General features: G+C 37.8%; 1 protein-coding gene and 3 long non-coding RNA genes across 4 annotated transcripts; 3 read left to right on the top strand and 1 right to left on the bottom strand.

Annotated features, from left to right (window-relative positions):
* Positions 1 to 11,807: 11,807 nt before the first annotated feature.
* LOC125259475 lies at positions 11,808 to 28,829 on the top strand. Its single transcript, XR_007182821.1, has 3 exons — positions 11,808 to 12,100; positions 26,316 to 26,392; positions 26,490 to 28,829. It is a non-coding gene; the product is annotated as an uncharacterized LOC125259475 (long non-coding RNA).
* A 24,149-nt stretch (positions 28,830 to 52,978) lies between these two features.
* LOC125259294 lies at positions 52,979 to 54,000 on the top strand. The gene is made up of 3 exons (XR_007182768.1): positions 52,979 to 53,543; positions 53,645 to 53,735; positions 53,970 to 54,000. It is a non-coding gene; the product is annotated as an uncharacterized LOC125259294 (long non-coding RNA).
* A 12,275-nt stretch (positions 54,001 to 66,275) lies between these two features.
* On the top strand, positions 66,276 to 124,133 carry LOC125259331. Its single transcript, XR_007182775.1, has 2 exons — positions 66,276 to 66,764; positions 123,949 to 124,133. It is a non-coding gene; the product is annotated as an uncharacterized LOC125259331 (long non-coding RNA).
* LOC125259330 lies at positions 112,389 to 117,182 on the bottom strand. Its single transcript, XM_048176913.1, has 2 exons — positions 115,821 to 117,182; positions 112,389 to 112,511 (listed from the first exon to the last, which is right to left on the bottom strand). Exon 1 carries the CDS (start codon positions 116,951 to 116,953, stop codon positions 115,898 to 115,900), a length of 1,056 nt encoding a protein of 351 aa, XP_048032870.1. The 5' UTR covers positions 116,954 to 117,182; the 3' UTR covers positions 112,389 to 112,511; positions 115,821 to 115,897.
* Positions 124,134 to 144,179: the final 20,046 nt, after the last annotated feature.

The raw sequence follows: 144,179 nt of genomic DNA, 5'->3' as shown, positions 1-144,179 counted from the left end.
CATAACTCCCTGATTAAAGCTACTTCATTTAATCATTCCATTTTGCTGGCAATTCTATCAAAAACAAGTATTTTTTTTTCACAGTGGTACAGCATGTGTTTTATCAAGCCTTACTCCCAAATGCTATTGATGAATGTGTCTCTTTACCACATGTAGATAACATTATCAGGCACATGCACACACAGAGAGGTTTGATTAAAGTTAAGCAGCCTCCATCTCCATCAAGCATGACCTTTCACTTGAGGGAGATTTGACTAAAGAAAATAATTTTTGGTAATTGTAAAGCATTTCTTGGTTGTGGGGCAAAATCGGCAGTCTTTAACTGTTTAATGTGTTTGTCCCTGGTATTAAAATTCATTTAGTTTGATCTGATCATAGAGTATGAAGTGTACACTGAAGAGTAGGATTTACTTTAAAACAATTTTCACTCAGAAATGGTTAGCAAATTTAACAGTAACACTTTAGTTTAAATCTCACTATTAACTAGTTGCTTATTAGCATGCATATTAGATATTGGCTGTTCATTAGTACTTATAAAGCACATATTAAAGGGGACTGTTATGGGCCTTTTTACAAGATGTAATTTAAAAGCACACTATGTAAGTTTTCGCCGCCAGAGGTTGCATTTTCAAAACAATAACAAAGGCGAAGCTTGATGATGCTGTGAAGGAGAGTGGAACAATGTTGTTTTCACCATGCAGAGAAGTATGCAATTCACAAATCATGTTCAAGGATGAGGTAATGAATTTGTTTTTGTATTATCTGTACGTTTAATCACACTATTTTATGTAATCGTAATGAATTTGCTGCAAGGAACGTGAAATTTAATGCTAAATTAGCCTGTTACTGATATGTGACTATTTGTCAAATGATTTGGTAGGTTAATGATGCACAGTTTTATGTGTTTAAAACAATTGTACTAAGAGTAAATTTGAAAGAACCCACAGTATTTGCAAGTAATGGCTAAATATTTTTGTGCAACACATACTGTGTTTAATTTCACGGCCACAGACGTGGTCATCAGACTTGATAAAAAGCGTTACTGCAGTACAAATAAAGTACAATATAACTGTATGCGTAAGTTTATCAGCATAACCCACAGAATGATGTAATTACGCACACTTGATATAGTTTTTTAGTTTTTTCTGTACTTGCCAATGAATAATCGTGATCCATGATGACTGAACGGCACAACAGCGGTGTGCTAGATGCTGTATAGCCAACACTTTTGCATTTTGTCCACGTGAGTTGCCATAGTTTCTACAAGTGGAAACCAGGGATTGCGCGGATATTATGTCATTGATAGGTGACAATGTCAAGGGACAAGCCATTATTTAAAATTGGAATTTTTAATTTACAATCCTTGGGAACTTTGGGGATAATGTAAAAACACAGCTGCATGAAATATATCACACTGTGCAAGTGTTTTTTTCATATTTTATTACAAAAATCTTACATATTGTGCCTTTAAAGGTGCTAAAGAGGATGTTTTGTTTTATACATTTTTGCAATATTACTTGAAACTGTCTTTACTAACTGATAAAAGACTATTTATTAGGTGCACTGAAAGGAATAATATTAATATACATCATCTGTGCACGAGGTAGGGCCTTAAAAACATCAGCCGATCGTTTACGCGATCATCGCGTAAACGATTGGCCCTCTGGCTTGTCAATCACTGCCATTATGTTCCTTGTGAAAGACGTGCGCGGATTGGCCCTCTGGCTTGTCAATCACTGCCATGACGTTCCTTGTGCGAGACGTGCGCGGCTGCACGCTCCAGTAACTTTCCACACTCCACAGGTGCCGCGTGCAATGTTTTTGTCAGGAGACAGGAGTAACAACTGCAGATTATGAGTTACCTGTGGTGAGTCCGACATAATGAATCCACTAACACGACACAGCGAATGCCGGTGGTTTTGGGAGGCGTTCCCTCGAAAAGAGCTGTGAAGGAGGGGGGTTGTTCTTACGCATGCGCTCATTTCAAAAACTCACTAACAGTCTTTGGTTTCTCAGTCCCCGAAAAGATCCTCTTTAGCACCTTTAAGTCTCAGGTATCCCCAAAATGTGTCTGTGAAGTTTAAGCTCAAAATAGCTCGCAGATCATTTATTAAACCATGTTGTAAATACCCTTATTTTATTCTGCATGACAATATTCTACATACCTCAATCCTACACAATACGTAAAATTAACAACTCCCTACTGGGAGTTTATTGAGGCAAAAGATGTAGTTAATACTGAAAATTGTACACTTATCTAAACCAACGTGTGACCAATTTCACAAATAATTACAAAGAAACAGCAAGTAACACAAGCAATTAAATGTGAATTTAGAAAGACTGAAATAGTATTTTCTTGTAAAACGTAGCCCAACAAACTTTGAAAATCATTTTTAAATCACTAGATTAAGCTAGTACACAACATTGCTGATGTTAGTGCTTGCTTGGGTTCGTGTGGCACCATTTCAGTTTTGTATGTCAGTGAAGATGTGATGATGGTAAACGGCCAGTCAACACTGTCAGTCGTGACCAAAGTCTTAGCTGAGATGTATATCCTACAGTCTGACATAAAGGCGATTGATATCACAGTCTGTCTTGGCTGTTACCCAAGATATCATCTGGCAAGCAACATTCGTAAAGGAAAAAAAAAAACAAAAAACTGCAAGACAACAAAAACATATGCACACTTATCACATTATGTCTATAACCTTTCCTCCCTTTAGCACATGCAGTATTAGCTGCGCTTTGAGGTGTAAAAGGCAGAATAAATCTAAATAAATATGTTCTCTCTCTCACTCTATCTGTCTCTCTTTCTTTCTCTGTCTCTATAGAAGCGAGTGAAGGCTGCGATAAGTCAAGAACAAATTTAATCAACTACTCAGCGCTTCAGGGGGTGGAAGCGTGGTGTTGACTCGACGGTGCTATTTGTTCTATTGTAGCAAAGCGCAGTCAAATGTCATGTTTCTAGAGTAGAGCGTGGCAAATGTGCAGCCGTGTGCGTGAACGCTCCTCACACACACTGCTGATGGGAGATGGCAGGGAAGACTGTTGCAGTCGGAGGCGATGAGAGTCAAACGTACTGCTGCTTTAATAGAGTCAAAAGCTCAATGAACTGTGAATGCAAAGACACAAGTGCGTACAAATGTGTACATGCGTGGATCAAGACGTGGACACGTGGAAACATCTTGGGCCTGAGAGGTGTGATACACACACACACACACGCACACACACACACGTGCAATATCCAGAGAGCAGACCCTCTATCTAATGTCTATTAAGAGATGTTGGTTAAAGTCTCAGGTTCATTCTATTTTTCCCAGGGCTACGTTCATATCAGCTCCAGGCCGTAGGTTATTCTCTAAATTCGAAATGTCTCCCTGAGCTGAATCAGGGGACTTGGCCCTCCTTTTCGTTTTTCCTGCTGCTCCCGCTGTGCTGAAAAAGAAAATGCCACTGAGAAAGCCAATATGGGCTTATCAGCTGAAAATGAATTTGAACTCAGGGTGCCGATGATGGTACTGAGATAATGCATGGTGGGTAAGGAAAATGGGGGGTGTAGGAAATGTGTATTCCTATACAATATATTTTTTGGTTGTGCGTGTGTTTTTGTGATTTATGAGGACACACATTTGTATAATGACATGGGTATTACACTGGTATTACGACGTAAACATGAAATATGAGGACATTTCATGGGTTCTCATTTAAAATAGCTTTAAAAACATACTAAACAATGTTTATTAAAAATGTAAAAATGCAGAATGTTTTCTGTGATGGGTAGGTTTAGGGGTAGGGGTAGTGTAGGGGGATAGAATGTACAGTTTGTACAGTATAAAAACCATTACGCCTATAGAATGTCCTTACTTTGATAGCAAAACAAGTTTCAGGGATCAATCCAAAGTCATTTCCTTGGTAAAAGGAAAAAGACCACCAGACAGGAAATGTCAACCATATTGAACGTTTTTAGCTGACCCTAAGAATAAATTTTAATGTCTTTTATCTGGAAGCCAATATTTTATTTGCTTATTTTTTAAAAGGTTAAAAGCTCCAGTATCTGGAAGTGGTTAAAGAAAAAAAAGCGCTTGCATATCAATTCTTTACATAATGTTCTTTACATAAAGCTATCATATGGCTTCAGAAGACTTGGAATATAGCAGACAGCATTCTATGGGCTACTTTTATTATTGCTTTCATGGTGATTTTGTGTGCTTTTTGAAAGCTTCAGTTTCCATTCATTCTAATTGCATGGGAAAAAAATTAAATTATCAAAAGTTTGAAAATGTTTATTGGAAATGTAATTTGACATTTCACTGTGGGTGAGTAAATCTTAATAGTATAGTAATGTATATGTATATATTAAGTATTGTGTGAAGTATGTGAAGTATCATTTATATCAAGAGTCATTTTGGTATCCCTAACAGCATGAAGGGCAATGAAAGAGCTGGCAGTGCTTGTCTTCACCGCTCACACAGTTTTCACAAACGCATAATCTTTAATTCACAAAAAGAGGTCAAGGTCTTCTTCCAGTCTTTGTGCAAAACCTACAATTATTTTCCATTTGTCTTTGCATCTCTGTCCCTCAACATGGCTTAATTTCTTCAGTTGCTAATATTGAAATGTGTGCTGTGAGTCTGTGCTCACTGAAAGTGTGCTTCATGCATTAATAAGTCTCTTGCTGAGCTGCATCTTTGTTGTTTAAGCTCCTTCCATCCTACATGAAAGGGCATATTTAACTTCACATCTTACTCAACCTTTCAATAGAAGAGTGATGGGAATTTTGGGAATCATTATTTCAACCGGTTACACATTCTGAATCAATACCAAGAACAAAGCTTCGTCTGACAAGATAGTTGTATAATGGAGCACTTGTGGAAGGTTGACGTGCGATTCTACCGCTGAAAAGACCAGTGATGCGAGAGCACAAAGGTGTTACCGCCTGCCGAGTAATGTTGGGTTTGTGGATTGTTTGTGTTCTGGTTTGAGTGTCTGTAATTAACAGCTTTTCGAGTTAACGGGTCATTCACTTTGGACTTGTTTTTGGGGAAGTCTCAAAGAATGGCCATTAGCATTTTCAGATAAACAGAAAAAACAGTAGCTGCATTCTAGATGCTGAAATCGAAACTTTCCGAATCTAAACACTATTGTCTGTAAAGCAGTCTTGATTATAAATTCTGTGCATATTTTAGGCCTATTTGCTTAAATTAAGAGAATTTAAGGCCCCGTCCACACGGAGATGCATTTCTGTTTATATCAAGTCTGGGTATTGACACGATTTTCACAATTTGATTCAATTACTATTCACATGCTTTTGATTCGATTCGATTTCGATTAGATTCAATATCGGTTATTTTGGATGTAGTATATCAGTTACAGTACATGGCAAATTTTCTAGAAAGAAAAACAAAATCTCTCAACTAATGCTGTAAACTACACATGTAAGTCAGTTGGTACTACTATAATAACATTGAAGGTTAAATTAACTTATTCATATACAAACACTTAAATTACACTCAATGATGTTTTTATTATAAATAAAATTTAGAATTATATAATCATATTTCTACTCCAATTTGTTATTTTTTAAATACAAACATTTAAATTAGGGATGGCGCATTTCAATCAAAAATAACCCCGACAGCAACATAGTGTGGCCCAGATCCTGCCCACATCTGGTACATGTGGATTGCACGTGGACCAGATGTGGGCCGGATCTGGCCCGACACTATGTTGCTGTCAGGGAATATTCGAAGATCGCTGGGAATTATTTGAATATTATTCGAAAATCGCACCCCTCTCCCATCACGCATGTATCACACACATAAACGGAAAGAGAGAGGGAGAGAGACCATTCACGCTTTCAATCTTTTTTTCACGGTCATTCATAACGGTGCAGAGCAGACTGAAAACGCTTGCTCTCCGCACCATTATGAACTGAGCTTTTTACTTTCACTTTCAAATTAGCCCCAATTCGGTAGCGGCGATTGCTTGAATGCTGGGTTCATTGTTATTTTTAATGAAAAACACAACAACAAAGCAGTACAATGACAAAACCTTAAATGGACGCTTTTACATTGCGATTTGAAACCAAAACTTCCACCGTCGTCTTGTCAGTCAAGAGTGAGGCGAAGTGAGGTGAAATCTGACTGATTGTTGCTGATTTGTGCTGCGACTCTCGTTCGGCTCGCGCTGAATTGAGCAGACAGATCTAGATTATGTTAAAATTAATTTTAATGTGTCTGTTATATGCTAAACAAGTCTAGTGTGCGTGTGAGGCAATGTCTGAGCTGAATGACAGCTTTTAGGTGCATTATTGGCAGCGTGTGCCACCCTCTGGTTACAAGTCACCACCCAGCTAACACACGACGTAACAGTTACGTAATGTATTCGTACTTTTTGGTAATTTAATGACTTACTAACTGACAACGTAACTGCGACGTCGCATGCCAGTAATTTCATTACCTTCAGATTACCATATCACAACGTCGTCAGTACGATCTCCTAACGTTATAAGAAAACCAAGGACGTTGAGATACGTACTCTATTGGTAATATAATGGTCATTCCATGACTTACTGGCAACGTAACAGCAACGTCATGTGCTGGTAATTTCAATACCACCATCATTTACACCTTCTTTATATGTTATTATTAACAGAATTTGCCATTTAAAATGTGTAATTAAACGTCAGACACAAGACTGAAATGTCCCTTAAGTCAGAATATGGATGACTGCTTTTTATATAGTGACGTGACATACAGCGCGCGCCTCCACAAATGGAGTGCGCGCGCGCCCATAGTATGTTGACAAGTGAGTGAAGTTAATTTTTCTGAGAGAAGAATTTATTTTTCCGAGGTGACAACGAATAAATGGCTTTTATAAAAATGTATAAAGTTAACTTTGGAAAGACACAAAACCTTTTTTTATTGTTATGTTTACATTAGTGCTGGTGGCCGTTAGAGTTGCCATGGCAACCGGGAAAACATTCAAGCTGCTAGAGAGGACAGCGTCAACGTTTCTCCGTGTTTCTCGTCAGTTTTATAGCAATAAAGTTCAACAACTGCGTCAGATTGGTTAAGTAACATTACCCACAGTCTACTAAGTACTTTTGTTAATATTTTTACCTCTGTGATTATATGGTATCTTTCCTTGATCGTCTGAAATATATGTTAGCAAAATGTTATGCTAGCATAGCATATGTTTTTAATAATACTGAGTGCAAAACGTCTTGAATGCTTTTATTTTATGTTTCGCTGTAGGCTATATGTTTTTATTTATAGTTTGAGTGTATTTTATTATTTTTATTTTGAGTTTTGATCATGTTCTGTGTGTTTTTCACAATAAATGAATTTAATTCATTTTGAGGTCTGCATTCATCATTCACAGCTGTTGGAATAGCCTTTAAATTAGTTTGGGCAAATGAGGACATAAATTAGGTTAAACTACTGCATGTCCGCCCATAGAAAAACAAATAAATATAAAAATTACCAACTGATTACCAGCACACAACTATTGATACACAACGTTGCCACGACGTCGCAGTTACTAACTGGCAACGTATCCGGGAATTTCACTTTTCCGGTTGCCACATCGTAACTAGTTACGTCGCCACGACGAAAGTTTGGTCACCAAATTACGTTGCAGTTACGTAACAGTCACGTATTTTGGTTAGCTGGGCACCGCATCAAATGGGGATTTTTTTAAAACGATAATCGCACAACCTATTCTATATTCTATAATTAAATCAACTAATCGAATATTCGAAAATCGTGACACATCCCTAATTTAAATCGCGGCTGTCATAACTGATTTATTCAAGCATGCATTAAATATTGAAGAACATTAAAAATTATAATGATGTAATGGTGCATAGCTATATTTATCAGAATGTTGCTTTCTAGAGTTGGCCTACACTTTTCTAGCTGACGAATGAGTTTATGGTCACTGAATATGTTTTTTCTGAGGTAAATGTGACGTTATGTGACATTGTTTACAAGCTGTTTTATTGACGTCTTTCTGAGGTTGAAACACTGATTGAGCTATTGCATGAGACATGATACAGATCTCGGTAAGTTGAACTGTGTATTTTAACATACATTCAGATGTTTAGTCATGTTTATTTCGCGCTGTAACTGGTATAAGCGGAGAGGATGTTCACACTCTCTCCGTGCTGCCGCCTCTCTTTAACTGAGGTGCTGAAGCGATCTGTCACGTCACATTAAACAGCGCCAAAACAGTATTGAATCTCATAAAAAGATCAACGTCATTTGAAATCTGAGACTTTGCTTCATATCAAAAGTAACAAAGCACAAAGATTATTGCGGTTTATTGGATGGGAGGCGCTACATATTCTGCTCATTCATCAACTGAAAACAGACTAGACTAATCAATTCTTGGGATTTAAGAATCGATATCGGTTCATAAAAATAAGAATCGATTAAAAACGTGAAATTGATAGGTTCGGAAGGTGAAACCGCTAATTTTTGAAACCGGGTCCCAGAGTGGATAAATCTGAAAACGACACCCTTTGCGTTTTCATGTGTACAGCCAATCCATATATTTTGTGAAACGATGATGTCATCACCCCATGTGTCGACCCTAGTCAGACACCACCAGAGGTGGGTAGTAACGAAGTACATTTACTTCGTTACATGTACTTGAGTAGTTTTTTGGAAAATTTGTACTTTTTAGAGTAGATTAAAATGTGGGTACTTTTACTTTAACTTGAGTACATTTGTAATGAAAAATCTGTACATTTTCTTCGCTACAATGGGCAACGTTCCTCTCGTTACTTTATTTTAATTCAATACTGTAAATGTTAAGAAATGCGTAGTTTATTCCATGCGCGCTGTCTCTTTTTTCATGAACGATGCCCCATTCACAAATGAATCACTCTTTTGAGTCGATTCTGTTCAAAGACTTGATCAAACAAGTTGGTAAAGATGTCTAAATTGATTCGCAAATCAGTTTGAATGATTTGTTCAGTTCCTGCACTCGCTGAATCGTTTGAAGTGGTTTCTCACTCGGAGCGGATGAAGTGGCAGTGGACCTACAGTCAATTAAAAGCAAATCTGCAAATGCATCCAATTGTTTGCCAGTGATGAAGACCTTTATTAGTTGAGCTGCGTATGCTGTCTGTGAACAATTCCACAGGTAGGCCTATCGATTTCATTTTATTTTACTTCATGATACAGCCTGAGCCAATAGCCGACATTTTACAACCAAACAGATTATTACGTCACTATAACAAAAGTATGTAGTATTTCTTTACCGTTTTTATGGACACATATCTTAATTTATACATTAATTTATACATATAGGCCTACTATTGCACAATGGCGGCGCCAGCGACCTGTTCGTCTTGAAAATGAACGCTTTGCGTTCACAGTTAAGCAGTTTACACGCGCCTGCTGAAATATACATTTGATTACATTTTGGAGAACAGACCGAAGAAGATCCGTCAATGTGTATTTGATCATTGTTTGTGTCATGTTCAGATATGAGCGCGAGCACATGTAAAGAGTTTTCTCTCTTCTTTAAAATGTAACGTTAGCTGTATACGTTATTAATATAGTAACGATATATTCGGGTTACAGATGCTAGAAATAATGCTTGTCTCTTCTATGTTTGTTTGTTGCAAAGATATCTAATTATGATAATAAATTAAATATCTATTTAAATAATAAACATTAAATAATAACATGCTATTGTGTGTGTGTGTGTGTGTGTGTGTGTATATATATATATATATATATATATATATATATATATATATATATATATATAAATGTATATAAAAGTAACTAGTAACGAGCTACTTGAGTAGATTTTTATTGGATACTTTTTTACTCTTACTCAAGTAACTATTAGGATTATTACTTTCACTTTTACTTTGAGTAAACATTTCTATAAGTACTTGTACTTTTACTTGAGTACAGTTTTTGGATACTCTACCCACCTCTGGACACCACTAACAGCACAAAACAGCATCAACAACAATAATAGCGTACTACATGCTTGTGTTCGTGCTGCAGTAGCTACCAAGCCTAAAGCTTTATTAAAATAAAGCTTTATTTCAAAGCTTTACTAAAGTTTGTATACAGTGCGCAAGGTTTATGAATTTTGCACCATACATATATGGTGTATATGTGCTAAATATTTATGTGTGTCTGAGGAGAAAGTGAGAAAGTTTGTGTGCGTGTGTTCTCACATCAACACAACACTCCATAACCGAAGGTAAATCCATGAGAGATCCTTCAAGGAGAAAAAGCCACTTTAGAAAAGAGAATAAAAGGGCTGTGAAAAAAATAGGTATAAAAGGGAGAGGGAAAAGCAGAAGCGCTAAGCAGCACTTCACCAAGCCCTCTCGTGTGACCCCGTCCTACTCAAGGTGATCATGGGTCAGGACAGAACTCAAAGGAGGCGAGGCAAAGCTGGCCCATGGCCACATAAAAAACAGCGCCTCTCACTCCCCTTCCCCCTGCTTCCATTTTTATCCATTTCTTTGTTCAGCGGCAGGTCAGCTTTAAAGCCTTTGCTTTGAGAAAGAAAAGAAAAAAAAAAAACAAAACAAAAAAACAACCTCCATGAGCAGATAGAATTTCCGTTATTATCGTGTATACTCCAAGAAGCACTTACTATAACATGCTGTAAAATGTTGGCATTTATTCAACTTCATTTCATTATAAACTTGTATGACTCTTCCACAAACAGAGTCATAGCAAAATTCCTTTCCCTTGCTCTATTCAATTAAGACGGATATAGAGGTCAGTGCCATCATCGGGCTCTACATCAGCCCACTATGGTCCTTTATGGTACTCATTGGAGTCAGTTTTAAGTGTCACATGATCCTTCAGAAATCATTCTAAAATGCTGATTTGCTGCTCAGGAAACGTATATTATTATACTGTTGACAGAAATTAGTATTTTCAGCAAGGATGCATTAAATTAATCAAAAATGACAATAAGACATTTATAATGTTACAAAATATTTATATTTCAAATAAATGCTGTTAACAGTTTCCACAAAACAAAAACAAAGACACATTTCAAAAACATTCATAAATAACAATAATTATAGATTAAAAATAGTCTTAATCTTAATTGGAGGGAGTCAAGCCTTAATTAATGTTTTAAACCCCTTATAATTTTACCCTGACTCATTCTTATATAATATATAATTTAATATATAATTTGGATGGATAAACAAGTCCAATCAATTTTCAGTGTGGAAAACACTGAAGTTAACGGCTTAATAAAGTTAATCTATAATTGACCCCCATGCACTTTAATCCAAAATTACAGTAAAATAATCCAAAAGTACAGTCTTTTAAGTCATTGTCCATGTTTTTTCTTTTCACATATTTGCTTCTGGGCCTGAATTAGCCATAGAGTTTAGCCTCAAAACCAGTTCTAAGAAGGCACTGGGTAATGAGCATCCCCTGTGCCATGCCCGACTGGCAGAAGCCAAAAAAAAAAGGGCCTTGTGGGCAGGCGCTCTTCACGTGTCAGAGAGCCATTATCGCTAGGTTGTGCAGGGGCTGCCGCTCCAGTAATTGTGTCCACGGTAGTGTTGCCGAAGTGTGAAATCACTGAACGTTCAAGACAGCGAGACAGAAATAGAGAACAAGGTAAGGGATGGGGGGGGGGGGGTGCTAGGTATTAACCTGATCTCTCTCATGTCAGGACAAGTTTCTTCAGGTACCTACAAGGCCTCCGCTGCTGCATGAAAAATAAAAAGGATGTTATTGGAGGGCAAGTCTTAATGTAGGGGTAGAAAACTCTAGTATAATGTACATCTCTGTGATAAAGACTTGCATTCTTGAAGTCTCACACTGTTTTGAGAGCAACTGCTACCTCTGCATGCTCTGAAAAGCATTTAACTGCATGTTCAAAGTTACAAGTTAGGAAGAGACAACCTTCTCAGTGTCTGTACATTTGTCTCTCTTTCTCTCCTTCTGTTATCTTCCCTCACCTCCGTCTCTCTCTGATGTAGTAGATGTTCTGAAGATAGGTCAGAGGGCTGAGAGCACACGCTAGCATATGGACCCATGCCAGGTACCTGACTCTGTGCCAGCTTGGACAGAGATGAGACACAGAACAGGTGATACAGAACAGAGAACACACACATACATAGTTCTCAACTGAACAGCTAATGAGTTACTTAAAGACTATAGGTACTTCAAGAGTAAATGGGATTTGAGTCTGTATGTATTTCAAAAAAATCCTAGCCAATCTCAAGTGTGCAGTGTTTTTGACAGGACTGTGGGTTATAAAGACAGTCCAGGGGCTCTGACTGGCCACCTGTCCCTTAGCTAAAGGTTGGCTTCACAGACCTGCTGCCCAGCTGGCAGAGGTGGTGCTCGTGCCAAAACGGTGTGCAAGGGAGGGGGTGCCCCTAACAGGGAAAGACAGTACGGGACCTTGCCTGTCACAATATGCGCTAGATCAGAATCCTGCTCTCTTTTGGAGTGAAACTCAAATCCGTGAACTGGGACTCCCGAAATAGCTGTTCTGGACTCCATTACTGGCGCTGAAAGAGACAATATATGCAGGGACAAGTGAAAAAGGTTTGCTAGTGTCTTTAAACATGCTTAATATAATATTTAAAAAAAATCATCTGTTCTTCAGCAGGTCTTAAAATGAGGTAAATAAAACCTCAGATGAACAACAACACATGATCTATCTATCCAGTAGTACAAAAAAAGACTATGTGGTAGAAGCTGAAGCCTCTTATCCCTTATGCATGCCTGCATTTCCCTGAGTGGAAGGGTCGATGATCTTGGGAGCATTGTGGGTCAGATGGAACATCGGACATTAGGACAGACGTGTGATACTTGATCTGCTCTTGGCAAAGGGTTAATGTGAATTTCTAAAGATCAGCCTTTAGATCACTGCACCAGACTCATTGCAATTTACAGGGGTAAACTCACACCCCTGGAATGCAGAAGACAAAAAGAGGAAGGAGGAACAGCATGAGCTCAAAGGAAGAGAGGTGGGGGTTCCTCTATATAAACACACTAATCATTAGAGTATAAAACACAAGTAATCATCACAGCCATTTCTGTGCGAATAAATATTTTGGATGAATGATTCTCTGCAGTGCACTACCCAAGCTTTTGCTCTCTGAGCAAGTGCCGCTGTGGGCTTGCGGCTACTGGGTGAACAACAGAATTATGCTAAAATGAGTCCACTCTCTGTATAATATGGCTTAAAGCACTGTATATCACCACATTTCAGAATTCCATAGATGGGAGAGTGGTTTAGCATAATGTTCTCTCGCTCGTGTTATCAAAAAAAATGGCATTAGCATTGGGAAGGTGTGCAGACTTTAATTGTGCAATTCTCTTATTGCTGTGCTGGTGTCTGCGTTTTTAAAAGACTGCGAGTCTTCTGGGTCCATGCTGACAGAGTCTCCAGGGTTTTGTTCCCATTACTTCAGGGATGCGTTGAAAAACGGTAAAATTGCTCTGGAATGAGCTGTGATTGAACGCAGCACAAATGCTCCAATCCCGTCGAGGCGCTATGCGGGGGAACATGTCCCCCTGTTTGTCTGGCTGGCGTTTAGGGAAAAGTCCCCGGGGGCCACGTGCACCTGCAGCGTTCCTGCCACCAATCCTTCAGTCCTTGGCACCAAAAAAAGCACGATGTGACAAAAACAAGAGGAAGGAAGAAAAAAATAAAAGGGAAACGGTGCTCTTGGAGTACAAAACTTTTTTCTTTTGCACACATTTTCTCTTTGTTTCTCAGTGTTTTGGAGGTGCTTTTCAAAGAGAATACAGCTGGGAGGAGGAGGGGGGATTGATGTTCTTTCTGGGCGTTTTTTTCTCTCGGCTGTAGGGTGTTGGAGTCAGAAGTTTACCTGGAAAGTGCTGAGGCAAGACTACCCACACCTCCAACCGCCCTGGCCTTTCATTCCTGCACCCACGCACACGCTGCGCATCCACGAACACACGCCATCGGATCTCAACGCACGGTCTATCGGCCAACAGGGGTCAACACCTCCAAGTAAACAAGACGCAATCTTTGGCTAACAGGACTCAGTCTCAACTTTCATTTCTGACGGCAAGCTTGCTGTGAAGGATAAAAGAACAAAATACCAACTGATAAAATGAAGAAAAAGCTTTGTAAATAACTGTAGAGGGGCGTGTGAGAAGAATGGAGAAGAACAACACAGGAGGATGTCTGTAGGTCAATCATCCAATTAGTCCCAGAACTTCACAAAGTCATGAGCATTTCACAACCACTAGGTTTTTTGTGGTTTCGTTCTCAGAGAAATTAACTCATTTTGACCTTGCTTGAAACAAACATCATACTAGTAAAGTATTCGCTTTTATATAGAATGGTTTTTACTTAGAGTACAGTTTTAATCAGTGAACATTTTACACACCATATGTAAGTAATGAGGTACGAGAAGCTGTGCTGTATCGTGAATAAGTCATGGTTGGGCACTGTTATCTCTTCAGCCGTGACTTATTCACGATACAGCACTAACCTCGAGTACCTCATTGCTTTTATAAAACGGTTACCGCACAATACAAATATTAAAGACAAAAATATGTATTAACGCAACTTTCATGAAGTAAACTTTAACTAAAAGCCTTCCTTCTGTCTGAAAAAATAGTCCCTGACCGTGAACAGCAACAGAAGTTACATTATAACGCCATTAGATGGCGGCAAAGACTGTCTTTATGAGTGAGTCACTCAGTGAAGACTTTTACATTGAAAAGTCTGAATTGTTGTGAATACGGAACAAGATGCAACTGACAAATGTTTTGACTAGTGCTGTCAGTCACGGGAAAACCCTTAACTGTTAAAAGGACAAGATAATACATCAGACATATAAACAGATTTTTTATTTTGAACATAGGACTGACCTGAAGGAAAATGCTAAATCTGAATGGTAATGAAGGTAATAAACTCGCTCACTTGATCTCTTTCTCACAACACTCTTCTACATAATACAGTAAGCTTCAATTAACAATATCAATTGATAACAAACAGTTTATGTTGCTAAGGGTGTTGTGTAGTGATACACAGAACCGGTGGGTGAAGCAGTCATAGCCATGTTTTATCAGCTGTTGACCAATCAGAATCAAGGACAGGAACTAACCGTTTTATAAATACACCATATTTACTGATATACATTTCCAACAGTCTGTTATATTTGGATTTTGTCATTTATCTCTAAATTTGTTACATTTTCCAAATGCTTATCAGTTAGAGGATTTTCTGAAACTTTGCATCAAAAGAGTTTGAAAATATCTATGCGACCCTGAGGGGTCATCTCTGGAGCGTCTGCATGCATTGACATTTAACAAGAGATTTTCTCAAATGAGATGCAAAGTACTTATGTTTGAATTTAAAACCTCTTTGCTCTATAAACTTGCCAATGTAACTTGATTCTAGCTAAAAGTTTACATAATGTTTGACTTCTGGGTCAAAGGTGACCAAAAGTACTCACTCTATATTACAGTGTGCCATAGTTGGTTCAGAAGCACTTCAAATGCTGTTGGAGTTGGATGAGTTTTAGCCTGGCAGCAGCAAACCACCACATTCTGTTTATTCTTTAAGCACATGAATTATATCATAAAATCAGCAATTTTGGAGTCTGTTATGAGTCTCCAGACAGGTGGGGTTGGGAAAAACTTGTGATAGTAATTCCTGCAGATTTGCTGTTGGACACATTAGAAATTCTCCACATTGCAGCTGTTATCCAGAGTTGTTTTATCAAGCCTTGTGAGTCATTTGCGAAGGCACACAAGTCTCAAGTACTAATTAACATGCCTCATCCCAACCCCTGTATTTACTCACTAAACCTAGATATCCCCCACTGATATGGATTGTAAACAAACATCCATATTTTTGGCAGAGTCTGTGTAGTAATTTCAAGCTTGACATATTTGAAATTAGTTCTGCTGCCACAGATCAGTGTCTGCATTACACAGTGTCATTTCCTCTCCACTTTTATTTATGCGGTTGTCATTTATTTGCTGTAAACAAGATTGCTTTTATCCACTAAAGGAACCCAAGGAGTGACCTCTAATGTCTATAATGTAATTCCCTTTTTAACATGTTGTGAAGTGTTATTTGTTAGTTTAGGCATTTTGAGTACAGAAACAAAACTGAAAATGCTAATTGGTGTCCAATTAATTTTAATCAATGCAAGTATAATTATGGTAGACTATCAGCAGCGAGAACAGTGATCATTACGCAGACAATTTTGCCCTTTTTCTGTGCCATCAAAATCAATAAACAAGGCATCTATCTATCTATCTATCTATCTATCTATCTATCTATCTATCTATCTATCTATCTATCTATCTATCTATCTATCTATCTATCTATCTATCTATCTATCTATCTATCTATCTATCTATCTATCTATCTATCTATCTATCTATCTATCTATCTATCTATCATCTAGGCATCCTGATTGCTACTAAAGTCCAAATACAATTCAAATGTAGGAATTGATTTGACATTTAAAGGCATTGTAACTGAAAAAATACACATCAAGTTCCTTAGAGAAGAAAAGGGTTACATTAGGCTTTCTAAATTCTAAAGGCAAACATTGTCACAGCAGTCATGATGCAATTGCACTGCAACGGCGTTACATGTGCAATTATTTGTAACCAAGAGCAATTAGTAGTAGAGAGTTATAATAATCTGCCTATATGTTTAGCTTGTTAAAGGTTTGTCCTGTGATATTAGATTAGTTTTCATACGCAGGGTTGGTTTGGATGTGTGCGCGCGTGACACGCTGTTTTTGCACTCCCTCTGTCACCGCACTATGTGCTTTTTTGGATGGACAGACAGAAGGGTGAGGAGGTGCAGAGTTGCACAGATGGAATGCCAGGCTTGAGTTGCAGTCCTGAAATTGGAGGGTGTGATGGGTGGAGACGGGGGTTGGAGGGGGGTCGGTGGTTTGTGACAGACTCATGGCTGGTGGCTGTGGACACAGTGCTTGTACACTTTTGGCAGTGTGATCTGGATGGTCTCAAAGGCAGAAAAAACACAAATGAAAACAATAAACAATAAACCGGTCTAGGCAGAGCTGTAGCTGAAAGAGCAAATACAGAACAATTCCCAGGAAAGAGGTATAAAGTGCAATAGTACCCTTTATAGCTAGAAGGGATTTTTCTTCTTGCAATTGTATTGACTTAAAAAAAAAAAAAATAATAATAATAATAATAATAATGTGGCAACACTTAACAACGAGGTTTGATTTGTTAACATTAGTTAAAGGGATAGTTCACCATAAAATAACTTGATACACAAATATGTTGTTATATTTAATGTAATCTGTGTATGAGTGTGATCATCCATATTTGGTTTGAATTGAAATTTTGAATTTTTATGCTTATAATATCAATCTGTTAATCATACAACGTGATCATATTGCTTTAGACAACTTGCATTGTGGAGCTTGAAAGTTTGGGGTCTCATTAACTTTCATATTATGAATTAAAGACTAATATAACATTCAAAGTATTATTTCTGTCTCACAGAAGAAAGAAAATCATAAGAGATTGGAATTACATGATAGTTTATAAGTATACTTTTTTGTTGTTTTTACTGTTAATTCATGTTTGTTCATAAGTCATACAACTAGTTAATATGGTAGGTATCAAGAACAACCACAATAAAGGAACAATGTTTTGGCAACATTTTTTTTCTCTAGGTTAATGTTAATGACAATTTGTAAGTATACTTCATAAATCATGTTTGTTCATAATACATAAAACTATTGTTAATTTATACATCTTGTAAATTAAAGTTAAGTTGTGTAAGTGAATTTATACAACTATAATGTATATTTAGGAATTAAAGGGGCTAAATGCAGAATTCAGAAACCCTTGTTATTAGAGAATGTGATTCTGAGTGTGATTGAATGCAAAGTTCTTTTTTGTTCTTTGCTTTAGAATTAAACAGAAGTTGGAAATACCTTTGCAGCGATATACTGTTAACGAACATCCCGACACCATCCATGCTGCTGAGAATGATGTTTAGATGAATATGTAAATATTTGCTGTGCACTTTTAAGTTTTGTTACAAGCTGTTTCATTGTTAGTGAGGATATCTAATGCATAAGGTTTTGTTAACAAATTGGACCTCATTGTAAAGTGTTTACAAAAGTGTGGAAGATGGGAAAGCATTGGTTTTGAGTGAGAAAAATGGAGAAACAGGAAAAATCACAAAGTGAGAAGCTACAGGCAGAAGGTTGGAAAAGGCTAAGCGACAAATCTGTCCGTAGCATTTTGTCCCACTAGTGGCGTTACATCAGCCTTAACCCTCAGCCAAGTGCCACAGATGCCCCACTCCCAGCATGCAGTTCATCACGGAGGCACACAGCATGTGTGGGATTCAGGCAGTAGAGCCTAACGTAATAATCAACAAATGCCTCAGCCAATCAGACATGCTTGGTCATTCTACAGCATTATTTAAAGGGTTAGTTTACCCAAAATAGTGTCATTTATTTTTCATCCTCATTTCGTTCTACACCCGTAGGACTTTTGTTCATCTTCAGAACACAAATTACGATATTTTGATGAAATCCGATGGTTCAATGAGGCCTGCATTCCTAGCAATGGTACTTCATCTCTCAAGATCCATAAAGGTACTAAAAACATATTTAAATCAGTTCATGTGAGTACAGTGGTTCAACTTTAATATTATAAAGCGACGAGAATATATTTTGTGCGCGAAAAAACAAAATAACGGGGTTTTTTTAACAATATCTATTTCAAAACACTTTACGAGCTTTACAAATCAAATAAGTGGTTCGTAGCGCCAAAGTCAGGTGATTTCAGCAGTTTGGCAGTTTGATACACGATCCGAATCTCTGATTCGATTCGTAAAGCTCTGAAAATAGATATTGTTAAGTCGTTTTTTTTGTTCTCGTTGCTTTATAATATTAAAGTTGAACCACTGTACTCACATGAACAGTTTTAAATATGTTTTTAGTACCTTTATGGATCTTGAGAGAGGAAGTACCATTGCTATGAATGCAGGCCTCACTGAGCCATCGGATTTCATCAAAATATCTTTTTGAACGACATGAGGGTGAGTAAGAAATGACATTATTTTCATTTTTGGGTGAACTAACCCTTTAAGAACTGTTTATTTGACCACTACAAAATGATTGTTAATTTGGGCGAACTCTATATAGTGTCCAGAGCGTTTACATAAAAAAAGTGTTTACATAAAAATGAGAGAGACGATGACAGCTTGCTACCAAACATACTTCAGCTCTCCACAAACTACAATATTACACTTGCTAAGACTGCTGCTGTTCCGCTCTTGACAAACAACTGATGGCAGATATGAGAGTCTTATTGATTCGGCCTCGGTTTATTTACTCTGATATGAGAGTTTTATTGATTAACCTCTAAAATGAAGCCACTCGAAAGGCTAGACTTTTCCTCAGCGGATTGCCCTTCAATATTTCACATACGTTTACATACTGACACCATTACAGATGATTGGAAATTTCTTTTGATGGCCTGATTGCAATTTTAATAAGAAAGAACGAGTTTGCTTTTTGAGTCATAAACCTGTTTGCTTCTTCAGGGCAGGGTCTCCGCAGACACGTGAGAGGTCGCACAAGTCTCTCACGAAGCGCTTTCGATTGACAGAGATCGCGTTATTGCCTTTCCATGCAGTCAGTCAGGGGGACCAGGGGTTAGAGGTCAAGAGGAGAAGACTAGGCTCCTCAGAAGGTCTTAAACAATCACATGCTCACTCAAGCATATACGCTTGGGCGGTAAGTGAAAGACAGAAGCCTTGAGGATTGGGTTTCCAAAAGGAAATTGATTTGAAGGTTTTCCAGGTATGGGTGCATTTGCTAATCAGCCTTGCAGGTAAACAGCGGGAGAGATTGACAGCCTTTAGCCAGAAAAATATAATCGACGTGGCTTAAAGGCTCAGGCGTCTCAGACATAACAATTTGCAGAGTGCAATGGTGTAAATCACAATTAAATCGGCAGGTGTGGAGGGCCTGTGACTCTTGACGTTAGGGAGCCAGGCTCTCACCACGAATATATTGATGGGATTTTGTGAACGGGGGCTTTGCTGTGGGGTAGCAGTCGTCTGTTTCCCCTGGCAACCGTTTGACTTACACAAGAGAAGCGACCAAACTTTGGCATTTGAAAAAAAGTGGCTAATCACGTGTCTCTGGGCTAGCATGCAGCTTTCAAGGGCTTTCTGGAATCAGAGAGGTGTACGCCGTGGTTTAATCTCCCATCAGAGGTCGGCTTCACAATGACTACAAAGGCTGAAGAGTGGAAATGGAAATGGATTTGCACCATAAATGGAGCATCAACTGAAACTGATTAAGGATTGCAGCATTGTGTATTCAGATGTTTTAAGATGCACCTGGCCTGCTGTTGGTCCAGATGTCCGTGGCAAACCTGTGAAAATCCATGCCATTGTTTTATCCAACACCTGCACGGATGAGTTGCTGAGAGACAGAGTCCTCATAACGATCTTGGCAGAACAATTACACAATAAAACCTGTTTCCTGTTTCTCTGCTGAACAAGATTCATTAGGAAAAAAGTTTTTGTTTAATATCAAATGAACAAAAGCCGATGAAGTCAGGCAAATTATATTTATTTTTTCTTCAATCATCTCACAGACAGATTTAAAATTCCATTACCCCCGCATTGTCTCCCTGGGTAAGAGATGCAGTAGTTTTGATTGAAAGTTGACCATGGGTTGTGGTCTACTAATAGGCTTTGAAGTGCTGCTATGGGTAATTGTGTTCCCTATAAATAAATGACAGCTAAGTATGCATAATTGAATCCACCAACACTTTCAACCCTCTGAATATTTTATTATGGGATCTGAACAAAGTGTGGGGGAGAAGGGGGGTGAGGGCACCACATTCAGATTTTGACTGACACCTTTCCTATTCATCTATTATACCGCCTGTTCTGGTTATAGTAAGGTTCCCATCTCGCACCAGAATACCAAGTCAGATCTTCTGTCAATTGCTATAATCTTCATTGGTAATCAGGGATGATAAGGCTGATATGAAGACCTACTGGGGGCTCATTAAATTAAGATAAAACAAGTTAAATCTTCATATCAAATGCGAGGGGCCTGTCATCTCTGACGCCTGACAGTTGCGTTTTTTATCTGCATATTAAACACTGGTGCAATCAGTTCAGGCGACCCTGTGCAAGGGAATTAGAGACAACGTTTTTACTTAACCACACTTCGTTAGATATTTCATTTGAAGGGGACACCATTTAAACAATTTTACGGAGCTTGCATGAGATATTTATTCATTTATTTATTTATTTATATAATTGTATTCTCAGGAGTCAGGCCTGCAAGTGCAAACAGTATTCACATAAATAAAGAATAACACTGTAATTTAATTAATTTTTAATTTATTTAAATAGCAAATTTTAATTAAAGCGAACTAATTACAAGATGTGCTAATTAATTATTCAAACTAATCACAGCCACATATCAGTATTTAATATATAATGTAGATCATTTAAAGGGTTAGTTCACCCAAAAATTTGAATTCTGTCATTAAGTACTCACCCTCATGTCGTTCCACACCCGTAAGACCTTCATTAATCTTCAGAACACAAATTAAGATATTTTTATGAAATCCAAGAGGTACAGGACTCGTCCATACACAGCAATTTAACCACCACTTTCAAGGACCAGAAAGGCACTAAAGACATTGTTAAAAAAAGTCAACGTGAGTGCAGTGGTTCAACCTTAAAGTCCCTGTAAAGACAATTCTGAGAATTGTTTCTACACACATTATAAATGTTACAAATGTATTGCTGAAACACATTACAAAGACTGTTAACTCTGTATACTGCTTATTTTTTCAAGATTTTGATAACTTATTTCATTTACTTGGCAGTTATTCTCTCTTATTCCAATGCCTCCAGGTTCTACGTCAGAACGCCGACTCATTATTGGCCAGCTTCTGCATCAGCATCACACACATGCGTAGGTTGTTCTCCCGCGGTATAAATTGCGTTCCGGGGGGGAGAAATGGGAACACGGGGACACCGCGATGCGACCGCAAAGGAGACTTTCACTTTCGCGATCAAAGGGGCAGGGGCTTTCAATCAGATTTGAGGGACAAGTTTACAGTTTATGTCAAGTTTAGATTTACAACTATGGTTAGGTGGGTTAAGGCTAGGTATCATTTCCCTCTGACTTTAGAATTTAGGTAGAATTGAAGGGTTAGTTCACCCAAAAATGAAAATTATGTCATTAATGACTCACCTTCATGTCGTTCCAAACCCATAAGACCTCCGTTCATCTTCGGAACACAGTTTAAGATAGTTTAGATTTAGTCCGAGAGCTTTCAGTCCCTCCATTGAAAATGTATGTACGGTATACTGTCCATGTCCAGAAAGGTAATAAAAACATCATCAAAGTAGTCCATGTGACATCAGTAGGTTAGTTAGAAGTTTTGAAGCATCTAAAATACATTTTGGTCCAAAAATAACGAAAACTACGACTTTATTCAGCATTGTCTTCTTTTCCGGGTCTGTTGTATATCCGCTTTCACTCCACAGTGACGCTGCTTCTTCTTGTTTCCTGTTTTACAGTGGTTGGCATCCAGCTTATTGGTGCATTACCACCCCCTTCTGCTCCGGACAGTGACGCTGATGACGTGTTATCTAGTGCGCCCAAGCTTCATTTACAGTCTGAGGGAGACGCACGCTGTATTCAAGCTATTCTACATTGTTTGTATTTTGGTATTGCTATATTTTTTAAAATGGTGCGTAGGTGTGCATGTTGCGGATGTCCTAATCACATCACTGTCCGGAGCAGAAGGGGGTGGTAATGCACCAATAAGCTGGATGCCAACCACCGTAAACCACCGTGTTTTTATTACCTTTTCTGGACATTGACAGTATACCGTACATACATTTTCAATGGAGGGACAGAAAGCTCTCGGACTAAATCTAAAATATCTTAAACTGTGTTCCGAAGATGAACGGAGGTCTTACGGGTTTGGAACGACATGAGGGTGAGTCATTAATGACATAATTTTCATTTTTGGGTGAACTAACCCTTTAAGTTTAGGGGTAGGGATAGGGTTAAACCAAAATATTCAGGCAATAATGTTGTTCCAGTATCAAAATATTTTGTTGATACTGAAACAACATTCTTGACTGAAAATTTAGTCTTAACCCTATGCCTAGGAACATGTCCTGACCATCATTTAAGACATTACAATATTGTGCTAAATCATTGAATAGACAAAAAGTGTCTTTAGAAGTCAATATATTATATGTTGTATTTCCATATTATTGAACATACAGTAAGCCTTCACTGACCTACATTGTACATCAAATTGCATTGGTCTATGCAGTTTTGGCCACTTTGTCATGTCCCACCATTTTTATAAGTTAAAAATATTAATTGAAATAGCCCTTTTTTTTGGCATAACTCTATCCAGAATTGCTCAGACAATTTACACCTAGTTCAAATATCATATCCGCAGTTTGTGTAAATAGTATATTTTCTATTTACACTTTTTAAACAGTAACAGTATTTAAACAGTATCTACTATATTTTACAGTCTGTGCAAATAGCATACTTTCTCTTATGTATTTTTTAATATATATAATTAATAAATAAAGGCAATTCAGACATTTGTTTCTAAACACATTGTAATGGTGCATTCACACCAGACGCGAATGAAGAGTTAAGCGCGAATGATTTACATGTTAAGTCAATGCAAAGACGCAATAGACATCCTGCGGCATGATTCACGCGAATCGCGCAAGTTGAAAAATCTGAACTTTGCCGAATATTCGTGCCGCATTAACCAATCAGGACCTTGCTCTAGTAGTGACGTGATTACGATGTAGCGAGCGGAGACAGAAATCCGAAACAACAATGGAGGACAAAATCACTGGATACCCGGAGCTGTGCGATACATCTTCATACTTTTATACAAACAGGAATAAAAAGGATCTTGCTTGGAAGAAAGTGAGTGAGGAGGTCGGACAATCGGGTAAATTGTAAAAAAAACGCTCTTTACTCAATTTGAGCTATATATATACATATTGAGACTACAAGCTAGCTAAAGTAGTACTGAATTGTGGAGTTAAACAGTTAACCGTTAAACAGTTTTTCACCATTTTTGCGTTAAGGATTTTTTGGGCAGGCCTGAAATCATGGCTCGACGATGCACTGAAGCCACTGAGCATGGCCCCTTCCCTAACACTATAATAACTAGAATGCATTATGCCAAGTTCACACTGCACGATTTTAGGCCCAATTTTCACTCGCTGACAGGTTTTGTGAAATCACCGACAAATTCCTGAAATCGAAGGCAAATCGGTGCTGTCGCCGATGCAATGCACAGCAGTGACTGAATACTACCCCAGATAGTCATGCAGTGTGAAAAGAACAGTGATCTGACGACTTTGAAAATCGTGCAGTGTGAACTCATCATCAGCATTAGTGGTTCGCCCGCTCAATCGCAAGTTTGTCATTACCGTTAGTTACTACAGCCTACAGTTTGCTAGCTAGCTATGCCTTTGTCACATAAATGCATATTAACTTGCGATAATTTATTCTCCTTATTCCAATTTTCTAAAAACAATGATATCAAGAAGAGGTGGATTAATTTTGTGAAGAGCCACCTTGATGGAGAGCTGAGGATCACTACCAACACCTGCCTCTGCAGTGAACATTTTACACCGGATAGTTTTATAAACTTTCATCTGAGATAACTGGGATTCACTGATAATCTGCTGATTATCTCTTGCCCCAGTCTTCATCCTCCTGTCCTGCCAACATCTGGTGCCATTGTCTGCAGTACGTGCCCACCAATGAGTGCAAGTTGCCTTGTGTGTGTTTTCAGTGCAGATATCCCCCCAGCGTTTGAGAGCAGACAATACTGCTAGATTTTGATAACTTATTTTATTTACTTGGAGATTTTTTATCATTCAAATTTGGCTGGGTGGTTAATAACACATTTTTCGGTTGTTGTGACAAACTCAGAACACATATTTTAATATTGCTTTACACGGACTTTAACTAAATAAACACATTAAATTGACATCATTATCAGGATGGAATTTTTTGAACATTTTGCCATATTTTTTTTTTTTTCATTGCTTGTTGTCATTATGTAATTTCTCACCATGATGACCTCAGTGCTCTAATACAGTGACCTCCTACCACCAATCAAAATTATAGTAATTAATGAAAAAGTTTATTATTTATTTTTTTATTTATTTATAGACAGATACTCCACTGATACAGGAGATACATATTTTTAGACATTTAAAATTTCTCACTTTGACACTTCTCCATTTGGCAAAGGGTCCCTCTCCTCCTTTTTATTCACCTAACAAAACAGTGTTAAGATGGCTGTTATTTCTGTATGCGAGCAGCACGCTGCTTTGATTTATCCATCTCTAGTCTCATGGATAAAGAGCTGAGGTCTGACACCTCCCCTCTGTCTGCTCTCCTCAGTAATGAGCCGGCACTCTTTGTTCAGAAAGAGCACGAGAGAGAGTGGGAGAGGGGTCAAAAAAGTGGAGGAGAGATCAGACCTGAATACAGAGAGAGAAAGGAAGAGACTGTGATGCCATACTGATGCAATGTGTATTTATGAGCAAAAGAGAAAGACATTGATAAAGACAGCACAGCAGAGTGTTTGAAGTTATCTCCCAGCGGTTCAAGTAGGGGAGGCATGATCAGCTATTGAATTAAATAATAAAAACCAGGTTCACAGTTGAGTCATTTTTGCCACAGAAGTATAATATGCCTTTGAGTTACAAGCTAACCGAAATTTCTGTCCTTTGAGCTTTATATATAAAGGTATCTGTGAACAATCCATTGTTCTTTGTCAGAGGAAGTGATGAAAGTGTTAGTTTGGGAAGACAGCTATTATTTACTTTATCTGTCTTCTTGGTGTAATCTATGCTTAGATTGCTGTTTGTATTGGCTTATTGCTATAAGTTAAGGTAAATGTGCTACTTAAAAAAACATGATGGCATTATTTTAATCAACATTTTAGCTCCGACTTGGTGTTTTTTAAACTTTAGAACCATATTTCTTTTCAGACTTTTTTTTCTACTATTAATTGCAAATAGCCCATCTTGTTACAATAACTGTTGTTCCTCAGACAAATTACTTTACCTATTTTTTTTACAATTTTGTTGTCTTTCCGAGCATGAAAAACAAACCTTTGTTAAATCAGCAAGTTCCTCTGACTTTTTCCACATTCGAAATTTACAATTTTAAGGACAAACTGACACTTTTCAACAAGAGAAATAACACTATGGAAATGTTCTCTGTGATTTTCCAGCTGAGTGACTTCAATGACGATTAAGAGCTGATGTTTTTTGGAAGGGGGTGATCATGTTCTGTGCAAGCTGTTGACAGGTGATGTATTTTGGGGAAGATTATGTCCTCTGGCACATGGATAATCTTGTATTAGAGGTGATTAAACTCACAGGGGTCCTCTTTCTTCTCCTCGCAGGTGCCCCTGTCATGCCTGATGGGTTTCTGTACAAAATGCGCAAGCCAGCAGGTCTCGGCTGTCGGTCCATTTCGCCGGCACAAAACCAGGCAGGGAGGTGGTCCTTTCTCTAGGCATATGAGCGTAAATGACATTACCAGGATGTGATGATAGCCCACAGTCACTAATATATTTGGGAGTCTGTTTCTGGTTTCGGGTTAAATATGTTGTCTTATTTACATTTTCTCACTTCACACTCGGGTTCTTCGATTTATTTTCATTGCCTTGATCAGTCATTCACGGATTTGAAAGCAGCAGTTGATTTTGTGACATACTGTGAGGCCTGTAGAAAAGTGGCAAATGATCTTGTAGACAAGCAGCAAATATTTGATCTAAAAGAAAAACAAGGATGTGGCTCTCAACTCTCTAAATTTCTCAACTTATCAGGAGAAAAAAACAAGGCAGGATTCTCAAGGACTTTTCAGGTCACCAATTAGAGTTAATGTAAACGGAAAACATTTTTAGCCCTCGATGAGACCAGAAGCATATGACCTCGTGGAAATTAAGTCTGAGCTGTCAGAAAAATTCCTAGGAAATGACCTGTGATTTCAGATGTCCACTTGACCTTTGCCTTTTAGCTGTACAAGCACCATGTGTGCAGCTGGCGTGTTTGACTCTTTTATTTATTTTCAGACTTCGTTTTGCATGCATGCTGTTACCTGATTGCTATTGTCTAAAAGGTGCACACTGAATTCCATATTATCCGATTGCTTAACCACTCTTCCCATAATACACTTGTACGCATTCACAGGAACTTTCCAGGAGTGTAACCTTTTGGAGTTGTGAAAGGCACCTCTGCAGCCTGTGACAAAATAAATAATCAAATAGATAAAATATTTAAATCAGGACAGATGGAATTCGTTTCTCTTCTTTTTTTTTCTTGCTTGTTTTTCCTCCTTTCTTCCTCATAGCTCCCCCTTTTTGATCTATTTGTTATGCATGTGGGAGGTTGAGTCTGTTGGCATGAAGACAAAAGTACCAGAAGTTTCCATTTTAATATGCCACAAATAAAGGGCATCACAAGTGCCCACATGGGCACTCAGTATGAATAGAACAAGAAATTTTTAGCATGTTATTGTAGTAGAGAGATGCTTAATCTCCTGTTTATATGGAGAGACCTTCACAGCTGACAAACCAGTGAAGTGTCACTCATAAAAAGGCAGGTGTTATGTGTTTTTGTATATGTGGTGAGTTTTTGTCTGTAATTGTCCACATATCCTGGGGATGTTTTTTTAATCGGTTTGCTACAATTTTCAGCTCTGAAAAAATCCTTTCTTCTTTTTATGTACTAAATATACAGTACTATTGAATTATGGCTTTGACAGAAAACAAGATGATGAAGCTCTGAACATTTTGCTAACGTCTTAATGCGGTGTAATTTTATACAAAGTGTTACTCGGTCCAATCTTCTGTGTACTGTGTAGGTGGTGTAACTTATGTGAGTTTTTCTTTTAGTCCATGTCTGTTAGCTTTGAAGTCATTTATATGTCAGTTAACTCCTTAAAAGTGATGAATGACCTTTTTAAATTAACAGTTTTCAGCTGTCTTTCTGCTCTTGGGAAACAGAGCAAACATACTGATAACTCATGTTGCACTAATGGAGTGTTCATTTTTAAATGTTTTTTTTAGTCATCAATTTACAGAGCCCCAAAAGGGAAATGGTGATGGAAAGAATATAAGATAGGATGAAAATATATATTTCAAAGCTTTTCTAACCGCCCGCTCTAAGCTGGACTTGAACCCAGGTCTGCTGGCATGGGAGTCGGGTGTTCTAACAAGGAGGCTAAAGAGCACCTTTTGAGATCAGGGGAGTGAGGTTTACACGCATAGCTCTTAAAGACTGCGGACTGAGGTGTACAAGCACAGCTCTTACCGGTCTACGTCTGTTACTAAACTTTTGCTTTCCTAAGAGAAACGTTGCATTCGTTCGCAAAATCTTTGGGTTCCCTCACAAAACTTTTGCGTTCCCCTGAGAAACTTTGCATCATTTTGTGCAGTTGTAAGTTGTTATATTATGTTTATAATGTGTATATTTGATTAATCGCACATGTATTGGATGTATTTAACCTTGTAGCAAATTGCTTGACTTTACTTTGTTCAATCACTATTCAGTTTACACACCTCAAGAGGGTTACTATTTACTATTATCTTTATCCTTTCTAGATCTTTATTCTTTAACAACACTATTACATTGTTAATATCTTGCAGTATTATTTTTTCTTGTCATATTTGCTTCTACTGTAATAAATAGGTTGCATAATTTTCAGCTCATCTTCTTTATCATGTTTATTCACAGAGAAGAGCCACTTGATATCCTGCTGTCTTTATGTCAGAATATGTCAGAATGGGAAAGAAAACTGTGCTTATGAAGACATTTCATAAAGAGGTAAGGCAATAACCAAAGGTTTCAAACTGGCTTGGTGTATTCCTTTAGCTATCATCATTGTGTCCTTGAGCAAAAGGCTTTTCTTCAGATTGCTCCAGGGGGCTGTTTCTGTTACTTAACATGACAATGTCATGGAAGGTAATCCCACCAGATACCAAATAAAGAATACCAAAGCTGTATTCATTGTGTCCAGTATATTCTTCAGGATAAACATCTCACATATAAAGCAAAGGACTGTTGGTCAAGGGCAAAAGTACTTTTTCCAATCGAGAACCAAGTGCACTTTATTGTAATCTCTCTTTTCGTTTTAAAGGACCACAGTACGTTCTTTTATTCAAGCTCTATTAATAAGGAACATTCTCTTTAAAGAACTTCAATGCCCTGCATGCATAAGTTATAATTCTCGGGAATAGGATAACAACAGAGAAAAAGAAGAAGCTGTGGGTCGTGCTCCAGGCTTGCTAACGGAAATACTAATCTCAATCTCCTAGGTCCTCTGTCATGGACACTGAATTATTACTTGTAGTTCTGCAGCCGTGAGTCTAGAATGAAGTCTGGACACAATGCAGTATCACCTTGGGATAGAGTAGAGTTGAAGTTCCCTATTTCCAAAAGTAGCAAATCCCACATCACGCATAGCACCAGTCTTTAATATCCATATCTTGAGCATACTCCTCTAGCGAGAAGATCTTTATAGGTTTTAATACGTCTTACCCTTTGAGGCAAAGAAGACTATTTTGGAGAGAAATTGGCAATAAAAAAGATGCATCTGTGTCGGTGTGCTGTGCAGTATGAGATTTGCATGAGGTCGCCTCAGTGAAAAAGGTTTGACGATGTGATTTTCTCGAATGAAATGAAAGACTTGTATTCAAATCAGTCTGTCTTCTCACCTTCAGGCAAGGGCTTGTCCCAGTTTGCTTGTGCCTTGATTCCAGGCAGATCATCTGGAAATTGAGGCTATTTAATTATTAGCTTATTGAAACCTGAGTCCGACGCCAGCGCAAATGGAAATTCTCCACTTCTTTCTGCATGACAGACCTCTGTTCGGGCTAATAATATATGCTCACATAAATATGCATGATCACATTCTGATTGGACAATTAGCCTCTTTCAATCAGGGGAAATGCCAAGTAATGATTTTGATATGTGCAAGTGATTCTGAAACCGGAGCCAGAGCGTCCACTGAGATTGCTCTCTCTCCTCGTGCAAAGAGTCAAGCTGTGCAGTCCATTACAAACACTGTTAAACTCAACAAAAGGAAATATATTCATGAGAAACCAAATAATGAAGCAAAATATAAAAAAAAAAAAAAAAATCGCAGGCGCAATCACGTTCCCAGGATAATGACGGGCAATACACCTCATTATGACATCTTAGATATCTGTGATTTCCGCTCCCTCTGCCTAAAGTCTGCTCCCTCTCATTTCCGTTCCTGTCTTTTAATCCTATCTCTCCATTTTCTGCAAATGGGCCGAACTAATAGACTTTTGGGGCCATAACTCTGTCTCACTCTTCAGTGCCACTGATGATAATCTTGTTCTACACGGAATTTATTGCACATCTGGTTGCGAAAACACCCAATTAGAGCCCTTCTCTTCTGCATGCAGTCAAATGAGAGAGCGCACTGAACCAAAACACAACATATGGCGTGTATGTATGTGTGTGTGTGTGTTTCTATCTGTTTATCAATGGTACACACAGACACCAGCTGTCTGTCAAGCTTAAACTTGATCAAGCAGACATGGTTTCTTCTCAATGCTCAACAGAGCTCTCTCTCTATATATATATATATGCACACACACACACACACACACACACACACACACATACACGTTTACTTAGCTAAATGGGGACATTCCATAGACGTAATGGTTTTTATACTGTACAAACTGTATTCTATCCCCCTAACCCTACCCCTAAACCTACCCATCACAGAAAACATTCTGCATTTTTAAATTTTTTAAAAAAAAATTTAATTTATTTTTAAACAAGTGTTACAAATGAGGTCTCTAAAGGGAGTTTTTTGGAGATTTTGTCAGGTTTTGGTCACTTCTGGGTTCAAATTTGTCCCCAAAATATAGTTAAGTAGGTACACGCAAATAGATATACACACTCAGCTTAATTGGAAAAATAGAATTAAACATCTTGACCTGTAAAGATTTCATTGAATTAATTACCCTGTTTCTGATTAATTATTAATTATGTTAACTAATTAATTTAAATACAATACAATTTACTAAATCATTTTTTAAAATTATATATGAAAGCTGCAGTCTGTAAGTTTTGCCTCTTTGTTGCCATCTCTGTTTGAAACCTGCAATTGCAGTTATTTAAGGAATTATCTTTATTGTGCATCGGCACAGCTCCTCAGCGCGGATGAATCTAATGTTTGCTGTCAGTCACCACATCGGTGTGGATACTGTACTTCGGAATCACAGATTCTACGTCTTTGAAGTATGACCAAAATAAGAATTTTTTACCAGAAAATGTCATCTGATCAAGTAACATGTCTGCCACTTTTGTTCTGACCAACTGAGAAAAAAACAATAAATCGCGCTGTCAGTGGTGATTAAATCTAACGATCTCTTAGCTCGGATCACGTCAAACCATGCTAATTATTATTATTGTTATACTTTGTTCTCAAATTATTAATATTTATCAGCATTGTGTGACTATTTATTGTGTATTAGCGTTACCTGTAGATTTCAATTTCTGTAGCCACTCCGCAGTCCGAAGTCTTTGACTACGGGTGAACTGGGTGAATTGTCACTGATGACTGTCATTTGGACATTTCTGGATTACAACCCGCCATCAAAATGATAAGTTTAATTATTGCAGCTGCTGTGAGAAAAGGCTATAAATGATCCGCTACCAGCAGCATCCTCACATGCCATATAGCCTACTAGCTGGGACTCCTTCTTTGTGTAAACAGACATGACATAATGACGCAAAGACGAACGGCGGCATGCTCGAATTTCCCGTGGAAACCTATCAGTACCACACCATTAGAAAACATTATTACAAGCTTACCTTTGTGAATCAGCCTAAGATAAGGAGATAGTTTTGAACACTGGCTAGTTATACTTGCTCAAACATTTGTTTGGGTTACTTTTTAACCCAAAAGTTATGGACTGCAGCTTTAAATTTAAGTCATTTATATTTGTGTTCTTTTAGCCTAATTAATTTATATTTCTACTCTAATAATGTATTTCTAATAATAATTTTCTACTCCTACCCTTAGATATTAGATCAAACTTTAGATTAAAGTCTGAGCTCTTAATATTTGGTAATAGCAAACCAGACATCATGTACAGTTGCAAGAAAAAGTATGTGAACCACTTGCAGAATCTGTGAAAATGTAAATAATTTTAACAAAATTAAGGAGATAATACAAAATGCATGTTTTTTTTTTTTTTTAGTACTCTCCTGAGTAAGATATTTTACATAAAAAATGTTTACATATAATCCACAAGACAAAAAATAGCTGAATTTATAAAAATAAATTCTGTGCAGTGCAGCTGAAGAGATGAGGCGAATACGGAAATCCACAATAATATAGGCTTTACTTAGAACAAGGAGCAGAACAACAATGTTACACAAAGTAGACAAACAATATAACAGACAAGGAGTGCAGGGAGTGAGTCCAACTTAAAGGGAGTGTTGACGAGGACAAACAGGTGCTGGGAATCTGGGGAGATGGAAGGAAGACTGATGAGGGAAGTGCAGGCAGGTGTGGAGAACAGGAGGATGCTAGGGCTCGTGGAGAGTATTGGGCTCGCCGGTAGAAGTGGGCTCGTGATCTGCTGGAGCGGGCTCGGTGGCGGCGGCAGGAGCGGGCTCGGAGAATTCTGGAGCTGACATCTTGGCAGCTGGAGCATGCTCTGCGAAGACTGGAGCGGGCTCGTTGAAGCTCAGAGTGGGCTCGACGAAGCAGGGAGTGGGCTCGTTGAGGCTTGGAGCAGGTTCGGCGAAGCATGGAGCGGAGCTGGAGCAAGGTTGAGGGGACTGGGAGCTGGTTCAGCCCAAAAGTCTATATACCAGTCCTCCTTATCCAGGACTGGCATCTTGGGCTGCACGAAAGCAGAAAACTCAGGAGACTGGGGCTGCAAGAAGGCAGAAAACTCAGGAGACTGGGGCCGCTCGGAGGCAGAAAACTCAGAAGACTTGGGTTGTTTGGTGGCCCTTTTCTTCTTTCTTTTCCATTTCGGCCCAGTGGAGGAAATTTCATCGCCTATCCGGGGTTTTGTGTCCGGCAGGACACCAGGGGAATGCTCACTGGAGGGGTAGGTGGAGGAAAATGGAGATCGGCGAACTGGCCAGGCCGCCTGTGTTTCTGGGGGGACTGGATGATGATCACACGATCCTCAAGAACCTCCTCAATAACAAACTCAGAACAATTTAGGAACAAAATCAGATTATTTGCATCGACTAGGGAAAAATAACAGGCAGGTTCTTTAAAACGAATCGTGTCCTCATCCAGCCCCGCCAGAAAACAGACGTTCAACGGGGCATCTGGCCAATTCGCCAAATAAGCAAGCTCAACAAATTCCTCCACATACCTCTCCAGCGAACGACCGTCCTGCCGGAACCCACAGAGGCGATCCGATGCTGTGGATTGCTTTGGAGGTACAGGAGTCTCAGGGAGCTCAGTGATGAAGAATAAGCCCAACTTTTTTGTGGAATTCCAACAGTAAGGGTCTGTTATTCTGTTATGTGTGCAGCTGAAGAGATGAGGCGAATACGGAAATCCACAATAATATAGGCTTTACTTAGAACAAGGAGCAGAACAACAGCATTACACACAGTAGACAAACAATACAACAGACAAGGAGTGCAGGGAGTGAGTCCAACTTAAAGGGAGTGTTGACAAGGACAAACAGTTGCTGGGAATCCGGGGAGATGGCGGGAAGACTGATGAGGGAAGTGCAGGCAGTTGTGGAGAACAGGAGGATGCTGGAAACTGGAGTCCGGGAAGGCATGAATGTAACCACTGAGTGAACCACTGATTCTATACAGTGTGTGGTTACCTGGATGATCTACGACTGTTTGTTTGTTTTGTGATGGTTCTTTATGAGTCTCTTGTTTGTTCTGAACAGTTAAACTGAGCTCTGTTCTTCAGAAAAATTCTCCAGGTCCTGCAGATTCTTCAGTTTTCCACCATCTTTTGCATATTTGAACCCTTTACAGCAGTGACTGAATGATTTTGAGAGTCTTTTCACACTGAGGACAATTGAGGGACTCAAACACAACTATTAAAAAAAGGTTCAAACATTCACTGATGCTCCAGAAGAAAACACGATGCATTGAGAGTTGGGGGATGAAAACTTTTGAACAGGATGATGATGTCCAAATTTTTCTCATTTTGTTTAAATAAACATTTTTTTCATTTAGTACTGCCCTTCGGAAGCAACAGAAGATACTTCCTTGTTTCCCGTAAGACAAAGTAAATACAATTCACCTTGATCTTCAAATTCCAAATGTTTTCACCCCCCGTAATGCATCATGTTTCCTTCTGGAGCATCAGTGAATGTTTGAACCTTTTTTAATAGTTGTGTTTGAGTCCATCAATTGTCCTCAGTGTGAAAAGATGGATCTTAAAATCATTCAGTCACTGCTGTAAAGGATTTAAATATGCAAAAGATGGTGGAAAACTGAAGAATCTGCAGGACCTGGAGAACTTTTCTGAAGAACAGAGCTCAGTTTAACTGCCCAGAACAAACAAGAGACTCATGAAGAACCATCACAAACAGTCATGGATCATCAGGTAACCACACATTGTATAGAATCAGTGGTTCACATACTTATGAATGGGGTTATTTTTAATAAATTCAGCTGTTTTTTTGTCTTGTGGATTATATGTAAACATCTTTTATGTAAAATATCTTACTCAGGAGAGTACCAAATAAAAAATAACATGCATTTTGTATTATCTCCTTTATTTTGTTAAAATTCACATTTTCACAGATTCTGCAAGTGGTTCACATACTTTTTCTTGCAACTGTATATTATACAAGCTTACATATTATGCTTAATGAAATGTATTACACATGCATATGTGAATGGGCGGTTACAGTCTGTCTTTGCATTCATTTCCACTACCCACCGGATTGTGCAATCCTGGACTGAGACAATGGCTCATTATCATTCACAGTAGAGAGAGCCATTTCATCTCCAAATCTAAATGGTGATCAACCTGTCAATTACCACACACCTCTCAGACTGTGTGCATATGTTTAGAAAAGACAAACAGGAACATTTAAAACAGATGGAGTGGAAACATATGGAGGGAGAGCTACCATTAGTCATTATATGAACATAAGAACGAGTTGTACGTACTTCTATATTTTTTTTTTTTTTTAACTTGAATACATTCAAGGTGTGCAGCTGTGTCTGTCATATGGCCATTCCAAATTTAATCGGATCTGCTCAGCTATAGTGTTGCGCACTTCTAACATGAGCGATTTGCAAGGATGAGATCAGATTTCACAGCTGAAAACATACATTTTTTATATATAAAAATATGCAGTAGTACAACAATGTTGATTTGGATGAGACATATGGTGTATGTCTCTTTATTTACAATTTACCAGGAGGACGTCTGTCTTCTATATAAGGAAGAGAAGGAAAGAAAAAACACATTTACAAAGTTAACATGGTCTGTGTTACATTTTTTTTATTTATTTATTCTTTTATTATAGACCCCATGACCATGACTGTGATGACGATGTGAAAACGTTTTCTACAGACTTTCTACATATTTTCTTATAGGCTAACATGCCTCTGTCAGTATAATTTCTCAAGTTTGCTTGGATTGCATTAAACTCTGTCATATTAATACAATATTTGACATAGTTTTGTATATGTAACAGAAGCACATGTAGTTTTGAGACTCTGCTGTGTTTTTGTGAACGGCAGGCTGTTCCCCAAGAGCATTTCACATAGAAGAAATGGGAGCTAACAGAGACACCTCTCCATTCCCAAAGTCCCTTGATCCCCCTGTCCCAGTCCTGTTTAGTGTTCAGACAGAGGCCTGCAGGGTATCATGTCAGGATTACGCATTTCTGATGTTAATCAGGGGCCTGCAGGAGGGATTCTCAATACACATGTGTTCATAGGCACACAGAATGGTGTGTGCTTATTAAAATACAATATGCGTGACCATATGCCAACCAAATACAGTATGTACACACAGTTTGTATTTCATCACAACAGTGTATCCCTAAAGACTATAAAACTTAATAAAAGTATGCAATGCAATATGCAATTGCACAATAATTCAGTGATTCTATAATTAAAGTACAGTTCTACAATGATTGGAAGCTAGTAAGACAATATTGTATTAGACAGAGTAGAAATGGCTTGTTTTGATTTTGCACATAAGGTGACATTATAGAAGTCTGCCAGTATATATTTAACTTTCATTTGCATTTGAGTAGCAGATGTCTCTATTGCAGTTAATTAAAGATGTACTGTTGTATTTTCACTGTAATTGTCACTGGCCATAATTGCATTTCATTAGCTCATTTCGATTTACGTTTACAGGCAGGCATGACTTACTTCAAAAATGTTTTGGAATGTTTTTGTTTTTCTTTAATGTTCTGAGAATTTCCATTAGCTTTGTATATAGAAAAAATAATCATATGTGTTTGTTCACAAAATGTGATTACAGTTATATTGGTTAAATGAAGATCATAAAGGTGGGAACAGCACTCTAATGATGAAAGTGCTAAGTAAGTTGTCTCCATGACAGTGAAGATTATAACTTCAAATGGTAAAGGGAGTGAGGATATTATTTTCAAAAAATATTCTAGATTTTGTCTCATATTGAATGGCAAATTTCAGTAACTGCACTGTTAATGAAACGCCCTCACCCCTTAATCACTTATTATTCAGTATGAGAAATCGGACTTATGTTTTATTCCACTGGGATCATTAAATGCAATAAATAATTCAATGAGTCTGCTGAGAAGTCATTTAATTCTCTTTAATTGATTCAAATGGATCTGAAATTAGTTCAGAGACTTATAAGAACATGTTTAGTGTTTCAGAGATACGGAGGTGTAAAGATTATTTACTTTCTTCTGCTAATTACTGGCATTTCATATGAATAGGTCTGTGGTTTCAACCAGCTTATTTCAATTAAAATAAGATTTTTTTCTTTTTCTTTTTTATCTTTCTCATTTACCTGACCACTAGCAAGTCAGGAACAGTCAGCAGAGTTAATAGAAAAAAAGATAAGTTAGAGTGTTTTAGGGATCATTTTGCTAAAATGATCAAAAGAGCATTTTAATAATATCATAATGTTCCGTTAGCCTTTTTTCAAACATGTACTTCATGTCTAAGTACATTAATTAAAATGTCTTTTTTTGTGTATCACAGAAGAAAGTCATAGAGTTTAAAAAATATCTCGCATACTACAAAAATGAGTGTGAGAAAATCATCACAGAACTTTCATTTTAAGGTGGACAGTTTCTAAATAATGAATCAAGCAATGCTCAGCATTTTTCTACAACTTTTCTATAATTCTATTCTAGTTTCTGCTATTTATTATTGACTGTGTACTGGTGATGTTTCATGTTATACAAACTGAAACCTGCATAATAAACCTTCATAAATTCATCATTTAAATGTCTGTTTGACAATTTTAAGAACATTTAATCTTAATTTTGCTGTGCATGTGTGCATAGAAATCTCACCCACTGATTAAAAATCATCATTCCACTCAGATCTTTCTATGGCTTAAAGGAAAAAGAAAAATAGAGGGAGATATTTAAAAAAAAAAATGTTTTAATTGAGGAATCTGAAATGCAAGAGGAATCAGATGAATAACAAAGACAGAGCGAGTCTGTAGGGGAATGGAATCAAGGGCACCTCAATCCTTTTGATCACCGCCATCTTTCAGAGCATGAGAATTGCCAGCTATGCAGGACACGGGTACAAGAAACAGGAAGCTATTGCCCAGCTTCTTCTGCACCATCCTGCTAAACATGATAAAAAATTGCACATGCTTCATCAAGTTAGAGTGCATGCATGTGCAAAGCACAGTTGTGCTTCAGTCCCTAAAGTTTTTTTTTTTTTTTTTTTTTTTTTTCATTTTGCTTTCATCTAACAATCATTTGCATTTAAACTACTTCATTAGGTATGCTCTGGTGTTCACTGACATACTAAAGCTTATCGTATTAAGATTAGATAAATAACAGAATAAGTAAAGCTGACTGGAATACAAAACATTTCCAGAGTTCAACTGAGCAGCTAAGTTTTTGGCCTCAAAAACATTTGATTTTACCCTAAAATTGTTAAATACATATCATTTTGTATTTCCGGAATGCACTGAATATGAATGCATATATTTATTCCAGGCTGACACAGAATAGGGAACACAGAATTAAGCAGATTTCCAAATTGCATCCCTTCCCATGCATTTTCATTAATTATGACTAATATGAAATATTTTAGCTAATTTGTATAATGCCCTCAGCTCCCTTTGACATGTTTTACCGTGTTTTAAACCCATTCTGCAAAATGGCACAGATTTCATTCCAAAATCATTGCGAAAAGTGCAAAAAAAAAAAAAAAAAAAAAGTGCACAAATTCCATTAGAGATTCTCCTGCAGGAAAACATGAGTTGAATGGTTGATTAGAAATGAGTTTGGATTGATGTTTGTAGAAGGTGAACAGCACTTAGCTAACATCTTGTATTATCCCTTTGTACCTGAACGCGTTCATGAATATGCATTCTCATGAGCTAATTAAGATGCCTACCTAGGATGCATTAGGGGAGGGTCAGAATTTAAAATGCCAGGTGTTGAAGATGACTTCCTGTTTGGACCGTTGGGACTTCCCGTTGCCACATTCACTCTGGCTTCAAAGCTGATTGCAAAGCAAATCCCAGAAGAGTTAAATCTACAGACGAAACAAACGTGACTTTATTAACAAGAAAGTTCTACTCTTGTTTTCTGCCACACTAGTGAGCATATGGTGGAGGTCATAGGCCAATCTTCAACCTCCTCCTGTTTTGAATGCATGTGCAAATTTCATTGTATGGTGTTAATTATATTTTTAAATTACTACAAAACGTCACATATATTAATAAACTATAAGTAAAAGATCCTTCTTTGTTCATAGTCTTATTGGCAAACTGTGAACCTTTTCTCTCTCTTTCTTAAACTGATGTTTTTTTTATTTTTTTTTTTTATGTCTTTGATCCACTTAAATGCTGCATTTGCTATTTTAATCATCTTTAACCCTTATGTGATGTGATAATTAGAGGTTTCTGAAACAAAGAAATTTCACAATGTGTAACACATAAAAGAGCAGGTGCTAAGCAGACCCAGAATATATTACCATGGAAATATAATTTCTACTAATAGATTCCTTCCAGCCATTCCATAACGACATAATATTAGCATAAAAAGTCATTTGCATTTAAAAAAAAAAAAAAAAAAAAAATCCCTTAATGATTGGTACTAAGATGTGCAATTACAGTCTTGTTCATTCAAACAAATGCTGATCCATGATCCATGATGATTTATCATCTCTGGTATTCATTTAGGTAGATGTTTCTATAATAGTCATTGAACAATGTCCTAGCTCCGCTCAAGACACAAGGGAAAATTCATTAGGAAAAGTGTGATAATGTTTCCTGATCACTTATTTTTACTTTCTCTTTTTTTATATTATCATGATTATTATTACTGTTATTTCAATTCTAAGTTCCTTATTTACATCTTGCCATATTTTTCTTTTTTCACCAGGAAAAAAGTCATCTTTTAATTCCGTTGATTGGCTCAGCTGTCGATAAGGTCCGATTCCTGTGATGTTTTAAATAAAATAAAAAACATATGAATCAACCCACACTGCAGGTCATCCAATTAGCAGATACCTGGAACACAGCAGGTCTCACATACCAGCATCTGCATTCATACACTATACACCCTCCTTACATACTAGCTAAAATGAGACAGAATGTTTTCAAAGAAGCCAGAGGGAGAATCTCGCACATACATGAGTGCCAATTTGGTTTCCATTGCCTGTTATTAACAGCATGAAGCTTCAGAGGTCAGTTTGGACTAATGAATGTGCCACCGGGGCAACACTCTGCCTGTCTGTCTGTAATCACTAAATGTTTTCAAGCCTGACCTCTCGTTCTCTCCTCTTAACCAACAAATAAAGAATCAAATCAATGACTTTGTTCACATTGATTGCATTAAAACCATTATAAGAATTAAGGAACGCACAGATGCACACACAAGTGCAGTTCAAAGAGAGATTTCTCCCCTTGAATGCGGGGCACGATTGAAGTGTTTGTTTGAGCATGAGATGGGTCCTTGCCTTGATTCTGCCCACTTATTCCATTTGAGTTAGGAGGGATGGTGGAAGGGAGGGCGGGAGGAAGTGTAACGCGGTGGCTTGTTTCGCTAATAGCCTCCTGTAATTTAAATCCTGAACCTGACAACACTGTTTGTTATGGATGGACCTCAATCACTCTCGTGTACTCTCACTCCAAAGAGCTTCAGGTCCATTCATCATATTGCTTTGAGCGGGCTAGATCAGATTGTATATTCCATTAGGGTAATTCACCAGGCATGTGCTGTTGTGTGTGTAGGCTATGTGTATGTGTGTATCTATGTGCTAATCTGGATTGATTCCCCTCCAAAGAGACCCACTGTATCAATTCTACCAATCCGAATGCAAATGCTCTTCATCATTGGTCAAACTCAAGCTAAAAGGTATGCACCATCTCTGGCTTTGTGAAGAAATGCCTGTGTGTTTGCTGACCACTGAAGTGCATTTATATCCAATACAACCTCTTAAAGACTCATGAAATTGCTTGACAAGCTCAGTTTTCTTGTTTTCTATTACAGGATTTATCAAGGGGATTGCCACTTTTTAAAAATAGCCAACGGGCTTCAGTACATCAGCCATGAACCACGATTTTGCTACTTGCTTTATGATTGCACAATATATGAAGGACATTCACATTCTAGAGAGCATTTGATCAGACAATAATATGCATATATTTACAATGTATACATATATCTATATGTATATAAATAAAATATTTAGGTAACACTTTATAATAACTCACTATGAATCATTAGTTAAGCATTAGTAAATAGTTAATTCATCATTTATAAAGCATTGTCCCTACATTAGTAGACATTAATAAGCAGTTTATAAATACAGCTGTAAATGCTTTATTCTTGATTTATAAGCATATCTATAATGTTTAATAAATGTATACTTTATTAATGATCAATTTATCATTCCTAAATTAAGTATTACATTATTTACAAACCAGTTATTTAGTCGTCAGTGGTTCATCATTTAGAAAGTAAGTAAATGATTAATAAACTATTTAAATGTACATTTATACATCTTATTATTCAATTACTGAGTGTGTTAATAAATGTTTTAATAACACATATTCCTACTGTAATTCATCATTAATTCAGGTAGTTATAAAACATTAGTAGTTGTCAGTTAACTATTTTTTGTGAGCTCATCTAATGTGAGGACTATTTATGCCCCGTAAAACTTTTACAAAGGAGATTTAAAGGCTCATTTATCTTCTGAACAGAAAAAGGAAACAAACACAACAGAGCCATATACAGAACATAGACATATTTATTTTAAGATGCAAAAAATTACTGTAAATCCTCTTTGTAAAAGTTTTACAAGGCATTAATAGTTCTCACTTTATATGAGCTCACGAAAATAGTTAACTGACAACTGCTAAATGTTTACCTGAATTAATGATGAATTACAGTAGGAGTATGTGTTAATAAAGCATTTATTAACACACTGAGTAGCTATTACTATATGCCTAAATAATATGTAAAAATGTACATGTAAAAATGTAATTAATGATAAATTTGAACATTAAAAAAGTATGAAAATACATTTGTTAAACACATTATAGATATGCTTATAAAACATGAAAAAAACATTTATAGCTGTATTTATAAACTGCTTATTTCTATTAACGCTTTATAAATGATGAAATGACTATTTACCAATGTTAATTAATGATTCATATTGTGCAGTTATTATAACGTTTTACCAAAATTTTAATATATATATATATATATATATATATATATATATATATATACACTAAGGATAGCACTTTTTTGTATTATAATAAACCTTTGGTCAGTAAACATAACATTTTCTAATTATATTTCCAAATTTAAAAAAAAAAAAAAAAAAAATATATATATATATATATATATATATATATATATATATATATATACAGTACAGTCCAAAAGTTTGGAACCACTAAGATTTTTAATGTTTTTAAAAGAAGTTTCGTCTGCTCACCAAGGCTACATTTATTTAATTAAAAATACAGTAAAAAACAGTATAACAAATACAGTAATATTGTGAAATATTATTACAATTTAAAATAACTGTGTACTATTTAAATATATTTGACAAAGTAATTTATTCCTGTGATGCAAAGCTGAATTTTCAGCATCGTTACTCCAGTCTTCAGTGTCACATGATCCTTCAGAAATCATTCTAATATGCTGATCTGCTGCTCAATAAACATTTATGATTATTTTCAATGTTGAAACAGTTGTGTACTTTTTTTCAGGATTCCTTGATGAATAGAAAGTTCAAAAGAACAGCATTTATCTGAAATACAAAGCTTCTGTAGCATTATACACTACCGTTCAAAAGTTTGGGGTCAGTAAGAATTTTAATTTTTATTTTTTTGAAAAGAAATTAAAGAAATGAATACTTTTATTCAGCAAGGATGCATTAAATCAATCAAAAGTGGCAGTAAAGACATTTATAATGTTACAAAAGATTAGATTTCAGATAAACACTGTTCTTTTGAACTTTCTATTCATCAAATAATCCTGAAAAAAAATATTGTACACAAATATTTTGTACAATTGTACACATTAAATGTTTCTTGAGCAGCAGATCAGCATATTAGAATGATTTCTGAAGGATCATGTGACACTGAAGACTGGAGTAATGATGCTGAAAATTCAGCTTTGCATCACAGGAATAAATTACTTTGTGAAATATATTCAAATAGAAAACAGTTATTTTAAATTGTAATAATATTTCACAATATTACAGTTTTTTTACTGTATTTTTAATTATAAATGTAGCCTTGGTGAGCAGACAAAACTTCTTTTAAAAACATTAAAAATCTTAGTGGTTCCAAACTTTTGGACTGTACTATATATATATATATATTTTTTTTTTTTTTTGGAAATATAATTAGAAAATGTTATGTTTACTGACCAAAGGTTTATTATAATACAAAAAAAGTGCTATCCTTAGTCTTCAATGTGCTTTGGACATTAACTATAAATCTGATCATTTTGGACAGTACCTTAATTTATTTCTTGTTTTATCCCCTATTCTCTTCTATTTTATTATTATTTTTATAACAAAAATAAATCAAGGACATTCACAACATACAGACAGTTAAATGCAGAGTTTCAGAGGATCAGGATGAAAATCAAGGCAAATCTAAATGTATAATTTCCAATCAGTCGTACCAAACCTTCTTAATCACTCAGGCAGGCTATATATCGTATAAAAATATCATACATACCAAAGAACAAATTTGCTAAAACTTAGATGCTATACAAAATTAACCACCAACAGTTTAATTCAGACAAATTTACTAAAACTTAAATGCTATACAAAAGTAACCGCCAACGCAGTTTAATTCGGACTCTATTAAAGCAAAGTACTTGAAATGACAGTATCATTAATGTGTAGTTTCACTTAGCAGTAAAGAGCACTTGTGACTCACTGCTTGAGTTACAGCCATTGAATGAGATTATAGCAAGAATTTTTAAACAGTAGGTGTGAAGTTAGAGAGGTTAAAAAATGTATCATTTTGGAGACGTGGGGTAATTTCAAATGTAATAGGAAAGAATACAACTTCTGGCCGTAGGGTCTGTGTAGCATGAACTATAGAGGAAGCAGATCTGCCAGTCCAATGCACCAGGGGATAAATTAAAGTCTTCACTACCAGCCCATACTAATGCTGGAATTCTGTCTGGAGAAGAGCCTAGTCTCATAATTAACACTCTGATTCAGAGAGCTCCAGACACACACACACACACACACACACGCTTCACATATACCCACACCCTGAATAAACACATATATCAAATCAACCCATTTAAAAACGACAGCCCGATGGTGTTTAGGTGAAAGACACGAAGGATGAAGCTACTGGGCGAAATTGTTATGAAACATGATAAAAGAGGATTTTAAATTTCAGAGATGTGCTTTCATTGAGGTGTTCTGGCTGATGTAATTGTACGAGCTGTAGTCCGTATTAGTACGTAATCTGATTTGTACATTTATTTGAAACTATAATAAGATATTGTACTGAGATCAAGTCTCTTTGAACATTGAAATTTTAGATCTATTTTGAGGGATTTTTTGCCACTTTTTTATTGACCAAGACAGTAGAACAGACATCAAATTGGAAATGGGGGGAATGGGGTCCGGATACAACATAGTACACATTCAAACCCTGGATTTCCCAAATGAGGACCACAATTCACTTTGGCCCTGTTTACATCTGTATTAAGAAGCTCTTCATCAATCCGATCACAAGTGGACGATGCTAAATACAGGTGTGAACAGGGTCTAAAAGCTTGACCACTTTTGACCACTTTTGACCACTTTCAGAGGTAGCTGAAAACATTTTCAACCCGGATTGCTTTCATAGTGTAGATGCTCATGTGGTCGTATGCATTTAAAGATCCACAAAAGACTGCCATACTCTCAGCCTACTGATGACCTAACGAGTAAACATTATGGGAAGCGCACTAGCCAGACGGGATTTAAACTTTATATAGAAGGTGCACAGTGTCATTCACACAAACACCAACATCATCATGGTAACACACTTGACATAAAAAAAAAAAAAAAGCAATAAACATGAATTTAACAAAATTAGATGTAAAAACCCTAATGAACATAACTGATTTAAAAAAACAAAAACAAAAAAACAATTAACCAATTAACAGATTTTTTTATCTTAGCATTTTTACAGTCTTTTACTGTTAAAATCATAATATTTTGTAGCACTAACTGGTTTGTATATAATACATATTCAGTTACACTTTAATTTAGGGTTCAATTCTCACTATTAACTATTAACTATGATTTTTTCTTCAGTAAACTCCTAATTACTGCTTTTTAATAGTTAGTAAGGCAGTTGTTAAGTTTAGGTATTGGGTAGGAGTAAGGGATGTAGAATATGGTCATGCAGAATAAGGCATTAATATGTGCTTTATAAGAGATAATAAACAACCAATATCCTAATAATATGCATGCTAATAAACAACTAGTCTCTCGTAGCCAGATCTTCAGACTGACGCCAGAAGGTCTGGACACTATCACAGCTTTCATTGGCCAAGGACAGCCCAAGAGGGTGTTTGACTGACATGTAACACAACCAATCACAGTTTGTTTTATTCCGCGTCATGTTTAGGGGAGTGAAAATGTAAAGTCGATGTCCCTTGCGTCTAATAAACTATTCATTCAAGAACATTGTGCAAGTTTACTGCAACAACGGAGCCGTGAACTTCACATACTTTTGAAAATCCAGCATTTAGTTGATCCTGGTAAGCATTCATTCTCACAGTTGTAAACATGACGGTTTTCTTCTGCAAGGGGGATTGCCGTCACGGCATTTGTTTCAAGGCAGATCGTTAAAGAACGCGACACACACGTCTCCCGGACATCCTGTAGAATTCAACCAACCAGACGAAGACTTAGAATATCCTGATGTGTTCCAGTTAAGTGTGCCATACGCATCAGATGTTCAGCCAACGGTCCATGGGCACCACATCTGAGGCTGAGACTAATAAACAACTAGTTAATAGTGAGAATTGGACCCTAAACTGAAGTGTTACCATATTTCTTTCAAGGGTTGTCCTCGACTACGGATTTACATAGTCGAATCCGATTCGAATCCGATTGCCTATATTCGACTGATAGTCGAATCATATATGTTGGGGTTGGGGTTGGGGTTGGGGTTGGGGTTGGGGGGGGGGGGGGGGGATTTGAACTTGAAAAACAGCAGTCCACTAGAGAGTGCGCACGGACTTTGAAAGGGCCGCGCGCTGAACTGTGCACGAGATGGAGCGGGACACGGAAAATGAAGTAGAGGCTTAAGACAACTTTTATTTTCTTTCACACACAGCACAGAGAAACGTCTTTCTAATAAACCGACCAAACTGCCTGTCATAGACGAAACTGACAATGATTTGATCTTTTTTAAACAAATGAAAGGCAATGTGGATAAACATTCACAGCCACGATGTACAGAACACCACACAAGGATATAGAAGAAAACGAATAAAAACATTTTGGATCAATAAACCTTAAAATATATATAAAAATAACTGCAGAAAAGCCACACTGCAGATATACATTTCATATGTCGGCAAATCAAATTACATCGGCTAAACTGTCTGTGCAAGCAAGCTTTAACTCTACAGCGCAACATTGATGCACCAAAAAATGTAATTTATTTAATAAAAAAATTATATATGTATTTTTTTTTTATCAAACATTAATTTACAGAATTGAATTAGAACAGAAATATGATCGAGTCAAACTGCAAAATGCCTGAAGTGCAGGGGAACATATATTCAAAACACAAGCCACAAATAATTAAATTAGATAACCCAGAGTGATCAATAAATAAATTAAAATTAAAAAAAAAATTAAAATAACGAAAGTATAGCCAGAATAACTGCAGAGACAATAAACGCTGAACTGGAGTGGCAGTCTTTTTAGCTAAACATTCAAAAATCAAATTACATCCGTCTAAAATAGTTTGAAATCATTTGTAGCTACCCTACCTGATTGAGAGAAAAAAAAATCCAGTCTTTCACGCGATCTGCCTGTGTCCGTTTGAGTCTTTTCAAATAGCGCGCTATAGTCAGCTCGTTGGCCGGCAGAAGCGCGCCGCAGTGTTTGTCGTTGTTGAGTTCTAGGACATGAGCTGTTGGCACAACTTGCATCATACGTTTTTTGGATCATATTTTACCATTTCAAAGTGCATCCAATTGTACACTTTATCCAAGACATTGTTAAAGATTTAATCCCTGCCGCAAAGATGCTCCTCTGCCGGTCACAGATCATGGAAGTGAAACTTAACAGGGGTGGTTGGATTTATTCACGCACATTAAAAATATTTATTAAAAGCTTCTTTCTTTTCACATTTTTATTTATGGTATTAACATAATAGGCTGCATATTAACCTATTGGGAAAGAACCAGTATGTCAATGTAAAATCAGATATTGAGAACTCATAACACCTCTGCGAAGATTCCACTGTGAGATTGGTAGTCGAATCAGGCTCCTCCTATCGAAGATTCGAATCGTCGACTATTCAGGGTCACCCCTAATTTCTTTATTCTTTATTTTCTTTATTCATTTACATATTTGTTTTATTTTAATGTAGTTTTTAATTAATTAATTTAGTTGAAAGGGCAGTACAGGTAAGGCCCCCGTATACTTCAAACGAAATCGAAGAACGAACTGATGTGACGTCATTTCGAACAAAATCAGGCCAAAACGAAGTTCGTTTTGCGTTCTTTTTGGAAGTTCGAAATGGCTTGCCAAAGCAAACTTTCAGGAAAAGTTCGCTCCAGCTGCAAAACACCTTCATGCCACCATTGGTCAGTGACAATAACATAATAGGAGGCGTGCGCCGAGGCTCCGCCTTTACTCGCGTGGGACGCGTCTTTGATTCATTTTGTATGTTTGAGTTCTTCGAGGTAAGATCTCCTCGGGTGAAAACATGAACACACTGGATAGCCAATTTATAGTACAAAATGAAGTTGTGTTTGTAAAAAAAAAAAATAGGCACTAACACTGTTTTTCATGTTTGATACTGTAAAGCTGCTTGATTTTAAGCAATCTATTGAATAAAGTGCTATATGAAGACATGACGTGACTGGAGTACTATACTGTTATGATCAGATGCTTTTCTTATGCTTTCTATAATAAATTTCTTTTTTTTTCTCATTTTTGTTGTGTTTATTTTGTTACTGAGAAGGAAGTGCACGGCACATATTTACATATTCATCTAAACGCCGCTCTCAGCAGTGTGGGCGGCGTCAGATGTTCGTTTACAGTATATCGCTGGTCACGCATTTCGAACTTCGTTTTACCCTTAAACGAAGAACGAAAAAGAACTTCGTTTGAAGTATACCGGGGCCTTTAGACAAGAGACTGAAAGGAAACTGGGTGCCACATTTATTAACAGTTCCACAGTTCTTGAGTATTTTTTTATTTTTTTGGTAACTGCATCTGTGTGGTAACCATCTCAGTGTGTTGGCAGTCTCCATATCTGAACAGCTTTTGCGAGTCACACCAGCCCTTCTCTTCCAATTTCACAGCAGTTTTACCCCAGGATAAATAATGCCCTGTTTTCAGAGCAAAAAAAAAGGGGGAAAAATCACATTATGATTCATCAGTCCACCGTTTTTTGATTAAAACTCCCCCAAAAAACATTTCCATTTGCTTCGTTCCATCGCCAACCCCCTGCCTCTCTTATTTATTCCATAGCTGGTGAGTGCTAACTTTTTTCTTTTCTCCCTCACTGCATTTTCTTGGCATAATTTGATTGTGTGAAATGACCATGAAAAAACTATTACAACAGGTCCTTAGCTGTGACGAACACAAACAGGCGGTGGGGCTTGTTTACAGAAGGCCTGACGGTAATGGCTTTTTCCTGAGGTGTTGAAAAGAGAGCACACGCAGCCAGTGGTCGGACAGAAATTTCAAAGAGTAGTACCAAGTAGGCATTCAGAGAGCTCCATCTCTCTCTCTCTCACACACACACACAGATTTCTGAGCATTTAAAGTTTGCAGAGAGGAATTGCATGTGCCAGTTTCATCCAAGACCTTAAAGATTTGTTAAAACAAACAAACAAACAAAGTTTCAGCATACATTATTGTAGCACATTGTGTCAATTGATCAGAAACTAGAAAAAAATTATAAATGGGTATTTATCCATGTCCTAATGAGATTGTGTGTGTGTGTGTGTGTGTGTGTGTGTGTGTGTGCTTGTATTTATTACTTATTATTTATATACCTATATACCTATACCTAAACCTATCCATCACAGGAACATATATATATATATATATATATATATATATATATATATACAGTACTGTGCAAAAGTCTTAGGCATGTTATTTTCACCCCAAATAAATGGATTTAAGCCAGTTATTTATATATTTTGCTGTAGTTTGTCAGTAGGAAATATCAGTTTACATTTCCAAACATTCCTTTTGCCATTAATTGTAATAATCCAGTGAGATTTTTGTAGGAACAGGGAGTCTGACAACAGCCGCTATGCTTCACATGAGATCTGATCTCCCCATCATCGAGTCTGTCTGGGATTACATGAAGAAACAGAAAAGGCTGAGACAGACTAAATCCAGAAAAACTGTGGCAAGCTACTTGAAAAAGCTACTTGAAAAACTATGTGCAAGTGTACCTAGGACAAAAGCTGTTTTAAATGCAAAGGGTGGTCACACCAAATATTGATTTGATTTAGTTAATAGAAGTTAATTGATATATAAAATCTATTTATGACATTATTTTTGAAAGCATTCTCACTTTACAGCATTTTTACACAAGTTCCTAAAACTTTTCACAGTACTGTAGCGTTGGAGGTAGGTTTCTTTAAACGTATTGCTGCAGTTTTTCTGGATTTAGTCTGTCTCAGTTTTTTCTGTTTCTTCATGTAATCCCAGACAGACTTGATGATGGGGAGATATATATGTATGTTTATATATAATATATGTATATATGTTTTAACATTCTTATAAGCATGTTAGAATTACGTTAGGTTCCTGTGATTGTTACGGTACACAGGAGGCAGACACAGATGTAAACAGGTAACTTGTCTTTTATTGACACCAGTAGAGCAAGGAGCATGAAACAGGTAAGCAGAGGTGAATCAATGGATGTTTGGATGATAGTAATGGAGATAGTTACTGCCCTTTTCCTTTCAGATACGGAGATGAATGAACACGCTGGAGCTTGGAGATCGCTGGAGGTGACTGGAGCTGACTGGAGCACTCACACACAGTAGACGAGGCACACAGAGGGAAGGAGACACGCTGGAGACAGGTAAGTATGGAGCGAGGAGTCCTTAAGGTAAGCATTAACATGAGTATATGCGAACGAGACCGGACATGGAGTGCTGTGTGTGTGTGTTTTTATGGTGCTGCTGATGAGTGCGATGATGAGGTGCAGGTGGCGGTGATCAGTACTCTGGGGATGGTGTGCGCTGTGATTGGTTGACGTTGGAACCTGACGTGTCTGTGACAGTGATGGGTAGGTTTAGGTATAGTGTAGGGAAGGGCCATACTATAGTGACTTTTAAGATTTTGTCAAACATTTTTCTTTTGCTGACTTGGTGGGGTCTGACTGAAGGACCCCACAACATCATAAATTCCAGATCTTACTATCTTAGTGGGGTCATTTCGACCCCACAAAGTAGTATAAACGCGTGTGTGCGTGTGTGCTTGTTTTCATGATTTATGAGTACACAAATTTGTATAATGACATGGGTATTACGACGTTAACATGTTTTATGAGGACATTTCATGAGTCCTCATATTTAAAACAGGTTTTAAAACATACTAAACAATGTTTTATTAAAAATGTAGAAATGCAGAATGTTTTCTGTGATGGGTAGGTTTAGGGGTAGGGGTAGTGTAGGGGGATGGAATGTACAGTTTGTACAGTATAAAAACCATTACACCTATGGAATGTCCTCACTTTGATAGCAAAACAAACCCGTGTGTGTGTGTGTGTGTGTGTGTGTGTGTGTGTGTATTTTTAACTTATGAATAATCATCATAGTCATTGAATATTTGTTTATCTCACTTGAATTTCTTTCATTAGATGTGACATTTTATATTGCTTTGGAAGTTGCTTTTTTTGGTGTCTTAAACAGCTCTGACCATTAAGACACTGACTGATTAGTTTCATACCCTCTGTGTTACAGTGACTGATGAGGCATTTCTTCTCAAGGACGAATGACTGTAGTTGTGGCTAATTACATTTTACACTAACATAGATTTCATTAAATCAAAATGGACAATTCTTATTTTTTATGAAATATTGCAGTATTTATTATAAATTGTGACCCTGGACCACAAAGCCTGTCAGAATTCGCACAGGTAAATTTGTAGCAATAGCCAACAATACATTGTATGGGTTAAAGTTATCATTAGGATATTATATGCCCGCTGAAGTGTCTTCAGCGATATATCAAACAGCCCCGTCCCTTTTTTTAAATAGCCAATAGGGTTTCGTTTATATCACAGCCGATAAACTCAGTAAAACCTCTGTTTTCTTTTAATATCTAACAATTTATCCTCCTAATCTCCTCTATATCACTTTAAAATACAGCATTGTGTGCAGAATTTAAATGGGTCAGAATTTAAATACCTTTCATGGTCTGAGCCGACTCGCGGATATGATGCTTTCCGTGCTCTCGTGTCCCATAGCAGACTGTGCTCGCACTGCGTCGGTTTACCTTATACAAACATGAAAACGGACTTCATTCGCGTCAATGGAAAGCATATTTACACTGTCTGAATCGTTCCCTATTTTCTATATAGTGCACTATGTGCCATTCACCATGTAGAAACTAGTGAATGTGTGAACAAATGACCGATTTCAACCACAGCTTCAGTGTCTGTTGATAGTGTAGGAGGGGGAGGGACTTCAGATTCTAGAGAGCATTTGATTGGACAGAAGTTTGATGAGAAACTGAAGTGTGATGTGATGTCATAAAAAAATCTGTGATCAATTTTAGCACAAGTCAGAGACTGTACGTTTTGAATGCTTATATCTCCTAAATGCGAATTTTGTCATTGATTTGGAACACACCAGCTTATTCATTCACTAAGGCTAACATATTCATACTAAAAGGCAAAAAAAACCTAAATTTTGATTTCAGGGGGACTTTAAGTAAAGATTATGTTCCATGTAGATTTTTTGATAAATATATCAAAAATGTATTTTTGTGAGTGGATATGCATTGCTAATGACTTAATTTGGACAACTTTAAAAGCAATTTTCTCAATATTTAGATTTTTTTGCACCTTCAGATTCCAGATTTTCAAATAGTTGTATCTCGGCCAAATATTGTCCTATCCTAACAAACCATACACCAATGGGAAGCTTATTTATTCAGATGATGTATAAATCTCAATTTCAACTGAAAACCCTTATGACTGGTTTTGTGGTCCAGGGTCACAATTATTTATCCGTGCACATCATTTATTTATTTCTTTAATTCATATGCCCTCATAATCTTTAATCAAAATAATTCCCTTTCCCTCTTGCAGTGACACCTCTTCTCTTCTCTGATGATGCGTTTACTGGCACGAGGGCAGGACAGTCTGTCACTCACATGAGATCACAGCAATAGCAAACCACAATGATTCCAATTGGACAAAATCAAGTCCCGCCCTGTACAGTTTTTTCTTATTCAAGAAGCCGTTTCACTGAGATATACATCACAATAGGGAAGAAAAGACTATCGCAACTTCTGAAAGTCTTATGGGTTTGGAACGACATGATGGTGAGTATGATGACAGAATTGTCATTTTTGGGTGAACTAACCCTTTATATCGTTACTCAGGTACTTTACACCACTGTAAAATAGCTATTTTATAAAGTGTCCATGAAATACTAATCTGTCAACTTCTGTAAAAGTATTCAGTCCCACTTTATATTAAGTGGCCTTAACTACTATGTACTTACATCAAAAAATAAGTACAATGTACTTATTGGGTTCATATTGAATTGCAAAACACATTTTCAGCTATTGAGGTGGATACGGGTAAGGTTAGGGAAAGCTTTGGTGGTATGGGTAGGTTTCAGGGTAGGGGTAAGGGTTAAGGGATGGGTCAACAGTGTAATTATAAATGTAATTACAGAAATTAATTACAGATCTAATTACATGCAGGTGTTTTTAAAATATAAGTACAATGTAAAAACATGTATGTACACAATAAGTGCATTGTATCAAATGATTAATTTAAATGTAAGTACATAGTAGTTAAGGCCACTTAATATAAAGTCGGTCCAAGTATTCAAATTCATTTAACTGAAAAAGCCAAACTTGATGGGAACATGAAAAGCACAATGCCCTGTCTGGTGTCCTTTGCCGCTAACTTTCTCCCTCTCGCTTTTCCCCCCTCTTCCACTCCCTTTATACCGTCAGGGTCAAGGCTTTCCTCACCCACGACATTTCTCTCCGCATCTAGTGGTTTTGAACTACATCCAGCGTCATGCAAGACAACTTCATCAAAGCGGCGCAGGGCCTAACGTGTCATCCCACTGATCAAAAACATACAGTTCCATTTTCACCCCTCGCAACTGAAGAGGAGAAAAAAATCTTCAAAGGACAGTCAGCTTCTTTCTAGCACGCACGTAAGATGGTTTGTGATGCTGCCAATTTCTCTAATAATTCTGCTTTGGGGATGGTGAGGAGAAGAGAGGATAGGAAGAAAGGACGGGAGGGGGGACTTGAAGGAGGGATATGTGGAAGAATGCAACATTTTGGTACGAAAAAGAGGTAATATTCATTAGGTTCATCATTAAGATAAACAGTGCTTAATGACACCTGCTTTAATTGGACTTGGCGCTTAATAACGAACCATTTAATTTGCTGCATAGCTATCTGCTCATCTCCCCTCGGGGTACACTAACTTCAGAATGAGAGATCGAATGGAGAAAGAGGAAGAAAGAAAGGGAGTTCTGCATTTCAGTGAGTAATTAAAAGATCCCTTAAGAAGGAGCATCATTCAGTTCAGTTTAACAACATTAATTGCATGGTATCAAAGCCATTCTTTCCGTATTTCGTCCATTTTCTCTCCGTTTACGGCTTTCCCATACTCCCACTCCTAAGTCGTATTCTATCAGGGAATGATAATCAGACCCATGGGTATAAAGAATGGAATTGATCACTATGTGCAGTCAGTATTTTAGATGCTTGTCGCAGGAACATCCGCACTGGAATCGTCCTGGCATTTTCATCTACACTGCAGAGTAGAGGGGGAGGTGGGGGGAAGCCTGACTGTAGAATTTCAAACAAATTAATCCAGTCCTTCTCCAAAGATTAAACGTTTTCTGTAACACTAAAATTTAGATCAACAGAATTTTGAGATCCTGTGCGAAGTGTAGTATATGATATCTGTTTTCCTGTCGGTAAGAATTCTCAGTCTATGTGACAACAATACAAAGGACAAAATCAGTGTAAGTTATATACTGTATAATTTCTGCTGTGACATTTTAGGTGTATACTGCACATCATGCATGGCTGCACCTCAGAGGGAAAATGATTATGGCCACCCTGAGGTCAGGAACAAAAGAAAATTGCGGTGGGTGATGGACAGGCTTGGCAATGTTGCATGTTATCAAAATTTCCCTTTACATAAGAGATGGATGTTACCTACAGTGCTCTTGTGATTGGAAACAGGGGCATGCCGAGCTGTCAGAGAATTAATGACGCAAGCCCCCAAACACTTTTTCACCATATAAAAAGAAAAAAAAAAGAAAAAAAGTTTTGAATAACTTTGATTTATTTTCAAATTAGACCTGACACTTTTTATCCTTGTGGTTAAAATAAATTAACCACATGTTTTTCTTGTGTCCTCAAACAGTAATTTTGGAAATCTGTGAAATGTCTGAGACAACTGGGAAGTAAAAAGCAAGTGAGATTTAAAAAGATTTAGAGATTTAAAAGCAGGAAGAACTCATTTGAAAGTGTGACTGTAGCCCATTTTCCTGCTGGTAAAATGAAACATGGATTTTACAAGCACAGTCACCAATTCCTGTAATCAAAATCTGAATGCCACCTCACAATGCTGTTTGCATTGATGTGTGTTTATTGTGTGCTGTGAAAGCGTGCAGTACTCCATATCACTTGGATTAATGTAAATTACTTTTGATAGTCAAAAGGACATTGCTGTCTAGCTCATCATAATGGTAGCAGCATCTAATATAAAGAAGGAAAGATGAAAGTAAATTTAAGTAAGCTTATGTGACCGTTTGTGCTTTTAGAGAACAAATTACTTTTTATGCAGGTCATGCTACGTTGTTGAGTCCATGCAAGAACACAAAGCTTATTTTATTTGTTTGTTGTTCTGCCTGTCTGAAATACTGATTCCCCCTGCCTGTATTTTGATTTTGTTGTGCCTTTAAATGTTTAAACCACAGTTTGGCAATTCTGGCATTCATACACACAGTGGTGATGTAGTTTGCTCTAAGAAAGAAAGAAAAATAGGTGCACATCCTTTTGAGTGGCTTTTGAAAAATCTAATTTTTTTTTTTTTTCAAGGTGAAATTTTTGTTATTTATGCAAGTACTAAAGGTCAAGGCGATTTTTCTTAAGTACTATTACTTTACTAAATCAAAATTGAAAGAAAAAAAAAAAAAAAAAAAAACACTGCATGACTGCTTCTGACTAACAATAAACACACAATGTCAACTTTGGCCAATGGGGGCACATTTACTTTTTCTTAGGCTCATAAGGAGCCTTGCAGAGTAAGGTGAAAACACAAGAGCTTAAGGCATGGGTATACTGTACATAGTTTTTTTTTTTACACATACGCTAGTGTACGCACACAGTCGAACGCACAGCCTTGGAAAATATACTTCATTTAACTCGTACGCATACACAGGTGTTTGACGCGTGCGCAGTTTTGAGCAATCTCTCACCACGAGTTACAACCCATGTAAACATCTTTGTGATCTTTCATGCTAGAGTTGTACATATGAGGGTACTTTCTAACCTCTTCGCACAATCTCTCGTCTATGTAGGCCTCCATTGTCACTGTAGCTTGCATGTGTTCCGGTCTGTTCTGTCTATGCAGTTTTTCTTTGACTACCTTGTGAATCGACGCCCCCAGGGCATGGTTGCCACCTAGTGATAAAGTAATTACTGCAAAATAAATAAATAAATAAATAATTGCGCATGTGCGACCTGTTACAAAAATCCGGGGGTGCGCGTACTCTTCTGATGACGAAATTGACATCGTGCACACTGTACGCTGACCTTCACGCACGCGTAAAAAGTGAACTATACTTTGGGCTTAACAGTAAGAATGATACTGGGAGTCATTTCACTGATACTGTCTATCCCTGTCTGGATACAGATGGTTTAACAGTAATATTATTCGTTTTGCAACTGCTACAATCCCTCAAACGAGACATCAGCAAACACCAAAAAATGCCTCAAGATATAAAACTACATTTTACGATTACTAGAAGAATATTACATCTCTTGATTTAATGTTTTAAATAAGTTACTAATATGGAATACGTCAATCATTTATGATTTGAGTTTACTGTTCTTGCTTGAATTTGACAATTGCTTGAATGCTTTGTAGCAACTTATCAAGTCATGTTACATGCTTTCATGACATTTTCAAAATTCACATTTGAGGAATGGCTGTAAAGTAATTTATGTTGTTAAAAAAACATGAATGTCTCCCTAAGTAATGTTATCCACAGACCGTATTTTACTCTTAAATCCAATTTGCTATTCTAAAAACCCATTCAAAATTCCCGAGGGAACCCATGACTAATTCTCCATCAGGTTTTAGGGACTCAGAGAGACACTTCAAAAATTTGTTTCCACTTTGCCCTTCAGGGCTTCACTAAGGCTGCAATGAGTTTCGACTCCTATTCAGAGAATATTTCTATGTCCTGTTTTTGTTATTTATAGTTTGATATGAATTATACTTGAATAACAGCATGCATTTAAATCTGAATGTTTGTGTAATTGCATTCTCTTTTTTTCCTCATACTTTGCATAGTCTTAGCTTACTGCATGTCTGCATCTCCGTTAAAGACTACTTTGTTTTTGTCATGAAATGAGAAACTCTGAGGAGACTCCCGGTAATGTCCCTGCGTATGAAACAATCAGACAGATGATAATAGCTTTAATAAGAGGTTGAGAGAGCAGGAGATGCGTAGGTCGGCCTTTTTCTACCAGGCTCTGTGGCGTAAGATTGTTCTCGTCCCTTTGGGATGGAATCTAATTGTTTACGAACTACATTCTACACTCATAACATCTCATTTGGGACGTTTCTCATGACTGGTGAAATTAAAACATAATAGAGCCTTTAAGAGTATCCGTATATTTTATTTACACATAATGAATTACTTTGATTTGGTGTTTTCAGAGGAGGGAGTCTCTGATTACATTTTGCATTAATGAATAAAGTTTGCTGTTGACTGCGTCGGTCTCCAGGGCTTGAGACGGCAGCCGCAGCTGAAATATAATTGATTTCCTCCGTGTTTTTGTTTTATTCTTTTGTTTAGTTTTCTTTCCCTTCAATAGGGAGAACAAGGGATCACTGATAGTCTTTAATATTACCCCACCCACTGTGCTGTGGAAAGCATTGGCAAAAACAGAGAGAGAGAGAGTGAGTAAAACCAACAAATGCTTAATGTGACAATTCATTGAAGGAACATTTCCTCTTTCAAAGTCTGTTTTCAGGCGAAGAGGCGGATGGCCCCAGGTGTAATGCTATATAAGTCCCATGCTTTCAGAAAACAGATTTTTACTGTCACACTGTCATGGGTATTGCAAGATGGTATGACCTACTTGCACCCCACTAATACAGGGATCAAAACAGTCTTCAGGGTACAGACCTATATTTCTGATCTCAAAGCTGCTGCCATCCATTGTGAACTATGAATACGTGTGTGTATGTGTCTCCGATTGAGAAATGAATCAAAGACTGTCTTCATGAGCTCCCATGATTTATGTCATAACCTCATTGTCTGATGATCTAGTGTAATTAGAGCCAGGAATGATGAGGGAGTGTAAAGAGTTGTGGTGGTCCAATGGCTATGAATCTAAAAGGTTGCAGGTTCTATTTCAAGTAAGAGTGATTTTGAAACTGCAAAGTTACTATATGCTTAAAATACCTTCCTATCACCTCTGTGGCCTTGGGCAAGGTACTTAATCCCAGGTCGCTCCTGCGGTACTGTGCCTATGAATTGCGTAATATACTTCCCTTTGGATCCCCAAAAGGGAGTTAGAATAAAAAGTTGGTACATAAATTAAAACATGCCCTGATAGATCTTACTAAAATGCTTGCTGAGAACATCATAGAAACATACCATATTTAACACTAGCATCAAAATGCATTAGTCTAATGAACATTTTTCCATTTCTTTATTTTTGTCTGTTTCTCAATGGGCAGGTATAGAGCACTGTTTCACACTATATGGACAAGTTGTCATAAGTACACTACCGTTGAAAAGTTTGGCGGTCATTAAGATTTTTTTTTTTTGTATGAAAGTATTAAATAATTTGAGGATTAATTATTAAAAAAAAGATTGTAATTGAAGTTAAAATTTTCAGCTGGTGTTGAAAACCAACACACAAAACCTCTTCTAGGGAAACCAAGCATGTAGTATATAATTGCAAGCATGTGCAATTGGACTTTTGACTTAAAATCTTCTACAACCCCAATTCCGGAAATGGCTCATTTACAATGGACTGTTGAAAAGTAGAAAGTGTTGGTCAGACGAGTCCAAATTTGACATTCTTGTTGGAAATCACAGACGCCGTGTCCTACTGGCTAAAGAGGAAGGAGACCTTCCAGCGTGTTATCAGCGTTCAGTTCAAAAGCCAGCATCTCTGATGGTATGGGGGTGCATAAGTGCATACATTTTGGGCAGCTTGCATGTTTTGGAAGGCACTATGGATGCTGAAAGGTATATAAAGTGAAGGGTGGATTCTGGAATCCACTGCCACTTCAATATATATCTTTTGAGTTATTAATTAACATTTATCTTTCTAAATATTAAATTATTTGAATGACTTCAACTTATGTTAAAGCATTTATTTTCCTTTCAAACATTAGAAAATAATTTTGAATATTGTCTGTACAACTTATCAGTATGTTTTGAGAAACTTTCCTGTTTCCTGTTTTGAAACTTTTAAGAAATGTTCAATCAGAATCATTTTAATCTTGGTAATGACGTAGTTAGTAGACTCTGTTAGAGTATAATTTTTGTGGAAATGTGAATGTACATAGAGCAGCCTATGAACTCTAAAAACTCTGACTCCGGGTCTTCATTCATCATATCTGGTCTTTTGGGTCTTTAACTGTAAAATTCCCCTACAAAAAGTTTTAGAGCAACATATGCTCCCCTCCACACAACGTCTATTTCAGGGAAGGCCTTGTGTATTTCAGTAGGACAATGCAAAACCACATACTGCGGCTATTACAACAGCATGGCTTCATCGTAGAAGAGTCCAGGTGCTGAATTGGCCTGCCTGCAGTCCAGATATTTCACCTATAGAGATAATTTGGCGCATCATTAAATGAAAAATACGTCAAAGATGACTACGAACTCTTCAGCAGCTGTAAACCTATATCAGGCAAAAATGGGACCAAATTTCAACACCAAAACTCCAGAAACTCATTACCTCGATGCCCAGACGTCTTCAAACTGTTTTGAAAAGAAGAGGAGATGCTACACCATGGTAAACAATGCCCCCGTCCCAACTACTTTGAGACCTGAAGCAGGCATCAAATTTTAAAAATGAGCTCATTCTGTGCATAAATTGTAAAATTTCTCAGTTTAAACATTTGTAATGTTATCTGTGTTCTATTGTGAATAAAATATTGGTTCATGTGATTTGAAAGTTTTCATTTTATTCAAATTTAAAAAACGTCCCAACATTTCCGGAATTCAGGTTGTAGTTACTGAGATATAGTCCCTTTCACAACTTGCCCTTGTCTCTTCAAGATAGTGACTTGAAAAAGCTTTTGTCATCTTTTAATTTCAGAAAAAGTTTTTCACACTAATCTAACAAAATAAACCTCAGGGTCAGTCAAATCCAGGTCTGTGGCTGGGTGAGCAGCAGGGGTCTTATGCCGTCTGTGACTCTTGACAAAAATCTTTATTATCTTCCCCATACTCATAATTAATTTGGAGAAGTGGACAAAGTGCACTTGAGTGTTTGTGCCAACACCTCCGCCAATCCCCATCCCTTCCTGCGGGGTGAAATCCATACCCGATTAACGGGAATCTGCTTGCAAACACAGACCGGTCTGAAGTTGGAGTCACTACTAAGCGCCACAACTGTGGCCTGGCTTAATCTAAATTCCAGGAAAGCTTCAAGGAGGAATATATCACACACACAAAAAACAAAACGTAAACCCTCGGCAAGGTTCTAAACTCTCTTTCATACACAATAAATTATTCATGACTCTACGAACTGGAGTCAAAGTCAATGATAAATGTGTTGGAGTCGATCATCCACACTTCATTAAGTTCCCACCTTCCCAATAAGACTACTAGAGTGGAGAGAGGGAAAAAGAGGGAAAGATACACATAGGTAGATTAAACACAAAGTCTTCTGTTATAGACAGGCGTTTCAGATCATTTTTCAAAGAACCAGTGACGTACAGCGAAAAATAGATATAGAAATATCAGTTTTGTATTATGTGGCCTTGGTGTGCGAATGTTTAGAAAATGAAGACAAATGTAGAAGCTGATAAAGCTTGACGTTAGAAATATTATTAGACATTGCATTGATGAAACGGGTAAGTCCCATGGCACTTCAAAGACTCTTAAGTAACCTGTTTTTAGTCCACTAAAAGCAAATATAAATAAATATTTGCAATAACTAATATATGTTTTTGTTTGTCTTTCTTTGGTTATTTCAGCCAGTGCTTTGAGGATCACGAAAACAGATTAAAGGACGAAAGAGTAACACTTTGATGTTTCTCCTTACATCTGTTTGAATCCGGTTGCATATCATCTATACATTGTTATGTATAGATGATATACATGGTCAATCCACACAGTGAAGAGAGTTTCACTTTCTGAAGCTTCTTAAAACTAAGTGGCACCACAAAGATGATACAACGGGGCTAAAGGCACACCTTAAAGGTATAGTTCACCCAAAAAAGAAAATTATCCCATGATTTACTCACCCTCAAGCCACCCTAGGTGTATATGACTATCTTCCTTCAGACGAACACAATTGGAGATATATTTAAAAACATCCTTGCTCCTCCAAACTTTATAATGGTTGTGGGGCCACATTTTAAAGCCCCCCAAAAAATGCATCCATCTATAGTAAAAGTAATCCATACGGCTCCAGGGGATTAATAAAGGCTTTCTAAAAGTGAAGCTATGTGTTCTTGTAAAAAAAATATCCATATTTAAAACTTTATTAACTATAATAACTAGCTTTCAGCAGACGGCCGTACACATCGATTTGCGGTGGAAGAGTATCATCTGACTCAATGCATGATGTAATGACGAATGTGGAAGCCTAGAGGATAGAGCAAAACAAAACACCGGTCATGCATTAGAAGTCTAAAACGATCATTTTTAAAGAGAAATGTCAGAGGATTTTGATATAAGAGAAGAGGAGCTTTGTTGCAGAGCCCTATTTGTTTAAACCGTTAGATTACAATACTCCTACAACTTGCGTCATACATCGCTTCAGGGGTTACGGGCCCCAGAAGCCGCCGTGTGGAACATGCCGCAAAAACTAGTCCGACAGACGCTCACACGACACCATATTGAGTTTAATGCAGTTGAAAATGAGGGTTTATGGGATAGACTTGTTGTCTTTACAATCGCAAGCACTTTATAAAGGTCCTAGATCACTTAATTTTCACAACTCACAATTTTAAAAACTTTATGGAGTTTTGTTTGGTGAAAGTTTTTTTTTTCGTTTTTATCGGAAAGACGCCGACTCATCGACTGAACAATGGGTATGTTGTTAAACAACAGTAGGCTACAATCCATTGAGCACACTGTACTTCTGTAGGCTACCTCACAGCCTTGTTTTCATTTCTATCAAAAATTAAATATGGTGCAACCTTTATTAAGCCTATATGAAGACGAGTTGTAGACAACCTTGAGGTAAACAGCATATGGGTCAATAATATATTTTATATATATATATATATATATATATATATATATATATATATATATATATATATATATATATATATATATATATATATATATATATATATATATATATTTTTTTTTTTAACAAACATTAATATAAAACAAACATTAATATAAATTAGTAAGCCATTTATAAATACAGCTATAAATGCTTTGTTCTTGATTTATAAGCATATCTATAATGTGTTTAATAACTGTATTTTCATACTTTATTAATAATCAATTTATCATTTCTAAATTATGTCTTACATTATTCACAAACCAGTTATTTAGGAGTTGTCAGTGGTTCATAAGATCATTTAGAAAAAGTAAGTAAATGATTAATAAACTATTTAAATGTACATTTATGCATCTTATTATTTAGACATATAGTATTAGTTACTTAGTGTGTTAATAAATGCTTTATTAACACATATTCCTAGTGTCAAAACTACCTCAGTACTAACTTTAAAACATTAGAGAACAGCAGTGCAGAAGATCACCGAACCTTTAAATCTCATTTATAAAAGCTTTACAAAGCATAAATAGTTCTCACAAAAATAGTAAACTGACCACTTCTAAATGTTTTATAATTACCTGAATTAATCATGAATTGCAGTAGGAATACATGTTAATAAAGCATTTATTAACACACTTAGTAACTATTACTATATGTCTAAATAATATGTATAAATTAATGTCTAAATAGTTTTTTAATCATTTACTTACACTTCCTAAATGATCTTATGAACCACTGACAACTCCTAAATAACTGGTTTATAAATAATGTAATACTTAATTTAGAAATGATAAATTGATTATTAATAAAGTATGAAAATACAATTATTAAACACATTATAGATATTCTTATAAATCAAGAATAAAGCATTTATAGCTGTATTTATAAACTGCTTACTAATGTCTATTAATGCTTTATAAGTAATGAATTAACTCTTTATTAACGCTTAACTAATGCTTCATAGCGTGCAGTTATTATAAAGTTACCACAAAAAAAAAAAAAAAAAAAAAAAACTGTCACAGTTATGCAACTGTTTTAATATCATATGAAGCAAAAAAAGCTTATTAAAAGTATAGAATTTTTAAAAAGAAAACCTTAAGCGGTTTATCAGTTTTTTACATTTTCATCTTCAGGTTGTTCAGGTTGCAAAATATCATGTGGGTGTGACTGCACAAAAACTTAACCATAACTTGTTTACATTATAATATAAACTAATTATTATTATTCAAAGTAATATTATTAAGGACAGAAGGGGATGGAGCCACAGGTAAAACGTGAATGATGTTCATTGAACAACTAGAGAGATATAGCAGAGTGCAGGTAAGTGAATGTAGATACAGATCGAAGCAGGTGATAATCAGAGGGTTGATACTTGTCTTGATCTTTCCAGGAAATGTGGATGGCAGGCAGACGTGGAGCAGACGAGACACTGAGACACTCACAGAAGACACGGAGAACACTAGGGATCTGGGAGAACGCTGGAGACAGGTAAGTAGTCATACAAGGAGTCCTTGAGGTAAGCATAACAGGTAGGTATACGTTAATGAGACCGGACTGACTGTGTGTGTGTGTGAGTGTCTTTTGAAGTGCTCGTGCTGATGAGGCTGATGCATGTCAGGTGTGTCTGATTAATACTCTGGTGAGGGAGTGAGCTGTGATTGGGTGACTGTGGAGCCTGGCGTGTCTGTGACATTACACCCCCCTCCACGGTCCGCTCCTGAGGACCGTGGACCCTGATGTCGTGGTGGTCGGCCCCTGCCACGTGGAGCTGGTCTGTTGGGATGACTGGCATGGAAATCATAGAGAAGACTTGGATCGAGTATATCATTCCTGGGAACCCATGACCGCTCTTCCGGACCGTACCCCTCCCAGTTCACCAAATACTCCAGGTGACCACCACGGCGCCGGGAGTCCAAGATGTCCCCAAGATGAATTCTATACTCAGGTGGGAGCTGAAGTTGATAGGTGACGGGGTTGATTCGCCGGATGATGTTGAAGGGGCCAATGAATCTGGGACTCAGCTTCCTACAGGGCAGGCGCATTCTGATGTCCCTAGTTGACAGCCAGACCTTCTGTCCTGGTTGGTAGTTGGGTGCTTTGGAATGGCGAAGGTCCGTTGTCATCCTGCGCCTGCATAGGGCTCGCTGGAGTTGAAGATGGGCTGAGTACCAAACCCTCTCGCTCTCCCGGAACCAGTAATCCACAGCAGGAACATCAGATGGTTCCCCGGTCCAGGGGAACAGTGGGGGTTGATAGCCGAGTACGCACTGGAAGGGAGTAACACCAGTGGTGGGCTGACGGAGAGAGTTCTGGGCGTACTCGGCCCAACCCAGAAACTGGTTCCAGGAGTCCTGGTGGCCGTGACAGAAGGTACATAGGAAACGGCCAATCTGCTTTATCTTCCTCTCCGTCTGCCCGTTCATCTGGGGGTGATAGCATGAGGAGAGGCTTATGGTCACACCTAGGAGTTTGAAGAACGGCTTACAGTCTCGTGAGGTGAATTGAGGTCCACAGTCAGATACAATATTTTCAGGCAGTCCGTAGTATCTGAAAACATAGTTGAACATGATCTCAGCTGTATCCATTGCTGTTGGAAGTCAGGTGAACGCTTTCTTGAGGGTGTCGAAGGCTTGCGTGGTGGTTGGAGTCCAGGACAGAGACTTGGGCTTGTTCTTTAGTAGATCCGGGATGGGGGTGGTGATGGTACTGTAACCTTGAATGAATCTTTGGTAGAAATTTGCGAAACCTAGGAATCTTTGAAGTTCTTTGACGGAAGTGGGAACGGGCCAGTCCTTGATAGCTGTGACCTTCCTCTCTGAGATGTTCCAGCGCTAATGGGACGAGAGGAAGTGGATATCTGAATTCCACTGTGATTTTGTTTAAAGCTCTGTAGTCGATGCAGGGCCGCAAGCCTCCGTCCTTCTTTGCCATGAAGAAAAAGCTGGAAGCAGCAAGGGAAGTAGACGGTCGGATGTAGCCTTGAGACAGAGCTTCATTGATGTATTCTTCCATGGCCTTCTCCTCCGGGATGGAGAGCGAATATATTCTTCCTCTGGGCACTGACTCACCGGGAATGAGGTCTATGGCGCAGTCCCATGGCCGATGAGGAGGCAGCTGGGAGGCTTCTTTAGGACAGAAGACATCTCTGAAGTGGGAGTAACAGGCAGGGATGTCCGTTGAACGTTTCTCGAGTGGAACGTTTCTTCGGAACTTGGAAGACTTGGAACTGGAAACTCAGGAAAACAGTCATTAAAACATTGGTTACCCCACTTCAGGATCTCTCCTGTTCTCCAGGAGATGATGGGGTTGTGCTGGTCAAGCCAGGGGCGCCCTTGAATCACATCAGCCGTTGACTCCTCCAGAACCAGCAAGTGGATCTCCTCCGTATGGAGAATACCGACTTGGAGGTGAAGAGGTCCCACACTGTAGCATACTTGACGAAGAGGTTTTCCCGTTACCGAGTGGATTTGGTAGACCTTTGGCGTGGCTGTCATTTTGAGTCGAAGCTGGCGGCAGAGGGCTCCGTTAATGAAGTTTCCGGCTGACCCAGAGTCGAGGAGAGCATTAACTGGAAGGCAAAAGTCGGCAGCAGTAAGGGTTACAACAATAGTGAGTGGCTTCATCCTATTCAACGTAGGCATGATAACACTCACCATGGGTCGTACGGGGTGAGTGGGGCATTCAGTGATGTAATGCCCAGCGCGACCACAATAGATACAGAGGTTCTGGGTCAGCCTCCTCTGCCGCTCAGCAGGGATAAGATGGGAAATTTCAATCTGCATGGGTTTGTTGGCTGGTTCTGGAGGGCTGACGGATGCTGGCTTGCGGAGGCAGGATGGGAATAATAGCTGGTCCTGGTGCTCATCGAGATACAGCTGCATACGAGTGGCGAATCTGATGGACAACTGGATGAATTTCTCGAGCCCGATGGTGTCCTCGTATGCAGCGAGATGCAACCGCACACGGGGATCCAGGCCATAACGATAGGTGGTAATAAGAGCTTGGTTGTTCTAACCACTCGCTGCAGCTAGGGTTCAAAACTGGAGAGCATAGTCAGTCACAGACATTGAACCTTGTTTTAGTTTACATAATCTCTCACCGATAGATGAATCCCAGGCAGGTTTTCCGAAGACTTCCTCGAAGTGAGCAGTAATACTCTGGTGAGGGAGTGCGCTGTGATTGGGTGACTGTGGAGCCTGGTGTGTCTGTGACAAATATATACTTTAAATAGATAAAAACAAATACTGTGTAAGAAAAATGTACTTTTTACTTGATGGTTATATTTTTCTTATCACTAAATTGAATCCTAAAAAATGTTATAACAGTTTTTTTTCAAAACCATTTGAAATCAACATTAATGTAAAAAGTACATAAAAACTTGGCACGTGTATTTTAAACTTTTTTTTATATATCTCCTTTTTTTGTTGTAGCCTCTATATGTCACTGACCCATGTTCTTTTTTTATCTGTAAGCTTCAGTGAAAATTTGGAGAAATGAGGACAAAATAACAAAATGAATAGAATAACATGCTTGAATGAATAAATATGAAGAAAAGATGGCCATGGATAACTCGTGTGATGGAGTGAGTGGTGGAACTCATATCCGGACTTGTTGCGATTGTGAAGTTTATTTCCTTTCTCGCACAGGGATGTTTTAATAACAAGCTCGATGAGAGCCCCGTTGCCTGGCAACCGGCTGCTGTCAACATGCAGGCTGTGTTACCGTGGGAACAGGACGACTGGTGGGAAGAGTGGGACACAAAGCTGACTTCCACCAAACAGTGATCAGCTGACATCTGGGGTCAACATCATGGCTCTCTTAGAGATCCGACAGGTTAGAAACTTCTTCTGCACTTGAACACAAACACTCAAAGACGCCTATTCAGAAAGCACACTTTTTTATAACGTCTCTGCTTTGCTAATGGCTTGTGTGTGTTTTGGATTATGCATGTGTGTGTCTATGTGTATGTGCATGCAGGCCTCTTACCTTCCCTATTTCATACCCACATGCTTCCATTGTCTGGGTCGGGGTTGGTCGGTGCTCCACTGGAGTGGTTTTAAGTGCTGTTGTGAACGGAATGTGAGAGGTGAGGGAAGCTGGGGTTAATTATTTGCTGCATATTAATGGCCAGCAGTGGCGTTCAGTATGGAGAGCCAGCCTCCTTCACACCGCCTCCAAAAATGTGACATTTCCAAAGAGCACAGAGTGAGAAATGTCTTTTTTTCTTCTTCTTTTTATTTATTTTTTTCCCCCCGCAGAGCCAATACGCTGCTTCAAACACTTCTGAGCACCCCGTTTATGACCAGTTCTCTCTGCAAATGCCGGCTCTCCACATTTTTCATTTGCAAATTGGATAACTTGAGGTTTGATAAACAAACTGTTCCTGTTTAAAGACTTTTAGGGTTTACTGCTCTTAGGAATAAACCAACTTCTCATGACTGCAGGGCTAAAGCAATTTTCAATCACATTAGGGCGCATTGTTATTTTCTTCACTGACTTATGTGTATTACTTAGATTTTTTTCTTTTTACTCCTGCGGGAGAATATTATTTTAATCTCAACTCAACAAACTCCTGTGAATGCATTTACTTCACACAGGCATTGATATTGAAGCCAATAATTTCGACTTTTAGGTACGCCCCCCAAAAAATGAAATTCTGTCATTATTTACTCACCCTCATGTCTTTCCAAATGCAAATGACCTTTCTTTCTTCTGCGGTACACAAAAGGAAGTGTTTTTCATGCTCTTGTCCATGCAAATAGAATGAATTTGGGCTGAAGCTTTCCATTTTTTTTTTCATAAAAGACTTGTTTGTATGCACTACATTTTGAGTTTTCGATAGGTTTGTATGAGAGACAGTTCAAAACTCTTATTCTCTAAAAATATAGACTTTCTTACTTGCTTTCCTTCGTGTGTTCAAGAATTGATAAGAGAAGCAATGAATGAATCATTCTTTTGGGTTGAATCTTTTCAATAAAATGGTTGAGGCTGGTTTGAAAAATCCGTATGAATGATTTTTTTTTGACTGAATTGTACTGATTCGGTTCTTGAGTTGAACTCACTAACACAAAGATCTAGTTGTAGTGGTTAAAAACTCACTGAGTGTGAAGTTTATCAGTGAAAAATAACATAAAGCTATTGTATGACTTTAGAAGACAAATTAGCGTGAGAGCACAATCGCATAAAAGTGCATATGGGAGTGGAAAGCTCTGCACATGATCTACTGACGACGCACAAATTAAAGAACACAGATGCAGCTGAATAATTTCCATAAAGACCAATGCAATCTACCTAGAGCTGCGCAAATTAAGCCCTATTCACATGGGATTAATATTATCTGAGGACCTCGTGTGATTGGGAAGACCAGACCAGAGACATTTATGATTTTGTGGGAGATATGAATAAAATAAAAATAAATTATAGAATTCACATTTTCTCATTTTATTTGTCTTATCTTATTATTTTAGTGAGTAGAATGAGTAAATTAGGGATAATAATTTTTTTAATACTATACTAAAAAAAAAAAAAAACAAGAAACCCATTCCTTCCCAAGTCCCAACTCGCGAATCACATCGCGGTGGTATGCGAGAAGACTCTCTTCTCGTTCTGTTCCCGCTATAGTTGAGGCTTATGCTAAATAGCAGGCTAACTAAACTAAATGGATATTTATTCATCGTTTTTTAAAATAAATCCACAACTAAAGGAGATGGGGATATAACTCTGACGCTTCAGAGGCACAACTCGGAAAAGAGGTGGCTTCCTCTGTATTAGGTAAGTTAGGCCTACAATGTTTTTTGACTCTTTGAATAGCAGTCGTTCATTATAAATTTTAAATGTTGAAGATATGATAACTGTATGAAATGTGCAGCATATGTTAGATATAGCCACCATAGACATTTAGAGGGACTCCCCAAAGTCTCCCCAAAAATGAGAAATGGCCAAATTGTCCCTCAGTATTTTATATCATTGACGCTGCTCTGCTGCACTTCATTATGCGCAGCTCTGTTTGTTATTTGGAGGACAAAAAGTTTTAAAAGTTTGTAGGTTGTACTGTCTCAATAGTCTAACAGTGCTGGTCAGTGTCAAAATGAGTGAGATGACCAATCAAATCAAAGAAGGCAGGTCTTACAGAAGACAAGTATGAATTCCAGCACAACGCTTTAGTTTTATCTCTGAAAGAGTGCATGGAAAGTAGCAGCTAAACATTATTGTTTAACATTAAATGTTTTACGAGAGGAATGCTGAACGACCGAGAGGAATGTCCAGGGATGCAAGGAACTCAACTTTAAAAAAAAAAAAAAGTCACTGTTTAAAATATGGTATAATTTACAATTCATGTAACTCATAACTGAATGTGACAAGACAAGAAACGTTTTGCGTTTATCATATCAGATATCAGTAAGAGTGAACAGTGAACACGTGTGCATATTTTTAAAAAATATATTATTTTCAAATAGTTTAAATAGATTAGGCCTACCTTACTGCAGTAGAACTTATTTTACAATTTTTACTTTTATTTATTCCCTTAATTCTTTTAATACTTAATAATTATTTAATTCTTTTCTGCCCATATAGGTGCCCCCCCCCCCAAGCTCAAATTTGAAACTCCGCCTATGCTTCTGATGGTTTTCAGTTTTCTCTTATCTGCAAATTATATAGTTGTATACCAAAATATATGGCTGATTCGCACGGGATTAAGATCACAGACCACCTCCGTGATTATAACAAATGACTAGAGGTCCCCAGATAATTCTAGTCCCGTGCGAATAGGGCTTTATTGTCTAGTTTATGCTTTTTTTGGGCGGTAAATAATAGCGCAAATACCAGTATAAGACGAGCACAGACCTTAGTAAATCACCTTACATGATTCATTTAAATACTCTCCTCCCATAAATTTTGCATCTGAGAGGGAAACTCCTACAAATGCATATGCAATAAGGTCAGCTGCAAAAATAACCCTGTCCACACCTTTTCAGCGTTAATTTTTCACTGTCTTTAATAAATTTCGACAGTAGTTTTTTTAACGCCAAAAGAGGATTTGCGTTGGCGCAAGCTGTTAGTAAATCTGGCTCATAGAATATAGTGCAGGAGTCATTTGGACTACTTTTATGGCACTTCTGTGTCCATTTTATTAAGCTTCAGTCCCCTGTTCATTGTAATTGCATGGGAAAAAATGACCAGCACAGTCTTTATACTTTCTCTTTTATATTCCACAGGAGAAAAAGTCATACAGGTTTGGAATGGCATGAGAAAAATAATGACATTTTAGGTGAACTGTTTTTAATGCCAGCCTACATTTCTTAAAAACTATCTTTTGCTCATCCACCCACAGTCTGTCGATCCCAGAAAGATGGTTTGTTCTGTCAGTAAAGCATGCTGGTCTTTAACAAAACACTTTGGTTGTGATCCCTGGTGGTTCTGCGTGTTCATTGTTCAGTCAGTTTTCTTTAGTCCTGGTCAAGGTCACTTTCTCACTCTCTGTCACCTGAAGTTCTTCATAATGTATATAAATACCCAAAAGGATTGTTAGATTAAATTCTGGCGTTTTCTACTAGCACACATTTCCATTCAAATTGTTTTAATGCTAATGCTGGCACGAGTGAGAGAATTGGAATGAATGTGTGCTGCGATTAAGGTATGCTCGTGTCATAGTTTAAATGTACAAAAATATCTAATACTTTCAGTATAATTATGCATGCAGAAAACAGAGACTAGAATTTGCTCGGTCTAATGAAAGTATCAGTGCTTTATAAATGTCTCGCTGATGAATGTTGTCATTCACACTGGAAATATGTAGTGATGCATTATACTGTTGCTGTTCCATACTGTAGCAGCATGGCACTGATCTGAGAACTATTGTGGGCAAGAGTTTCTTGAATAATGCCAAATATATCGGATATGTTTCTAAAAGACATGTATGGATGATACTTTTATCATGATTTGTTGTTCCTCTTAAAGGTGCAATATGTAAAATTTTCTGTCTGCTAGAGGTCGCTAGAGGCCTATTCAAAACAAAGGCGTAGCTTAATGATGCCAAGTTTGAGCGCGGAATCTTGGAACATGTGGTCTTCACCTCACAGCCGGTGGAAAATAATCGGGATAGAACTCGGGCAGAAATCATGTTCATGGATGCGATTATTAACATTACTGTAGTATGAAGCAGAGCAGGACAGTGTGTTGTGGGAGCTGAACGAGGCCGCTGGGGCGACTGCGCAACACACGCTGTGAGCAGCTTGAATTTTATTATGCCGCAGTTGCTGGCGGCGCTTTTCCGGTCATGAGTATGAGGTAACGCAGCTCTGTTTATATTTGAGTGTGTTGAAAATGATGTTATAACGTTACTCTGTGCGTTCGCTTGGTGGCTGCTGTGAGACACTTGTTGCACACTGCAGTAAGCTAGATCGATTTTAGAATATTATATTAAAGGTGCCCAAGAATGCTTTTTCACAAGATGTAATATAAGTCTAAGGTGTCTCCTGAATGTGTCTGTGAAGTTTCAGCTCAAAATACCCCATAGATTTTTATAAATACATTTTTTTAACTGCCTATTTTGGGGCATCATTAACAATGCACTGATTTACACTCGGCGCCGCCCCTTTAAATCGCGTGCTCCCTGCCAAACGAGCTCTCGACTATATTACAGCGCATTTACAAAGTTCACACAGCTAATATAACCCTCAAATGGATCTTTACAAGATGTTCGTCATGCATGCTGTATGCATGCTTCGAATTATGTGAGTAAAGTATTTATTTGAATGTTAACGTTTTATTCTGAGTGAATTTGAGGCTGTGCTCCGTGGCTAACGGCTAATGCTATGCTGTTGGAGAGATTTATAAAGAATGAAGTTGTGTTTATGCTTTATACAGACTGCAAGTGTTTAAAAAAGAAAATAGCGACGGCTCTTGTCTCCGTGAATACAGTAAGAAACGATGGTAACTTTAACCACATTTAACAGTACATTAGCAAAATGCTAACGAAACATTTAGAAAGACAATTTACAAATATCAGTAAAAATATCATGCTATCATGGATTATGTCAGTTATTATTGCTCCATCTGCCATTTTTCGCTGTTGTTCTTGCTTGCTTAACTAGTCTGATGTTTCATCTGTGCACAGATCCAGACGTTAATACTGGCTTGTGTAATCCCTTGAACATGGACTGGCATTATGCAAATATTGGGGGCGTACACCCCGACTGTTACATAACAGTCGGTGTTATGTTGAGATTCGCCTGTTCTTCGGAGGTCGTTTAAACAAATGAGATTTATATAAGAAGGAGGAAACAATGGGGTTTGAGACTCACTGTATATCTTTTCCATGTACTGAACTCTTGTTATTTAACTATGCCGAGGTAAATTCAATTTTTGAATCTAGGGCACCTTTAAATGCTGGATGGCTTGTGTTGATAAATGGCATGGAATTAATTTTAAAACATATTGTATGATGGAGAAAATGCTGCATTACTGTTATTAAAATAAAGCTGCATCTGTTTATGCTATGTTAGCTACTTGACAAAATAGTGTTTTTCTCGGAGGCATGGTAAAGCATGGTATTCGCAAAAAATCAAGAAAATTAGATTTAAACAATAAGACATGTTGAGCTATATAACAACAATTAGTTTTCTGTCTATAAATATATCAAAACAGTTGTTCCCTTGTCTGTTAAAACATGTAATATATTAAAGCGTGACAGGCGACTCCTCACTCGTCCCGGAGCCTTGGTTAAAATTGCAATTTTCTCACGATTTACAAATAGTTGGAAACATTTGGGATATTGTAAGTACTCAAGTGAACAAAATATATAACACTGGCCTAGTGGTTTATGGATATTTTACTGCAAAATTCTAACATATTGCACCTTTAACTTGAATTAAAATTGACAAAAGTGGCCAGAATTTCTCAGAAGAAAAAGTAAGTAATGCACGTTTAGAATGACATGAGGGTCATTCATATTCTGCAGTATCATATTCAGAATTTAAACAGTGTGTTTCTACAGTTCCTTTCTTCTCTTCTTTTCATTCCTCTCTACCACTCAGTCAGATGCCCAATCCATTGAGCTGCAAATCAGTTGCTCTTTTTCCTTCACTTTCTGCTTCTTTCTTTCTTTCTTCTCCACATTCCCTCTGACCTCCTGTTGTAGAAGCAGATGATTTTTCCCTCTTCAGAGCTTTAAGGCAAGAAAGACAGAGAGCTGGGGACAACAGTGCATGCAGGACACACACAATCACCCTCCATGTGTGCTCTTTCCCTCCCTCACTGCATCTTTGCGCTTGCTGTTGTGCATCATGAATAAAAGATAAATGATTATGACTGAGGGAGTGTTGTTTCACTGTTGACCCCTGTCTAACCTTCTTTTGCTGTTCCATTTTGGACACAGTGAGAGTGCAGCTACTAAAGTGCAGTTGACATGAATATGATTTTGCTCTCTTTTTATTTTTTAGTAAAACTTTTAACTTTCTTGTAAAATGTTTAATATATACTGTAAATGTACTATATAGTTAATACTAGGCTCAAAAAATTACATACCTGATACCTGAAGAAGCTAAAGAAAAATTATAATAAATAAATAATATGTATTTAAAAGAATATTTATTAAAAACTTGGGGTTATCCTGTGTGTATCTTATTCTTGCTCGGTTTAAAGGGTTAGTTCACCCAAAAATGAAAATAATGTAATTTATTACTCACCCTCATGTTGTTCTCCACTCCTAAGACCTTCGTTCATCTTCAGAGCACAAATTAAAGGTGTAGTATGTAAGATTTATGTCCGCTAGAGGTCGCTAAAGGCCTATTCAAAACAAAGGCGTAGCTTGATGACGCCAAGTTTGAGCGCGGAATCTTGGGGCATGTGGTCTTCACCTCAACGGACGGTGGAAAATAATCGGGATAGGACTCGGGCAGAAATCATGTTCATGGATGTGATTATTAATGTTATTGTAGTATGAAGCAGAGCAGGACAGAGTGTTGTGGGAGCTGAACGAGTATGGAAGTAATTTAATGCCAAATGTTTTTGAAATAAAAAGCTTGTTGAATTGCACTAATTGAAAAAAAAATATGCATTACATTAGCTGTGCTTGCATTTTGATGCATTGTATTTTTAAGGCTTGCATTTTTATGGGCTGAAATTCAACATGGTCGTATATTTAAGCTGTGAATATTTCAATTAAAAATATTTCACACACATTTTCATTATTAAAAATTCAATAATTCATATCACCTTTCAGATTTCACTTCCAAAATATTCATTCTGTTTAAAAATACAACCTATAAAATTCGACTAGCAATTTTCAGTCCATTTTATTTCACTTTTCAAATTCGCTTCCACAAATTCAGAGGGTCAAATTCGGCAGAAAATTCAACATTTCACATCCGGGAACTGCAGAAAAAGCAGTAGAGTGCCGATGCATGATATCCATCTGCTGTTAGTCTTCTTCACCAGCAGGTGCCGCTAGCAGCTGTTTACAAAGACGAGCAACAGCTAGTAAGTCATCATTCATTCATAAAAACGGATTTACAGAATTAGAGCAAGCGGTAAGTGAATGTGTGATGATTATCAGGGCCAGTGTACATGCAGAAAAGCTGATAAAGACACAAAAAGCTGCATTTATTTTTAATTCAGTGTCTTTACGGTTAATTTCCCTGTGTAGGCTATAGCTTTCTCTAGTGAACAAGATAACATTATTGCCCGATGCTGTACAGATCAAAGGTTAAATCTGAGGTAGACAAATATTTCTCTCTGCTTAGTTTCCTTAACTTTATATCGCGGCGCTGTGTTGTAATACTAGGATTTCCCTCATTCGTCATAGGATTCCCCCTGCCATCAGGACATATAAAACTCTTAACACAGCTTAATGGACTCGTACAGTGATATAAAAGACCAAACTCGCACCTCATTTTGGATGTAAGTTATACTATAGAGGCTCCAAGAAAGCAAATACTGGTATAAAGTTAGTTTGACGCTGAACGTCTGATATTCGCAAATTTAGGGACCGTCTCTAAAGTTACGACATTTGGTATTCACGTTTCTACCTTCAATAGCGTTTAAAGAGAATGACTTAGTCACGAAACCAACTGTAAAGTGTTCATCTTGGTGTCAGGTATAATGCAAACATTTTAGATTTTTGATGTTTATTCAAATAAAAGGTAACACTTTATATTAACTAGTTAATATGAACTGCACTTCTACAGCACTTATTAATCTTTGTTAATGTTAATTCCAGCATTTACTAATACATTATTAAAATCAAGAGTTGTATTAACATTAGTTAATGCACTGTGAACTAACATGAACAATGAACTGCTGTATGTTTATTAACGTTAACAAAGATTGACAAATACAGTAACAAATGAATTGCTCATGGATAGTTCACGTTAGTTAATACATTATGAATCTTACTGTAAAGTGTTCCCAGATAAACTGTCAAGTAATATGTAAAGATTGCTAAGTGGGATCATACAAAAAATGCCACAATTTAAAGCTCAATAGCATGTGAAGAGAATGTTTTACAATCACAAAACCAACTGTAAAGTGTTCATCTAGGTGTCAGGTCGAACAGTGATGCGACCTCTCTCTCTCTCTCTCTCACACGCACACACACACACACACACACACACACACACATTCAAACACACATTCAAACACACACAACTCAAAGTACATGCACATATGCTTTTTTTTTTTTTTTTTTTTACACATTCATCACACAATTAGTTCTGCTTAGTTCATTTTATTTTTCCTGCTCATATAAATGCTTTGGCAACACAATGTAACATTTGTATAAGCAGGATAATATATGATCAGGTAAAATAAAAATGAAAAAAGTAGAACGAATTGTGTGATGAACGTGTAAAAAAAAAAAAAAGAAGAAGAAGAGAGAAATAGTATATATGGATGTACTTTGAGTGAGGTGTGTTTGAATATGTGCATGTGTCTACAAGAGTTTGGTAGAAGGTAGAAACGTGAATACCAATGTTGTAACTTTAGAGAAGGTCCCTAAATTTGCGAATATCAAACGTTCAGCGTCAAACTAACTTTATGCCAGTATCTGCTTTATAGTATAACTTAGCCTCTATAGTATAACTTAAATCAAAAATGAGGTGCGAGTTTGGTCTTTTATATCTCTGTTCGAGTCCATTAAGCTGTGTTAAGAGTTTTATATGTCCTGATGGCAGGGGGAATCCTATGACGAATGAGGGAAATCCTAGTATTACAACACAGCGCCGCGATATAAAGTTAAGGAAAATAAACAACAGAAAGAAATATTTGTCTACCTCAGATTTAACGTTTGATCTGTACACCAGCATCGGGCAATAATGTTATCTTGTTTACTAGAGAAAGCTATAGCCTACACAGGGAAATTAACCGTAAAGACACTGAATTAAAAATAAATGCAGCTTTTGTGTCTTTATCAGCTTTTCTGCATTTATACTGGCCCTGATAATCATCACACATTCACTTACCGCTTGCTCTAATTCTGTAAATCCGTTTTTATGAATGAATGATGACTTACTAGCTGTTGCTCGTCTTTGTTAACAGCTGCTAGCGGCACCTGCTGGTGAAGAAGACTAACAGCAGATGGATATCATGCATCGGCACTCTACTGCTTTTCCTGCAGTTCCCCGGATGTGAAATGTTGAATTTTCTGCCGAATTTGACCCACTGAATTTGTGGAAGCGAATTTGAAAAGCGAAATAAAATGGACTGAAAATTGCTAGTCGAATTTTATAGGTTGTATTTTTAAACAGGATGAATATTTTGGAAGTGAAATCTGAAAGGTGAATATAAATGATTGAATTTTTAATAATGAAAATGTGTGTGAAATATTTTTAATTGAAATATTCACAGCTTAAATATACGACCATGTTGAATTTCAGCCAATAAAAATGCAAGCCTTAAAGATACAGTGCATCAAAATGCAAGCACAGCTAATGTAATGCATATTTTTTTTCAATTAGTGCAATTCAACAAGCTTTTTATTTCAAAAACATTTGGCATTAATTTACTTCCATAAACGAGGCCGCTGCGATTGCGCAACACACGCCTCACGAGCAGCGGAACTTTTATTATGCTACAGTCTCCGGTGCCGCTTCCGCTTTTCTAGTCATGAGTATGAGGTAATGCAGCTCTGTTTATCATATTAGATACATTTGAGTGTGTTGAAAATTACTTTATTACATTACTCTGTGCGTTTACTCTGAGACACTTGTTGCACACTGCAATAAGCTAGATCGATTTTAGAATATCATATTAAATGCTGGATGGCTTGTGTTGATAAATGGCATGCAATTAATTTTAAAACATATTGTATGATGGAGAAAATAATGTATTAACACTGCTTCAGAGCATTATGAATCTTTTGAGTCTAATCGGTGATTCGGATTGTGTATCAAACCACCAAACTGCTGACATCACGTGACTTTGGCGTTCCGAACCACTGATTCGATTCATAAAGATCTGAAGCTTCATGAAGCAGTGTTTTGAAATCAGCCATCACTAGATATTGTTAAAAAGTCGTTATTTTGGGGTTTTTTTGGTGCACAAAAAATATTCTCGTTGCTTTATAATATTAAGGTAGAACCACTGTACTCACATCAACTGATTTAAATATGTTTTTAGTACCTTTATGGATCTTGAGAGAGGAAGTACCATTGCTGTCTATGCAGGCCTCGCTGAGCCATTGGATCAAAAATATCTTAATTTGTGTTCCGAAGATGAACGAAGGTCTTACGGGTGTAGACATGAGGGTGAGTAATAAATGACATCATTTTTATTTTTGGGTGAACTAAACCTTTAAGCCTGATCTGCCTTCTTTTGAACTTAGATTCTCAGAACTGATCCATGAAATCTATGAGGCGGCAAATAAGGGTTGTGCCATGTTGTGAAGTCCAATTGGTGGTGATTGGTAATTTGGATGAAATATGTGTACTGTGACCCCTGAAAGCATCACTGCTATGCCAGATCAGATTATGTGTATGCTGATGCCTTACCCTATAAAATAACCTGTTTACTGCAGTGGCACAACAATCAAGTTTCCACGCTAGTTATTTTCCAACATAGCTGAACACTCTGCTTTGGCAGCTGGAACTCAAAAAACAAAATTTTTTTCAGTGTCATGCTGTGTTTAGTCAAGTGTTCTTTGTTGTATTATCACTCACTTGGTAAACAATTTTATCCAAAGGCACTTTCCACCATTTGAGAAACAGTGCCACTTTAACTCTCCGAAATGCCTTAGATGCAAAAAAAAAAAAAAAAAAAAAAAAAGACTTGGGATTGTGAGTGAGTACATGCTGTTTTAAGGTGTTTGCTGTTGTTCTGCAGTAATGATGGATGTAATGATGTTTGCAGTAATGATCTCACATACAAATTAGAAAATGTATATATATATGTCACGGTCACCATCTATCTCACCTTCCCCGGACATTTCCCATCATCTCTCCTGTCACTCACCTGCTCACACCCAGTCACTTACCACTAATCACCTTCAGCTGTCACTAATTACCTGCACTATTTATAAAGACTCTTCGCACACATGCACGCACACACGTGTTGTCTAGTCTTGTGGTGTGCGTTGTCTCCTTGGATGTGACTCACCTAAAGACTCCTTATCTGATGTTTGTCTCCAGTTCCACGTCTCCATTCCCCTTTGTCTCCATTCTCCAGCTCCTCATCCCCCATCTCCAGTCCTGTGTTCTCGTCCTACAAACAAAGGAAAGTGCTCAGATTATATTCATCAGTGACTGTTAAATGTTTGCGTGTGGCTACTCATTCCACATCCACCATTGCAGTTACTACTGTGTTCAATAAAGCCTGTCTTCATTTATACTTACCATCTCCCTGGTCTGTGTTGCCTTAAAAGCAGGTTTTGTTGAATTTCAGCACTATATTGCAGGATTTAAAGAACTTGGGTAAAGTTGGTTTTATATTCGCACATTCAGACTTCTGATAAATTCAGACTTTCCAATAAATGTGCAATAAATTAATGTTTGTGAATTTTAAGCAGCGACATGATATTGACAACCAACGATTGTCAACTTACAACATTTTTCACAGTCAATCAAAATAGGCAAGTATTGCTTTAATGGCATATTTACTTGTGAATGTCCAATGTAGTGTGATTAACAAGGCTATTGAATATGGATGTCTGAATGTGTGAATATAAAACCAACTTTACCCAATTATTTAAAGACCCACTGACATCGAAATTGGATCTCTGTGGATTTTAGTTCATGAGACCATCTCTGTTAGTATACACCTAAAAGTTGATTATGCATTATGATGTGTGTGTATAATATAATATATATATATATATATTTAATTTATAGTCTTTCTCTCTATACTTGTCTGGTCAGGCTGGGAGTGGAAGACCAGCTGGCCGTCCAGCTAAACCAAATAAGGACGGTTTAAACTTTGTTTTTGTTTCCCTCTCTCTCAATTTTTTTTCCCCTCTCAGCAGGGTCTGCCTAACAATAGAAAGTACCATATGATGGGGTTTTGTAAAACACATTATAGGAAATAATAATAATAATAATAATAATAATAATAATAATAATAATTCTTATTATTATTATTCTTATTATTGGTCTCCATGAGGAAAATTTAGTAAGTCATACTAAATGCATTGTATGTGTCTGTGTTTTTTTTAATTTTTTTATTATTATTCTTCTTATTATTTTTTAATTAAGTTGGCTTGAGAGAGACATCTTTTCTTCTTCTTTTATTATTATTATTATTATTTTGTATGTAATTTGTATATAAAATAACGTTTTTTTTTTTTTTTTTTCTTCTTTTAGGGGTTAAGGTGCATGAGTTAGATGCATTCCTGGGTCAACATATTTTGTTGATTCTGGAACAACATTCCTGTCCGAAAAAGTAGTCCTATCCCTACCCCTAACCCTACCCATAAGTTATCCCTAAAATCAGAGGGAAATGTATAACACAGATATGGAAGCACCTAACCCTGGTTGTAAGCCTAAACTTGACCCTCAAATCTAATTGGTTGAATGGAATGTTCTTGTTCCACGATCAACAAAGATGATGATCCATGAACATGTTGTATTTGGCAAAATCAGGTTCTGCGGTTACGGTGCGGGTTAGGTTACATTTTTTTGCAGCTAGCTGTATATAAAAACAGTAAAAATCAATGGAATGAGAACCTATAAGCTCAGTAAACGTATGTGGGCATGCAGTTGTTTGAAAGATTATGAACTGCTCTTTGCGTGCAGAAGATAAGAATTCAAAACTATGTGGCATCTTTCCTTTCCCATGTCTTAAAACATCATTATTCCTTTCAGAGGAGCTTGTATTGTGTTGATAGATACCCATATCAGTGAAGCAGCAATAGTGTAGTTAGACTGTGAGAAATTGAAGAACAAAAAAATGGAGCAGTCCTATTTTTTAACTAAATGTTTACTTCACTGCTCACAATGAGCACTTGTTCAATACAGAAAGCCTTTCTGCCTCATGTTTTTGAGCAAAGAATGAGAAAAAGAAACAAACACCCACAGCATCTGTAGACACACCTCCACCCGTTCCACCTGCACTAATGTACACATGTGGCCCGTCACTTGCTCTCCACACGTGTTTGATGGCAGCGTGCGCCGTGATTGATTCTTGATGGGCGGTACAGCGTGGCTGCTGTTTTTAAATCCCGATCAGATTTGCTTACGCTGCCATTTTTATCGCCAACAGCTGACACCGCAGGTACCTCCCCTGCCTGGTTGTGTGTGTGCACACGAGCCGCCGCAAACGCTCTAAGTGCTCCCGTTTAATAACAGACGGTGATAATTTAAGATGCATCGGTGGAGAACAGAGCACAAATCACGGCGGTGACGGCTCCGTGGAGACAAAATGGAAGGAAGGGCAGTAGAGAGATAAATCACACTAGGAGGGAGAAAGAAAAAAAAGAACAGGAGAAGTAGATAGGGATGAAAACAAGGCCTTCCTGCCGTGGCGTGTTTGTGTGTGCTTGCGTTTGTGTGATCAGTGATGAACAGACTGTGATGTCTCTAGTGAACGCTAGGCACAGCACATGCTCCCTCCTGAACAGTGTTTACAATGATCATTACTGCTTCACTGCCATTATAATGATGACCACAGAGACTAGTCTGGTTCTCCCTTTGAGACGTCTCTCTCTGTCTGTCAATGACCCACTCATACAGAACCTAGTGGGCCTGCTGGTGCTTTGGACCGAGGAGGTCTGTAATACCTGGAGAAAGCTATCAGTTAGCATTTCTGTTTATCTTATTTGCAGTTGCTCCAGAGGTGGGGCATTATATAAATCTATTTTATGCTTTTTGGTGAAAATCCTGTTGAATACTCAAGAGCTGAGATTAAGGGTATTTTTATTTAGTCAACGATAACAAAAAACAAAGACATTTTCACATGTTGTTTTTGTTAAATGTTTAAATTAATACATAAATTGTTACATTTCTTGTCAACTGAAATATTGCAACTGAGTAAAGTTAATGAACATGACAAAATTTAATGGATATTCTCACCAAAAGACAAATTAGAAATATTAAAACTGTGTAAAAAATTAGGTAACACTTTATAATAACTGCACACTATGAAGCATTAGTTAATAGTTAATTAATCACTTATAAAGCATTAATAGACATTAGTAAGTCGTTTATAAATACAGCTATAATTGCTTTATTCTTGATTTATAAGCATATCTATAATGTGTTTAATAATTGTATTTTCATACTTTATTAATTATCAATTTATCATTTCTAAATTAAGTATTACATTATTTACAAACCAGTTGTTTACGAGTTGTCAGTAGTTCATTTAGGAAGTATAAGTAAATGATTAATAAACTATTTAAACATTCATTTATACATCTTATTATTTAGACACATAGTAATAGTTACTTTTATTAACACATATTCCTACTGTAATTCATGATTAATTCAGATAATTATAAAACATTTAGAAGCAGTCAGTTAACTATTTTTGTGAGCTCATCTAAAGTGAGGACTGTTTATGCTTTGTAAAGCTTTTATAAATGAGATTTAAAGGTTCGGTGATCTTCTGCACTGCTGTTCTCTAATGTTTTAAAGTTAGTACTGAGGTAGTTTTGACACTGGGAATATGTATTAATAAAGCATTTAATAACACACTAAGTAACTAATACTATATGTCTAAATAATAAGATGCATAAATGTACATTTAAATATTTTATTAATCATTTACTTACACTTCCTAAATGATCTTATGAACCACTGACAACTCCTAAATAACTGGTTTGTTAATAATGTAATACATAAATTAGAAATTATAAATTGATCGTTAATAAAGTATGAAAATACAATTATTAAACACATTATAGATATGCTTATAAATCAAGAACAAAGCATTTATATCTGTATTTATAAACGGCTTACTAATGTCTATTAATGTTTTATAAATGATGAATTGACTATTTACTAATGCTTAACTAATGCTTCATAGCGTGAGTTATTCTAAAGTGTTACCAAAAATGATCAATGCATACATTGCAGAGCACTTCCAAAAGAAATGGGCTACCTGTAAAACTATACTGTAATATACTGTAATATGTTTGCTTGCCAAGATGTCCAGGTGTAGTTATAAAGGCTGTATTTACACTGCAAGTCTTAATGCACAGATCCGATCTTTTGACCATATCTAATTTTTTTTTTTTTTTTTTTTTTAGGACGACGTGCTAACATTTCTTTTAAAAGTGACCTGTATCCGATGTCTGCATTTTACACTGCACTTGGCGAAACGAACCAAAAATAGCATGACATCACAAATGCATTTCAATAGTACATTGAGTTTAATTTACTGACATGGAATATATATATAGAAACTTTTTTTAATGCAATAGTTACATCCATACATCAAAATAATACAAATTTCTCATCACAGCTTACGTACGCAGCTCCGCTGGAAGTGTGGGAGTGGAATAATTAATACCAAAGTCCCTTTTAAGACAAGTCATTTCACTCGGCGGCCATCTTTGAAACGCCTCTCTCAAATTCTCTAAAAGCTGTTTGCCAAGCTCTCGATTAAATTTCATATTTGAAATCACCAATGAAATCTCACAACAACTGTCTCATAAATTTTGTTTCTAAATGCTCAAATCATGACAAAAAAACTGAATGAGGCCTGAAACAAATCTATAAATATCAGAATCCATGCGCTTTTTTCCTGCTTACACGGTTGTGGCTTATATGGGAGGAAAAAATCAGAATTGGGTCACTTGAACCATGCAGTGTAAATGGGGCCTACATGTATGGGCTATTCTAATCAGTCTAAGGGCCCTATCATACATCAGGCTTTTTTTGTTAGTTTCAGCCTGACACAGTTATTATTTTTACGTCCAGCACCCACGTTGTTTAAATAGCAAATGCACTTGCGCCCATCTGTTCGCCCATGGGCATGCTGATCTGAAAATGAGACGTTTTCAGGCGCATTGTTGGCGTGTTGCTATTTTGAGGCAACTGAAAGTGACTGCTCCATCGACCAATAAAAACCTGGTCTAAACTCTATGGTTAAGTATTTATTTATTTAGTTTTTGTTATTTAACAGGCGCGTTACAAATATTTGCCTATAGGGGGGTGCACAACGCCTTACGCCATGCTTGTTACACACACAGGATTGTGTAGCAGCACACAAACCTGCCAAATATTAAAAATAGAAGGATAAGAGTAAAAGATTGTGTAAGTAAAGATAAAAATGCCTATATGTCATAATGGAGAGTCATTGCATGTATCAGAATTACCTATTTGTGTGTCTATATTCCGCCACATAAATAGCAATCCACCATGGTGCGAGTGCACCTGGCTTTTAAAGGGATTGGGAAATGAGACGCTGATTGGTTTATTGCACGTTATGCCCAAAACACACCCCTGACTCACTAAGAGAATAGGTACAACCCTTTTGGACCATACGCCTGGCGCGCCTTTTCCGTCGTTAAACTAGCAAAAGTGGGCACACCCCAAGTGAGTGTACCTGTGCCATGCGCTTTACACCGTGTACTTATGTCATTAAAATAGGGCCCTAAAAAAAAAATCTGTAGAAAACTGTTAATTTTCTGCCAGGTCATTATCCGTTAAGTTTAAGGAAATTTCTTTTAATTTTAAAACACAACAGAATGCAATGAGTAATTCAAAATAGGCCTTTATATTGACACACTAAATTGGGCCCTATTTTATGGTCTTTTCTTAGAATGCATAGCTTCCAGTGCTAATGCTATTGCATTGAGTAAATGACCACGTGTGTGCGCTTACTCTCAATGCTGGAGTGAGTATAGCCTACTAGTAAAGCATATCAGTTGTGGCTGTTTGATCAGATGTTGGTGCAGTAAATAGCCAAACTTCTGCTGACAACTGCGATTTGTTTGGTGGACACTATCTTGTTTACGAGCCTCCACGGGGAGGAAAGAGATAAGGGCATTTTAGAATTCATTAATGCGAGGCGTTATCGACTGTGTCTCTCGCACATGTAGAAAGTGAGAACTCGCTTTAATTAAAATAACGAACAACAGCACCGCCTTCGGGGGAAGCGGAGGAGATTGATACGGAACTTTAGTCCAACTTAATTTCTCAATAGGAGCATTCGGGACATCAGAAGTGTGTGCTTTGAAGCCTTTCCCACCCAGAAATGACTTTTCTGATGAAGTACAGGAGGAGGCTGGGAATAGATGAAATTCATATTTGAAGAAGTGTAGCAGGCAGGTGGAGATACCATGCAGATCAGTGAGGCAGAGGGAGTTGATTTTAATAGAGCCGCTCTCTCACTCCGCCTTGGAGGTGGCTCTCCATCGCTCATAAATCATGCTGACCCACTCCTTAGCTCTGTGCGTTTTCTCTCCTTGTTGTAATTTATGGCCCAACGGTCAAATTGCTACAAAAAAAGTCTTTCAATTTATAACTTTTAACCTCTGGACTGAAAACGAGAATTGACGATGAGGCAATTAAAGTGCAAGTGGTTTTTCAGCACACAAATACGCACACGGAGGGATGGCTTTCGTCAGTGAGACGCTGCTTGCCTGAATGACATTATCATATCGATTGTCACATAGTGATGCCAAGGTTTTCTAATATTAGATTAAGTCCCATGTTGCCAGTCGCTCTATTAATGGGGCAATAACTAGCATTTCCCATTAAAATTTGATGAAAGATTAATAATAATGAACATTACTTACGGGGTAGTCATTACTAAATGTCACGCGCTGATTTGCAGTATCGACTCTGAGGGCTTCAAAAGCACCGTTTTTTTATAGTGTTTAGCTCTAAATTGAAGTTAATATCCTGTACTTGTTTCACAAGCCAATGTGAGCGGCAGAAAGCCAATAAAACGGAGAGCTATTGCGGCAGACAAGAAAAATAAAATGCTACTTTTTATTTGGCCTTCTAAAGTCTCTGATCTGCTCAGCCTGTGTTGACGTGCTACTAAAAGGACCGAATCGCACCCGTCAGACACCAGTGGTATGGATGAGTGAGTGAGTGAGTGAGTCAGTGATTGATTGACTGAAAGAGATTCCTTCACACAGATAAAAAAAGGCCAGAGTGAGGAGAGAGGTGAAATCACCTGAGGTGAGGAAAGGCGAGATTAGAGATGAGGTAAGACGAGAAAATAGCAGTGCAAATAGAAGAAGAGCAAGATGGAGATGGAAAGGAAAGGAAGGGTCAAGAGAAGAGAGGGAAGCTGAATACCTTCTGCTCTCGACTCTGGTTTGTGTGTGGTGAGTCTGGACAGTGGCCATGGTTTTGGTGGGTGGGATGAGACCATATCCCATTCATGCAGTGATGAGCTGATAGAACCCCCTGCTCATTACAGTACTGTAAATTAACTTCAAACTAAACATAAGAGATGATATAACCGTGTTTAGACATGAGTTAAAGGGAGTGCGCCCTGTTATTTGTCATGTTTGGGATGCTGCTGTACGGAGCGTATATATCAAACTGCCAAAGTCACGCCCTCCAGTGGTGAACCATTGAAATTTCGAAACACTTATGATGTAACGAAGCCTTGATTACTTAAAGCACATGAGTTTGATACACGCTCTAAACCACTGATTCCAAACAAAAGATTCGTAAAGCTTTGAAGCTTCATGAAGCAGTGTTTTGAAATCGCCCATCACTAGATATTGTTGAATAAAGTTATTTTGTTGTTTTGGCACACAAAAAGTATTCTTGTCGCTTCATAACATTAAGGTTGAACCACTGTAGTCACATGAACTGTTATAAATATGTCTTTAGTAGCTTTCTGGGCATTGAAAGTGTTAATTGTCTTGCTGGCAATGCAGGCCTCACTGAGTCATCGGATTTTATAAAAAAAAAATATTTTAATTTGTGTTCCGAAGACGAACGAAGGTCTTATGGGTGTGGAACGACATGAGGGTGAGTAATTAATGATAGAATTTCCCTTGTTTGGTGAACTAACCCTGTAATGTTGTGTCTCCAAAAACACTTCATCATCACAAGCACACATTAACAGTGTATAATACAGCTGACCATGTGATAAAAACAATTATTATGTGGACTATTAGTCAGAATGAAAAAAAAATTTAATTTATAAAATATTATTAGAAAGGCAATTTTTTATGAATGGATATTTTTGACAAACAAATACTGAATGAGTGTGGAAATGATTTGGACTGTAAAAAGACATGATGTGACATGTTCCTTTCACATTTGATAATCTAAAGTGGCTAATATATGTGTATTCAAAACGTCAAGAGGTCATATTATCATACTGATGCATCACAGACAAAAAGTGTGATTTGTCTCTTTCACGTAGTCTTACCTAAAGTGTGACATAAAAACGTTGAGCGTATTGATTGGTCAGCAGAATTTGAGAGGTGACAGCATATATTGTTTATCATCTGGCCTTGATTGCTCAGCCAGATGGCTGCAGTGACGTGCAGAACACACATCACACACAAGCTCATCACACGCTCTCTCTTTTTCACACACACTTTCTCTCTCACACATACACACCCACACACCAACCCTGGTACACTTTATGCATACTCTGATGCACTTTCTCAATATGCCAGTTGTCACTGCAAGTTACTGTGGCAGCATTTTGCCAGCTGCTTACCCATCCGTTGTAGCTTTTATCTTTTTTCTCGTCTTGGTTCTCAGTCAGAGGTCACATGTGTCAGACACTTCCCCATTAATCTTAATTCTGTCAGGTGTAATGCTCTGTAATATCTCTCTTCCATCTCCGTCATTTTCTTACGTGGTAACAGCAGGGTTCAGCAAAATTCCGAATTTAAGAATTGTCTGTCTTTTGTTTCATGAGTTGGACTTTGAATGGGAATGACATTAAGAATAATTTACTGAATTGCAATTTAAAGAAATTAAACACGGTCAGACAACATAGAAACAAAAAATAAATGATTACATTTTAAAGGTGCACTCAGTATTTATTTATTTTTTATTATTATTTATTTAATTTTAGTATGATACACTGATGTGGTAATGGTCTGAGACCTAGCGGCCATGATTAATTTATTTCACGATCAAAAGTGTCTAATAATGGGGGCTACTGAGATTTAACAAATTGTTCTAAGCTGGTCATGTGATGTTAACCATTTGGCCCATTTGAGGCATTCTGTTCCATGTAAATCACATATATCATCTCTGTTTTAACTATTTTAAACATATTTTACAAAAATACAGTTGATTTCTTTACCTGTAATACTTTAATGAGGAAAAAAATAGTGCACCTTTTAATTTTGACAAATTATATGACAAACTATATGCTAGTTTTATTTTATATATATATATATACAGTGGGTACGGAAAGTATTCAGATCCCCTTAAATTGGGTTTAAGTCAGGGCTCTGGCTGGGCCATTCAAGAACAGTCACGGAGTTGTTGTGAAGCCACTCCTTCGTTATTTTAGCTGTGTGCTTAGGGTCATTGTCTTGTTGGAAGGTAAACCTTCGGCCCAGTCTGAGGTCCTGAGTACTCTGGAGAAGGTTTTCGTCCAGGATATCCCTGTACTTGGCCGCATTCATCTTTCCCTCGATTGCAACCAGTCGTCCTGTCCCTGCAGCTGAAAAACACCCCCACAGCATGATGCTGCCACCACCATGCTTCACTGTTGAGACTGTATTGGACAGGTGATGAGCAGTGTCTGGTTTTCTCCACACATGCCACCTAGAATTAAGGCCAAAAAGTTCTATCTTGGTCTCATCAGACCAGAGAATCTTATTTCTCACCATCTTGGCAAACTCCATGCGGGCTTTCATGTGTCTTGCACTGAGGAGAGGCTTCCGTCGGGCCACCCTGCCATAAAGCCCCGACTGGTGGAGGGCTGCAGTGATGGTTGACTTTCTACAACTTTCTCCCGTCTCCCGACTGCATCTCTGGAGTTCAGCCACAGTGATCTTTGGGTTCTTCTTTACCTCTCTCACCAAGGCTCTTCTCCCCCGATAGCTCAGTTTGGCCGGACGGCCAGCTCTAGGAAGGGGTCTGGTCATCCCAAACGTCTTCCATTTAAGAATTATGGAGGCCACTGTGCTCTTAGGAACCTTAAGTGCAGCAGACATTTTTTTTGTAACCTTGGCCAGATCTGTGCCTTGCCACAATTCTGTCTCTGAGCTCTTCAGGCAGTTCCTTTGACCTCATGATTCTCATTTGCTCTGACATGCACTGTGAGCTGTAAGGTCTTATATAGACATGTGTGTGGCTTTCCTAATCAAGTCCAATCAGTATAATCAAACACAGCTGTACTCAAATGAAGGTGTAGAACCATCTCAAGGATGATCAGTAGAAATGGACAGCACCTGAGTTAAATATATGAGAGTCACAACAAAGGGTCTGAATACTTAGGACCATGTGATATTTCAGTTTTTCTTTTTTAACAAATCTGCAAAAATGTCAACAATTCTGTGTTTTTCTGTCAATATGGGGTGCTGTGTGTACATTAATGAGGAAAAAAAAATGAACTTAAATGATTTTAGCAAATGGCTGCAATATTACAAAGAGTGAAAAATTTAATGGGGTCTGAATAATTTCCGTACCCACTGTATGTATATATATATATATATATATATATATATATATATATATATATATATATATATATATATATATATATATATATGCAGAATCTGTGAAAATGTGAATAATTTTAACAAAATAAAGGAGATAATACAAAATGCATGTTATTTTTTATTTAATACTTTTTATTTAATTTCTTTTTTTTTTTTTTTTGAAGAAAACACGATGCATTGAGAGTCGGGGGTGAAAACTTTTGAACAGGATGAGGATGTCCAAATTTTTCTTATTTTGTTTAAATATAATTTTTTTTCATTTAGTACTGCCCTTCGGAAGCAACAGAAGATACTTTCATGTTTCCCGGAAGACAAATTAAATACAATTTACCTTGATTTTCAAATTTCAAATGTTTTCACCACCCGTCTATTAACGCATCGTGTTTTCTTCTGGAGCATCAGTGAATGTTTGAACCTTTTTTAATAGTTGTGTTATAATAATAGTCACTCAATTGTCCTCAGTGTGAAAAGACGGATCTCAAAATCATTCAGTCACTGCTGTAAAGGGTTTAAATATGCAAAAGATGGTGGAAAACTGAAGAATCTGCAGGACCTGGAGAATTTTTCTGAAGAACAGAGCTCAGTTTAACTGTTCGGAACAAACAAGAGACTCATGAAGAACCATCACAAAACAAACAAACAGTCGTAGATCATCCAAATAACCACACAGTATTAAGAACCAATGGTTCACATACTTATGAATGGGGTTATTTTAATACATTCAGCTATTTTTTTGTCTATTTAAAATATCTTACTCAGGAGAGTACTAAATGAAAAATAACATGCATTTTGTATTATCTCCTTTATTTTGTTAAAATTATTCACATTTTCACAGATTCTGAAAGTGGTTCACATACTTTTTTTTTGCAACTGTATATATAATAAATATTCTTGTACTTTGTTAAATTGAAATTCGAGTTGCAATTCTGCATCATGTTTTCTACCTCAATTAAAATTAGGGACTAAATTCAGGAACTGAACTCTAACTCAACTCTGAATGATTGACAGATAAGATTCCATAAATCCAATTTTTCTTTTCAACTTTATATATTTAAAAAGCTTGTTTTTCTGCTTGCCAATAATTTTACTTACAGGAATACTTTACCATGTTGTTGTTTACCGGGCATCATGGCAATCTGACACCCTAAGTTTTAAAAATGTGATGAAATATTCAAGAAATTGCATTCATGTTGTACCCACAGTTCAAACACAGTGTGAGCGAAAGATCAGCAATCAAACACTGGGACCTGGAAAAGCATTCAGATAGAATACTCAACATGATCCTCACCCCAAAACCACCCGTCTCATGAGAGTGACCTACTTTATACTCTCTTAGTTTTAACATGGGCTCAGCTGTCATCCTGTTTTGTGTCATTGCAAAGAGTTACATTAGAATCAAACTTCTGACCACAGTTCTGTTTATCTCACTGGTCTCAGACACCCTCTGATCTGTAAAAAGTTACCCATCAGCGAAGCAGAGTTATTTGTTTTATGTCAGATGTTCAGAGCTGTTCTGTCTCACATAATTTGGCTGAGGTTACACACGTATGTTACTGCGGCTCTTGACTCCGGAATGCCTGTTTGAAACTGTTCTTGCTGTGAATTGACACATTCACTGTGGTAGGCCGTTGTTCTGAGAGCACCATGACACCAGTCATAATGAGAATACATGGTATTCGGTTGCTGAGACTCTCGCTCTCCAAAAGTAGAATTGGTTTTGAGCCTTTGGAAGGTCACATTGCAATGCTGTCCCACTTTACTGACACAATTAAACATTGTTAGGATGGCTGCTCTAAAAAAATGTACACTCTGCCACCCCCCCCCCCCCCCCCCACACACACACATGCACACATGCACACAGTCACTTCTTGTTTTTCTTCTGCTGCTTTTCAGTTCTCTTCTCTCACACAAAAGCATTACAAAGTAATTATGATGGAATTGTCTCTGAAGAGCTAGATACCTTCCCTGTAAAGAACCATATAAAGATTTGGGGTTTTTTCTTGAGTTGTTATTAAAAATAATCTGTCGATTAAAATCTGTAGTATTAGTTCATATGTCAAATTTGATAATTTTATTTCTGAAAATTGGGGTAAAAAGTGATAAAGTAGCTGTGCTGCATGTCAAAATATGATGAAACACCAATGACTTTTATTGTAGACAGCTTTGGTGGTTATAAGGTAACAATTTATAGGTTTGACACATCATCCGCCCAGTATCTAGTATAGACTGTTTGTCCTTATTCAAGTTGTTTAAACTCTTCAACCATTAATTTTTATCAATTGATATTGTAATTTCCATGTGTGATTCTTTCATTTAAATATTGTTTGTTTTTCTTCCTTAACTTTTTCCCCTGCCATTAACAAGATTTTTCTGTCATTTGCTTTCCAGCCATTTACAAGTTTTTCTGGCAATCCCTGTTTTCACTGGTATACAGTAGGGGCCACTGTTACAAATCTAAATCCAAAGATCCAAAAACAAGCAAAGAAGATCTATGTAAACCAGAAGGAGTAGATATAAGTTAGCTAATGTGATCATCAAACATTCAACAGCATATAAATCAAAATTGCCTAACGTTACTGAGAGAAATATCAAACCCACAAAGAGGTATTGGACAGTGAAGTTTTGGGGGCATTTTGGACTTGATCTACTCCATCTACATTTTCATCATTGTTCTGAATCCAATCTGGATAAAGTCTTTGACAAAAAAGGCAGAGGCTCTGTTCTTGCTTTTATATATATATATATATATATATATATATACAAAAAACAAAATATTCTCAGTGCCGTAAAAAAATTGTGAAAATGATCAAAAATACTGGTGCTGGTTGGCAAAATTCTGTATTCGTTTTTTTTTTTTTTTTTTTTTTGCCTCAATTAAAATTACAAATCGGGAACTGAACTACAGACTTTATTCTTAATGAGTCACAACCCTGATTCACAGATTGCATAAATCTTTTTTTTCCTTTTTTTTCAATTACACATATAAAGGTTAGTTCATGTGTTGCTTTGCTTAATTTACTTGTAGGAATTGGATTTTTTTTTTTTTACTGTATATATACAGTAAAAAAAAATGACCTATAGGTCATCATAGTGACATCCCAGTATCCAGTATAGACAGTTTTCTTTTTATAAAGAAATGTCTATTTGTGTTTTTCTTTTTTTTTTTCTTTCTTTTTTTTTTTTTTTCATCAATGAATCTATGGCTGTACTAAACACAATAATTAGCATTCATGCAGAGCAGGCAAACTTTAGAAACACAACTATTTGCTGTCCAATAGAGGACAAAGAGAGATGGTGACTGAGCGAGCAAGGGAGAGATTGCAAAAGATAAAGAGACTAGTCTGTCCTCTATTTGTGGGTAATTAATGTCTTCACTTTGCCAAACCATTTTGCTAGATATCTACATGGGGACCTTACACAAAGTTGTTGAAGGGGGATGCCTTCCTCAGATAAGAGTGATATTGAATTATCTGTGAATGAGATTACCATCAAGGGCTTCAGAGTTAATCAGCATATCGATTCTGATGGCGTTTAGTATGCTAATCAGGGTGAGGTGTGCCACTCCCTCTCTTTACAGGCACACAGAGGCCAGACAGAGAGGAATGGAGAAAATACATTATCTATTGCAGTACATTGCGCGGTACTTTCCATGACCTTTACAAGGTTGTGAAACAACGGCCTGACTTAACAAATATAGATGACTTCATTAAAGAGCTTAAAGAGAACATTTCCACACACGTCTTGGGCATGTAATTGATGGTATGTGTGAGTGTATGGGTGCTTCTTCAAATATAAGTACTTTTATGCACTTCAGTGGGTTGACTTTTATTAAAATAACAGATTCCTTGTCTACATTTTTCTTTTTGTAAAATTCTCAAAATTCCATTATTAAAAATGATTGCATTTAAAAAAATATATATATTCTAATAAATTCTCATATAATTTTGTAGTGTGAAAATATGATGAAAATATTATTTTTTAAAAATTTAGGATACATTAAAATGCTAGCCATGAAATTAACCATAGCAAGACAGGAGTCTGCCATTTTATTACAAAACTGTTTAAAAATTTAATTTCCACCACCATAATTTACACAGTGCACAATTTGAAAAGTGGTGGAAATGACATTGGTATTTTCCTGTGATGTTGTGCACTGGGTTAAAAGTGCCTATAGTTGAAGAAACACCCTAATTCTGGGAAATCACAGAAAAAAAATTGCTTAGGATTATGATGTTAAAGTGACTAAGGTGTTGTTTATGAACGCACGCTCACACACATACATGCACAAGAGCTAGAGTCTAATTTGTCTGCGAGTCTGCTCAATAAAGATAACAGAGCTTCTAGCGGCTGAAATGAATTTGTCTTCCCTTCACACTAGTATCGTCAGCCTTGTCCACTAATTTGCTCACACATTCCTTCACTAAGCAGTGTTTCAGACCAATCCTTATTACGTACATATATGTGTCTGTGCGCGCGTGTGTGTTGCCGAATAGAAGCAGCTCTTATTCGCAGAAACAAATATGAATCCCATTAGCTCAGGAAACAAGTTTTAAACCAGCATTTGCCAGAATAAAATTTGGTTGGGAATGTATCAGATTTACAGCGGATTTATTTTAACACAGTGCCTACTTGTGCTGACGTTCAAGGATTTTGCCGCTAAAACTCGTACGCTCGACACACAAACCCGTGCGGCGGAAAAGATGGATCACGGTGTTCAAAGGCGCCTACGAGAGGGGTCATATGACAAAGGATTTGCTCTCTTTGAGCTAATAAGCACAAGAAAGTATGAGAAATGAAAGCAAATGACTTTGAGGATTTAAAGGGAGGAGGGACGTCCTTAATCACAAACGCTTCCCCTCCCCGTGCCACTGTGGGTCTTTCTTCTTCCTCCTCAGCCTATTGCTTTCTTCCTCATCCCTCTCTTAATTCCTCTCCTCCTGTGTTCCAGAGAGGGAGTGAGGATCTCCCAGGGGCTTCTCACATCTGCTTTGATCAGGGTGTCAGCGTGAGTGTGTCTGTGTGTTTCTCGTTGGTACGTGTGTGTGCTAAATAAATCATTTACACTATGAGTACCCCGCTAGCTTTCAGGCCTCTCTAAAGACTTACATCATGCAGTGCCACAAGGACATTTTTTGAATCCCGCATCCACGGGATTGACAATGGTTCGGATGGCCCCCTGTGGCGTTCCTTCTTGCTCTCTGTCATTAAACACTTCCTCTCTGGAGGAACAACCCAGGAATGAACAAATCTGATGTCATATCTATAAACATTGGGTAATTTGAGTTGTCTTTGATACCGAGCGTGTGTGTATCCAAGGATCTCGCCATATTAGGGCCGTCTGGATGTGTTATCTAGAGACGTGTTACTGACAGGCAAGTCAGCAACATGGTGCAACACCTTGTACTCCTGTGCAAACAGATTTTGGCTTCAGAGAGAAAATTGCTTTAAGTAGAATTCCAGAGTTTGTTTCATTAATCTTGCTCTAGTCAGTCAGCAAGTGAGCTAATGGACTCATTACCATCCCTTATAATAGCCTAAGAAAAACATTGAGATTGTCATGAAATCAGCTTATCACTCCTTGTTGTTTTTATATATTTTTTTAATTTGGCTTTCAATGCTGCTGGCTTAATATAAACATCAGTGGGTGTAGGCTGTCTCACAGTATACTGTTATCACTTTCTGGTTCCAAAATTTCATCTGATGCAAATGGTTCAGGTGTGAACAGAGTCCTGTTTTCTCTATTGCCCATTTTAGAGCAGTTTTATTTTATATACACTAATGTTCAAAAGTATGGTGTGGCTAAGATTTTTAAAAATGTTTCTTATAGAGTAATTTATGCTCACTAAGGCTGCATTTATTTGTTAAAAAACTATCAAAACTATATTAGGGTCCACACCAACAAACGATAACACTGTTTATTCCAAATGCACGCTGCAGATTTGTCATCTGCCGCTTTAAATGCTCAAGCTCTTTAAAGCGGAATGGATTCTGATTGGCTGTCAATGTTCTTATTGAATTGAACTGAATACCTTTATTGTCCTTGTATACTTCTATACAACGAAATTAATAATACTACTCTGCTGGTGCATTGCGACCAAAAAACAAACAAACAAACAAACAAAAAACCCAACAATGGATATAATAAAAAAGAAATATCAATAATAATAAAAAAAAAAATCTAATGAAGACTGTAAGATAAATAAGTAAAACACATAATCCATGCTCACAAGACAGTCTGGACAAATATTCTACTTATTTTGTCACATATTGGATATTGTACATTATGTAAATTCAAGACTTAGAATTTAGTGCAGCTATGGCTCTGGGATAAAAGCTATTTTTCAGCCTTTTTGTTCATCATCTGTGTGTTCGTTTACTGTCCTGTAGCATCTGCCCGAGGGCAGCAATTCAAAGTGATGGCGTCCAGGGTGGGAGGGGTCCCTAAGGATGTAATGGGTTTTCTTGAGGCAGCTGGAACTGTACAGAGGGGAGAGGGCAGCCAATGATATTCTGGGTGGTGGTGACGACTCTCTGAAGCACTTTCCTCTCCGCTGCAGTGCAGCTACTAAACCACACACAAATACAGTATTAGTGTGCTCTCTATCTACGGAGCATCGGGAAAAAGATACAAGCAGTTTTTTTTCAGTCAGATGGTTCTTCCTGAGGCTCCTCAGAAAGTAAAGTCCCTGCTGTGCCTTCTTTATTAGTGCTGTGGTACTAGAACTACAGGTCAGATCATTCTCAATGTGGATGCCCAGAAACCGAAAGTCTGAAACCCTCTCCACACAGTCACCGCTAAAGGGCATATACCACCCCTCAGCTCTTTGGTCTTGGTGGTGTTAAGGACCACACTATCTATACACCACACAGACAGCCGTTCCACCTCATCCCGATATACAGACTCATCTATCTCCCTTTGAGATGCATCAAACAACAGTGATGTCATCAGCAAGCTTGACGATGGCATTGCCGGAGTGTGCAGGGATGCAGTTGTGAGTATAGAGGGTGTAGTGTAGGGGGCTCAGCACACACCCCTGAGGGGGGCCAGTGTTACGGCTGAAGGCTGAGGAGATGCAGGGGCCCTACCCCGAGCCTCTAGGAGCGATCTGACAAGAAGTGCTTTATCCAGAGGCAAATGGAGTGGGGCAGTCCCAAGTCTGCCAGCTTGGTCACTAGTCTGTGGGGGAGGATGAGCAGCCTAACATAGCTCCCCTGCTGCTCCAGGTGGATCACAGCAGTGTGAAGAGCTGTGGCTATTGCCTCCCCTGTAGATCGATTTGCTCTGTATGCAAACTGGTGTGTCTTGAATATTGGTTGAAGACTGGTAATGATATGACTCCTGGACCAGTTTCCCGAAAAACACTTCATAATAATGGGTGTCAGTGCCACTGGGCTAACTATAAGTGAGAATTTCAGACAGGGTGGAATGGCGGACCAGGATAGAGACTGGTTGAAGATCTTAGAAAGACCCCCACTAGCTGGTCAGCATAGTCCTTCCGAAACTGTCCAGTGATGCCATCCTGCATCCTTCCTCGGATTCGCTGCCCTCATTGTGCACCTCACCTCTTGCTCCTCCACATTGAAGATGTGGATACTGTGAGCTGTTTGGTGTAATGTGACTGCCTCACTCCACCACAAAACGGGCCAAGAAATGGTTGAACTCTGCTGCCATTGATGCATCACTGTCAGCAACTGAGAGGTTGCTGAATCTATGGTTGGTAAGGTGCTGAACCCTCTCCCACACCTGCCTTGTGTACTGTGAAGGTGGTTCTCAAATTTCCTCCTTTGAGCAGCTTTGGCCTCTCTGATACCTCATTTCAAGTTGGCTCTGGCAACATTGAATTGTGCCCCATCACCAGACATAAAATCAGTGTCCCTGAGTAGCCACTGGACTTCTCTTGTCATCCAGGGCTTCTTGTTGGGATAGACCCTGATACACCTGTCCACAGTGGCAATATCCATTCAATACTTAATGTAGCCCAGGACAGCTGCATTGTACTCCTCCAGATCCTGGTGTTCAAAAACATCTCAGTTCAAAACAATCCTGCAGGTTACGAGATGCATCTTCAGGCTACGTTTTAACAGTTCTAGATGTAATAGGAGCACTTTTCCTGAGGGGTGGTATATGCCAGTATTAGGAGCAAGGACAAGTGGTCAGACTGGCCCAGGTGTGATAGTGGTTTAGCCCTGTAGCCCTGTTTGATGATGGAGTAAACCCTGCTTGGTATATTTGCACCTCTAGTGGCACACCTAACATAATGGAATTTAGGGAGCACTGCTTTTAATTCAGCATGATTAAAGTCCTCTGCTACAACGTGTACAGTTTACCAGCTCTGTTGGCTACTAATGGCGTCATATAAATATCCCAGGGCCGATTTAGCATTAGCATCAGGTGGATTATACACCACAGTTATCATGACCACAGTAAACTCCTGTGAAAGATAAATAGGCCTGCATTTAACAGTCACACAAGTCAGGGGAGTAGTGACTGTCTACAGTCTTTGTGTTAGTACACCAGCTGTTGTTAACCTATACTCACAATCCTCCTCCATTGCCCTTACTGAATTCTCTGGTCCTGTCATAGCGATGGACTGCTAGCTCAATAGCCATGTCTGGAATAAATGAAGGAAACCAGGTCTCTGTGATTAGCAAAATGCAGCTGTAGATGTTTTTTGCCCTGCAGAATGTTTTCGGGAACAACACATACAAAAAGATCCATACAAAGCACCAGTAAGGAGAGCACTGATCCGCTGCAGTTTTTTCATCACTCACCAGCTGGAAATAAACTTTTTTTATTGTTATAGTTGAGGTGTGAACTCTGCTATTCTCTTATATTTAGAACGTTTTTTTTTTTTTTTTTTGGTGTGAATGGGCCTTTACTCCAGTATATATCCATATGGTGTATGTGCTTTCATGTAGGACACACTAGTGCTAAACTGATACATGAGGTTGTCACACATGATAAAAGGTTGAGTTTGAGTTATGTTTGTCGCTAATTTAGAGTCCTTGAAATTATCACATATACTTTGAAACAAAACATTTGTTTATGATTTCAATTAATTGAACAATTAAACAGGGTCTGTTTAATGTGATTAAATCAATAGTTTTTCAGTCCTTTCAAAAAGTTAGGGGAAAAAAGACAGTTGAAAATGCTAAAGTTAAAGTTAGCCCCGTGAAAAGACCCACTTCAGCTTAAGAAAAGAGTTGTCAAAGAGGAAAGATGCAGAATGTCTGTCACGCAACTAACAATTTTCTCTAATTGGTGAAGGAATAAATTTGTTGCCAAGGATATACAAAATGGGCCCACATGGACTGTTCCAATCACATTGGAGATTCATTTGTGAAATGTCTTCACCAATTGTAACTCCACGATGTACAGTGTACTGTACTGGAAATGAAATAGTAAAAGATATTTTAGAAAATACCAGACAATGAAATGCCAAAAGTGATTAAATTAACAGAAAATTGTTACTCAATTTTCTGAAGTGCTTATTTTGAATAAGTATGCTCTTAAAAGGTACTTTACAATAATGTGCTGTATATAAGGACAGATTTTTCCCTGTAGGGGAAAAGAGCCCCTTTGGCTGCCTTTTTGCATGATTTTCTTTTTTTTCTTTCTTTTTTTTCTTCTTTTTTTTTTTAAGCATTAATTTATTTTTGAAGCAAATTATGTTCCTCCATCAATTTTCAGTACATAAATAAATAAATAAATAAATATTTTAGCCCTGACCTTAGCCTTAGACCTTATTGTTTTCTCTCTTTGCTTGTATCAAGTAGATATTTTGGATAAAAATGGCTGCTAAATAAATAAATATAATTCTGAAAGTAATTTAGATTCATATGTGAACCATGCTAGCAAAAGTCGTAATGATTACGAGCTACAGCCAGAACAAGTCAAAAATGTTGATTTTGGTCGAATTTGAGGTTTTCACAAAAATTAGTTCATTAAGCCCTCATCTAGTGATCCAAAAGCTTCAAATAGCAATTAAACATCTCAAAGTATCTTTATTTGTATGTTTTCTGAGAGGAGTACCTTTCCCTTGTCCATGAAAAATGCAGTTTTTCTGCTCTCTTCACCACTCGCGTTTCCCCTCAGCAACTTCCTCATTAGAATATTCATAGCGAATTATTGATGGCATGAGTCTGAACCAATGAAATGTGATTTTCAAACTCATGCTGATGCAAACAAATCGATACTCGCCATGACTGACAGATCCGAAGCGCTCGCACAAAGACGCCTCAGACAGCGCGTTATCCCAATATAGCCTACAAGTATAAACATAATTACAGTACTTCAAATATTGAAGTAAAATATTGAAAAAAAAAAGTCGAAAATATATTTTTATATAGATATTTGATTTTGACAAGGTATGTGCCAAATTAGGTGTTTTTAACAGTAATTTTAAGTTATTGGTTGCTAGGTGATTTTTGTTTTGGAACCTTCAGAAAACTTTAACTTGATTTTTCTCAAAATTGATTCTAGCTGATTCTATTGACTTCAAACAGGTGTAGCTTAGTCATTTTTTTTTTTTTTTTGTCTGATTCTAGCTAATCATACATCATTTTGAAGGTTTTTTTAATAGAGATTGTGAAAATAACTAATTTTTGCAAATTTGCTCATAGCACGGGTCACATGTTGCTTCTCATAGAACATATTTCATGCAAATCTTTCAATAACAATAACTCTCTCTCTCCACTAAAAAAATAAGTATTTCCAATGATTATATGTGCCTTTCATTGCTAATTATTGTAAATTAACAAATTTGAAACATACTTTGTTTTTCCTATATTTTACATTTGAATGCATTATGGATTTCACAGTTAATTAAGTAAATTAGTCTGCTAGAGACAAAATCATCTCTCTCTCTTTTTTTTTTTTTTTTTTTGGCAGACAACAGTATATCATTAAAGCATGAACCTGTGTTAATGAAGAATATGAAGTAAATGTGACTTTTTTGAATTTCTTTCTTTTCTACTTTCTTTCACTACAACAGCCCAATGACAATGCCCGGTCTACTGCCAATTCTCAGGAAAATGCAAAACACATAATTAGTAGCCAAAACAGCATACACTTGACTGTGAAATGTGTGTGTGGTTTATGAGGGGCCCTGCACACCTGTCCATCTCATAGTTACATTTTTACCTTTTACTCTAGTTCATTGAATATTTATGTCTATGACACTGGAACAACTCCAAATTCCTTCTAGGTAGATGCTAATGATTTTCTTTGCCTGTCAGGGTGATTTTGAAAACTTATTATGGTCAAATGTAAATCTTGTACATTGGGAATGAATAAAGGGATATTTTTGTGTCTATAAATGGTAAAACTACCTCTAATGGGCAGTTTGTTTCATGATCTGACTTTAGAAACCAATGCAAATACAATGCTTGTTCTCATTCTCAATAGAATCACTTATGAAGTTATATAGGGTTCTATAGGGACACACACACACACACACACACACACACACACACACACACACACACACACACACACACACACACACACACACATCCTGGGTTTTCATGTTTTATGGGGACTTTCTATAGACATAATTTTAAACTGTAAAAACTGTATTTTCTGTCCCCTAAACAACCCTTAACTTTCTGCATTTTTACATTTTCAAAAAACATCACTATGATTTGTAAGCTGTTTTCCACAAGGATAAGGATTTTGGATTTTTGCCATCTTTATGTGGACATTTTGTTCCCATAACGTAGATTATACCTGAACCACACACACGCACAAATACACACACACATGCACACACACACAATTTAACACAATTTAAACCACACACAAGAATAAGTAATCGCGTGTGTGTGTGTGTGTGTGTGTGTGTGTGTGTGTGTGTGTGTGTGTTTGTGCGTGGGTGGGTGGGTGTATGTCTGTTTAATCATACAAACCCCCGCCAAGTGTCTGTCAGTGGATGTTCTGTTCCTGTCACTGGCTCACACCTGGGTTTGTCAGCACAGATTTGTGTGCGTGCGTGTGTGGTTCCTTGTTTGCTTATGTATTTCCCACTTTTAGCAATGTCATTAATTTATCAAATCGGGAATTATAAGCTTTGATCACTTATTTGTACAATACAGAAGCAACAACAACAAAAATATAACTTAAAAAAAAAGCTATGTACAGATCTATATATAGATTATTAAATATCATTTAACTAAAATATGCATACTTCAAAGATTTTTATGGGAATGTACAGAGCCAGGGACAGGTTTGGTTTACTTTGTGTTGTTGCAATCACGTACTATAACATTTTCATTGTGTCGTGTACTCAGGGTAAGGACTTCCGTATCACATGGTCTTATGTTGAAGGAAAATCCCCCCCCAAGTGTTTTATTTTGAGGGAAACAACTCTTCACTGGTATTTTACCTTTACGTTATCATATTTTATTTCAGTTAGACTAGTATTAGTCATTAATATATTAGTATAAAATGTAATTTGTAGTGTTGTTTTTGTGAATAAATCATTCTGGTTCACAACCATTGTTTCTGTTGTGAATGAATCAGTGTTTTTGAACAATTCATAATGTCAAAACTTTATTGACATAACTTTGGGCATTTATGGTATCTCCAAAACATATGTACTGTAGCCTACTATGATAGATGATATAGGAAATAAATGGGTGAAGGAGATAAATTAAATTAAAGGGAATATAATATAATATAATACAATATAATATAATATAATTACAAGTTAAAGGGTTAGTTCACCCAAAAATTAATCATAATGAAAAGCTTTTATTCATATAAACATTAATTAAGGAACATAAACAGAATTTCAACCATATTTGCCTGACTCACCTCATTGGTTCTTGCGGAAGCTCAAACGTGCTGCGTAACATTGGTTACTCATTAGTTTTCACACATCAAGGAATACAAAAAAGCAATCGCGTCTCTTCAGAAAATTTGGACTAAACCGCTCAATTCATATGAATTCGTATGAATACGATCTCCCCTGGTAAAAAATCCAGCATTGCTGGTCACCAGCATAAGGTATGTTTTGCACACTGGTACCAACTTAGGGTACTGGTGTGCTGGTGGTCCAGCATACTGTATGTAGTTTTTGGGTGCTGGTATGATCCCAGCAAGACAACAACAAAACAACAACTACAACTGACTCACAGCCTCACAGCCTTTAGATGAAATCAACTGCAAATAAAATCAATGATATCTCACCAGCGTGAAGCAGAGGAGCAGAGTTGGCTTTAGTTACCTTGTATGGTACATGTATAAAAATTGTTGAAGTCTGTTTTTGTCTATTAGTGTTCCCTTTAGTTGGGCGCTTGGCCCTTGACTCGCTTGGTTGACTTAACTCAGCAATTGTTGAAAGTGCATGCCATTGCTATTGACTACAGTATTTCATGCTTCTGACTGCAATGACACAAATGACCATTACAGTCTTTAAAAATAGCAGCTTCTTTTTTAACAAGTTTTTAAATTCTACTTTCAACAGAGGAAGCTATTTCTCCCTTTGTTGAAAGTAGAACTGAAAATTTAGTTTTATAAAGTTATATATTAATCATATGTTTTGTCAATCATATGTTAAATCATGTGTTGTTTTTATTTTACATTATGTGTTAAATATAGAAATATGCAAGCAAAAACAATGATTCTTCCAAAGCACTGCTTGCTGCTAGTTCAAGCAAGAATTAAAAAAAAAAAAAAAAAAAAAAAAAAAAAAACACTAAGTAAATTCTTTATTAGTACTCAATTCAAGCTTGTAGAAAATAGTGTAAATATCAACATTATAAAAATCTTGAACTATGTAAGTAGAAATTATTCAACATTTTAGTCTACTGGCCAAGTTAAAATTAATTATTTTCTTTGCTGACTTTACTTAACTTGGTTAAGTAGAGTTTACTTAATTTTTATTTTGCATGCATATTTTTAAGTAAATTTCACATATAATTAAGTAAATTTTACTTGTTTTTTTTTTTTTTTTTTTTTTTTTTTAGTGTACAAGACCATGCTGGTGAACCAGCTTCACCATCTCCGTTTTGCTTGAGAACAGCGTGACTATTCTGGTCAATCAGCTGGACCAGCAATATACCAGCATTGGATGGAATTCATGCTGGTTTATGCTGGATTTTTTCAGCAAAGTCTTGATGAATGTTTTTAAGCGTCAAAGTGGAAGTTGCATAGACTGGAGGAACAGAAATCTTGCAGATTTCATTAAAAATATCTTCATTCATCTGTGTTCTGAAGATGAACAAAAGGGTGAACTAACCCTTTAATATGATCACAACAAAAGTAAGTGTAAACTTGTCCCCTTCATGGGCACCGTAGGAATGGTATGATGATATTAGTATTTATTTATATTTAATTAGTAAAAGACTAACGCAATACAAGGTAGAAAAAGAAAATAACAAAATACTGTAGACCTCTCATTCATCTGAAGTTGAGTGCATCCAGGTTTAGTTTGAGAAAAGGCCCTGAGGGAAGATGATAGTCTCCAGGGCCAGTAAAGACTAGAGGGGTTTCAGATGGAAGCTCATGGTGGTGCTGGGAGGCAATATTCAGGGAGGACCTCTCTCTCTTTCTCTTTGTTTGAAGTTTATAAAATGATGTAGAACTTTACAAATAAATTATGGGCATGAGAAGAAAGAGTTTACAATTATGAGAAATATAGATTACAAGGACACAAATAGTATACAATTATGAGAAATATAGATTACAAGGACACAAATACAGTAAAGGCAGTAAAGGGATGTTCAAATCTAGCTATACTGTCAGGACAAATTTGCTGAAAATGTCCCCATATGTTAGCAATCTTTATTTGGGGACTTCTCAAAAGTGATATATTGTAAATAGGGTAATTGTTTGTGAATATTTTTGGTGTTTTCTACTAACATATGGTACTTTTATGAGTTTTTTTTTTGTTTTTGTTTTTTTGAGCAAATTGCTATTAGTCTATATAAAAGAGCAGAGTGAAATGTTTCGGAAGTTTTCCAATGTAACATGACCGAATTCAAAGGGCTAAATAATCGTACGGTACATGAAAAGAACACAAATCGGCTGCCGTAATGAAACTTGGAAATGAAAGACAAACCACTGATGTTGACTGATTGGTTTATATTATAGTGTTATCAAGCATTCCACGCACATACAAACACACAAATATATTTGATAATTCCTAACACAGCTCTAATGTTCCCTTGGCTTCTCGGGAGGTAAAAAGAAAGCAAATCAAAACAGACTCTTCATATTTGTTTATTGAAAGAGTGAGTGAATGAGTTTGATTAAAATCATTAAAGCATGGCACACTGTTAGGGCTGGAAATGAAAGTGTGATTACCTCCGCCATGCGTGGCTGACTGTGAAAGAAGAAGCATTCACCCTGCCTCTGCTCCCTATTTACTAAAGAATAATGATGTGCTTATAAGTTCTCCAAACTGCAAAATTGGTGTTTCTTTTGCAAAACATATTGAAAGCTATCCTGCAAGTCCTGCTTGTGTGTGGTCATGGCAGACAAGAATAAATAAATTGCTAAGTCAAATGATGGGCAACACATCATTCACATTGATGTGGTGAAATGAAGAAATGTCAGGGCTAACAGTGGACATGTGAATGAGTTGGGACAATGGCATTTCAGCTTCAGACTCAGTTCTCCAACATAGCATTAGCGACATTCCCTTAAACAATGAGACATTATGTGGAGAATAAGTAATGATATACAGGTACACAGAGCCAAGGACTTTAGCAAGGTCAGAATGAAATATGTAATTATGTTTTACATCCAGTGTTCAGTGATTTCTCTAGAAGCTCTTAAACACAAGTGTCCTTGCTTACAAGACTAGCTTGATAATCACTTAAGGTTGTCTCTCAGATGCAAGTGCAAATATAAACTGTAAGTAATGTATTCAGCTGCTGTTCTCTGGAAGGGGAAAGTAGAGTTCAGAGTATCAAACATTTTGTTTTCTTCCATCAGCCTGATGAAACTATGTCATGATAATTATGTCAGTGTGGAATAATCACTAACACATCCACTGCAAAATTGTATTCACTAATACAGAGAGTTTGTGCTGGAGATTTGCTACACTTTCTTTTTAACGCTGATTTATAGAAAATGCCATTTTTTTTTCTTTTTTTTTTTTGCCATTTTAATTAAATATCACAACCCAAGATGTGTCTGGACAGGCTGCTGTATTAGATCTTACTACATCTAACAAGCATGATTCCCTTTCATGTTTGGCAGCGTCCATAACCGCAAGGTTGAAGTCCAGGACAACACAGCGTAGCATTTGCACTGGCACAGCTCATTACCTTGTTTCATTAACACAGACTCCCACGTCCATGTGGTTGTTGGCAGAGAGATTTGAGAGCGGGGTGTGTTTGACTACCTCGATTATGTTGTCTGACAGTATGTTGCATAATGCTACGCACTAGCTAGGAAGGTTGTGGCTTCTCTAAATCAATTTGTTTATTTTTCTTGCTTTGTCCTAACCGCTTTCTTCCTGATGCCTGCTTCACCGACATAAACACATTCTAAGTATCTGTAGGACCGGCTTTTAGTTAGCAGCAGCGCTAACTCCATTAGATGGCAGTGCAGCTTGTCTTTAGCAGGAGGCACAGGTGAACGGCTTGAGATATCTCAGAGTGCGTGCCTTAAATTTACCACTGACACACATGCTGCACAGATGTACAGTGTCTCGTGTGAAATATCATTTCCAAAACATCCCATAAGTGGTAGAATTCTCTATTGCCATGGCAACAAATCCTTTGAAAAGCAAGTCAAAAGAGGCTGTGCCAGTGATGGGTAGCTCTGTTTGAGTGTGAGAAGAGATGTCAATGCGTCTGAGCTGTGATATTTGTCATTGTTACATGGAGAGGACCGTGCAGAATTTTGATGAGGAAAAGCCATTAGCGGGTCACAAGCAATTTTCTGTTGCGACTAATATTTCAGACATGATTGAATCGAAAAATCTGAGGCATTGTTGTGAATTCAAACGCTTTATTTATAACTATAAGCACTAGGGTGAGACTGTCGTTCATTTCCATAACGTTATGTAGGCAGACCATGTTGTGGCTAAACTAGTCTCTGTGATGAACCTGAAGGTTTTCCTCTGACATTTTTTAATATACAGAAAACCTCTCCAACAGGATCAGTCTGTTCTGCTTTGAAGTTTTCTGGCAGAAGCCGGAATATTTCTCGAATCATAATGCATTGTGCTTCTACTTGCTTTCTGTCAGGACATGCAGTGCTCATAATGCATGTCAGAGGATCGAGGTGGTAATTAGATACAGATTGTTTGTCAATTTGCCACAAAGACAGGATAAGTCGCCTCCTCTACCCTCCAGGCTTAACGGAGAGCAGGAAACATGGCACAGACAGAGGAAAAAAGATGGAGAGAGTTAGAGTCTCTGGAAGCACAGTGAGACATAGTGAAAGCTTCCTTTCGTCTCTCCCCCCGAAAGTCGCTTTTTTCGTCTCTCTGGATGATCAATCCTAGCCTCACAACACCAGACAGATGCTCTAAATCTATTATTTAGAAAGAAGGGAATTTCAACATCTGAAGAGACCTCAAATGAGATCCACGCACAAATAGCCTGTTGGTGTAAAAGTGCCACTTTAGGGATCTCCATTGAGTCTGTCAAGATATATCTGGCTAAAACAAGACAAAATGATACATTTTCAGCACCTGTTTTCCTCTACAATCAGCTATTATTTTTGCTCATTCACTTTAGTCTTGTTTCATTGGAATAAGTGAAGCATAGCTTTCATGTGAATGCATTTTAAGGGGCAAAACCTTTCAGCATTTTTTTTCTAAACAAAATATGTTCTAATAATATAATCCTCACAAATAAAACATCATTACCCTTCATAAAATGTGTATTTACATGTTTAAGTCTTCACACTTGGCATAATTTCTTGTAGTCCTGAGCTAAATTGGTGGCAGTGTAATTTCTGTTATCATGCAGTGTAGAAGTGAGAACAGAGAGCTGCTGATCTCCATTATGGAGCCATCATTACATCTCTGTAATTGGGCCCAGTGTCACACAGTTAATTATTAGTATTATTATTATTATTATTATTATGGCTGCTTTAAGAGGTAATGATGTGATTTTGTTTTTTTTCAGAATATGATTAGACCTTTTGAAAATATCTAAATTTATGTTCATGCATCTTAATTTGACAACACAATATTAAAGGGAACTTTACCACTAGCATAGCTAGATATTTATTTGGGGTTTAGTGAGAAAATAAGGTATAGTAGTTGCATGTGAAGTTGTATAAACATATAGGATGATCAAATGGCAAATGGCAGCTACTGTTAATCTTAATTAAGTTTGTTGACCATTTTTTTGTTGACGAATATTCAAAGACCATGATAGAACATAACAGACTGAAATGTGCTGTTTGTACAAGCAGCAGCCCTGAATACAGTATGAGTAGAATTTTCAGAAACAATTGCAGCAATTAGAATACATTTGATCTCGATCTCCCTCTCTGTCTCTCACAAGAGCTTGATTTTCAGGTGGTCGGAAAAAGAGATCTATATCAGTTATGAGTTAAAGTGGATTATTTTGAGCATATTAAGGACAGAGGTGATACAAAATGGAGAGAATTTTTAACAGTTCCTGCTGCTCTTTCACCTACTTGGAGGCTTTTTTTTTTTTTTTTAATTTTTAAATATATATATATATTTTTTTATAAGGGTCCTCTACTTAAACGATCTGGAGACCTACAGTGAAAGTTATTGCATTGTGCACTGCCCACTAATTCTCATGTTTGTAAATTGAACTTGAATCATTTACCATCTTGCATTTTCTTCTCTTTACCAGATTCTGTATTTCATGTTTTTACTGAGTGTTCTAGATTGGTTCCATTATTTACATTGCTAGAAAGACTACTTGGGAATTTGGGATTTGAGTTGATTTTGAGTGGGAACTGGTACATCAAATATTAGGAGGTACTGTAGAAGCTTCAACCATTCAAACCCTTTTGATCACACTGAACAAGCTATAGAATTCAGTTTGGAGCATCAGTCAACAGTGAATAATACAATATGAAGAACATAACACTGACCTGTATGGGAGGGTGAAGAAGCTGTTTGCCAAAAAGCACCACAGTGACCCAGCTGTGATTTTATGGTCAAATAAGACTAAGAAAAAGCTAAAATTCAAAGCAGTGTGTGTAGATCAAATCTAACACTGCCAGCACCTAAAAAAGCACAGAGAATGAGAGAATCTGTAAAGGGCAGAGGATCTAGTCAAGTGTCTGTTTGATGATGTACTCAGAGAGAGTCAGTGCATTGACTTTCAGTCAGGATAATACACTGTTTGTCCTTATTTCTTGCAAATCTTGAAAACACTAACAGGCGTTTAAAGAATGCCTAAAGTTGATTTAACAAAATGGTGTAAAATTGCCATAGTTGAACAAATATACATCATATATACATCACCCACTACAGTAAATGCGAGAAAAGGAAAAAAAAAATCGATTCAGCGCATGTATAAGGTTAAATATAGTTTAGAGCTGCTTTGACCACAGTTGTGTGCATGTAATTTTATGCATTTCAGACGCTTCCTTTTCAGCATTACATTTAGTGTGACCAGTGATGCCACATCCTCAGACACGATCGGATTTGCAAATGCCCAGGGTGATTGACAGAGGTATGCAATGGAACATTCTAACACAGATCCTTTTAACGGGATTCTTCCAAATAATCTGCCAGTCTTCAAGAAAATCCATAGGACTGTTTTAATATGAGGTTCATTTGAGCAAGTCTGTGGGTTTAAGCTGGTGTGCTAGCTAATCTCCAGGCAGTTGACAGTGGCTGCCCCGTTGCAGGCTGACGTTGACTACGGAACAGATCAGGAGTGGAGCATTTACACCAAATCCTGCTTTACAAAGGGCACACAGCGAGGGAGAGGCCCAAAGTAGCTTTAGCTTGGATTGAATTTCCACGCAACACATTCCCGCAAAAGCAACACCCCGCATTCTCCACAGAAGACAAACGGAGGGTAAACAAAAAGAAAAACAAAAATGTTCAATATCATCTCCCACACAAAGAGCACTGGCGACTACGAAAATGCAACTGTAACCAAACAGCATTTTTCTAACACAATACCTGAAAGCACACTGCTCTATTACTCGGTGAATGAGTTTATTGTTAGGTGTTTATTTATTTGTTTGTACATACTGTTAGGGGACTAATTAGACTGTCCGTTGGAGTAAATGAGGCTGGGTTGGTGGTGGGTGGGCGGATGGCATTTCAAATTCAAAATCCCTAAACAACTTATGAAAACTCAGAAGCACATCATCAAGGAAACCAAAAAGGACACATTCTTTTAGAATGTAGTCAGAAAAGGAAAACCTACTCAGTTTACTAAATTTCTGTAGTGAAAATGATAAATATCAGTTGTGAGCACAACATATTTTTTTATTGTTCATTTTGTGAAATTATGCAAAAATTTTAGAGCCATATTGTGTCTGTTCTTCCCATGAAATAATTAAATATTCTGTCCACAAACCCATGTTCCTTTGAGGCAGCTGTTATATGACGGTGTGTAAAGACAACACGAGCAGGATTTCATGCATCCCCATCCTTGACTAAATCCTGAAGGTCGTCAGGACTGCATTTTTCTTCCAGCAGGAGCTTATTGACTATTGATGTCTGCATGCGCTGATCCTCTGCCAGACACCCAACGCGAGTGAGGAGGGGGAAAAAAACTGTAGGATTGTTTGCTCAGTATGAATATCATGTCATTAGATTGATAACAGCGAGAATGGGAGGGAATGAGGCTGGTGGTCTGGGTCCTTCGCTGACAAATGTCCCGTAAAGAGGATTAACAGCAGCTACATTTGCATCGACACTAGCGTGCTTGGTTGAAATCGAGAGTCACGCAGAGAGGTATTGACACAAAATATTAAAAGCTGGGTCAATGGAAAAACACTAACTGGATTATTCAAATCCTACAGGGTGGCATTTCTCTCAGGAAATGTGCATAGTCAAAGCATTCACATGTCCTTTACATTCCTCTCATTTGCAGATGTCCTCAATAACTACTCAGATAATAGTCGAAAGGGAAGACAGTCCATCTGAATAGCGATGGGGCGGTCTTGCGGCCGTGGAGTCACAATCCGCCAATATTGGATGAGAGCTGAAATGTCATATGCGGCTGAAGTCATGACGAAATATCAAAATCTGTTGAGGTATTTATGGAGAATGCCAAAGCGGCTGCTACCCTCCGCCGCACCTTCCCGAAAACAAGAGAACAAACAGCTTCTAGGTTGGCACAATGAGTGATGGAAAGAAGGGGAAAAAAATCTTCATAATGCCTCACCTTTATGAAAAAATGAAATATCAGCAGGGTTCCACTACAAGGCCGACCGCTGCTTTTGCCATGAATCACTTGAGCGAGTGCGAAATGTCAGCTGAGTGGCCTTTTGCGGGAGGCTGGAGCTGGCCTTGAGAAGCCCCCCTTGTGGCCTTTCAGAGAGCCCCGTGAATTGACTAGGAACTGGAGGGGGGGCACCAGGGGGAACCGGGCCATGCCAGCACCATGGTGGGCTTTTCAACTACTCCTCTGGTATCATCTCTCGGCCCACTACTTTTTCCACTGCAAAGTAGTGTACTCTAACTTCAGTGGCTCACTCCCCTGCAACACAGGTGTGTGTGAATGGGAATTATTGTTTGTATTCTTGCACAACTGTGCGATTTGAATACCGAAACATGCTGTCCAAATGTTATCAAACGCAAATATTTATCCATATTTGAAATGCCGACAGAGAGTGCTCGTGTTTACATGTACATAACAAACAGCAGCGCAATTGGATGATGCCAGAAAAGTCACGACAAGCCCTCCGGGCCAGTGGGCTCGCAAATACAAATCAATTCCATTGTGTTTTTGTGTTTTGATCCGCACTAACAGAGCTGCTCTGACACACCACGTCCCAAGCTGCCGTTTGGCTAGGAAAGACCAGCAAAAGGGTCACATTAGCATAAAAATTTGAGCAAGAAGAATGTTAATCGCAGATCGTCAGGAAGCAAAGGACAAGAGTCGGGCGCTTTCCCCGCATCTGTCATGCATGTCCGTTATTCTAGGTGTTCCTGACACAATTTGCAGATTGCTCAAGAAGCGGCGGTCAGATTTGAGCTTGGTTTGAGGCTCAATTTGGCTCAGGAATTGGGAGCTGCTAAACTGTGACATTCGAGACTCAACCCTTCAGCTGTCCAGACATTGCCCCAGAGAGGATAAAAGTGCAGAGCACATAACAGCGGTGATGATTTCAGCAATCCGGTGTATGACACTGTGAATTATGTCCAGCAGCCACCTGTCCTATCCTCCCCGCACACCTCCCTCCTGTAATACAGCGCTAGCGGGGCCGGGGTCATACCTAAGCTTCCCTCGGTTTGTACCGGCGTCAGCGATTCCCTTTATAGACTGTTCGCACAATATGCTGCACAGCACTTTCTGTCTTTCCCTCTCTTTCTCTCTTTCCCCCTCAAACAAGCCCAGACGAGCACCCGTGTTCCCTGAGTGGAACCCAGCTGGGGGTTTTTAATTAGAGGTTAGGATTTTGTAACGGATGTCTTTTTCATCTGCGTGTGGACCCCACGTGTGCTATTCACTCATGTAAGCTGATGCCGCTGACATAACTTATGGCCATAACTTTGTGCCTACTAATCAAAACATGCTCCGAAAGCGTAAACACGCTTTAAACGGCTACTTTTGATATTTTTCTTGAAAAGAAAGGCTGCAGTGAATGCCTCTTTGTCAGTTCAGGTTTTTTCCCCATCAATTTTACGGAGCACCAAGGGAGCCGTGACAGACACAGGAAACACTTCATTAATCAAACCGTTTTCTATGCAAACAGCATTTGTCAATGTAAAACAAAGGCTTTTGATACAAAAAAAAATAAAAAAATAAAACAAAGGAAGAAATCCCATTAACGTTAAACATGATTTTTAGGTATGAGGAGGCTTTTTCTGCCTGTGTGATTTCCCACCCCTGTGAAAAAGTGATCCGAGTGTGTTAATGTATGTGCGCAGTCATATAAGGCATGTTTAAAGCTTGATATTCAAATATCGCTCATTCCATATCAATTTCAGTTGAATAGGCCATATGCCACATGAAGTTGAATTGGAATTGGAACTGAAATGACAGAGGGAATTTATTGAACAGCAATTTGATTCTAGTGAGGCATTCTGGGAAATTAAGTGTCTTTCCACCCTTGTTAACAAAAGTTAATTTATTCATTTTAATAAATTAACTGTATTAATAAAGATGATTATATCTATATAACTATTATATAATATAATATATTATATAATATATTACTATTTGTAACAAAGTTCGTAAATAAGGAGGGAAGAGGACAGGGTCGGCGGGTGACTACTGGCTGTTTATTAATCAGCAAAATAATAATAACAAAACAGTGCAAACAGGCACAAAACAATCAACATAACGTCACTTCACTCCAGCAGCAGACAGACATCCAGGAGTGGGGAAAACAGCCAGTAGTCCTTCTCTCTCTCGCAGGCTCCTGTTTCTCCTGGCATTAAATACTCTCTCCACGCCAATTACTGAAACAAGAGACAGGTGTTTACTATTTGCGTCTAATCCACTCAGACACCGCGTGTCTCCTCCCTCTCTCTCCCGCTGCAGACTCCACTGAACCACGCCCCCCCTGCCACATACCCCCACCGCCCGACTCAGGCCGGGGAGCCGTCCGGCCTGCAGCCCCCCCCCCCCATTTCTGGAGAGGAAATCGGCCACAGCCATCTGAACACCCGGCCTGTGGACCACCTTGAATTTAAAAGGCTGTAAAGCTAGATACCAACGGGTGATCTGCGCGTTGGTATCCTTCATGCGGTGGAGCCACTGCAGAGGAGCGTGGTCCGAACAGAGGGTGAATTCCCGTCCCAGAAGATAATAGCGGAGGGTGAGGACAGCCCACCTGATGGCCAAACACTCCTTCTCCACGGTGCTGTACTTAGTCTCTCTCTTAGAGAGCTTGCGACTAATGTACAGCACCGGCCGTTCCTCACCCTCTATCTCCTGGGACAGGACAGCACCCAGCCCCCTGTCCGACGCGTCCGTCTGCAACAAAAAAGGGAGAGAGAAATCAGGAGAGTGAAGCAACGGCCCGCCACACAGAGCAGCCTTCACTTGGGTAAAGGCCTGCTGACACAGCTCCGTCCACTGGACTGTATCTGGTGCCTCCTTTTTAGTAAGATCAGTCAAGGGGCTGGTGAGGTCCGAATAATTAGGCACAAACCTTCTATAATATCCCGCCAGCCCCAAGAACTGTCTCACCTCCTTTTTGGTCTTAGGGCGCGGACAGGTCGCAACTGCTGCCGTCTTATCAATTTGGGGACGCACCTGTCCATGCCCCAAGTGAAAGCCCAGATACTTTACTTCCACGCGCCCAATTGCACACTTCTTCGGGTTGGCCGTGAGCCCGGCTCCCCTCAGCGACTTTAAGACCGCCCTCAAATGCTGCATATGCCGCTGCCAGTCATTACTAAATATGATGATATCATCAAGATAGGCAGCCGCATATGCAGCATGGGGCCGTAACACCCTGTCCATCAGTCGCTGAAAGGTAGCCGGTGCCCCGAACAGCCCGAACGGAAGTGTAACAAATTGGTGTAATCCAAACGGCGTCGTGAAAGCTGTTTTTTCTCGGGATAATGGAGACAAGGGGATCTGCCAATAACCCTTTGTTAAGTCCAGTGTCGAATAAAAACGAGCCGTACCAAGCCGGTCAAGCAATTCGTCAACCCGTGGCATTGGATATGCGTCGAATTTCGACACAGCATTCACCTTGCGATAATCCACACAGAACCGAACCGAGCCGTCCATCTTAGGAACCAAAACTATCGGGCTCGCCCAGTTACTGTTGGATTCTTCTATTACCCCCATTTCAAGCATCGCACCTAATTCTTCCTGAACTACTTTTTTCTTGTGTTCAGGCAAGCGATACGGCCGGCTGCGAACCACCACGCCCGGCTCTGTCTCGATATGGTGCTGAATGAGGTTTGTACGGCCAGGTAGGGGAGAAAACACGTCAGCAAACTCTGCCTGTAATTTGGTTAAATCAATGAGCTGGGAGGGCGAGAGGTGATCTCCCCCTGGGGCCAGTGCAAAAGATTGTTTTTTATATTCGCCTCTGGCCCAAGATCATCCTCCCCGCTAATCACCGTCGCCAGCATCACTGATTCTCCCTCATTCCATTTTTTCAGGAGATTGAGGTGATAAATTTGACGTGCTCCTCTCCTATCTGAGCGTATTACCTCATAATCGAGCTCACCAACTTGCGGTGTGACCTCAAACGGTCCTTGCCACTTTGCAAGTAATTTTGAACTTGACGTTGGGAGTAATACAAGCACTTTATCTCCCGGTGCAAATTTACGTAAATTGGTCCCCCTGTTATACAGCCGGCTCTGTTTGTCCTGGGCCTGTAACAAATTCTCCATAGACAGCCGCCCCAAAGTGTGGAGTTTTGTTCTCAGGTCCAGCACATACTGAATTTCGTTTTTAGATTGAGAAGGTCCTTCCTCCCAAGCCCCTCTTATGACGTCTAACACCCCTCTGGGCTGACGACCATAGAGAAGCTCGAAGGGGGAAAACCCCGTGGAGGCTTGCGGGACCTCTCGCACAGCGAACAACAGGGGTTCCAACCATTTGTCCCAATTTTTGGCGTCTTCTTGAACGAATTTACGAATCATTGTTTTAAGCGTGCGATTAAAACGTTCGACCAGCCCGTCCGTTTGTGGGTGAAAGACGCTGGTCCGAATCGATTTAATGCCCAATAATTCGTAAAGTTCGCGTAACGTCCGTGACATAAACGCCGTGCCCTGATCAGTGAGGATTTCCTTAGGAATCCCCACTCGGGAGATCAAAGAAAACAGTGCGTCAGCAACACTCTTAGCGGAAATGTTGCGGAGAGCCACTGCTTCTGGATATCGTGTTGCATAATCCACAATGACCAATGCAAAACGATGTCTTCTTGCTGATCGCTCTAATGGCCCGATGAGGTCCATGCCAATTCTTTCGAAGGGGATCTGCATTAATCGGAGGGGGCGCAAAGGCGCTTTTGGGGTGGCCGGTGGGTTTACCAACTGACATTCACGACAAGCCGCGCACCACCTGCGCACATTCTCGTGAATGCCCGGCCAAAAAAATCGGGTCATGAGACGATTTAGTGTCGTTCCCTGTCCTAAATGACCAGCCATTGGATTAGAATGAGCCGCTTGAAAAAGCATTTCCCTGCGGCTCCTAGGAACTAATAACTGGGTTGTATCCTCTTTTGTCTGAGCGTCTTGGGTCACTCGATACAACCTATTTTTTATGATTGCAAAATATGGATAGGTAAGCGGTTGTCCAGGATGGAGAGGCTGACCGTCGATGGTACTGACCTGTTCAAACGCGCGTTTCAGCGTCTCATCCTGAGACTGCTCCAGGGGAAAATCATCGCGCTCCGAGAAAATAAGTCTCTCGATTTCGCTCTGTTCCCCTGAGGCAGTACTCAGTGGTCCCGGTTCAGTCTCTCCCGCCTGCACACTCGCGTTCCCCTCCGGTGCATTTTTTCCCCAAGAAGCATCCGTACATAAAGCCCCCAATAATTCTGTAAACGCTGGCCAATTCGTTCCCAAAATTAACGGATGCTGGAGGTGCGAATTAACTGCCACCTCAACACTATGCTTTTGACCCCTGAATTGAATAATGACTGGCACAATAGGATACTCTACCACATCCCCGTGCACACACCGCACCTTAACCACGCGGCTATTATCCAATGCCCCGGATTGTATCAGATTTTGATGGATCGAGGTCTGGTTACATCCTGAATCCACCAATGCCTGATAGGTACCCCCCTCGATACTCACAGGTATTTGGTACCATCCAGCTTGACCGGGGGCAGCCTGCGGGACATCCGGGACCCGGACCATTGTTCCCACCTCCATCACAGGACACCTGTCCACAAAATGGCCCGGGTCCCCGCAACGCCAGCAGGCCGGCCCAGACCTCCCCGCCGCTCCAGTGGCAGAGAGTGGATCAGACGGCTGGCGTGGAGAGAGCGGAGACACAGGAGCCGTGTCCAACCCGGCTGGTGCCAGTCGGGTTGGACACCCGAGACTCTGGGAGTTGAATGGGGAATGTGACCATTCCCGCCCCGCCCCCGGGGCGGGACTCGAGGAGGGCCGGGTGGACGAGACCTAGGTAAAGGGACAGGGCGAGAGAGAGAAGGAGATGGAAAAGAGGGAGAGAGAGAGACTGATGGCAGGGGTTCGCCGACCCCGGGGCACGCCACCATGTGATCCTCCGCGAGTTGGATAGCCGACTCCAGCGACGTGGGGCGGTGGCACTGGACCCACTCGGCCGTTCTCCTCGGAAGCCGAGTGATAAACTGCTCCAGTACCACTCGGTTGATGATCTCCTCCACGTCACTTCCGTCGGCCAGCAACCATTTGCGGCAGGAGTCCCGGAGCTGTTGGGCCATCACGAAGGGCCGGCCGGACTCGCCCAGCTCCAGGGAACGGAACCGCTGGCGATGTTGTTCAGGACTCCGGCCGACCCGCTGGATGATGGCCCTCTTGAGGTCGTTGTAGTCCAGGAGGCTCCGCACCGGAAGCTGCTGTGCTGCGACCTGGGACTCCCCGGAGAGCAAGGGGACCAGGCGCATCGGCCACTGGTCCCGCGGCCATCCAGATATTTCGGCCGAGGTCTCAAAGAGATCAAGGAATGCCTCCGGGTCGTCCTCAGGCCCCATCTTATTGAGTGGAATATGGACGGGCACAGCATGTTGATCCGTGGCTTCCGGCCGAACCTCCCGGTCCATCCAGCTCCGGAACCTCTCGCGGTCTTCCTGCTGGGCTTGGAGGACGGCCTGGAACCGCCGCTCCTGATCTTGACGTAAGTCCAGCAGGGCCTGGTGTTGATCATGTTGCATGACCGCGAGGGATGTAATAAGTTCCGCAAATGGTGCGGCGGAGGACTCGGGCCTGGCGGCGGCATCCATCTTCCCTCCCGGGTTTCGGCACCAGTGTAACAAAGTTCGTAAATAAGGAGGGAAGAGGACAGGGTCGGCGGGTGACTACTGGCTGTTTATTAATCAGCAAAATAATAATAACAAAACAGTGCAAACAGGCACAAAACAATCAACATAACGTCACTTCACTCCAGCAGCAGACAGACATCCAGGAGTGGGGAAAACAGCCAGAAGTCCTTCTCTCTCTCGCAGGCTCCTGTTTCTCCTGGCATTAAATACTCTCTCCACGCCAATTACTGAAACAAGAGACAGGTGTTTACTATTTGTGTCTAATCCACTCAGACACCGCTTGTCTCCTCCCTCTCTCTCCCGCTGCAGACTCCACTGAACCACGCCCCCCCTGCCACACTATTATATAATAGTCCATAGGGAGCAAAGTGGTCTTAAATTGTGACAGTCTTTATTGAATCTTGCTTAAGCAAGAAAAAAGTGATCTCAAGCCTCATTAGAGAAACAAATAATGTAGGAGTTAAAAAGATCAAAAGTCATGTTCCATTCAGGTTCAGTCACAGGAAATAGAATGCATTCCAAGGGACATAATCGTGCTTGAGCCTCTCAAACTGACAGAAAACCAAAAACAACACCACCTTTCCAGAATACAATAAGTAGCAAGGCTCATTAGACAAGACATACACTGAATTTATAGGAGGTGGCACCACTATAACAAAAACGGGAAACAAACCATACAAATTCTCACAACAGTTACAGCACAAACTCTGGAATAAACATAATACATTTAAAGGTGCAATGTGTACATTTTAGCAGCATCTAGAGGTGAGGTTGTGAATTGCAATATAGAGAAGCTACGTTGGCCAACACAGGACAAAGATGTCATTGTCTGACACAGCAGAGAGTAGCCAGTCAAGCAAATGTGCTCTGTAGAGCAATTTGTCTGTTTAGGGCTACTGTAGAAACATGGTGGCGCAAAACGGCGAATTAACATGTAAGGGGACCCGCGGTGTATGTAGATAGAAATGGCTCATTCTAAGGTAATAAAAACATAATGGTTCATTATGTAAGGTCTTTATACATCACTGAAAACATATTTATGCATATTATATTGCATTTCTGTCAATAGATCCTCCTAAGATTTACACATTGCACCTTTAACTAAATTTAGAGCCATGGATAGATTTTAGTTAACGCAAAAAGAATTCTATAAAACAAAAATCACATTTTCCTATGTCCCCTCTAATACATCAAAGTTGGTACATTCTCACTTCCTTTAGAATTCCTATAAAAACAGTTAAACTTCCCGTTTAAAGGTGCCATAGAAGGTCTTTTTAAAAGATGTAATATAAGTCTATGGTGTCCCCTGAATGTGTCTGTGAAGTTTCAGCTCAAAATACCCCATAGATTTTTTTTTAATTAATTTTTTTACTGCTTATTTTGAGGCATCATGAAATATGAGCCGATTTAGGCTGTGGCCCCTTTAAATGCTCACGCTCCCCGCCCACGGAGCTCGCGCTTGCCTTTAACAGCATAAATAAAGTTCACACAGCTAATATAACCCTCAAAATTGTTCTTTACAAAGTGTTTGTCATGCAGCATGTCTAATCGCGTAAGTATGGTATTTATTTGGATGTTTACATTTGATTCTGAATGAGTTTGATAGTGCTCCGTGGCTAAAGCTAACATTACACACTGTTGGAGAGATTTATAAAGAATGAAGTTGTGTTTATGAATTATATAGACTGCAAGTGTTTAAAAAATGAAAATAACGACAGTCTTGTCTCCTTGAATACAGTAAGAAACGATGGTAACTTTAACCACATTTAACAGTACATTAGCAACATGCTAACGAAACATTTAGAAAGACAATTTACAAATATCACTAAAAATATCATGATATCAATGATCATGTCAGTTATTATTGCTCCATCTGCCATTTTTCGCTGTTGTCCTTGCTTGCTTACCTAGTCTGATGATTCAGCTGTGCACATCCAGACATCCTGCACTTGTCTAATGCTTGAACATGGGCTGGCATATGCAAATATTGGGGGCGTACACCCCGACTGTTACGTAACAGTCAGTGTTATGTTGAGATTCGCCTGTTTTTCAGAGGTCTTTTAAACAAATGAGATTTATATAAGAAGGAGGAAACACCGGTGTTTGAGACTCACTGTATGTAATTTCCATGTACTGAACTCTTGTTATTTAACCATGCCAAGATAAATTCAATTTTTAATTCTAGGGCACCTTTAAACCTTTTTGTCACTAGACTGGTCCATTCCCACAACACACCAGGTACCAAACATTTCAAGTCATCTTAATTAAAAATTGAACTTCAACAATTTGTGATACATTTTTAACATTGCATTTTAGCCAAAGACTGTTTTAACTGGTTTTAATGTTTTAACCTTAAGCCAAATAACTAAGTACTGACTCTATAAATGACGAATAAAGATATTAAAATTTAAAAGATATTTGTCTTTTCATTTATCGATCAATAGAAAGATGAATGTATAAGAATCATTTAAAAATCCTGGCCATCACAAATATATTAAATAATATTTAAAATGATATATTTCATAATATATATGATGCCATCATCTTTAGAAAAAAAGTTCTAGTGAAAAATTACATTTAAAAGACTTACCTTGAATTTCAAGTTATTTTACTTCCTTACATTCCAATTCGAATTAACTATTAAATAATATGATTTGACTGTTAAGTTATAATTAAATTAAATTAGAATGGACACATCTTAAAAATACCAAACAAGTTTTTTTTTTTTTTCTTTTTTTTTTCTCATGAGGCGGCATTTATTTTTATATGTGCAAATACCAGCATAAACAACAACAGGACATGATGATTTTCACATTGTCATATCATCTCGCACCTGCAGTGCTGCTGTGAAGAGAGGAAAACAGACAAAAATAAGCCTACAAGAAATATATTTCAATTAAATGATTAATATAATTACAAAATGAAGACACATTTAATCCTCTGGCAACAAATGTAGAACTAGCGCAGGCTTATAGCCAGGAATGAATCACCTAAATTGTCGTTCTGTACTCCCGAAATTGTGTTATTGACACAGTGATAACCAAACCAATGTTTAGGCATCTCATGGCCGTTTGGTATCCGCTTTCATTTAACAATGTAATATTAGAAACAAAAGACCCATTATGTCCATCAATTATAACGTAACCAACATTTACGGAGCGCTCTTTTGCAGTGTTGCAAGGGTAAGTGTGATTGTCAACCTGACAAAAGGTGAATTTATCTGCAGTGTGTTTTAGGTATTTTAATCACTTTTTAAATTAAATAATTACTTTTTTACTGTTTAACTGCTAGCATTAATCTGTCAAAATTATTACTGTCAGATAACAGTTTACTAGTTAATTATATGCCTAAATGTAATTTAAAAGCCATTCTCAATTAAGTTCCGAATAGTGCACAACCCTGAACAGGGGGGAGTGTTCAGGAAACCTTTTTGAAACAGTTATTATTTTTGCAATTCCATTTGGTGACACTAGTGGCGTACATGCCAATGGTGTTCTACAATAAATCTAGAAGTACACGAATGCTGCCTTTTCTGCTGAGCTCAGCCCTTTGCAGAGAGCATGATAGCTCCCTCTTTGTATTCATGCAGCATCTCCCAAAGAGAGAAATCTTAAGAACGGTCACTTACCATTCTGACAGCTCGTTGCTAGGCATGACGCCAACCTCCGTGCGGAGTGTAAAATCATGAGTCAGCATTTTCAGATCTGGTGCCAGTGTTCATCTGAAATGTCAAACAAGCCAAATATGCCTGTGGTTTAGTGATAATGACAACGGAAGGTGAATGAAACCATTAAGTGGGCCAAAACCAGGGCTGTGACCTATGTAACATCTATAGAGTCCAAAGAACACATGCAATTTCCCTGCTACTAGGTCTATTCCCTCTTGGAACAAGGAACAGCTAGGAATGGAATGGCAGGTAGTGTTTTATAAAATTGAATGGCATTATCATGCTCAGCAACTGAATTTTTAACTCAAGGACAAACACTCAGCTCTACTCAAGAGCTTAGCATTATAATCAATGGCTCTCTTAAGCAAGGATGAAACTCAAATTCTTGTTTCAGAATGAAACTGTTGTATGCTGTTGTTACTATTAAGGGCTGATTAAGATGTATGGTGCTTTTTAACACTGCATATATGCATATTCTACAACCAGCCAGTTGCTTTAAAAGGATAGTTCACCCAAAAATGAAAATTATCCCATGATTTACTCACCCTCAAGCCATTCCAATTGTATATGACTATCTTCTTTCAGACAAACACAATTGGAGATATATTTAAAAATATGCTCTACCAAGCTTTTAATGGTACATGGGGCCTGTTTTGAACCACCAAAAAAATGCATCTATCTATCTATCATAAATATAATCCATACGGCTCCAGCAGGTTAATAAAGGTCTTCTGAAGTGAATCGTGTCATGCGTCAGGTCAGGGGTTACTCTTCCACTGCAAATCGATGTGTACGGTCTGCCTGAAGCTAGTTATTATACTTAATAAAGTTTTAAATATGGATATTTTTCTTACAAAACCCATCGCTTCGCTTCAGAAGGCTGTTATTAACCCCATGGAGCCATATGGATTATTATTTATGATGGATGGATGGATGCATTTTGAGCATCAAAACAGCCCCCCCATTCAGTACCATTATAATGCTTGGTTGAGACAGGATATTTTTAAATATACTCTATCTCAGTATATACTCTTTTGTGTTCATCTGAAAGAAAATAGTCATATACACCTAGGATGGCTTGAGGGTAAGTAAATCATTGGATAATTTTCTTTTTTTTGGGCGAAATATCCCTTTAAGCTGCACAGCTGACACAGTACATTTTTAACAGATAGGAATGAAAAGAAAGAGACAACAAGGGTATAGTTTAACTAAAAGCCGCCAAGCTGAATGATCGTCATGTAGGAATGATGTTCTGGATGACAATGTTAAAGATTTTAATCTAGTCCTAATAGACGGCAGTGGTTAATTTACTACTCGCTCGGTCAATTCTTTTCATATTGTGCAGACAACTCCAGCAACTCAGTTCATTAACTTTAGGCCTCAAAGCCAGGCTCTTAACATTTTAATTAAAAGAGTAAAAATCCATATCAACAGATTAAGGACCCTGAAGCTCAATGAATACAGTTAAAGACCAGCTGAGGTCCCTGCCCAGCTTTTTCAAAAATGGGGTGCCAGGTTCTTATGCTAAAGTCTAAATTGATTTGAAGACTGGAAATCAGAAAGTATTAGAAGGCTAATCTCTTTCTGATAAGGTTTGACTCTTTTAAGGTTGTTATTAGAACATTTGTTTCTTAATTGGAGCTCTAATCAGATTTTAAATGAATATTTAAAAAAATCCCAAAACCAAGTTGGTTATTTTTTTTTATAGGGGGGGTATACTGGATAATACTGGAACTTATGAACTTAAATAGGAATGTATTTACTACTTACTTGGATACATTTGCTGGCTCCCTTATTTTACATATATGCACAGAGAAGCAGTTAAAAAGTTGGCTAAACAATTATTCACAGACCTATAATTTACTTGGATGTAATTATAGGAGTCAAGATTTGGCTGGTTAGCATTGTCCAGTTAGCTCGTGCTATATATATTAGCTTTTTTTTTTTTTTTTTTTTTTCCTGGCTGCTGGTTTTCAGCCTGTCTTCTGCCAGCTGACTGATGTTGATTTAAAGGTGCCCTTGATTAAAAAATTGAATTTACCTTGGCATAGTTAAATAACAAGAGTTTAGTACATGGAAAAGACATACAGTGAGTCTCAAACCCCATTGTTTCCTCCTTCTTATATAAATCTCATTTGTTTAAACGACCTCCGAAGAACAGGCGAATCTCAACATAACACCGACTGTTACGTAACAGTTGGGGTGTACGCCCCAATATTTGCATAATGCCAGCCCATGATGTTCCCAACATTATAAAAGGCATTAGACAAGGGCAGCCAGTTAACGTCTGGAGCTGCACACAGCCGAATCATCAGACTAGGTAAGCAAGAACAACAGCGAAAAATGGCAGATGGAGCAATAATAACTGACATGATAGCATGATATTTTTAGTGATATTTGTAAATTGTCTTTCTAAAAGTTTCGTTAGCATGTTGCTAATGTACTGTTAAATGAGGTAAAAGTTACCATCGTTTCTTACTGTATTCACGGAGACAAGAGCCGTCGCTATTTTCATTTTTTTAAACACTTGCAGTCTGTATAATGCATAAACACAACTTCATTCTTTATAAATCTCTCCAACAGTGTAGCAATAGCCGTTAGCCACGGAGGACAGCCTCAAATTCACTCAGAATAAAACTTTAACATCCAAATAAATACTTTACTCACATAATTCGAAGCATGCATGCAGCATGCATGACGAACATCTTGTAAAGATCCATTTGAGGGTTAAATTAGCTGTGTGAACTTTGTAAATGCCCTGTAATATAGTCGACAGCTGGTGTGGCAGGGAGCACACAATTTAAGGGGGCGCCGCCGAGTGTAAATCAGTGCATTGTTAATGATGCCCCAAAATACGCAGTTAAAAAAATTAATTTAAAAAATCTATGGGGTATTTTGAGCTGAAACTTCACAGACACATTCAGGAGACACCTTAGACTTATGTATACATCTTGTGAAAGAACGTTCTTGGGCACCTTTAAATGGCCCAATGATACCTATTTCCAGGTATTACAGACCACCTTAATTTGACTAGAGACAGGTGTTTTACTTAAAAGTACTCAAAAGCTTTTAAGTAAGTATCAGAAAAAGAAGGTTTGGTATATGCGACACATATACACAAATACACACAAAGTATTAGTGAGCCATTATAAGTGTTTAAATGTCTTCTTTGTCCCAGCTGTGTCCAAAATCACTCCAGGGTCATCAACAACATATCAATACAACCTTTAAAACACTGGACACACCACTCACTCATAGTCAGCTGTAACCCTGAGTCTCTCACTTACAGAACAGCTCCCTGAAGTTTGATATGATGGGATCAGGCAGGGGTCTGCGGGAGCCTGAGTACGCTGATGGATGAGGGATTGAAGGCTAGCCAGATGATAGATCTGGACTGGAACATGTCCGCCGAGTTACTGCCAGAACTGACAGCTCAACACAATGGTGATGTCTATAAAGATCTGGATGTCTGAATGCATGTATGACAAGGAGAGGGAGCAGGGATGAGGAAGAGAAAGAAGGACTGTTTAGAAGATCTCTCTAGCAGCGGGCTATGATGTAAAATCCCTAAATTTCTCAGGGATATTCATGCAGGGAATAGCAAAGTTTAATTTGGGCTATATTACTTACCTATTCTAGATACAGCTGTAGCTGAGAGGAAATAAGATCTCTTGTGATGATGATCATTTTATGTTAAAGCTTCAAAATGCAGAGCAGTTTAATCAGTAAGAATCTTTTAAATATTAATATACCCCAGATGCACATTTATGGGGCTTCCTGACTCTGGACACATATAATGTGTACAGTTTTTATCCTTTGGATGGTCTGAATTGTCTAAAACTGGACATTGAAAAAGCAGCCAATTCCCTGATCAGATTAATTAATTTCTCAATAAGAATGTTTCCATATTTTCTTCAAAAAGTGGAGAAAGTTTTAGAGAAAATGCTAAATTATCCCATCATTCTGAATGGGACTAATTTGTTTTTTTAGCTTTGCTGTTGGTCTGTGTGGGCTCCTGTGATCATGATGGCTTTTCAAAGCAGACCTCAAAAACAAGGAGCATGATGGGAAGCGACTGAGCGTTAAGAGGGAGCGCCAGGGGCGACACGTTAGCAAAGAGGGCCACAAAACTCTGCATTCCAGTTGCCAAGGCAACCAGCCGAACATTCTGCGTGTATACAAAAAGGCAAGCAGGTTTGACTGCGAGGCAAACGCACAACTCAAATACTCAGTTATGCAGAGCGGCGTATGGATGATTATTTAGAGACTAAAAAAAGAGTCTGAAATTGCTCTGCAGCTCTAATTGTGAATTTCAGGGAACATAAACTTCAGAGCCATTTTGGGAAAGCTACTGTAATTGTGACAAAGTGGGAAACAGAACTGAGGGAGCTTGCTTAAAATAGATGCTGCATTTAGTACAATTAGCTAAAATAAATAAATTAAAATATTATTTATTTGACTTTTTAATGCGTTACAATTAATAAAAAAAAAAAAAAAAATGTCTGAAATAAAGACATATATTTATGATATTTTAAAAATCACAGTAAAAAATAAAAATAAACAAATCTGTCCACTATGAACCCCCACCTTCAATAAGATTTCACAGGTCATAAATCCCTATAGAATATAATTCATTTTCCCCTCAAGATACCCAAAATGTGGTTTTAATGTTTGTGGGGTAATTAGGTTAAACTATTGGAGAATGCCAGTGTTTTGCCTCAGGTGGATGGTTAATGTGTACAGAATTATGTTTCAGGCTAAATCATGAGGCTTCAAATCTAATCTGGAGCTGGTCCTGATTTGCATAATGTTCTCTTTTTAAATATGTATATTAATAAGCAGATGAGGACATGGGAAGTGGAGTACATTAGCATGCTTTTAAAGGAACTCGTGTGATCTGTGATGTGGCCAGGGCACAGTCTATGCATTGCATTCAAATAGAGGTTCTGGGCATATAATGAGCCTGGGCCAAGGGGAAACTGACATGATTAAGAACTGAATTCCAAATGGTAATATTTTCACTGTGGTTTTAGTTCAGGGGCCTGTACCGTGATGGTAGTTGAACAAACTCAGGGTTATAGGATTAGTTTCAAGTTGACAAAACCAAACCACTCCAGTCTGGCTGTGTTGCTGATCATCAACTTTCTCTGTCAACCCAGGCTTTGATCCTGAGAGAGAGCCAGCGCAATTCAAAACTTTTTTGCTGAAGTTTAAGAGATTGAGAAAATGAAGAATTTAAACGCATTTACACTAAAGAAAATACTTGTCCATGAAAGAGGACAATTAAAAGAAATTATCTTGCTCTATCAGTGCAAATGAAACTTGTATATTTGATTAATAGTGATAGAGACTCAAATCACATGTAGTCATTTTTAAAGAGTTATCTATTAATTCTACAGCTTATTTATATTACATATGATCTGTATATATTAATATTCATTTAAACTAAATGCTTAATAATTTCTAAACTAAAATTGTTTGTGTGTAATGGATTAATAATAATATAGATCATATAATAAATATATGTCATATATAAATCATAAAATAATTCTAATTATCATTAAAGCCAGACAATTTCATCATTAAATATTTGTTTTTACTATATAGTGAGCTTGAATTTTGAGGAAGATAAACTGAGGGAGTGTCTTTATTGTGTCGGATGTGTCAGTGTCACTTTGCTCACATCTGATTGGTCCAATTTCAGTTTGAGATCTCTGAACAAAACCTGCCCTGAGGCAGGTTAGCCGTGGAGCGTAAGTTACTATGGTGATGAACACAGCTAAAAGCCAAGTCACTTTCATGGTACCTAAAACCCAGGATTGGTGCAAACTAATCTGAAACTTACAAACCCGATTCCAAAAAAGTTGGGACACTATACAAATTGTGAATAAAAACAGAATGCAATGATGTGGAAGTTTCAAATATCAATATTTTATTCAGAATACAACATAGATGACATATCAAATGTTTAAACTGAGAAAATGTATCATTTTAAGGGAAAAATAAGTTGATTTTAAATTTCATGGCATCAACACATCTCAAAAAAGTTGGGACAAGGCCATGTTTACCACTGTGTGGCATCCCCTCTTCTTTTTATAACAGTCTGCAAACGTCTGGGGACTGAGGAGACAAGTTGCTCAAGATTAGGAATAGGAATGTTGTTCCATTCTTGTCTAATACAGACTTCTAGTTGCTCAACTGTCTTAGGTCTTCTTTGTCGCATCTTCCTCTTTATGATGCACCAAATGTTTTCTATGGGTGAAAGATCTGGACTGCAGGCTGGCCATTTCAGTACCCGGATCCTTCTTCTACGCAGCCATGATGTTGTAATTGATGCAGTATGTGGTCTGGCATTGTCATGTTGGAAAATGCAAGGTCTTCCCTGAAAGAGACGACGTCTGGATGGGAGCATATGTTGTTCTAGAACTTGGATATACCTTTCAGCATTGATGGTGCCTTTCCAGATGTGTAAGCTGCCCATGCCTACACGCACTCATGCAACCCCATACCATCAGAGATGCAGGCTTCTGAACTGAGCGCTGATAACAACTTGGGTTGTCCTTGTCCTCTTTAGTCCAGATGACATGGCGTCCCAGTTTTCCAAAAAGAACTTCAAATTTTGATTCGTCTGACCACAGAAGAGTTTTCCACTTTGCCACAGTCCATTTTAGATGAGCCTTGGCCCAGAAAAAACACCTGCGCTTCTGGATCATGTTTAGATATGGCTTCTTTTTTGACCTATAGAGTTTTAGCTGGCAACGGTGAATGGCACGGTGGATTGTGTTCACCGACAATGTTTTCTGGAAGTATTCTTGAGCCCATGTTGTGATTTCCATTACAGTAGCATTCCTGTATGTGATGCAGTGCCGTCTAAGGGCCCGAAGATCACAGGCATCCAGTATGGTTTTCCGGCCTTGACCCTTAAACACAGAGATTGTTCTAGATTCTCTGAATCTTTGGATGATATTATGCACTGTAGATGATGATAACTTCAAACTATTTGCAATTTTTCTCTGAGAAACTCCTTTCTGATATTGCTCCACTATTTTTGGCCGCAGCATTGGGGGGAATTGGTGATCCTCTGCCCATCTTGACTTCTGAGAGACACTGCCACTCTGAGAGGCTCTTTTTATACCCAATCATGTTGCCAATTGACCTAATAAGTTGCAAATTGGTCCTCCAGCTGTTCCTTATATGTACATTTAACTTTTTGTACCTCTTTTTGCTACCTGTCCCAACTTTTTTGGAATGTGTAGCTCTCAGGAAATACAAAATGAGCCAATATTTGGCATGACATTTCAAAATATCTCACTTTCAACATTTGATATGTTATCTATATTCGATTGTGAATAAAATATACGTTTATGAGATTTATAAATTATTGCATTCCTTTTTTATTCACAATTTGTACAGTGACCCAACTTTTTTGGAATCGGGTTTGTACCTGGCTAACCAGCTAATCCGGCTTCATGGTACAGGCCCCAGAAATGTGGTTTATATGTAAAATTGAACCAGGCTCCGTTTCAAGGGCTTTAATGGTCTCTGTGGTATTGTGGCAAGCAGGGCAGGTTCGAGAGCCGTGGGAACGGCGCGAGTGTTAATGAGCGTCACCTGTGCGCCACACCAGTCACGAGTCTGTCTCACACTATCGTCTTTCACTGTCGTCATTCCTCCTTAGACTGGTGTGGTGCGCAGGTGGCGCTCTACTCATTAACACTAGTGCATTTCGTTCCCACAGCTCTCAACCTCGCCCTGCTTGCTACAGGTATCTTACTGGTGATAGAGTTCAATGAGAATGAGACACTCTACTCCGTACACCAGCACTGTATTTTTCCTTTTTTTTTCTTTCTTTGGACCCCAGTGTTCCAATTAGGAAAAAGAAAAAAAAAAAAAAATCATACAGGTTTGGAAAAACATGATGGTGAGTGACTTTAATGGCCCTGCATGCAATTTCTGTATTCTAGCAATGACTATTTTACATTAAGCATTTTCTTGTTATTTTCTTAGTATATTTCGGCAGCTTTGATTAGGTGCCTTCCTGACCTGTCACACACCTTCTCGAATACTATTAGCTATTCAGATAGCTGTTATTTGATTGCTATCTTTGTCCTCTAAGATGGTCAGTTAATTCGAGTCTACTTCGATCACCATCCAAAATTAAGTTGTACAACCTCAGGCCAATAATATTTCATATTCAAAAACATATCTGTGGCTGTTTGAGTCAGGGTGAGCGTCCAGGTGTATTGTATTTTAGGTCTGTGGTACAGAACAAAATGCTGTATCTGCCCACCTATAAATCAATAAACCATTTCCCAAGAATAACCAGCTGGGTTTCACTTGCTTTCTTGATATTTTGGACATAAGGTTAGAATAATTAAAAATTTCCTCCAAATTATGTTAGGTTCTATCTTTTGTAATTCTCTCTTTGTGTATAAAGGTTACAAATTTCATATTTATTAAAGAAAAAAGATAAAGAATCAATTAATAGACTCTCTTAGGCACTATTTGTAGTTTAATCCTTTCAGTGAGAAATAATTGATTTGGAAAGACCTTGGCATGTTATCTACATCTCAAGAAGTCTAAGAGGAATGGCAGTAAAATGATGGGAAACGGCAAGACCAGAATGATTCAATCCTGTGCCACCACCAAAAGAAACATGCCAGGGAATAAAATCTGCCAGTAGGAAGCAGCCATTGTGTTCATTATCAGCATGGGCCAAGACAAAAAAGTTAAAAATGCTAAATGTAAGCAACTATCTCTTTGACTTTATTATTTGTCCAAAATTGTCCAGTTGTTTTTTTACCCACCTTTTGAGTACAGAACACCTGTTGCCCTTTCACAGCCATGGGCTGTGGAAATCTTTAGTCTGTTGCCATTTGGTGATTATTTGGTTTTTAGGAGAAGTTTTGTAACACTTGTGAAAAGAATAGATGACATTTTGACTTTGTCGATAAGAGAAAACCGTGTATAAGTGTTTAGAAACTGTTGCTGTGTGGATTTGTGTGCCGTCCGAAATTCTTTGGGACATATTTGCTTGAACATATGTACACACAGAGTCCTGTCCAGGCTTCCAGAAGGCTTTCTACCCACACTGGTCATCTGTAGCCTGCCATTTAAAATTCCCACAGGCTGCTTCCTGTGACAGGGCAAACGCTGCAACTTGCCTGAAAAGACTGGCTCTGAAACCAACATGGCTGGCTCTCAGGAGAATATACCCACAGGGCTACCCTGGAGCCAAAATGGCTGCATCCCATGAGCAGCATACCCACATGGCTGCCCTTAAAGCCAATATGGCCAAAATTCCAGGGTGTGCAACATCTTTGTTGCAGGAGACATGAAATGGCCAAATATTAGTGGCAACGTCCCAAAGGGTTGCACTAGAGCCAAAACGGCTGACAACCACAAAGCTGCAAGCAGGCCACCTTTTTCAAAACTCAACTAGCCAAATGGCCAGATGTTTATGAATCAAAAACTATTTAGTCATGACAGCGTGCCTGAATGATTTCACCCCTTGCGTCACATAACGGCATATATCATCCTCTCGTTGCCAGCTATGATCTGTTTCTTGGACTGAAATTTAGAGACAATTAACCCACCAAGGACAGTCAAGCAAAGTCCATAAAATCATCACTAACTGATCTCGCATGTCTGTAGCTCAGGAGAAGATTATGCATCGATTTAAAGCATAATTAAAATATAAAATTGTGCAATTGAAAACTGTAATTTGTGAAGACACCATAGACGAGCTTTTCAAATGAGAAGTTCATGTATTCTGACATCAAATTTGATAGTGAAGTTCAATTCCAGACTACAGTGCGATCAGAATTATACTTTTCACAGAAATCATGCCTCTCAGTCGGCCAGATAATATGGCTCAGTGGTGAGGCAGAATGAGTGTGCTGATGTCTTTGGTAATTGTGGAGGATTAGAAATGCATTGAGTTTGAAATGACATTAGTTGGGCTAATTAAATTCTGGACGATTGTGCTGCGCTTCCACTAGGGTTTATGTGTGTTAAGAGAGAGGGAGAGAGAGAGAGAATACAGGGAAGAACAGAGAGGGGTATGTGTGTGTGTGTGTGTTTTTAGGTCTTATCTCCTTCGACAATGTAACATCCATTCAGCCCTGTGGAAGAAATTACTGCCTGCAGCAGGTAGGGAGAGAATATGTCACTGGCAGAATCAGAGAGAGGTAGAAAAGAAAATGGCAAGAAAAGAACGCAAAGGCTGTGGAATGGGGAACTTTTTCATTTGTAGTCAGGCAGTCGACTTCACTGATTATCTTAATTATAATTTGTTGAGGTCGAGAGGTCACGTTTTATTCATTAACATAAAACTTAAGTGACCAAATTATAAATATGAAGGATATAAAAAGAGAAAAGAAGATTTAGAAGTTTTCATTTCAAAACTACCCAGTTATTTCAAACTGCTCCAACTGTGTTTTGGTTCAGATTGAGGTGAGTGATGTTTATTTAGCTCTGCGTTAACCTCTATAACCAAAAATTCTAAATAAAGTAGAAAATTATGGAAAAGCCAGCATGTCATGGCTCACATGACCATTGCCTTTTTGTTCTTTGCACACTTTGCTGATTATTGCATTTTTATTCATAGTAAATCACAAAATGAAAGCCTTTAGGAAGCATTTAGAGTACAATGAGCAAGTTTACCACTGGTTCAAGCTCCTGTTCTTGACAGTGCCCTGCTGAAAATGTTTGTACAAAATGTGTTTTGTTTTTGATGAGTATGAAATGTGAAAACTATAAAGGTATTTATGTAATGGCTATTCAGATATGTCACAAATGTTAATGTACAATAGCGATCTGATTCATCTTTTGAGAGAACTGAACTGGTTCACAAAACAGTCTGAACAATTTGTTCCTGAATTGGACTGAATTGCTCCAGGAATTTACACACTGGGGAAAAAAATGGATTTACTTTGAAACAATTTTTTATTTAGACATTTCTAGTAAATTTCACAAATAATTACAAGTGGAAAGACTGAAATAGTATTTTTTTTAAATGTACTCCAATAATCTGTTTTATTTACAGCTTAGAAAAATATTTTAACAGTACAAACAATGGTTGTACAAAATTTTATATATATACAAAATCATGAATCAAATGAATTTCTTTGAATCAGTTCATTGAATCAGACTGTTCAAAAGAACCGATTCTCAGTAATGAATGAGTCATACTTCCAATCGCTAATGTATAATATTATTCATCCACACATCCTCACTCTTACAGACTCCTTGAGCTCACAAATTAGAAGCATTATGTGGATTTGTTTGTTTCTTTGCTTTAGAAATAGGCTGTTGCTGAATATCAATAATCCCCAGTTGTCATCCTGCATTAACAGATTATGGTTTATCTCCAAAGAGATTGTCTAAACTTCATAACCTCAGTTTCAACACCTAATGAGATGTCTTTAAAATATATGGGGGAAATAATAAACATATTTGTGTTTAATGTGGGCATTTAAGTGTGCACTCTGTGAGAGAGAGACTGTGTATTTATGGCTGGTATAAACAGATGTGTATTTTTAGCCACCTCAGCAATGGTTAGTCCAGATGGGAACAGACTCTCTACAAGAGTCCAATTCATCAGACAAGCATTTAGTGCCCTTTAATTTACCAAAGAAAGAAAGAGAGAAAGAAAGAAAGAAAAAGAGAGAAAGAAAGACATTAAACCTTCTAATGGGTTTGAAATGAATTCAGAAATGTTTAAATTTCTGTTATCTAAAACTACATGGAAAAACACTTTCTGTAATGGAACTCGGCTAAATTGTATTTATGCGATTCAATCTGAACTGCTCAATTTTCTTTGTATACGTCTCTCAAATTACCGTCAGATGAAATATTGTACTGCGATGTGTACTGACAACTGGCACAATGATGCCAGAATGAACTGTGCATGTGTGATGTGCACCCAGTGTGTGTGGGTGTGTTGAGGGGTAAATAACAAAAAAGGGGGCTGCAACATGCTTGATGTGATCAGATATTTGAGGATGAAAAACATGGAAATGTATGTAATAATCTCAGTTTTAAGAGTTGCCTTAAGTGCTCTGCGACTAACCAATTGAAATACTGCTTCCATCTCCCTTCCTGTGCTCACCGTGAAGAGATTTCTGAAGCAATATGACACCAATGCATATTGATATGATTTAATTTTAAAGTATGCTGTTTATATGAAATAATTGTGAAATTGACGTAAATATCCAAAAGCGGGTAAGAGTGTTACACTCTGAAAGCGAGTAAATGGGTTGAATTTGGGTCAGAGTGTTGATTTGTATTAAATCTTCTCAATATGGATTCCCTTATCCGAGCTCCAGAGATTCACTGAGGGCAGACACAGTAATTGTGCATTGGTCCTGGAGCTGAAAATTGGTTATATATTGATGTGATATTGCGCTGGGGATTGGAAGAAGGCCAGAGGAAGTCCAAACAAATAAGTGGGTTGGGGAGGAAAACGGAAATCTGGATTATCTCTATTTGAGAATCAAGCCAGAAGGGTGGAAGCTTGGCCCTATTATCGATATAACAAAAGGACAAAAAGCAAACAGAAACACACAGACGCAAATAAACAAACCATTTTATTCCTCACTTTAATATAAAGTATGACTTCTTGCCCCGCTTGATTTCTCATTGTGGGTCTCTTTAGCACTTTAAAATGAGATAATGCACATCATTACAGCATTGTGTAAGAAAAAAGAAAAAAAAAATGTATGCTTTGCTAATTAGTGCAGAGATTTACACTGTGTTGGCTGCTTAAGGTTTATTCATATGCAGAACTTTTACAGCTTTCACAAATGAAATAACAATATATAGATGCCGAGGTTTGGCTATTTTATGTTCATTTTTTTTGTATTCAGCATACTGAAAGTCTTCATTAAACTGCTATGTTCTCCCAGTATGGATAAAATCTATGCCTTGTACAGTCATGAACGTGTGACGTCTTTTCCTCCATCTCAATGACCTTCCAGACATTTACCAACTGTTCATCAATATTTCCTTGATTAAATGCCAAGAAGAGGAGGTTGTGGGGAAGTATGCAGAGATTTAATATCTCTTTAAAAATGTGTACATTTCATAACAGCTCCTTTAATTTGTCCTCCATACTCTTACTTTTTTTTAAGAGTATATTGTAACAAAACAGATGTCGTTTTGAGGGGGAGGGGAGTCTAACAATTTTAAAATTGCTCAGACACTACTATAAATGGTACTTTAGGCCCACTCAGTGAAACCATTCTTATACCTAATCTTTAGACCAAGTCTGCAAAACTACAAGCGCATTACATGCTTTAAACTATTGTATTTAAACTATTGCTATTGTAAAACAAACTTTTTGCTTTGCTCTAAACACGGTTCTCTACATTTGTCATGATTATTACTGGGAGTGCCCTTGTTTGCCACTAGAGGGCACTCCAACCTGGACTTTTGGTTTTCATCACTTGGACTTCATTTCCCATAACACACTTCCCGGACTCATTATCCTGTCATTGCACCCAGCTGTTTTGTGTTTGATCATTAGTTCTGTCTATTTATACCTGTTTGTTTCTGCTTTTTGTTATCGAGGTTTCGTTTTATGTTCCTTGTTTCTGTTATGGACTGTTCGATGGATTTATGACCTTTGCTTGGACTATGATCTTGGATTTGTTTATTAAAAGCTGCACTTGGATCTACTTGCCAGTTTCCGTGTTTGTACGTGACAACATTACACACATTATTCAAAACTAACAGCTCTTTTGTTTCATTTGGTAAACACCATCATTTAAATGTCACACTCATTTACTGATTGTCTACACCCAATGATCATGTGTGAAAACACATATACATAATTGTTAACACTTTACAATAAGGTTCATTAAGTTAAACATTAGTTAATATATTAACTAACATGAACTAGCCATGAGCAATACATTTGTTACTGTATTTACTAATCTTCGTTAACATTAGTTAATGATAATACAGTTGTTCATTGTTCATGTTAGTTCACAGTGCATTAACTAATGTTAACAAGATTTTAATAATGTATAAGTAAATGTTGAAATTAACATTAAGTGCAGTTCATGATTAGTTCTTTTGATGATTAATTCTTTTTACCCCCTTGCATTTCTGTTTATAGTGTATATCCAAGATTTATTTACATATGTATGTATGCATTTTTATATATTTATGTGTGTGTGTGTGTGTGTAAATATATATATATATATATATATATATGCAAAGTCAGAATGTCAGCTTTATTTCTAAAGCGCTTTATACAAGATTGTTTCACAGCAGCTTCACAATAGTAACAAATTCAAATTCTGCTGTAAAACAGCTGTAACAAGCCAAGAGTCATTATTTAGCTCAAGTCATTTCATTATTGATTCAGTTCAGTTCCATATCTGTGTAAAATCCATCAGTTGTGCATACATACTGTATAAACAGTGTATTTCTGCACATGTACGTGCGAGTGCTATGACAAACTTCTGTGCACTCCACTGCCCTGCAACAAGCAACAACAAGCAAAAGACACAAAGGCATGTATGTGGCTAATCATTTTATGTTTGTGTGTAGTTACTAGGCAAAAATACCATTTTTAGAAAAGTTAAAATAGTATTGTATGAAGTGTTTGCTTTTGCAAGATATGTGGGTTGCACTTTATTTTACAGTACGTGCACTTACATATACTTACATTTTACTTACCTAAGAAAGTACTGGGTAATACAAGGTAAGTACATAGGTACAAGGTTAAGGTTAGGTTTAGGGCTAGGTTCAGGTTTAGTACCTAGTTATTACCCAGTTATTACAATTACTATCATAAGTACTTAGTAAGTGCATGGGAAACAGGAATGTAAAATAAAGTGCTACCGATATGTGTGACGTTTTGCATGTTGTGTGTGTGTTTTGTGTATAGAGTTTTGAGAAATGGAGCCATAGTTTCAAGAAGAGCTGTGTGTAGAACAGTTGAAGATTTTGATTTCATGACCGCTTTAATTGTGGATAACATTATTTAATGCTAAATATTATGACTATTTCATGTCTTCTCTGACATAGTTTTGATGTTTTAGTGCTCTTGTCAAATCAAGTTTGGTAAACTTTCTAATCACTTGCTAATCAAGATTTTTTTAAATCTTCACATCTCCTTATTAAGACATTGCATTCCCCACCAGCAATAAACTGAAGTTAATAATCTCTTAGCCCGTTTCAAGTTTTACAACACTTTTCTGCACTTCATGGACTTGTTTATATATTTTACATTTGATTACAGTGTAGTTGTTTGTTAGCAGCACTTTCATATATATACATTCAACTAAATGTACTGTTATTGTCTCATTAATACACACAAATTCCTCTGTGGTAAATCTTGGCAGGGGTTTAATGGAAGTCCTTGGCTAGTGAGCCCAAGGTTAGCACCACGTCTCTTGAGGATAATTAGCATTGGCTCATTACGGGCGGCCAGAGCAGCATGAGGCCTCTGAAGCCCCCATCACGCCAAAGAAAACGCGTTCCCGCTCAGCACCAGCGGCCTTGCAGTCAACTCCTTGCATCAGATCATATATGACATGCACGCGCTCCGCAATCACGCAGTACCAGCTCGTTGAGGAGCGAGAGGACTGCAGGGTGAAGTCTGACTGTAATCAAGAAGCAGGCTTGAGTGAAAGCTGGATTGAAGACAAAGGCTCGGTGGAGACGATGATTTCACTGCGGGTTTATACAATGTAGAAGTAGCCTTCAGACAGAGGTAGGAGATGAGTGGGAGAGTTGTGAAGTGTGTTTTTCTTTTTTTGAGTTTAGAGTGTCTGGGAATATCGTGGGCCTTGGAGTCGGGATGGGGTGGCATGTTTCTTCTCAAAGAGAAGCGGTGGAAAATAAGACTTCTGAATCCAAGTATTCAACCCATACACACACACTCAGACCCTCGGGTCTCAGGGTCTCGCTTAATTACCGGACTTCATTAGAGGAGTTGGCAGCATGGTGTGTGTGACTGGGCAGCTGGCCAGTGCTGCAGAAATGAGACCAGGTCTCACTGTTTGATCCCTCAAGATAGTCGACTGAAGGTTCCTCTCCAAAGCCAAGAGTGTGTGCGTGTGTGCGTGTGTGAGTGTGAGAGAAAGAGAGAGAGAGAGAGAGAGAAAAGATGTGATAATTTTAAGAGCGTAATGGTGTTTTTTTTTTTTTTGCTGGTGCAAAACACTATATGTTTGATTTTCTCAGCTCAGAACTGAGACCCCTCCACCATCCAGCAGAGAAAAAGAAATGATGAGAAAGCCATATCCAACTACTTCTACATGTACACACCTGTTAGCTGCAGGCATTAATAGCCAGTGGATAATATCCTCCTGCGTTTTCATTCTTTTAAATTTATTTTCATGTATTAATTTAAATCTCTGATTTTGAACAGATTGTTTAATCCATTCTTCAGTGATTCTGAGTGAAGCACAACTGGTTTGAATTTAGGAATAAGTTGTTTGTAATGTTGTTTAATACAGTTTTTTTTTTTTTTTCAACTGCTTACACACATTTTCAAAACTTTGCCTCTTTTTTTTCCAAAACTTTACTTCACAAACCCAAGAATTGCACACACAAAATGCAAAATGCCCCACATATCTTGCAAAATGAAGCACTGCATTCAAAATATCACAAGCACATCTCAAAAGCAAACATTTGTCTTACATTGCAAACACCTATGCCATAATATTCTATTTTTGGATATATCATATACACACAGTTATTCAAAACCTAAAGCTCTTCTTTAATGAGCTCCTATGTACATTTCTGTACAAGACTGAAAATAATTGGCAGAGAGATGTTGAAAAATTCATGGTAAACATGAAAGCAAACTTTTTTTTTTTTACTGTAAGCATTTGTGGTTGTGAATACAGTATTAAACAGTACGAAAGAAAATAAATACATCAACCATGTGTAGTTGGACAGAAACAATGGTTGTGTTTGAAAAAGGAAGTCGAGATACACTATATTGCCGAAAGTTTTGGGACGCCTACCTTTATGTGCACATGAACTTTAATGACATCCCATTCTTATTCTGTAGGGTTTAATATGGAGTTGGTCCACCCTTTGCAGCTATAACAGCTTTAACTCTTCTGGGAAGGCTTTTCATAAGGTTTAGGAGTGTGTTTATGGGACTTTTTGACCATTCTTCTAGAAGAGCATTTGTGGATGAGAAGGCCTGGCTCGCAGTCTCCACTCTAATTCATCCCAATGGTGTTCTATCAGGTTGAGGTCAGGACTCTGTGCAGGCCAGTCAAGTTCCTCCACACCAAACTCACTCATCCATGTCTTTATGGACCTTGCTTTGTGCACTGGTGCGCAGTCGTTAGAACAGGAAGGGGCCATCCACAAACTGTTCCCACAAAGTTGGGAGCATGAAATTGTCCAAAATGTCTTGGTATGCTGAAGCACTAAGAGTTCCTTTCACTGGAACTAAGGGGCCATGCCCAACCCCTGAAAAACAACCCCACACCATAATCTTCCCCTCTTCCCATCTTCCCACCAAATTTTACACTTGGCACAACACAGTCAGGCAAGTACCGTTCTCCTGGCAACCGCCAAACCCAAACTCATCCATCGGATTGTCAGACAGAGAAGCGTGATTAGTCACTCCAGAGAATATGTCTCCACTGCTCTAGAGTCCAGTGGCGGCGTGACACCACTGCATTCGACGCTTTGCATTGCACTTGGTGATGTAAGGTTTGGATGCAGCTGCTCGGCCATGGAAACCCTTTCCATGAAGCTCTCTACACACTGTTCTTGAGCTAATCTGAAGGCCACATGAAGTTTGGAAGTATGTAGATATTGACTCTGCAGAAAGTTGGCGACTTCTGCGCACTGTGCGCCTCAGCATGTGCTGACCCCGCTCTGTGATTTTACATGGCCTACAACTTTGTGGCTGAGTTGCTGTTGTTCCTAATTGCTTCCACTTTGTTATGATACCACTAACCGTTGACCATGGAATATTTAGTAGTGAGGAAATTTCACAAATGGACAAGTAAGGATTTTGTGTGCAAGCAGTTCAAAAAAAAAAAAAAAAAAAAAAAAACTGTAAATATATATACATTTTTTTATAGTTTAAACTTTGTAGATCATTTTTTTTCTTTAAATAATTAATTTGCATTTGACCACATTTCCTTTTGAAATATTTTTACTCAAAATGACATGAGTTTGTTTCTGTGTTTAACATAGATAAACTGTAAAAAAAAAAAAAAAAAAAATAAAATCTATAACAATAGGGCACAAGTGTTTTACCTGGATTTTGAATGTTGAACTTCATTGCATTGTATTTTAGGGTTAACAGAAATGTCTGTATAATTTTCTGCCAGTACATTATCTGTTTTTTTTTTTGTTTTGTTTTGTTTTGTTTTGTTTTGTTTTGTTTTTACAGATTTTTACAGTGTTTATAGACCAGTAATATTTCACTATGGCCAGTAAAGTGCAACAGAAACTAAACAGCCATCAAGATGTTTTGTCGTTGTTTGTCGCTATCATGGCTAGTTAGAACAAAAACTTTATTAACTTACATATTGTTTTGCTTTTTATCAAGACCCAATTTGAAAACATAGCACGAAAGTTCACACACATGTTCAAGAACAGATATACAGTGGTTTCAAAAAAGTGGTCTTGGATACTTAAGCCACACTTAAAAAATGAATGAATGTCTTTGAATTAAATATCAAAATATCAAACCAAGTGGTTGATAAAACAAGCAATCAAACTTCCTATATTGAAATATTCATATTCATATAAAGAAAGTATCTGTTTGTAAAACATTAGTGGAACATGTCCATAGTTAATGTGATGAACTGTTAGGACCCTTATATGAACTTGAGAGAAACTGACTTCATACATCCACTAAAGATGATGTTGGATCCAGCTGGTTTAAAATAATAATAAAAAAGGCCTAAAAAAGTAAAGTTAGTTCTAAGAAAAGTTTTAGCATCATTTGTTTGCAGACTTGGTTTGATATTTTGTTATCTAATGCAACCAAATTCAGACATTAAGTGTGACTGAAATGTCAAAAAATCTCCTAAACCATTTTGGAGACCACTGTATATGCACACATACAAATATCTAGCTCATTGTGTTAAGATCACAGTTGGAGTCTCTCCATTAATCCACCCCCCTCACTCTCTCTGGCGGTATGGCTAGATAAGAGTCCTCAGACTGGCGGAGCATGCAAAAGCATATATCGAATTAACTGTCTGTAATTATCTTAAAATGATGCTTGTTGAAGCGACATGGGAAGACGAATGCATAAGAGAGATAAAGTAGCCGGGCTCCTCCTAACAGCAAGCAAAGTTAACTCCTTTCTGCAGAAAGCCCAGATAAGCTCTCTTTGCCTAAGGCGCTCAAGTGCATTTGTTGTGTTATTGCTTTGTGCACACTGAATGGGCAATTTGGTGCCCGCATGCTCGCTGAAACAGCCATGCATTGGGCCAGTAGGGTGAAGGCCTACTGATGCATCCTGTCATGCTGAGCAGACTCGTGATCTTGGTTTGTCTTATCCATTAAAAGCGTGGGCTGCTGAGCTAGCTCGCAAGTTACTGAGGTGTGTGAGCATTGCATTAATATAAGTGCATTATTTGTGCGAAAACTGTTTGTGCATCAAGTGACATGTATGATCACCTTAATTGGAGGACTTGAAAACATCTGGCTCACATCATCTGCATGACGCACATAAATATATTGTCCTTAACATATTCATCGCATGACTACTATTTTCTAATCTAAATTCTAAATTCACTAATTGTTTACTTTTGCATGGACTTTTTTACCATTTCATTCTATTTAAAAGAGATGTTTGTCTACATTTTATAGCAATCATTCAAGTGATGGAGTAGACGACCATTGTAAATGGGCGTAGATGTGGGTTATTTGTACCAAAGGTGGTACAGTGAAATGGTGAAAAGGGGTTAAGTGGACCATTGAAATAAAGTGCTGGAGAAATATGAAATATTGTGCAAAATAGATTTTGTTGTCGTATTTGTAGTATCTTATTTGATTATACCTTCAATGAATTGGGTGCTAAATCAATGCAGAAAGTGTATTTAAAAAATGTATGACACGACCAGTGATTGCAATTCATTCTTAGTGAGGTCTAGTAAAGTTTATTTTATCTTTCTTTTTGATTTTTCTTTATGTTCCATTTATATGTCCAAAAATGAAGATAAATAGAATAGATAAATAAATCACAAAATTAATTATTTGGAAGAATTGATCATTGATTTCTCTGAATTAAAATATTGATTTTTCCATAAAAATGCCAGTGCGATAATGACACACGCATACTATACACTGAAGCAGCTTTGATCTCCTGGTGATGGTTGAATTACATACATGCTTACTCATTATAGATCAATTGAATGATCCCATGTCTTGTGAAAGAGGAGCAAAAATCAATAATGGCTGATTTTGGCTGCATGATTGCGATCAATATAAATACATTAACCTACACACACATTTTTCTAGTTTTAGTGCTGTGGGCATTGCAGCCATAGATGTGGGGTCATAAAGCCAAAGAATCAAACCATTACTCTTTATATTTGTGCCTTTATTAGTGCTGTCAAACTTAATGCGTTAACACATTTTAATGCGTTTTTTCAGTTTAACGCATTAAAAATATTTAATGTAATTAACGCAGCATCTGGGTTTTTTTTTTTTTTTTGGTCATAATTTGGCTAGTGTTACATTATACGATCACGCTCTTATTCACACAAATGCTTTTAAACCATTCAAGCGCCACAAGACCAACGAGATTGCGTTGTCTGTGAATGTCATATCTGTGTGACACACACACGACTCGAGTGCACAGAAAGACACGTACCAGTATCGAGTTCTCTTTCACGCTTGAACAAACAATAACACAGAAAATTATGCCAAAATGCCTGTCAGATCCGCGTCATGTTTGGCAACGGCAGGTCTTAAAGGGTTAGTTCACCCAAAAATGAAAATTCTGTCATTAATTACTCACCCTCATGTCATCCCAAACCTCTAAGACTTTCGTTCATCTTCGGAACACAAATTAAGATATTAAATAGCTCTCTGACTCCTCCAAAGACAGCAATTTAATTACTGTCATTCAAGGTCCAGAGAAGAAGTAAAAAAAATTGTTAAAATAGTCCATGTGACTACAGTGGTTCAACTGTAATTTTATGAAGTGATGAGAATACCTTTGCGCAAAAACAAAAATAACGACTTTATTCAACAACTTCTTCTCTTCCCTGTCATTCTCCTATGCTGTTTATGTTGTAGTCTTAGTGCAGCGCTTCCAGTTTCTACGTCAGAACTCCTGAGCTGGCGTACTGATGTAAAAACTGGAAGTGCTGCACTAATTCTACAATGTATATATTTTTACTACCTTTCTGTGCCTTGAAAGTGGTAATTAAATTGCTGTCTATGGAGGGATCAGAGAGGTCTCGGATTTCATCCAAAATATTTTAATTTTTGTTCCGCAGATGAACGAAGGTCTTATGGGTTTGGAACGACATGAGGGTGAGTAATTAATGAAAGAATTTTCATTTTTGGGTGAACTAACCCTTTAAAGTCACAGCAGTCTAATAAACCAGTTGCTGTGATTTCTATCTATGTTAATTAAAGAACAAAGGAAACAGAGAAAAGTGTAGGTTTAATAAGGATTAACCTATATTTAATTTATAATTTATGCAGTGAAGACTTTTAAGTGTTTGATAACTTTCTTCAATTTCTGTATATTTCCTACCTGTTTGACAGATAGGAAGGCCACAGGTAAATATGACATTTATTATAATGGGTTTATGTGAAGATTGTTTTAAGTTCACTTAAATTAAAAGTTATTTTTTAAAGCTTAATAAATGTTGAAATTGATAGCTTTCAGTTATACTGTAATGTTGAATGTCTATAAGTAATGTTTAAAAAAAAAAAAAAATCATAGAGATATCAGTACCAATATTAGTATCAGTGATACTGGCCTTCATTCATAAAAAAAAAAAAAAAAAAAATGCCATTATACAAATATTTAAAATATACTGTCTTTGAGTTGTTTCGGTAATTTGGAGAGTACTTTAACTGTGAAATTATTACAATATAAAGTTTTTAATTGTGATTAATTATATAAACAAATGTGCGATTAATTAGCTATTTTTTTAATTGATTGACAGCACTAGTATTTATCTTAAATTCTCTTGAAAGTAAAGCAGTATCTTTAAGTATCAGGTGTGTGTGTGTGTGTGTGTGTGTGTGTGTGTGTGTGTGTGTGTGTGCGCGCATTTTTGTGACATATCAGGACACAAATTTGTATAATGACATGGGTATGACAGGTATTACAATGAGAGGGTGACTTATGAGGACATTACCCCATGTCCCCATTTTTTCAAAAGGCTTATAAATCATACAGAATGAGTTTTTGTGAGAAAGTAAAAATGTGCACAGTTTTTTTGTGATGGGTAGGTTTAGGGGTAGGGGTAGTGTAGGGGGATTGAAAATACAGTTTGTACAGTATAAAAACCATTACGCCTATGGAATGTCCTCACAATTCACAAAAACAAACCTGTGTGTGTGTGTGTGCGTGAGCCCATATTAGAATGTGTGGGGACTTTAATCCACTTCAATATGTGTGTGAATTGAGTGAGTGCAAGTCTATGTATGTGTGTATATGTACTATGGTGTTCAAAGATAACATAAGGATTTCTCAGTTCTCTCTGGGTGTCTGTAGTGATCCACTTTTGTGTGTGCCATTTAAAAGCCACTCTGTACCTCTTTGAGGATCAGCCATCCCCTACTTGATGTCTCAATTTTGGCACACTGTTCACACTGTGTGCCTGTGTGAATGAGTATGGGTTTAACCTTCAAAGTTTCATTGTGAGGAGGACACCATTCACAGGTTGTAGAAAACAGCAAATGCATTTGTCGCAGTGAAACTGACGTCAAACCCAATATCACACCTAGAAAATGTGGACAACATGTTTCTCAACGTCCTTCACAAGCAGACTTGCCAGGCGCTGGATGGTTGTTGTGTATTGTGTGTTTTTTGACCTAGCTTAATTGCGGCAGCAGACTCCTTTGAGGCAGGAGGCTGATGCGGCCCTCAAAAACGCTGATGGGTACGCAGTAATAACTCCTCTCTCTGATTATTTTTTTAATCTCCTGTTGATTCAGATCTGCACGGAGCTGAGAGAGGTTTTATTTATTTCATTATTTATCTTGAGCTGGGCATGGAAATGCAGGGAAAACTGAGAGCAAGGTCAAAAACCCGCCTGTGAAAAAACATCATGGTTAATTCCACAGCGGACAGAAGAGCCATTACCCATAACACATAAATCTCAGTCTTTATGCAAACAATTTTAGCTGGTTATTGCTTATCAACGCTCCCGCTTTCTTTAATCTCAGAGACGTGTTATATTTTATAATCTAGCCTTTAAGGGTTAGTTCACCCAAAAATGAATTTCTGTTGTCATTTGCTCACTCTCATGTTGTTATGAAGCCGTATGATAGCAAACAAATCATTCTAAGCGGTTTTGTGAATCAATGATTCATTGAAAAGAT

This window comes from Megalobrama amblycephala, linkage group LG23 (assembly GCF_018812025.1).
Source record: "Megalobrama amblycephala isolate DHTTF-2021 linkage group LG23, ASM1881202v1, whole genome shotgun sequence".
In the NCBI taxonomy this organism is placed as follows: Eukaryota; Metazoa; Chordata; class Actinopteri; order Cypriniformes; family Xenocyprididae; genus Megalobrama; species Megalobrama amblycephala.
Note: the sequence above shows the minus strand (reverse complement) of the source record. Positions and strands in the feature narration are given on the sequence as shown.

What these genes read in the sequence shown, in the direction of transcription:
- LOC125259330 (XM_048176913.1), bottom strand. Translation starts at nt 116,953, where the DNA reads ATGGATGCCGCCGCCAGGCCCGAGTCCTCCGCCGCACCATTTGCGGAA.